Genomic DNA, 144,179 nt, shown 5'->3' with positions numbered 1-144,179 from the left:
TTGCATTGATCACTGAGGAAGGCTTTCTTATCTCTTCTTGCTATTCTTTGGAACTCTGCATTCAGATGCTTATATCTTTCCTTTTCTCCTTTGCTTTTCACTTCTCTTCTTTTCACAGCTATTTGTAAGCCCTCCCCAGACAGCCATTTTGCTTTTTGCTTTTCTTTTCCATGGGGATGATCTTGATTCCTGTCTCCTGTACAATGTCACGAACCTCAGTCCATAGTTCATCAGGCACTCTTATCTATCAGATCTAGGCCCTTAAATCTATTTCTCACTTCCACTGTATAATCATAAGGGATTTGATTTAGGTCATACCTGAATGGTCTAGTGGTTTTCCCTACTTTCTTCAATTTAAGTCTGAATTTGGCAATAAAGAGTTCATGATCTGAGCCACAGTCAGCTCCTGGTCTTGTTTCTGTTGACTGTATAGAGCTTCTCCATCTTTGGCTGCAAAGAATATAATCAGTCTGATTTTGGTGTTGATCATCTGGTGATATCCATGTATAGAGTCTTCTCTTGTGTTGTTGGAAGAGGGTGTTTGCTATGACCAGTGCATTTTCTTGGCAAAACTCTATTAGTCTTTGCCCTGCTTCATTCCGTATTCTGAGGCCAAATTTGCCTGTTATTTCAGGTGTTTCTTGACTTCCTACTTTTGCATTCCAGGGGCCTAAAGGAGCTATTCCACATTCAATGTTAGAAAGGGTGTGTGAGGAGATACCCCTCATCCAAGGTTAGGAGCAGCGGCTGTGCTTGCTGGAGCAGCCGTGAAGAGATACCCCATGTCCAAGGTAAGAGAAACCCAAGTAAGACAGTAGGTGTTGCAAGAGGGCATCAGAGGGCAGATACACTGAAACCATACTCACAGAAAACTAGTCAATCTAATCACACTAGGACCACAGCCTTGTCTGACTCAATGAAACTAAGCCATGCCCATGGGGCCACCCAAGATGGGCGGGTCATGGCGGAGAGATCTGACAGAATGTGGTCCACTGGAGAAGGGAATGGCAAACCACTTCAGTATTCTTGCCTTGAGAACCCCACGAACAGTATGAAAAGGCAAAATTATAGGATACTGAAAGAGGAACTCCCCAGGTCAGTAGGTGCCCAATATGCTACTGGAGATCAGTGGAGAAATAACTCCAGAAAGAATGAAGGGATGGAGCCAAAGCAAAAACAATACCCAGCTGTGGATGTGACTGGTGATAGAAGCAAGGTCCAATGCTGTAAAGAGCAATATTGCATGGGAACCTGGAATGTCAGGTCCATGAATCAAGGCAAATTGGAAGTGGTCAAAGAAGAGATGGCAAGAGTGAATGTCGACATTCTAGGAATCAGCGAACTCAAATGGACTGGAATGGGTGAACTTAACTCAGCTGACCATTATATCTACTACTGCGGGCGGGAATTCCTCACAAGAAATGGAGTAGCCATCATGGTCAACAGAAGAGTTCGAAATGCAGTACTTGGATGCAGTCTCAAAAACCACAGAATGATCTCTGGTCGTTTCCAAGGCAAACTATTCAATATCACAGTAATCCAAGTCTATGCCCCAACCAGTAACGCTGAAGAAGCTGAAGTTGAACGGTTCTATGAAGACCTACAAGACCTTTTAGAACTAACACCCAAAAAATGATGTCTGGGTTGTTACAGAGCCCCTATTTTACCTCCCTGAGCCATACAGCAAATTCCCATTGGCTATCTATTTTACATATGGTAATGTACATTTCCATGTTATTCTCTCCATACACCTCACCCTCCCCTTCCTCCCTTGCCAGTCACGTCCATAAATCTGTTCTCTACATCTGCATCTCCAGTGCTGCCCTGAAAATTTCATCAGTACCATCTGTATAGATTCCATATATATGTGTTAGCATACAATATTTTTCTTTCCCTTTCTGACTTACTTCACTCTGTATAATAGGCTCCAGGTTCAGCCACCTCATTAAAACTGACTCAGATGTGTTCCTTTCTATGGCTGAGTAATATCCCATTGTATATAGGTACCACCGCTTCTTTTTCCATTCATCTGTCGATGGACATCTAGTTTGCTTCCATGTTCTAGCTATTATAAATAGTGCTGCAATGAACACGGGTACATGTGTCTTTTTCAATTTTGGTTTCCTCAGGGTATATGCCTAGGAGTGGGGTTGTTAGGTCATATGGTGGTTTAATCCTAGTTTTTAAAGGAATCTCCATACTGTCTTCCATTGTAGCTGTATCAATTTACATTCCCACCAACAGTGCAAGAGGGTTTTCTTTTCTCCACACCCTCTTCAGCATTTACTGTTTGTAGACTTTCTGATGATAGCCATTCTGACTGGTATGGGATTATATCTCATTGTAGTTTCGATTTGCATTTCTCTAATAGTGAGCAATGTTGAGCATCTTTTCATATTTGTTAGCCATCTGTATAGTTTCTTTGGAGAAATGCCTGTTGAGGTCTTTTTCTCACTTTTGATTACACTGACTGTTTTTCTGGTATTGAGTCATATAAACAAACTGCTTGTATGTTTTTTTAAAATTAATCCTGTGTCAGTTGTTTCACTTGCTATTATTTTCTCCAATTTGGAGGGCTGTCTTTTCACCTTGTTTATAGTTTCCTTTGCTGTGCAAAAGCTTTTAAGTTTTATTAGGTCCCACTTGTTTATTTTTGTTTTTCCATTACTCTAGAAGGTGGGTCATAGAAGATCTTGTTTTGATTTATGTCATTGAGTGTTCTGCCTATGTTTTCCTCTAACAGTTTTATAGGTTTATGGTCTTACATGTAGGTGTTTAATCCATTTTGAGTTTATCTTTGTTTATGGTGTTAGCAAGTGTTCTAATCTCATTCTTTTACATATGGCTGTCCAGTTTTCCCAGCACCACTTATTGAAGAGGCTATCTTTGTCCTATTCTATCTTTGCCCTGTATATTCTTACCTCCTTTGTCAAAAATAAGGTACCCATAGATGAATGGGTTTATTTCTGGGCTTTCTATCTTGTTCCATTGGTCTATATTGCTGTTTTTGTGCCAGTATCATACTGTCTTGATGACTGTAGCTTTGTAGTATAGTCTGAAGTCAAGAAGGTTGATTCCTCCAGCTTCATTCTTCTTTCTCAAGATTGCTTTGGTTATTTGGGGTATTTTGTGTTTTAGCAAATACATTCTTATCAAAAGAACTTGTACTTGTGATTCTTATAGCCACAGCAGAGTCCAGACCCCTGGCCTGGCAGCAACTCAGCATCCACTAGTCATGGGTAAAAGCCCTGGATTCCGGGTCTGACAGACATTGGTTTAACACCTTTGCTGTTACCTCACAGTGGGTGGGGACTGTGGGCATGGCTTAACTTGAGCCGAATCTCCAGATCAGGGTCTCATAAGGCTGCAAGCCAGGGGCCAGCTGGGGCTGGGCTTTCATCTGTGGCTTGGGGTCCTCTCCAAGCTCTTGTGGTTGTTGGCTGACTTACTTCCTGGCAGCTGTAGACCTCATGACTGCTTGCTTCTTTAAGGCCAGCAGGTGAGCTGTCTGTTCTTGTGTATGCCTGCTTAGTCACTGAGTCATGTCCAACTTTTTGTGACCCCATGGACTGAAGCCTGCCAGGCTCCTCTGTCCATGAAATTACCCAGGCAAGAATACTGGAGTGGGTTGTCATGCCCTCCTCCAGGGAATCTTCCTGACCTAGGAATTGAACCAGGGTCTCCTGCATTGCAGGCGGATTCTTTACCAGCTGAGCTGCTGCTGCTGCTAAGTCGCTTCAGTCATGTCCGACTCTGTGCGACCCCAGAGATGGCAGCCCACCAGGCTCCTCCATCCCTGGGATTCTCCAGGCAAGAACACTGGAGTGGGTTGCCATTTCCTTCTCCAATGCATGAAAGTGAAAAGTGAAAGTGAAGTCGCTCAGTGGTGTCTGACCCTCAGCGACCCCATGGACTGCAGCCCACCAGGCTCCTCCATCCATGGGATTTTCCAGGCAAAAGTACTGGAGTGGGGTGCCATTGCCTTCTCCGTACCAGCTGAGCTACCTCAACCTAAATCTCTTTTAAAGGGCTCACCTGATTAGGTCAGAACCATCCCAAATAATCACCTTTTGGTGAACAGACTTTGATAAACTCTAAGTAATTCTGATTTTAGATCTTAATTATATCTTCTAAATCTCTTCATCTTGCTTATAGAATATAATCACAGGGGTGACCTTTATTCTATTCACAGGTGCTCCCACAGTCAAGGGAAGGAGATTCCACAGGGTGTGGATACCAGGGAGAGAGAATTTGGGGGCCAGTTTATAGACACTTGCATAAGTACTATTTTCTGGGATTGCAGATACTTGATGCAAATTTAGTATTGAATCAGTGCTTTCAAAATGGACAGAAGAGAGTACTGGATGGGTAAGACACCAGATGAAATTTTATTTTTGTATTGTTTTAAATTAGCATTTTGCCTTTCACAAATTATTTGCATTACCTTCTTATAAGTTAATCAGACACTAATGACATTTTTATAGTAAATGCAAAATGAGGATAAAAATGAATAGGCCTGATCCATTCATAGCTCCAAGATGCAGCCACTTGGAGCTTGCACATGGAGAAAATGGACCTAAGAGTTACCTACATATTCACACCTGTGTGAATCTGCTAGGGCTGCCATGACATAATGCCATTGACATTATGTGGCTTAAACAACAGAAGTTTATTTTTTTCAGAGTTGTAGTGGCTGGAAGTCTAAGATTAGGTTGCTGGCTGGGTTGGTTCCTGGTTAAACCACGCTTCCTGATGAGTAGATGGATGCCTCCTTGCCGTGTCCTCACATGACCTTTCTTCTGTATGTGCAGAGAGGAAAAGAGAGAGAGCGCTGGTGTTTCTTTCTTCTCTTCTAAGGATGCCAGTCCTAGCTGTTTAGGACCCACCCTTATGACCTCATGTAACTTTACCTCCTTCTAGGTCCTGTCTCCACACACAGTCATGCTGGGGGTGAGTGCTTCAGCACAGGCATCTGGGGGACACCGTTCAGGCCACAGCAATACTCAAAAGTATCCGTGGACCGTGAACAACCTGTGGAGCTTCCTGCTGCTGATTACCTGTGTTTTAGAGATTACTAATCACCATTCATAGATTCATGCATATATCCCAAGAAATCTCTCCATCTGTTTTCTACCTTTGCTGAAAATAACAGCGTCTTGGACTGATAGTCTGTTACCAAGGTAACAAGGACACACAGGCTGCCCTGAACAGTGCCCCAGAGCCATCTCAGTCCACGGTTCTGACAGAATTACTGCAAACTGTGCCCAACCCAATGAGTTGTATCATTTTTTTCTGGTAATGAGAGAAGACAGGTCCTCATAAAGGGGATACAACAGAATTATGGTTACATGCCAGAAGTATATCTCCTTCTAATGGATGACGCTTGTCTCTCTCTAAGGAAAGGTGTAAACCACAAGAATATAGACACCTCTCACACATGGTTTAGGTATGCCAGGCTCTGTGGTAGAGATTACTGCTTATAAACCTAAATTATGTTTTCTAAGCCTCTGTTTTAGAAAGGGGTGGGAATGTACCCTGTGAGGAAACTACATTTTCTGTGTCCCCCCACCTCCGCCTTCCTTCCCCCCTTCCTCCTGCTCCAGCTACCAGTGATCAGCGCATCCAGATTACTGCCTGGGATTCACGGAAAGGCTCTTACAGGAGGGGCACATGGCTAGCTTGTGCCCCTGTCTGTCCTTACCCGCCCCTGCCTTTCCTCTTGTTTTCTTCCTGGATTATTGATGTGATTCCTGGCAACAGAGTAGCCATTTGGATGATTAGAACTTCAGGCACTATCTGGAATAAGAGTTAAACTCCAGAAGAGAAGCTGCACCTTAAGCAAGATGGACCTAAATGTGGAACAAGCCTAGGTCCATAATGACACTATGAAAGTGCTGTTATCAACCACGGAACTCTTTCACATGAGGGAGAAATAATCTCTGCTACTAGCTGCATAAAGCCAATTCCTAACTGGTAGAAAGTATAGAAAGAAAATCTCAAAATGCAAAAATTACTTTGGAAAATCCTTTAAACCCCCCATAAATAATATGTAAATCCTGAATGGGTTATAGGTGCAGAGATGCTGAGCCTTTAATTCTTGGGGCCAGTCAGGAAAACAAGATTGTATTAAATTCTATCCTTGTATTGTTGTAAATTAAGTGTTTGCCCTTCAGGAATTAGCTACATTGCTTTCAGAGACAGTAATTCAGCTATCAAAAGTCATGTGTGGTCTGAAAAGAAAAATATTGGGAAGCACCAGTATATATAATCCTGACAGTTGACAGCAACATATATGTTTGTACACTTGTGTGTGTGCATAGTAATTTCATCTTTAATTTTCATAGAGAACTTTATGACTTTAATTGTATTACTTAATATATGTTAATGATTTTTAATTAACATTTCAATTCTTTTTCAAGGCTGTTGAACAGTCATCAGCATGGTCATCCTGATTATTCGAGCAGGATGACTGGGCTTCTTTAAAGTCATTCACACTTTCTCCCTACGTGGTTTTTGATGAGCTAAGTTTGATTACATCTGCATGGTATGTGTTCTTTAAGCAAAATTCTGCAGAGAATTATCGAAATTCTTCCCCCACTCTCTGTTGTTCTTTCTCTTGCATTTGATTCAGCTCTATTTTACATTCAGAGATGAGAAAAGTCATTGCTGCCAAATGGCTCTGTCAAGCTGTGGGTAGGTAGAACTCTAAGAAGAATGACAAGTGGAGAGGTTCTGGAACTCAGATTTCCCCAAGGAATGTTACCAGGTTGCTAAGCTATATAGAGTATCTTAACAACCAGGGAGCCACATAGGGCTCAGCCCTTGGAGCAAGAGTGGGAGAAACTGGAGGGAGACAGTTACATTCATTTGGAAGCCTTGGACATTAGTCTGTCTCTGCCAATTAAGGATTCCCAGCTCAAGTACAAAGATTTCAGGAAATCAATGACAACTGAAGATAGACCCATTACAAGGCTTGAAGGGTATCACAAGCCTTGAGTTCCTGTCAGCCAGACCACCTTCCTTTAAAATTGACCTCAGGTATAATTTTAAATTCATCATTAAAATAATTTTTTTAAGTTTAAGGTTTGATTTAGTTGATGGACCACAGTTGAGCTGACCTTTTCAAGACTACATAAAAGCCAATTAAATCTGTTTTGAGGAAATGGGGCATTGCCTTTTAAAGTAAACCACCTATTTTTGAGAGATCAACAAATAAAAAATGCTGAATTTGTGGGATAAGAACATTCATTCTTTGAAAAGCTTTACTTAATATTTATTGAGCATAAACAATGTGACAGGTGGAAAATTGGACTAGATCACTGCCTGCTTGATACATCCTACTGAGAGAAGCAAAAAATAAACACAGAAATGTAAAAAAAAAGTCAGAGTGACATACATTATGAGTTATGAAGACAATTTAAAGAGGGTTGAGGGAAAGAGAATGGGATAATGGTAGAAATGACTTTGGAGAGGGGTAGGAAGCCCTCGGAGAAGGAAATGGCAACCCACTCCAATATTCTTGCCTGGAAAATTCCATGGACAAAGGAGCCTGATGGGCTACAGTCCATGGGGTTGCAAAGAGTTGGACATGACTGAGCACACACACATACACAGGAAGCCTTTTGGAGAAAGTCTTACCAGACAAAGCCATGAACAAGGTGAGGGAGGAAGTGATGGGAAGATCTGGGTGGCTAGGGGCTCTGCAAATGTAAAATGGTTCTGCATTCATCACCTAAATAACAGTCTTCACATCTGAAGGAATTCAGAGTAACTTGGCTGCTCATTGATCAGCTATCGTTGTCTTCTTTTGTAAGCATACATTTTGCATATGTGCTATTTTGGACTAAATTAAATCTGTATTTAATACACATCTGCATGGTATTTTCCAAGTTAATGGCCAGGACTAGATTAATAATGTTTTTAAAACTACCTATTCTGAGGATTTTGTGTCATGTGGTCTAGATAAAATTTAATAATTTACTAATATATAGGTAGATTTTAGAGGCTTTAGAAGAGGAAATATTTTTCCCAGTCCTTACATGATTCCGAGTGGTGAATGGTAATTTTAATTAGATTTTCCCACAGAGTTACCTTTATACAGGTTTTTCTTCTGTTCTTCAGGATGAAAGCACAGTTTTAGACTCACAATTAAAATAGAATTATAAACAGAACTTGGCTACTTTGACTCAGCAAATCTTTTGGATGTATCCTCTTAAGATATTTCAGCCTAGGTTTTATAATAAGGCAGTCAGGCAAGTGGTGATGGAATTCCAGTTGAGGTTAAGGAAGTCCAGTGGAGCTGTTTCAAATTCTAAATGATGATGCTGTGAAAGTTCTGCACTCAATATGCCAGCAAATTTGGAAAACTCAGCAGTTGCCACAAGACTGGAAAAGGTCAGTTTTCATTCCAATCCCAAAGAAAGGCAATGCCAAAGAATGCTCAAACTACCGCACAATTGCACTAATCTCACACACTAGTAAGTTCAGTTCAGTCACTCAGTCGTGTCCGACTTACAACGACCCCGTGAACTACAGCATGCCAGGCCTCCCTGTCCAACACCAACTCCCGGAGTTCACCCAAACTCATATCCATCGAGTCGGTGATGCCAACCAGCCATCTCATCCTCTGTTGTCCCCTTCTCCTCCTGCCCCCTATCCTTCCCAGCATCAGGGTCTTTTCCAATGAGTCAACTCTTCACATGAAGTGGCCAAAGTATCAGAGTTTCAGCTTCAACATCAGTCCTTCCAATAAACACCCAGGACTGATCTCCTTTAGGATGGACTGGTTGGATCTCCTTGCAATCCAAGGGACTCTCAAGAGTCTTCTCCAACACCACAGTTCAAAAGCATCTATTCTTCGGCACTCAGCTTTCTTCACAGTCCAACTCTCACATCCATACATGACTACTGGAAAAACCGTAGCCTTGACTAGATGGACCTTTGTTGGCAAAGTTATGTCTCTGCTTTTAAATATGCTATCAAGGTTGGTCATAACTTTCCTTCCAAGGAGTAAGCGTCTTTTAATTTCATGGCTGCAATCACCATCTGCAGTGATTTTGGAGCCCCCAAAAATAAAGTCTGCCACTGTTTCCACTGTTTCCCCATCTATTTGCCATGAAGTGATGGGACCACATGCCATGATCTTCATTTTCTGAATGTTGAGCTTTAAGCCAACTTTTTCACTCTCCTCTTTCACTTTCATCAAGAGGCTTTTTAGTTCCTCGTCACTTTCTGCCATCAGAGTGGTGTCATCTGCATATCTGAGGTTATTGATATTTCTCCCAGCAATCTTGATTCCAGCTTGTGCTTCTTCCAGCCCAGCGTTTCTCATGATGTACTCTGCATATAAGTTAAATAAGCAGGGTGACAATATACAGCCTTGATGTATTCCTCTTCCTGTTTGGAACCAGTCTGTTGTTCCATGTCCAGTTCTAACTGTTGCTTCCTGACCAGCACACACTAATAAAGTAATGCTCAAAATTCTCCAAGCCAGACTTCAACAGTATGTTAACCGTGAACTTCCAGATGTTCAAGCTGGTTTTAGAAAAGGCAGAGGAATCAGAGATCAAATTGCCAACATCTGCTGGATCATCAAAAAAGCAAGAGTTTCAGAAAAACATCTACTTCTGCTTTATTGACTATGCCAAACCCTTTTACTGTGTGGACCACAACAAACTGTGGAAAATTCTTAAAGATATGGGGATACCATACCATCTTACCTGCATCTTGAGAAATCTGTATGCAGGTCAAGAAGCAACAGTTAGAACTGGACATGGAACAACAGACTGGTTCCAAGTCAGGAAAGGAGTATGTCAAGGCTATATATTGTCACCCTGCTTATTTAACTTACATGCAGAGTACATCATGAGAAATGCTAGGCTATATGAAACACAAGCTGGAATCAAGATTTCTGGGAGAAATACCAATAACCTCTGATATGCAGATGACACCACTCTGATGGCAGAAAGTGAAGAAGAACTAAAGAATCTCTTGATGAAAGTGAAAGAGAAGAGTGAAAAAGTTGGCCTAAAGCTCAGCATTCAGAAAACTAAGATCATGGCATCTGGTCCCGTCACTTTATGGCAAATAGATGGGGAAACTGTGGAAACTGTGACAGACTTTGTTTTTTTGGGCTCCAAAATCACTGCAGATGGTGACTGCAGCCATGAAATTAAAAGACGCTTGCTCCTTGGAAGGAAAGTTATGACCAACCTAGACAGCATATTAAAGCAGAGACATACTTTGACAACAAAGGTCTGTCTAGTCAAGGCTATGGCTTTTTCCGTAGTCATGTATGGATGTGAGAGTTGGACTGTGAAGAAAGCTGAGTGCCGAAGAATAGATGCTTTTGAACTGTGGTGTTGGAGAAGAGTCTTGAGAGTCCCTTGGACTGCAAGGAGATCCAATCAGCCCATCCTAAAGGAAATCAGTCCTGAATATTCATTGGAAGGAGTGATGTTGAAGCTGAAACTCCAGTACTTTGGCTACCTGATGCAAAGAACTGACCCATTTGAAAAGACTCTGCCTGATGCTGGGAAAGATTGAAGGTAGGAGGAGAAGGGGACGACAGAGGATGAGATGGTTGGATGGCATCACCTACTCAATGGACATGAGTTTGAGTAACTTCCAGGAGTTGGTGATGGACAGGGAGGCCTGGCATGCTGCAGTCCATGGGGTCACAAAGAGTCAGACATGACTGAGCGAAGCAACTGAACTGAACTGAGTCAGGCAAGACCCAAGATATTTAGTAAGAATTGTTTAAATGTTCACATTTGCAAATTGTTTAGTTTTAAAAAGGGATTAATATAAAGAAGGGTAAGTTTTCTAACACTATCACTGGCATTTAGTTGCAATGTCCTGTTCTTACCTGAGTGGAAAGCTTGGAGTTTGAGCCTATTTATATAGCTCTGCTGAGCAGCAGTTACTGACACCCACAGTTAGGTGACTAAAACATGTTTTTAGTACTCTGCTTCTCACCATTTGGGGATATGCTCTTTAAAATCTGAACATGTGATGGGAATGCGTCTTTCATGTGAACATTACCATCATGTGTAGCACAGTGGGGAAAGAGGTTGACAACTCCTACTGTCTATTATATAGTAAATACCTATGAAGCTAGACTACTAGAAGGTGTGTTTTTCCCCCCTTGTGTTGTTTTTTAAACTTTTTTGGCTTTTAAAATATGTCTACTATTTTATCATATGACTGTATTTCAAAGTGAAAGTCACTCAGTTGTGTCTGACTCTCTGTGACCCCATGGACTATACAGTCCATGGAATTCTCCAGGCCAGAATACTGGAGTGGGTAGCCTTTCCCTTCTCCATGGGATCTTCCCAACCCAGGGATCAAACCCAGGTTTCCTGCATTGCAGGCAGATTCTTTACCAGCTGAGCCACAAGGGAAGCCCAAGAATACTGGGGTGGGTAGCCTATCCCTTCTCCAGCAGATCTTCCCAACCTAGGAGTTTGGTCCCTAGTAAATAATCCATGGAAAATTTGTAGAAGTAACTAAAGTTGATTTAGTCTACTGAATCCATCCATCATATATATGTGTTTTCCATTGATGGATTTCTCTAATACTGGTTTAGGGAAACTTTTAGTTACTTCCTTACAAAATCAGTGAGATTTCTGTTTCTCTAATAAAGATAATACTTATGAGTAAGTTATATATTTCCTTGTCTCTACTTCTATTAATTCCTTACTTTAGTAATATGTTCTATTTTTTCTCTTGTTTTGAGAGGAAAAAAATCCACCCTTTATGAGAATGAATGATCGTTTCATTTCTTCTAGATTTGTGTCTGAAAAAGTTACAGTCCAAAATCAATTCTTGCTATAAAGAGAAATCTTTAATAGATAAATATTATTTCAAGCCAATTAATGGACTTGAAAGCTATCTGTTAAAATCACTGAGCAATGAATTATCAATTAAAAAGTGCTGAAATCAATATAGGCAATAGGAAGGAGAGTAAGATGTGGGCCATTATTAATAACAACAAAATGTTGCTAGTTTGAGGTGGTGGTGGTTTAGTCACTAAGTCGTGTCTGACTGTGAGCGACCCTATGGCCTGTAGCCTACCAGGCTCCTCTGTCCATGGGAATCTCCAGGCAAGCGTACTGGAGTGGGTTGCCTTTTCCTTCTTCAGGGAACCTTCCTGACTCAGGGATTAAACCTGCACCTCTTGGGTCTCCTGCACTGCAGGCACATTCTTTACTGACTGATCCACCAGGGAAGCTCTAGTGAGGTAGTTGTTTTTCAATTGCTAATATTTTTAGAGCGGTTTTTAAGCTTATGGAAAAACTGAGCAGAAAGTACAGGGAGTTCCATATCCCTCTGCCCAGCTTCTCCTATTATTAATCTTGCAGTAGTGTGGTACATTTGTTACAACTGATGAACCAATACTATACATTATTAACTAAAGTCTATAGTTTACATTACAGTTCACTCTCTGTTGTATAGTTCTGTGGGTTTTGACAAAATGCATAATGTCATGTATCCATTTTCATGGTATTGAACAGTATAGAGGTTTCACTGCCTCCCAGATCCCCTATGCTCTACCTATTCATTACTCCTCCACTTCCCTTCTGGAACCCTTGGGAACTGCTGATCTTTTTTATAATCTCTAGTTATCCTTTTTCTGGAATGTAACATATTTAAAATTACACAGTATGTAGCATTTTCAAATTGATCTCACTTAGTAATATGTGCTTGCTGTGCTGTGCTTAGTAGCTCAAATCAGATCAGTCGCTTAGTTGTCAGTCGTGCCCAACTCTCTGAGACTCCATGAACCATAGTCCACCAGGCTTCTCTGTCCATGGGGATTCTCCAGGAAAGAATACTGGAGTTGGTAGGTTATCTCTTCTCCTGGGGAACTTCCCAACCCAGAAATTGAACCAGGGTCTCCTGCATTATAGGTGGATTCTTTACCAACTGAGCTACCTGGGAAGCCTGTTTAAGTTTCCTTAAACATGTCTTTTCAGGGCTTGAAAACTCATTTCTTTTTAGCACTGAACAGTATTCCAATGTATGGAGGTACACATTTTGTTTACCCATTCCTACTGAAGGACACCTTGATTACTTCCAATTTTTGGCAATTATGAATAAACATTATTTGTAGGTTTCTGTGTGGATGTGTTTTCAACTTTCTTTGAGTAAACTTGGAATGCGATTGCTAGATCCTGTGATAAGACTATATTTAGCTTTGTAAGAAACTTCTAAACTGTTGTCTAAAGTGGCTGTATCATTTTGCATTCCCATCAATGGTGAATGGGCATTCCTGTTGCTCTACATCCTCATCAGCATTTGGTGTTGTCAATGTTTTGGATTCTAGCCATTTTTAACAGGTGTAGCAGTATCATATTGTTTTAATTTGCAATTCTCTAATGACAAATGATGTTGAGTATCTTTTCATATGAATGCTTATTTGCCATCTGATAATCTTCTTTGATGGGCTTTCCTGGTGGGTCAGATGGTAAAGAATCTGCATGCAATGAGGGAGACCTAGGTTTGATCCCCAGGTCCGGAAGACCCCTGAAGAAAGGAATGGCAACCCACTCCAGTATCCTTGCCTGGAGAATCCCATGGACAGAATCTTCTTTGATGAGGTGTTCAGATCTTTTGCCCAGTTTTTAAGTGGGCTATTTATCTTTTACATCTTAGGCCTATGACACTGGGTCTAATAAACAACTGTTGAGTGGTTGAAGAAAAATCATTAATTACCGAATACAGCAAATAACATGTCCAAAACTCTCCGGTTTATTATCTGTAGATGTAATATCATTCTTTTGCTATGGGATTTTTTTTCTCCTTCAAGTTTTACCATCCTCTCAGAAGATACAAATTTAAGATGCTGGTTTTCTTAAGAGTACAATATGAAAAGTCCTCATTTACAGTAAACAGAATGTAAAGCACATTTGTGGCTGTTTTATTTTAAAGTTAACATTACATCAAAATTGATTGATAATCATGTCATATATTTTATGTTGGTGATGTTTTATGTTTCTCACAAGTGCTTCAATTTTTGCAGGGAAAAATTTTTATCTGTTCCGCTTATGTCTATCTTGATTTTAATGTTTACAAAAATTTGGTCTTAAAGTAAAATTAGCCTCACATTAACAAGTAACATTCTTAATGTCTTTCTTCTGACATAAGAGACAACTCAGGGCAAACAAAGATGATGGAGAAACGTTTGATGTGCAAGAAAATGTCTAGAACCCCTTGTCTAAACAATTGTCATGCTGTGATTTCAGGGTCTGAGCACCTCTGGAAGTGAGGTTAACAAGGTACACTCCAAGACCTTTTGTGGCAAGAGTGGAGAGGAGGAAACCAACACTCTGTGAACATGAGCCTCAAATCCCCGATGTCTGCTCCTCAGTTTGAGAGCAAAGGCAGCCATATTTCAGCTAGAAATGGAAGCTGTTTTCTAGTCAGGCACACTCCTCATCCCAGAAGGGTCTGCCACATCAAAGGTGAGGTAATTCAGAGTCCTAGAATGTCTCTCTCTCCTCTATATTCGGACTACTTGATGATTCCAGTCGGTAAACACAGGGGTGTTATTCAAAACACCGAACCACTGGTGAGGCACAGGCACTGACTGTTGGGACCAGATGCCAGCACTGGAGCCAGGGCAGAAGAGGCCTGCAGACAACCCCTGTGCAGGCACTTACCCCTGGATTACTTGGTTGATAGGAAAGGGACCTGGAGAGGTGCCAAAGGGGCCACTCAGGAAGCTCAGGGCAGCAACTGACACAGTGGTATGAAAGTATCTCAATTTTTGACAACCTGTACAGTCGTGTTAACATCTACATGTTAAATACCAGCCTGGAGAACCATGCATGTCATTCACTCTTTCATTCTCTCTCAATCCTTTCTTTTTTCTCCTCTTTCTCCCTTTCCCCCTTTCCTCCCTCTCTCCACCTTTCCCTCTCTTTATCATTTTGAAATTTTAGTTTTGGTCATACTGTACACTCCTGAATTTTTTCCTCTATTCCTGTAGTTTCTGTTTTTTTTTTTTTTAATTCTGCAGTAAATGTTGGAATCCCTTCACAGGTAAGTCCTTGGCCATTTTCTCTTTTTAGTATATACCATAATCCTAGTCAAATTTACTAATTCTCACTGCAAAACATTATCCAGAAGCTTCTTGTGCAATTTCTTGGGAAACAAAGCAGCCACCTGTCTCTAATAATTCACTTATTAACAGAGCTGTGTCCTGCACACATATGCTTCCTAAGCTGCCCAGTTTTATATAACATGGCATTGATACTAAAAAGAGGGCCTGGATATAATTCAATATGAGCCAAAAGCAAATAGCTATTATGGGAGAATGAATGAACCCAGAAGGCTCTGAGGAAGGAGGTTCCTTTTTTTCTAGGTTTTCCTTCCTTCCTTCCCACACAACTTACCTTGTCCTGCCTCCTGTTCCTCACTCTAATGACTCTCTCTTTTGCCAGCACAGAAGAGCCAATGTGTCTTTTATGGGGCCTTGTTACGTTGAGACATTCTAGATGCTTTCAAAAATCTAAATCTGATATTCCTAAAGAGGGCTAACATAGTCCCTCTTAGTCATTATTAAGACATGGGAAATGAGAGGTCTGTCTGGGATAGCAGTAAATCTACTCCACTTAACTCCCAGACCAAAGATCAAAGATGTGGGCCTTGGTTCTCAAAGCTAACAAGATGGCAGGACATTTTAAGAAGGGATGTGTTGCGAACATAATTTGCTACACTGACTTTTAAAGATTGTCCACCCAGCACTGGTTCATAAAATCTGAAGTCTGACATCTTTACATACATTTTATAATATCTAGTTTGAAAATTGTTGGGAATTCAAAGAAAACCTGCCAAAAACCTAACCTGGTGGTTTTTCTTCTTATCTGTACTCACTTAGGTTTGAATAACATTCCAATCTGTAATGTGAATGATGATGAGAACTCATTTAGAACATTGTGGGGTGCTGGCCAGTCCCACCACTCACAGAAAGATGAGATACCATATGCCAGATGCAGCTACCCACCCAGTGCTGTGGCCACGGAGAGCCCTGTCTCGCCAGCCCTTAACGGGGTCAAAGTGCCCCCACGGCCTCATTCTGGTGAGTCCCTCCCAATTCATGAAATCTTTTCTGAGGCTTCCTGCCAACTCTCAGGAGGGAAAATATCTATATAATTGCTCACATACCTGCAGTCATTTTCAAATAGTCATGACATTTTCCCACTGTGAAATAGTTATTCATTATAAAAATTTCCACTCATCTAATCTCAATTCAGTTCAATACTGTTAATAAATATGATTTAAAAAGATCATTATTATTAATTGTGCCCAAGCCAAATTTGGCATGGTTCTAGTCTCTAAGCCCTACAAAAGTACCTGAGAGAGACCAAAAATGAATGTTAGCCAACATTGGTAGAGAAACTACTCCAGACCAAAACTGCATCAGGGAAATGCAGTGAGGATGGAATGTCATGTTTACCTTTTCCTCACTGGATGGTCAACTCCTTAAAGTCAGGGCCCAGTTTTACTATTCTCCCAGGTCCTGAAACAGAACCTGATCTTTAGCAAACATTTAATTCAATTAATTCATGCTTATTAAGTTAAATTTAAAGTGATTACTCAAAAGTACAGCATGATGACTGTAGTTAGTAATACTATATCATATATTTGAAAGTTAACACAGAAGATTTTTAAATTTCTCATTACAAGAAAAAATATGCAACTAATAATCATTTTACAATATACATATATCAAATCATTATGTCGTACAGGGAGTTCTAGATGGTAGAAATTATATCCAGTACTTTTCCCTCTGTCCTTTATAATTACAAACTATTACTAACACTTTCAGGGCACATGAAAATTATTTTGGCATAATGTGGTAAAACACATATATCTTCTAAAAGGTAACAGTAAGACGAATAGATTCCATTCTAGAGTCTTCACATGAGTTAATTCATTTCATCCTTTTCACCAGCAATGAAGAATTAAAACCCACTTATTCCACCATCTTTCTAGTGTCCCTTCTTGTATTGTAGAACCTAGAAACCTACAAATTACTTTTGCAAGAGTCCCTTGATGAGAATGAGGAGTTGCCATCTGGTAAGACTTATACTGCAGACGTAGGGCTAAAGTCATCTTTTTAGCTGCTGTCTGCTATCAAGTGTGGCTGGAGACATGGAGCTTTCCTAAGACAGCATCTCAGTGTTCAGATACTGGATTTATGAGTGTTAAAAGGCAAAGTCAGCCAATGTGGTGATCTTCTGATTGCAACAGTGATCCAGTGCCTAAGATTTAGCCTCATGGATATTGTGACAGCAGTTGACATGGCCATGGCCTCCCGAGTTTCCTTCCTCCAATTGTGATAAAGGCTGTGCCCGCCCTGGTGGGTCAGGCACATGGTATTGTTCTTGAAGTGATTTGTGAAGATCAAGACAGAGTTCACTCTCACCTTCTCCCACTGTGTCCATAAGTCTATTCTCTACTAGCACTGACATATATACACTATCATGTGTAAGATAGTGAGAAGTTGCTATATAACACAGGGAGCCCAGCCTGGTGCTTTGTGATGACCTAGAGGGGTGGGGAGAGTGGAGGGGAGGGAGGCTCAACAGGAAGGGGATATACATATATGATAATTTATATATTAATATATAATAATGTATATATATTAATGACAATTCATGCTGTTGTGACTATACAGGGGATATATATATTTATATAAAAGGGGATATATATAATTTTTATATATGTGATAATTTATGTATATATGTGACAATTCACATTGTTGTACAGCAGAAACCAACACAATGTTGTAAAGCAATTTTCCACCAATTAAGAAAAATCTATATAAAGAGTTCACTGCTCCAACTGTAATATTACAAACAGCTAAATTCTATGTATTATTTACATTTTTGCTTAAAATAGATGAGAGGTTTCTGTTTCTCACAAGTGGACACTAAGCAGAATCACTATCCATAACTTCCTTCTCACTACTTGGAGAGAGGTAACTTTATATTAAAAAAAAAAAAATCTTTCCTCAGCTAGAACTAATGAATTCAGTTACTACTGTGTATATGCACAAAATCTTTTCAGCTTTTAAAAAATTGTTTTGTTAACTATGGCTTCAGTGGGGGGGGAAAAAAAAACAGCATCACACAGAATGTATATTTAAATGAATGCAAAAGGAAAGTAAGCAAATATTTAAGTGTAATTAAGGGTAATTTAATTAGATGGCTATGTGAAATTGGCAGGGTTGCAAGACAGATGAAGTACATAGAATAAAGAATGTAATTATAACTCAACACACATCTCTTTTTGTCTACAGGGCAAAGAGTACACATGTAATCTCTTTAGTTAGAGAAAGTGACAGTCATATGGACAGAAAACAAAGAAAACATGTCTTATACTGAAATACATACTTTTTAAGAACCAGTTTACCCAGATCAAGAAAGTTCTTGTAGTATTTCTTTATCGCTTCTTCATGGGCATAGAATTCATTTTATAAATACATTTTTATTATGTTGTTAAAGTACAATTCTACCTGCAGGTTTTCTAGTATTTATAAACAGATACCTGGGTTGACTTTAATTGAAATTCAGATGTACTCTCATCCATTTCAGCAAGTGATGGATGTATCATGTGGTAGAAATTATTTTTCAGTTTGATCTAAATAAATATATTTTTCCTGTCATTTCAGAGCCCTGTCGAAAAGTCAAGGAGTGCTTCAAAACTTCCAGTGATAATCCCTTAGTAATTAAAAAGGTAAAGAATCAACTATTTATAGCTACCTATTTGGTTTTGACTTCTATCATTTCCTCTCCTTCTCTTCACATATATATCTTTCTGGAAAAGAGTTTTTCACAATATTTTTTTTTCCTACAGCTTTAAGTATAATTAACATGATATAAAATGTACATTTTTAAAGAGTTCAGATTGATGAATTTTGACATACTTATTTACAGACTGAAATCAAGAGAATAAAGACTTCCCGAAATTTTCTCATGACCCTAGCCCTCCCACAGGCAAACATTTATCTGCTGTCACTAAAGATTACCATGCATTTTTTAGGATTTTAGGTAAATGAAATTTACAGTGATCTCTTAAAAAATCTGGTTTCTTTAACTCAGCATGTTTAAGACTCATTCATCTTGTTATGCGTATCATTCCTTTTTTTATTGCTGAGTAGTATTCAATTATATTGGTATCTCACAATTTGTTTATATGTTCACCTGTTGATGGACTTACGTTGTTTCCAGTTTTTAACAAAGCTGATATGAACATTTGTGTACAAATCTTTGTATGGATATATATTTTCTTTTCTCTTGGGTACATAAGTAGGAGTGGAATGACTGGGTCTTACAGTAGTGTGTGTGTTAGCCATTCAGTCGTGTCTAACTCTTTGCAACCCCATGGACTGTAGCCTGCCAGGCTCCTCTGTCCACAGGATTCTCCAGGCAAGAATACTGGAGTGGACTGCCACTTCCTCCTCCAGGGGATCTTCCCAACCCAGGGATCAAACCTGGGTCTCCTGCATTGCAGGCAGATTCCTTACTGTCTGAACCACCAGGGAGGCCAGGTCTTACAGCACATGTATGTTTAAATTTTTAAGAAACCACCAAAGTTTCCAAAGTGATTATAGGATTTTACATTCTCACCAGTTATATATAATGGTTTTCTTTCCTGCATATCCTGTTAAAACTTAATATGACCAATATTTTATTTGGCCAATCTAGTGGGTGTGCAATGGTATCTCACTGTGGTCTTAATTTACATTTGTCCAATGACATGTTTTCATGTTTTTACTTGCCATCCATGTATTTTTTTTACATAAAGTATATGTTCAAATATTTTGTCAGTTTTTTCAATTGGGGTGTTGGTCTTTTTATCATGAAGTTTTAAACATTTGTTATATATTCTAGATACAATTCTTTTGTCACACATACATTTAGCAAATGTTTTCTTCCAATTGAGGCTTACTGTTTTTTTAGGTATTAGTGTCTTTTGAAGAATCAAAATGTACAATTTTTATAAATCCCAAATTAAAGATCTTTTTCCTATGGTTTCAAACTCACATGCTGTTTATTTGTTTCTTTTGCCTTACTGCAATGGCTAACCTCTAGTACAATGCTGAATTTAAGTGAGGACAGCAGACATTCTTGCCTTGTACCTAATCACAGGGGGAAAACATTCAGACTTTTGCCATTGTGGTATTGGTTTACTTTATCCAGAGGTGCCCTTTACATGGCTGAAGCAGTTTCTAGTGTTCTGAGAGTTTTTATCAGAAATGGGGGTAGGATTTTGCCAAATGCTTTTTCAGCATGTATTTGAAATGATCATGTGATTTTTATTTTTTAGTCTTAATAATGGTGAATTGCATTGGTTAACCAAATGTTAAACTAGACTGCACTGCTGAGGGAAAACTCCACTTGATTATGATGTATTATTCTTTTTATATATTTAATTTCATAAAACAGTGGTTAGCATTTTTGTGTCTATGTGCATAAGGGATATTTGTAGTTTATTGGTAATGAATGTCTTTCCCGGTTTTGGTAAATGGGTTTATAAAATCAGTTGGAAACTCCTTTTTAATAGTCTAGGAAATTTTACGTATAATTAGTATTATTTTTTGTTTAAAAGTTTAGTAGAATTCTGCAGTGAAACCATCTGAACCTGGAGTTTTCTTGAAATCAAGATTTTGGTTATGTTTTTCAAAAAATGTGTCCATTTCATCAAAGTTATTGAATTTACTGATAAGAAGTCATTCATAAAATATCCTTTAAAATATTATATAATCTGCAGATGTTCTGTCTCTCACTCTTGATATCGGTATGTAACTTGTCTTTTTTTTTTCCTGATGCTCCTAGAGGTTTATTAGTTTTATTATTAAAGAATCAGCATTTCATTTCATTGATGATCTCTATTTTTTGTTTCTATTTCACTGACTTTGGTTCATGTCTTTATATAAGATGAAAACTTATGTGTTGAATTGAGACATTTTCCCTTTCTAATATAGGCATCAGTTCAGTTCAGTCGCTCAGTCGTGTCCGACTCTTTGTGACCCCATGAATCGCAGCACGCCAGGCCCCCCTGTCCATCACCAACTCCCGGAGTTCACTGAGACACGTCCATCCAGTCAGCGATGCCATCCAGCCATGTCATCCTCTGTCGTCCCCTTCTCCTCCTGCCCCCAATCCCTCCCAGCATCAGTCTTTTCCAATGAGTCAACTCTTCACATGAAGTGGCCAAAGTACCGGAGTTTCAGCTTTAGCATCATTCCTTCCAAAGAAATCCCAGGGCTGATCTCCTTCAGAATGGACTGGTTGGATCTCCTTGCAGTCCAAGGGACTCTCAAGGATCTTCTCCAACACCACAGTTCAAAAAGCATCAATTCTTCGGCGCTCAGTTTTCTTCACAGTCCAACTCTCACATCCATACATGACCACTAGAAAAACCATAGCCTTGACTAGACAGACCTTTGTTGGCAAAGTAATGTCTCTGCTTTTGAATATGCTATCTAGGTTGGTCATAACTTTCCTTCCAAGGAGTAAGCGTCTTTTAATTTCATGGCTGCAGTCACCATCTGCAATGATTTTGGAGCCCCAAAAAATAAAGTCTGACACTGTTTCCCCATCTATTTCCCATGAAGTGATGGGACCAGATGCCATGATCTTAGTTTTCTGAATGTCGAGCTTTAAGCCAACTTTTTCCCTCTCCACTTTCACTTTCCTATATTACTATAATTTTTCTACAAACACTGCTTTGGCTGCATCCTCCAAATTTTACTTGTTGAGTTTTCCTTTTCATTCTGCTCAACATACTACCTACTTTCTTTTAAACCTCTTGTCTCATGAGTGAGTTAAAATTACATTAATTTCCAAATATTTGGGGATTTTAAAGTTATCTTTATATGATTGATTTCCAATTTAACTCCATTATGGTCAGAGAACACCCTTTACTTTGAAACTTTTTATTTATTGAGATGTTATATGGTCCAGAGTATGTCCAACCTTGATAAATTTTCCATATGTCTATAAAAAGAATGTTCACTCTTGAACATTGTCTATAAAAAGAATGTTGGTTCTTGGGAGAGTGCTATGTAAATATCAATTAGGTCAAGTTGGTTAATAATGTCACTCAAGTCTTTGATAACCTTACTGATTTTCTTTTTTCCATCACATTATGGTTTTTATTTTTTAAATTTACTGTTTAACTGGAGTATAACTCCTTTACAATGTTGTTATTTTCTGCTGTAAAACAACATGAATCAGCTATAAGTATAATGTCCTCACCCTCCTAACCCTTCCTCCCATCGAGCCCCTCTCCCCTCCACACACAATCCCACCCTTCTAAGTTGTCTCCTTTTTCTATCAGTTATTGCTTTTTTCCCTGGGTCCCGGCGCACACTAGACCTTGTATGTACCCTCCAAGAGTAGATTGTCTTTTTCCCCCAGTCCTGTGGAATTTTTGCAATCAAATACCACTGGCCTTCCAAGCCAGATTCTCTGGAGCCTTCTCATACTGTTGTCAGACCCCCAGGCTGGGAAGCGTGACGTGGGGCTCAGGACTTTCACTCCTGTGGAGAACTTCTGTGGTATAACTATTTTTCAGTTTGTGGATCATCCACCTCGTGCACATGAGATTTGATTTTACGCATGTGTCCCTCCTACAGTCTTGTTGTGGTTTCTTCTTTATCTTTGTGTATAGGGTGTTTTTTTTGGTACACCCTACATTTTTTTTTTCTTTTTTGATGGTTGTTTGGCAGTTAGTTGTGATTCTGGTGTTTTTGTAAGAAGGAGCCATTTTGATGACAAGTCCTTTTTCTAATTCACATTATAATTTCTTCTTTGACTCATGACTTAATTATTAGACATTATTTATGAAAAATCATTTATAGGAATCTGAAGATCATGATAAATGCATTTTCTTCCAGAGAATTGGTGTTTGCTTCTGTAGGAACCCTGAGGCCCTACCAGCCTCGACCAATTTACCCAAGTTCAAGCCTTGATCTAAGGCTATATTTCTTCAAGGACTTTGCATTTCTAGGTCACCTTGACCTTGAAGGTGTATATCTTTGTTGGCCTTTATTTGGGTCCCGTCTTTCAGGAACTTTAAGACTGTCAAAAGGAAAGTTTTCATTTTCTGGAATAAGACAATGATCTCAGCGAAAAAATGACTACTGTACACCCTACACCTCAAGTGTCTCATTTCTATTTTATTTTTTGACCCATTAATTCCTAAGTTATTCATGCAACAGTTTAAACTTAAAAAGTATTTTAATCTACCATTTTAGCTGTGTTCAGTGCAGGGTTGAACATAAATATATACATGCACATACACATATATATACATTATGTAAATGTGTGTGTATATATATACATACATACATATATAATATTGCTATTCCCCTAAACAATAAGTCTGTATAATAAACCTTAACAGAAGAGTGCATTTACAATATGTATATACAATACAGCTTTATTTTCTCTTGTGTTGTTGTTTACTTGCTCAATCATGTCCAACTCTTTTGTGACCCCTTGGACTGTAGCCCACCAGGTTCCTCTGTCCATGGGATTTCCCAGGCAAGAATACTGGAATGCATTGCCATTTCCTTCTCCAGGGGATCTTCCCAACTCAGGAATCAAATCCATGTCTCCTGCTTGGCAGACGGATTCTTTACCACTGAGCCACCTGGGAAGCCCTTATTTTCATTAAACATCAACTGAATACTGCTTTAGAGATTGTAATCACTGCAGTCCCTAGCTGACACATTCAGCTACCAGCTTCTGTGTACCTTTATGTATTACTTTCTTCTGAAGATGAAAAAGCCTCTCTTGGAATAGACAATACAGTTCTTTTAAAAAGACTGCAAACAGTATATTCACCTCCCAGAACAAAAAAATAGCCTTTCTATCTCCTTTTCCAACTAACCAAGGGAAGTACCTGAGTTTACTCCTCCAATTCTCCAGCTCTCAGCTGTCATTTAGCAGAGCCAGGAAGCAGTGGCTCATACCATGTAGTTTCTTCACAGAGAGCATAAAAACTCTTGGCTGACTTTCTCCAGTCATAAAAGTACAATCTCAATAGAAAATCTCATGTGTCGTGAGTTGGCTGTTACCAGAAGCAGCAGGATAAATGATGGTTACATATTAAACATTGTAGAATTATCTTTTAAACCAAGGGTTTAAAATGGTTTTATAAAAAGTAAATAACATATCATTAATTTGTTCCATCTTCAAATGTAAATATTTGATAATGAGCTTTTTAAGGGAGGATTAAAACTAACCTCTTCTTACTTTCATGTATGTGTCTCAGTTACATTTCTCATTCATTTTACATTCAATTTTCATAGAAAATATAAGTGGATGCATATGCATATTGATTATATTATACCTATGATTTAGGATGAAATGAAGGTAAAAAATCCACCACTGACTCCAAAGTCATGCTCTACTGCTAGTTCTTCTTCTTCAGAGGTGACGAGTACCAAGACTGCCATCAAAGAGAACACCATCTGCATACCAAACTATCTGGATCAGGAAATCAAAGTAAGAGGCAGGTTTATTCAATCCATAACTTGGGAACACCATGAATGTACAAAAAAATCACATCACTAGCATCCTTAAAACTCTTTAATGGTTCCCATTGACAACTGAATTGAGTTAAAACTACTCAGCCTGAAATCCAAGGCCTGCTCTTGTTTTTCACTTGCAGATTTCTTCCTGGGACACATTCCTAAATCACGGCACAGAGAAGTGGAGGCCAAAAAGGGAGTAAGAGCTTCATTAGTTAGAGAAAAAAGAGTTTAGAATTTGGAGATGCTGAAGTGGCTGGAATTTGCAAATTAAGATACTGAAGAAGTACCTGTGCAGAGAATGAGCTTCAGAAATCTGTACAAGATTGCCTGAGTCTTTAGCCCAATATAGACTGCACCTGCACAGGATGGGAGTCTGAGACTTGGCAGAAGACAGCTAATGGGAGGGAATGTGCTGCTTAAAGATACTGGAGTTGTGATCTGCTAGAGTGAAGAGACCTTGGTGAACACACCAAGGATACAGCTGAGACACCAGAAAGGTCACACCTTAGTAAAAGAATAGGGGGCTCTGACCCACATTTGTGGCTAATCTAGATCTACACTCTCAAATCCTAAAATCAAATTTCAGTAGACCAAAATCACCCACTTTATTTATCACCACTTATAACTGCTTTCCAGAATAAAAGTGAAGAGAAAGCAGAGTTCTGAGGAAGACATCTTCTATTTTCTTTCACTGAAATGATTAATTACATTCTTTGAGAGCTGATCAGTAAATGACCTATGAGTTAGAAGAAGCCAGGGGTGATGTGCAATCACTATATTGATGACAAAACCGTGAGAGGCAGAGTGGCCTGGAAAATACCACAGGGCTATTCTTCTACTTTTGCCATTTCCATTGATTTGCCATGAAATTAGAAACAAATTTAATTTGTTTTCTTCCAGGATAAGGCATCAAGGACAGGAATCTTAATAAATCAAAGCTGAATACAGGACAGCAGATTTTTCTGCCCTTTAAATTCTGTATTTCCAGCACCTAAATCAATGATAGACACAAATATTGATATCTGTTGAATTAATAGTATTTTAATAAAAGTTTTCAGGCAGAAAGTCTAGGAAAAAATATGTTTCAGTAGCTCAAGCAAGAATTGATGGTTTACACTGTGTCAAGCAAGGCTGTGGGGATAAAGAGAAATGGAGATTTGAGACATATTTACAAGAATTTACTGAACTTGTTTGGCAGTGTGACAGAAAAGGACAAGGGAGTCATCTAGGGTGAATCCCAGGGTCTTGCTTGGACATACATTAAACGTATGCAGGTGCCGTCCACTGAGATGGGGAACCAGAAGGGACAGCAAGTTTGGAGCAAGTTTTATAAATAAAAAAGATGGGTGGAGTTTTAGGTATTTGGGGTTCAAATTACCTATAGTATGTCTATGGCCACAGATGGACTGATGTTCAGGAGACAGGTTTAAATTTCAGGTATGTCTAAATTCCAAAAGCAGATACAATTTAGGGTAAATCTGGAAATATTACATGTGCTTAATATTTTGAACTTTTAATAAACTCCAGTACTTTGGCCACCTCATGCCAAGAGTTGACTCATTGGAAAAGACTCTGATGCTGGGAGGGATTGGGGGCAGGAGAAGGGGATGACAGAGGATGAGATGGCTGGATGGCATCACTGACTCAATGGACGTGAGTCTGGGTGAACTCTGGGAGTTGGTGATGGACAGGGAGGCCTGGCGTGCTGCGATTCATGGGGTTGCAAAGAGTCGGACACGACTGAGCGACTGATCTGATCTGATCTGGTAGTCCATTTTTATTATTTCCTCTATCACCAACACGGCAGTTAGCTGCCAAATGAAAAAGAAGTCAATGAAGGATTCTGATTGACTAAAGAGAATTATATTCCTATCTGATTGGGCCAATCACTGTGTTCTGGGGCCTGAGGAACAATGATGAATCCAGCTAGGTTCACTCACTACAGAGAGAAGCAAAACTGATGGGGCAGTTCTGTGACCAGAGAATCCCATGATGCAGTAGGAAAGGATCAGTTCCCAAAGAGAAGAAAAGTGAATCACTCCTCCATAAGATGTTGGTACTGAAGAGACAAAACAAGAGAAAACTGCATGGCTTAACCTCAACTATTGCAGTTGAGCCTTTGCAGTTTGAACTGCGTAGGTCCACTTATACGTGGATTTTTTTCAGTAGTAAATATGACAGTGCTACATGATCCATGGTTGGTTGCATCCAGGGATGTGGAATTTAGAATATGGGGGAGCCACCTATACAGAGGGCTGACTCTAAGTTATAGTTGGATTTTTGACTGCCTGGAGGGTTGGCAATAGACTAACCTTGCCTCACTCAAGAGTCAACTGTATTCGTACTGAAGATGTTTTTTTTCCTATTTGAAATCTGGCTTCCAAGTTAAAATCCCAGTTGACTTGAATACTGTGTACAGAGTTACATTTGGGATGACAAGATTGTGGAGACAGTAAAGGAAACCTTATAAACTGCTCACTATGTAACCCTAATATTCTCTGTCAGATTCTGGAAAAGCTGTGTAACATTTTACGCACTGATTCTCTGGCAGAAGTTCTACAGTGGCTGCTCCATGCAAGTTCAAAAGGTGAGATTATGTATTTGTGAATACTGAGCTCAATTTATGGCCAGAAACTAGGAAATGTGCCAATGTCTGAAGTTTTCTACCTTGGATTTGCAAAGATAATGCTGCAATTTTATTTCCCTAGTGTTCAGTATCAGAGTCCTGTATATGCAACTGCACACAAGCTGGTCATGCCCCAAACTGAACTTCTGTGGGTGATGTGAAACGCTTGTGTCCAGAGCTGGTTTGTGCTTCTCCTCGCGAGCCCATGCACCCATGCTCTCCCTGAGCATATCTCTGGCCTACTGGGAGCCCTCCACACAGCCTGTTTCCCCTCTTCAATGTGGATGGCAGGAGCACACCCTTCCAAGTTCCAGATTCTAACACCTCTGCCAGATCCTCACCAAAACAATCAAGTCAGTCATCTCCCAGCCTCCTTTAGGCTCTTTTTGTTTCGTTCCATGAAAAATATATGCCAGTCCCAAGTGGGAAAACCATAAATAACACAGAGCAGCTATCCTCAAACCTAGCTGGTTATTTGACTGATTGAGGCAAAACTTCTGAGGTGGGTGGGGCCTGAGAATACGCGTTTCTAACAAGTTCCCAAGTGATGCTGATAAGCCTGGTCCGGGGAGCACCCTTTGAAAATCACTGTAGTAATGAGAGTTGGGAGATACCCATGTGTTACGGACAGATTAATAATTTTAAATGGAATTAAAGGCATTTGGAATACCTTACCTCAGGAATTCAAGATTACTTGGCAGGCAACTGAGAAGTATTTGGGGGTAAGGAGTTTTTATTTTTTATTTTTCCTTTTTAAGAATATAACTTTAAAAAATTTATACAAATAATGAGTGCTTACTGTTGGGCAAAAAAAAAAAAAAAAGGTAATGTATAGAACAGTCCTTTGGACTCTGTGGGAGAGGGAGAGGGTGGGATGATTTGGGAGAATGGCATTGAAACATGTATAATATCATATATGAAACAAGTTGCCAGTCCAGATTCGATGCACAATACTGGATGCTTGGGGCTGGGGCACTGGGACGACCCAGAGGGACGGTACGGGGAGGGAGGAGGGTTCAGGATGGGGAACACGTGTATACCTGTGGCGGATTCATGTTGATATATGGCAAAACGAATAGAATATTGTAAAGTTAAAAAAAAAAAAAAAAAGGTGAGCCAGTCCAAAAAAAAAGAAGAAAAAATTATCACAGACACCATTTTAGTAATGCTTTGATATGTATCTTTTCAGAGATGCTTATAACTTATTTAAAATATTAGTTTTAATTTTCATGAGCTCCTCCTGTACTTAGTATTTTTTATAGGTATCTTTGTTTTTATCTGGCAGTGGCCTGTAAGGCTGGATTCTGTACTCAATATTTAAAATCTATTCTACTGCCACTCAGGGACAAGTACCCCCGTGAGTTAACTATTCTGAGTAGTCTGTCATATCACAGGTGGAGAGAAACTAGGTTGATGTGAACCACCTTTTCTACACAAACGTTAACTCACACAAAGGTGCTTACCCAGAAAACAGGCTACCTTTCAAACTGGAGTGCTGGGTGAAAGAACTAATCCTGTGTTTCTAGCCAACATGATAAGTGTAACCTTCATGACCCCTCTCTTTTTTAAATCAGAAAAGGAGTGGGTCTCAGCTTTGATTCATGCTGAACTGGCTGAGATAAACTTGTTAACTCGTCTCAGAAGAAACACCTCAGCTGAACCAGCAGCAGAGACTGGGAGGCCACCCAAAGTCAAGTCACCCTCAAATTCATCAGCAAAATCAAAGGTGCTAATCAGTTCTAAGGAAGGACATCAACAGAGGAGGTAATCAGGCTTGATGGCCAGTTATGGAGCATGTGGCTCATAAAGACTTTAAATTCCCTTTTGGTTATCTTTCAAAACACTAAAATTGCTGAAGTTTTAAGTAACCTCCTTATTCAGTAAATGACAACAATGTACTTGTTTTTTCATATTACATTTATGAAAATGAAAGAAATCATTCTAAATTCTACTATTTAGAGCATGTTGGCAGAGGCCATGTCTTCCTTACTCAACAACCTACCTTTTTGAGAAAAGTTCCCTTTCCACTCAGAGGAGCCACCCAGAAATCTAAGAAAATGTAGTGTGGTTCTCAGTTTACTGAAAAACAGAAGCAATAAAGAAAACCAAAACTTCATTGTTACTGTATACTTTTCAAGAATGCATATCATATAGGTATCACTTTTTCTTTCTGTCTAGAACAATGCAGGATTAAAATATATTGCTTAACCTAACTTCCCCTGACATATGCCTGGGGGCTACCAGAGGGAAAAATAACTATTAAGGGAATTAGGAATTATTTCAGCAGAAACTTTTCTCAAGCCTTGTAATTTTAATGACAGAAGAAAATACATATTTATGTGTAACACCATAGTGAAAGAATATGGTAAGATGTTGTTTAAGCTGGGAGAGAAAATCATTTTGCTTTAAAAGCAAAAGTTGGGTAAATCTTAAATTTGGAGAAAATAAATATTCAAAACAAGTAATATGTCACTTTAAAAAGCATTAAGATGGAGGAGAATTTTACATTGCAAACAGTTGCCACCTTGAAGTTTCCATACAACTGGAGACTGGGAGATAGGGTCAATTTCTCTACCCTAGTGAGAAATATCTGATGTACTGTTCATATGTTTACTCCAAGTCAGAAGAATTTTTCATCAGAAAGTACATTTAATGCTATCTGCATCAAAAAAGAGATGTTTATTTAAGAAACATACATTTCTTAGCGTGATGATGATGGTTCGGTCTATAGAAAATATTTGTATCTGTGAATTTCATTTTGTTTCTCCAATTGATTTAGAGTGTCAAGTCAAGGATCTGAAGAAAATAAGGAAGTACTGAAAGGTTAAGTACAGTTTGTGATAATTACTGAATTGATATAAGGAAACCAGTAAGTATCTAACTAGTTGGAGACACAGGTATTACGGATCTATGGTTTTAAAGGGAGTATAATGCAATAGTGATTTACAGCTACTCTTAAGGGACAGCATCTGCTGAATTTCTCGTAGAGGTAAATCTGACCTGTTTTTGACTTTGTTTTGAAAGGCAAAGTGCCTCCTCACACTATTTGAGAAGCAAGACAGCAGGAACTCTAGGTCTGGTCATTTCAATCCAGTAACCGGAAAAGACCTGCACTGACCTAACAAAAAAAACAGTGGTATCAGTTTGGGTTTTTCACAGCTTAACTGTCATTGAACTAAATGATTTTCACTTGAAACAAAGTCAGCCTGAGAAAACAGTAACATTTTGGCAATCAGCCACAACATATGCCTGAGACACAGCTTGAATACAGTAGCAGTAGAGCAGCAGCTTTGTGTCCCTGTCAGAAGTCCAGCCCCAGCCTGCAATTGGGAACAAGACTTATCAAGAATTGTGGAAAGCCCTGGTTTGGTCCAAAACAGCCCAACTGAAATATCCCTGTGGGTTCCGCCAACTCCTAGCTTTAAAACAAACAGCAACAGTGACTACAGAGCAGCCACTATGAAGCATGTTTACAAGCCTCAAATTGTCTTACAAGTCCTTCTTACATCAGGAATGATACAGCAATCGATTAAGAGATCCATGAGGTCACTCTAAACCCCAGCGGTTTCTGTTGGGGTTAATCAAACCCAAAAGAAGTGCTATTTGCTAATATGAGGCAACAATAAGAATAGTTTAGAAATTAGAAAACATTCCCTTACTCTGACACTCCAAGGATGGTCTATTGTATCTGACTCCTCCTAACAAATTCTTTACCCTAGGACCATAAAATCCTGACAGTGATGACATCTATTATTCATGTCTTATCTGTAGGTCACAAATATATTTTACCGTGTCTAGATACTTATATACAACCCCCCAAATCATACCCCTTAGCCTTTGGTATAGGTATTCAGTTCAGTCGCTCAGTCGTGTCCGACTCTTTGCGACCCCATGAACCGCAGCACGCCAGGCCTCCCTGTCCATCACCAAATCCTGGCATTTACCCAAACTCATGTCCATTGATGGTGATGCCATCCAACCATCTCATCCTATGTCGTCCCCTTCTCCTCTCACCTTCAATCTTTCCCAGCACCATGGTCTTTTCAAATGAGTCAGCTCTTCACATCAGGTGGCCAAAGTATTGGAGTTTCAGCTTCAGTACTTCCAATGAATATTCAGGAGTGATTTCCTCTAGGATGGACTAGTTGGATCTCCTTGCGGTCCAACGGACTCTCAAGAGTCTTCTCCAACACCACAGTTCAAAAGCATCAATTCTTCGGTCCTCAGCTTTCTTTATTCTCCAACTCTCACATCCATCCATACGTGACTACAGAAAAACCATAGCTTTGATGAGACGGACCTTTGTTGGCAAAATAATGTCTCTGCTTTTTAATAAGCTGTTTAGGCTGGTCCTAACTTTCCTTCCAAGGAATAAGTGTCTTTTAATTTCATGGCTGCAATCACCATCTGCAGTGATTTTGGAGCCTCCCAAAATAAAGTCAGACACTGTTTCCCCATCTATTTGCCATGAAGTGATGGGTCCAGATGCCATGATCTTAGTTTTCTGAATGTTGAGTTTTAAGCCAACGTTTTCACTCTCCTCTTTCACTTTCATCAAGAGGCTCTTTAATTCTTCTTCGCTGTCTGCCATAAGGGTGGTGTCATCTGCATATCTGAGGTTATTGATATTTCTCCCAGCAATCTTGATTCCAGCTTGTGCTTCATCCAGTCCAGCATTTCTCCTGATGTACTCTGCATATAAGTTAAATAAGCAAGGTGACCATATACAGCCTTGATGTACTCCTTTCCCGATCTGGTATTCATTGTCTCCCCAAATCCTTCTTTCTGCTTGGATGTAGCTAATGCAGGCCTTGGGAAGGTCTTATCAGTGCAGCTGTTTTAACCTGCTTGTCTGCTTTGCTTTTTTGTCTGTCAGGACTGTAGATACTTCACCTTTCTCTCACTGGCCCCATTCTTTGCCCATCACCAGCTCTAAATGGTTCCTACCAAAATGAAGTTTGATTCTAACTGAAAGAACATATCCTGCATGTTGTAGTACAAATAGCTCATTAAAGATGCTACTGCTGCTGCTGCTAAGTCGCTTCAGTCATGTCCGACTCTGTGCAACCCCAGAGACAGCAGCCCACCAGGCTCTCCCATCCCTGGGATTCTCCAGGCAAGAACACTGGAGTGGGTTGCCATTTCCTTCTCCAATGCATGAAAGGGAAAAGTGAAAGTGAAGTTGCTCAGTCGTCTGTGACTCCTAGCGACCCCATGGACTGCAGCCTACTAGGCTCCTTCGTCCATGGGGTTTTCCAGGCAAGAGTACTGGAGTGGGGTGCCATTGCCTTCTCCCATTAAAGATGAGCAGGTGGTAATAAAGATGAGAATAAATAATTTTTATGAAATTTGGGTATATCTGAACCACCTAAACTTCATACAGTTTTTTTTTTTTTTTGTATGTCATTTGCTACTAAGACATGACAGAAGTTACTATATTTGGATGTCCAATTATGGTCTTATTGAGACTTTTTCTATTTCAGAGGGCAAGCCTCCATTGTTTATAAGAAGAAATCAGACGAAAATACCTGTTGCAGAATATTTCAGCAAGCCAAAATCTCTTCCCAGGCCTAAAACTCAGGAGACCACATCAACAAAGCCAGTGTCAGCAAGGAGTATACAACAAGGATACAATCTCTCTGCCCAAAGAGCATTTTATCCTGTAACATACCGAAGGTAGAAATGGTAGACTGGGCTAAACCTTTCAGAAACACGAGTTTCACTTTGTTATGACATCAATTATGAAAAACACATTTTTGGTATGGAGGAATCAACAGCTCCTCTATATGGTGGTACATGTAAATCTCAAAGCAACTGTATATAAAGCTACTAAATAAATATTAATGGAAAAATTTCTATTTGTAGTTAATTAGTACCTTGTATAAAAGAAATGTTTATTTATATACTACATTTCTAGTCTTGGGCTACTATTAATATTAATACATAAGTACTGGACTCTGATACTAGAAAAATCATCCATAATCAGAATTCAGGCAATTTAAATTCAACACTACCCCAAACTCTGATAGAAAATCAACAATAATAAACAAACTGAATTTTAACATCTGAGCTACTTCTCGCAATGTACTGTGTTCAATAATATAGACTATTGAAAAAACCATTTGTTAAACATTTGTAACAAATGTCATAAGTTAGGAATAATTTTTCTTTTTGTGAGGAGGTGAGCCTTTTTCTAATAGTCTAACTTATGAGTCAGAAAGGAACTACCGCTGCTAGTTCCTTTCTATTCACTGCAAATTGTGAATGATATTAACAACGTTTCCTAATATTGAACTTTTGGTATTTCTAAAATAAACCACTCAAAAAAAATAAATAAAATAAAATAAGCCACTCTAGGGCCATGCTGACCTGCCTCTTGAGAAATCTGTATGCAGGTCAGGAAGCAATAGTCAGAACTGGACATGGAACAACTGACTTGTTCCAAATAGGAAAAGGAGTATGTCAAGGCTGTATATTGTCACCCTGCTTGTATATGCATGAGTACATATATATGCAGAGTACGTCATGAGAAACGCTGGGCTGGATGAAGCACAAGCTGGAATCAAGATTGCTGGGAGAAATATCAGTAACCTCAGATATGCAGATGACACCATCCTTATGGCAGAAAGAGAAGAACTAAAGAGCCTCTTGATGAAAGTGAAAGAGGAGAGTGAAAACATTGGCTTAAAACTCAACATTCAGAAAACTAAGATCATGGCATCTGGACCCATCACTTCATGGCAAATAGATGGGGAAACAGTGGTGGAAACAGTGCCAAAATCACTGCAGATGGTGATTGCAGCCATGAAATTAAAAGACGCTTACTCCTTGGAAGGAAAGTTATGACCAACCTAGACAGCATAATCGGAGAAGGCAATGGCACCCCACTCCAGTACTCTTGCCTGGAAAATCCCATGGACGGAGGGGCCTGGTAGGCTGCAGTCGGTGGGGTCGCTAAGAGTTGGACACGACTGAGCGACTTCACTTTCACTTTTCACTTTCACTTTTCACTTTCATGCATTGGAGAAGGAAATGGCAACCCACTCCGGTGTTCTTGCCTGGAGAATCCCAGGGATGGGGGAGCCTGGTGGGCTGCCGTCTATGGGGTTGCACAGAGTCGGCCATGACTGAAGCGACTTAGCAGCAGCAGTAGCAGACAGCATATTAAAAACCAGAGACATTACTTTGCCAACAAAGGTCCATCTAGTCAAGGCTATGGTTTTTTCAGTGTTCATGTATGGATGTGATAGTTGGACTATAAAGAAAGCTGAGCACTGAAGAATTGATGCTTTTGAACTGTGGTATTGGAGAAGACTCTTGAGAGTCCCTTGGACTGCAAGAAGATCCAACCAGTCCATCCTAAAGGAGATCAGTCCTGAGTGTTCACTGGAAGGAATGATGTTGAAGCTGAAACTCCAATACTTTGGCCACCTGATGCAAAGAGCTGACTCATTGGAAAAGACCCTGATGCTGGGAAAGACTGAGGGCAGGAGGAGAAGGGGATGAGAGAGGATGAGATGGTTGGATGGAATCACTGACTCAATGGACATGAGTTTGAGTAAATTCTGGGAGTTGGTGATGGACAGGGAGGCCTGGTGTGCTGCGGTTCATGGGGTCACAAAGAGTCAGACACGACTGAGCGACTGAACTGAACCGAGGGCCATGCTATGTTCTTCTTTCAGTGTATTGCTGAATTCTGTCTACCAATTAGCCAATCTTTTGTTTAGAATGTTGGCTGTGATATTGAAAACAAAAAATATTCTTATAAATTTCATGTGTGTATGCATGCTTGCACACAATGTTAATACTAACACATACCGCATTTACTGTGTGTCAGGAATCATTCTAAACACTTTAGTTATAGTAACTTATTTAATTTTCACAGTAACTATTTGAGATCACTATTATTGATATCCTCCCTTTTTTTTTTTTTAAATAAGAAAACTAAGGCTCTGAGAGTTGTACTCACTGGAATGAGACAGAACAGTTGTAACAAATGTCATCATTCAAATACAACAGAGGTTTTTTCTGCATGTGTCTGAAGTGTGTGTTTTCAACCAGCAGATGACTTCACTTCACTTGGTGATTCACAAGCCCTTTATCCTTCCACCTTGTGACTCTACCATCATCAAGGTTTCACTGTTAACTTCACCTTCCTGGAAAGAGAGGAAAAAGTAAAAGTGGAAGAAAGTATTAACTTCCAATAGCTGCTATAGTAAATTACCACAACTTAACTGGTAAGCCAACACATATTTAAATTCTTAAAATTCCAGGGCTGAGGTCCTAAATAGATCTCCTTGGGCTAAAACCAAGGTGTTGGGAGGGCTTCACTTCTTTTGGAGGCTTTAGGCGGGAATCTGTTTCCTTGCTTTTTCCAACCTCTAGCAGGTACCCACACTCCCTGGCTCATGACTCCCTCTGTCTTTAACGCCAGCAGGGGCTGGTTGAGTCTTTCTTGTAACACATCACTGATACTGACTCTTTAGCTTCCCCCTCTTCCACTGTTAAGGATCCTATGGTTACACAGAGCCTGTCTGCTATCCAGGTTATCCAAGATAATCTTAAAGTCAAATAATTAGCAATTTAATTCCCCTTTACCATGTAACACCATAGGTTCCAGGAATTAGGATCTCTGGGAGAACATTATTCTGCTACCAAGGGAGGGGACATCTGCTTCAAGTCTTGGTCTTGAAATGGGAATTGTTACTTCTGGTCACCTTCCATGGTTGAGAATTAGTCTAGCTGAAAGGAGGCTGAGAAAATTATTAAGCAGGAATCGTATTTCCAGCTACAACTATATTCTGTGGTGGACAGTTAACTCTGACACAAAAGTGACTGGTTTAAAGTGTAGCTGGAATCTATTTGCTTAACCAGTAGGCACCACTAATATGTATCAAGACTATGCTCCTTCATTAAATTCATTTCAAAGCTTGCTCTCTCTCTCTCTCTTTCCTGTCAGGGAGAGGTTGCAATAGCATTGTAGATTCCTTTTCCTTGCAAACTTAAGTAAAATTTGGGCTTCCCTGGTGGCTCAGAGGGTAAAGAATCTGCCTGCAGTGTAGGAGATGTGGGTTTGATCCCTCAGTCAGGAAGATCCTCTGGAGGAGGAAATGGCAACCCACTACAGTATTCTTGCCTGGAGAATTCCATGGACAGAAGAGCCTGGTGGGCTATAGCCCATGAGGTCACAAAGAGTCAGACACAACTTAGTGAGTAATACTTTCACACTTTAGTAAAATTCACCTATCAGACCATGTAGGTTTGGTGTCTTGGGAGTGGTAGTCCTTTGACAATTTTATTTCTTCTGTGATAACTGGTCAGTTTATATTTTCTGTATTTTGGAGAATCAATGTAATACAGCACATTAACAAAATCAAGGACAAAAATCACACCATTATTTCAATCAATGCAGAAAAAAATCTAACAAAATTCAACACCTTTTCATGATCAAAACGTTTCAACAAGCAAGGAATTCACGGAAAGCTACCTCAACATGCTGCTGCTGTTGCTAAGTCGCGTCAGTCGTGTCCGACTCTGTGCAAGGCCATAGACGGCAGCCCACCAGGCTTCCCCGTCCCTGGGATTCTCCCAGCAAGAACACTGGAGTGGGTTGCCATTTCCTTCTCCAATGCATGAAAGCAAAAAGTGAAAGTGAAGTCGCTCAGTCGTGTCCAACTCTGGCGACCCCATGGACTACAGCCTACCAGGCTCCTCCATCCATGGGATTTTCCAGGCAAAAGTACTGGAGTGGGGTGCCATTGCCTTCTCCGTACCTCAACATAACAGAAGCCATATGTGAAAAGCCCATAGCTAACATGGAATTCAACAAGGGAAAGTGTGACAACTTTTCCTTGAAGATCAGGACCAAGGCAAAGATGTCCATTCTAACTACTTCTATTCAACATAGTCCTGGAAATTCTAACCAGAGCAATCCAGACAAGATATAAAAGGTATACAAATTGGAAAAGAATAAGGGGAAGAATATAATTAAAATGATTTATTTGCAGATGATATGATCTTATATGTAAAAAACCTTAAAGATTCCACATACAAAAAAAATCCCCTTTAGAACTAACAAATTCAGCAAAGTTGAAGATGCAAAATCAACACTTAAAAATCAGTTGCATTCTGATACACTACAATGACCAAATCAAAAAGAAAATTAAGGGGAAAAAAATCCCACGTCCTATAGCATTAGCAAGGATAAAATACTTAGAAAAAAAATTAACCAAGGAGGTGAAAGACTTATACACTGAAAGATAAAAGACAATGCTAGGAGAGATTAAAGAAGAAAGGAAATAAATGGAAAGACACTCCACATGTATCGACTGAAAGACAATAATGCTAAACTGTCCGTACTACTCAAAAAGATCAACAGATTCAGTTCAATCTCTGTCAAACTCTCAATGACACTTCTTATAGAAATAGAAGAAAAACTGTAAAATTCATATGGAATTTTAAAGGACCCTGAATAACCAAAACAATCTTAAAAAAAAAAAAAAAAAAGGCAGCTAGCAAGCCTCAGACTCTTTGATTTCAAAACATATTACAAAGCAACAATAGTTAAGACAGGGTAATACTGGCATAAAGATAAGCATACAGACCAATAGAAAAGAATAGAGGGCCCAGAAATAAACTCTTGCATACATGGCCAGATGATTTTCAACAAAGGGCTGAGACTACAATGGGAGACAAATGATGTTGGGAAAACCGGATATCCATATGCAAAGGTATAAAGTTACCTTATACTTTATAAAAAATTAACTCATTTGATTAAAGACCTAAATGTATGAAGCTATGAGTCAAAAATAAATAAATAAATAAATAAATGTAAGACCTAAAACTATTAAGCTCCTAGAAGAAAACAGGGGAAAAACTTTAGGACATTCAATTCAGCAGTGATTTCTTGGATATGATACCTACAACACAGGCAATAAAATTAAAGATAAATGGGACTCCATCAAATTTTAGAACTCCATGGCACAAGAAACAACATAGTGAAAAGGCAACCTATGGGATGGGAGAAAATATTTCCAAATTATATATTTGATAAGGGATTAATATCTAGAAAATGTAAGGAAATTTTATAACTCAATGATAGAAAAGAAACCAATTTTAAAATAAGCAAAGGACTTGATTAGACATTTCTCCAAATAAAATTTTACAAATGGCCAATAAAAATGTGAAAAGATGTTCAACATCACTAATCATTAGAGATGATCACAAGGAGATATCCCTTCTTTTTTTTTTTTATACCCATCAGAATGGCCACTATCAGAAGAACAGAAAATAAGTTTTGGTGAGATACAGAGAAGTTGGAATGCTCACACATTGTTGATGGGAATGTAAAATGGTATACCTATCATGGAAAACAGTATAGATTCCTCAAAAAATGGAATTAACATACAATTCACTAATCCCATTTGTGGGCATATATGGAAAAGAAATGAAAGCAGGATTCAAAGAGACAGATGTACACTCATGTTCATCACAGCATTATTCAAAATAGCCAAGAGGTGGAAGCAATCCAAATATTCATGAACAGATGAATGATAAAGAAAATGTAGTACAATGGAATACTGTGCAGCCTAAGAAAGAAATCCTGTCACATACTATAACTTGCATGAACCTTGAGGACATTATGCTAAGTGAAGAACCAGTCATAAAAGGACAATATTGTATGACTCTACCATATGAAGTATCTAAAGTAGTCAAAATGATAGAAAGATAGTTACCAAGGACTGGTGGGAAGGAGGAAGGGAAATTAGTGAGTATAGAGTTTCAGTGTTGCATGATGAATATGTTCTAGAAAGCGATTCCCCAACAATGTGACTATACTGGGTTGGCCAAAAAGCTCACTAGGGTTTTTCTATATAATCTCACTAAACCATACACTTAAATTCGATGTTATATGTTTATCATAACAAAAACCTAAAGTGGAAAATATATGACTTGAACAGCATAGTTAACAAACTTCATAAAATGAGTGTTCCCTCATTTTTAGTTCTCTACAAAGAATCTGTGTAAAATAGGTATTTGCTTTTGGTATGTCTCACAGATATTCCCATAAAACATTTGGTCCTGGATTTTATGATACTAAATCAAATTACTTAGAATTATAAAATTATTTATGGTACTAAATTTTTTTGGTGATTTTAATTTTTATAAGTCATTTCACATAAACTTTCATGTGTATTGACACAAAGTAGTTTATAATTCCCATTTGTTTACAATTTAATATCTCCATCATTTCTATATTATCTTGTCTCCTTAAAGTTTTCTTCTTTAAAAGACTATTTTTTTAAAAAAATTGTTGCCTTCAGCCTCTTAACTGTATGTTTGTTTTACTTTTAATGCTGATTTTATCTTGTTTCCCTCTTTCAACTTTGAATTTTATTCTGTTCTTTTATAACTTGTTAAATTAAATGCATGGCTCAATAATGCTAGTCCTTCTTTTTCTAACTTAATGGGCTATAAATTTTCCTCTAAACTGTTTTACTACATTCCACAAGTTTTCATACAGATTGTTTCATTAAATTTACTTTTAAATATTTTCTAATTTTTTCTTTTGTAACCTATAAGCTGTTTTGATAAGCCTTTTCAAAAAAAATTTCTCAAACATATGCTTTTTAAACTTGTTGTATTTTTTTAATGATTTATAATTTAATTGCATTGTGATCAAATAATATGATAGGCAAAAATGATCCACAATAATTTTCTTGTGGGTAGCTTTGAGGGTTAGCATATGGTCAATGTTATAAATGTTCCATACAACTTGAAAATAATGTGAATTTTAAAGTCGTTAGATACACAGGTATATCCATTAAACCAAGCTTGTTAATTGTGTTGTTCAAATCTTACATATCCCATCTAATTTTTCTCTTCATGCTTATTTTCTAACTATTATGGTAGATGATGTAGTTCTGTGGTCTTTGTAATTTTGTTCACTTTGATTCATGCATTTTGAAATGACGTGTAAATGTAGTTTAGAATTTTATAATTAAGTTATAAGAAATTATCTGCAATATTGTTTTTTATGGTTCTAGGTTGCAAGCCTTTCCTCTTGTCCCACAAGTTTATTTTCTACTTTTACTGTTATTAGAGAAGTTGCCTATATTATTTTTACTTTTGAAATTACTTTCCTTTGTGATTTAACAGATACTTTTATGAATGTCCCTTATGCACTGGAAAACTTTTCACCTATAGAACTGGATATATATCAATTATATCTCTTATTAATTCTAGCATTTACATCTTCCATAAATTTATATTTTGTCCGCCTGAGCTATCATGTATTGAAAAGAATGAATTAAATTCTCCTTATACAACTGCATTTCTTATATATATTTCATATAATTCTCAGTTTTCTTTCAATGAATTTGAATATTATGCTACCTGGTGCACAGATATTCATAACTATGATATGTTCACTAAGGATTACTTTCTTGAACACTACAACATGCCTTTCTTTTGCTTGTTTCACTATAAAGTGTTGAACCTTCCACCCATGTTAAAACTGTGACTTCTGTCTTCCTTTTTATTATTACCCTGATACGCTTCTATTTTAACATTGCTGAGTAAACTTACTAATACAGCAAATACAGCATAAGTAATAAAGTAAATACAGTAAATACAGCATAAGTTTAGGTTTTGAGTTTTTAAAATCTCATCTGAGTGACTTTAGACCATATCTGGTGATGGGACAGACAGATACTGTCTTGTGTGGTCACTGTTTTATGTTAGTACTGTTTTTTCAATGTTTCCTAAAGCAACTCTGACTTCCATACTTTGATAAATGTTCGTTCTAATAATTTAGAAAGTTTGAATATTCAGAATCTTATCAATTCAAAATCCTTAAAGCAAAGCCTAAAACAAAGGGTTTTATTATTCCTTTTGGGGGGCAGGCAATGTCAAAAAGGAAGAGTGAGAAATGAAGAAAATGAGACAAGAAGTGAAGGGATGTCAATATGAGAAGGTATTATCAAGTTAGCTGCTGTTTGGTTTCAAACCAGTTGACTGCTTAACCCTAAGGGATAGGCTAAATGGGATAACATTCCCATTTTACAAATCAGGACTCTTGAGACCTAAAAAGGTTGAATAACTTGCCCAGAGTCACACAACTATCATGTTGCAGTGGGGAGATTTAAACCAACTCTTTCCACTAATTGTATTATCTCTTGATTCTGTCACTGGTTCTCCCCTTCCTATTTAAGTGCCTACTATATGTGTCTAGCAAGAAGCCAAGAAAACAGAGATAAAAATCTCTTGCTAACTGCAAGAAATTTCAGTGAGCGTTCTAGAACACTGCTGTCATTAATTCTAATCTCTGCCATTCTTTTTTCTTATTTATTCACTTTTTACAACAGTTGTCTGTACTATTCTTGGCGCTGTATGGACAATTCTTGCCTTCTATCTATATCATCTCAGTGACCATTCCCAGCTATAAGGTGAAATAATATATAATTTTACCTTCTAATTATAATTGGTGGGTTTCATAATTGTTCATTCACCTCTTAAAGCATTCCTAAAAGGAATCTTCAGAATGGCTTTCTTTTGGCTTTTCCAAAGCCAAATTAAAATTCTCCATAGTGCAAACACTCTGATCTCTGGAGAAACAGTCTCAACAATGTCCTTTCCCTTAAACAGGAGCTTGCTTTATAAAGACCATGCATTTTTAAAGAAATGAAATGAGAAAGCAGCCAAGATGGCGGAGTAGAAAGACCTTGAGTTCACCTCTTTTTAGGAGCACACCAAAATCACATCTGCATAACAATCACTGATGAAAAAGACTGGAAGCTACCAGAACTAAACACATCAAGAAGGAACCACAAGAGGGCCAGGAGGGGCAGATTCACAATATAATCAAATCCCATACCCTCCAGGTGAGTGACCCACAAACTGGGGAATAATTAGGCTGTAGAGGTTCTTGCACAGGAGAGTTCTGAGCCCCACATCAGACTCCTCAGCCTGGAGTCCGGCACTGGGAAGATGAGTTCCCTGAACGTCTGGCTTTGAAGAAGGAGCAGGGCATGCAGTCAAGAGCCCTATAGGACTGGAGGAAATAGAGACTTTACTCCTAAAAGGCACACACAAAGTCTTAAGCACACTGGGACCCAGAGCAAAAGCAGCAATTTGATAGGAGCCTGGGCCAGACCAACCTGCTGGTTTCGACCAGTCTCCTGGAGAGGCAGGGGTGGCTGTGGCTCACACTGGGGGCACAGACACTGGTGATGGACACACTGGGGAACATCCAGCCTGGTGAACACTGTTGCTGTTGACAGTTAACATCTTGGCTCATTAGCACCAAGACCATCAGATCCACTGAAGCCTGTGGACTTCAGTGCTAAGATGCTTCAGGTCAAACAACAAATTGGGCAGGGACATAGCACCACCCAACACAAATAGGCTTCCTAGAGAACACTCAGCCCAAGCCTCTGGACTCACCTCTAGACACTGCCCAGCCCACCAGAGGGCCAAGACAAATCAAAATCAAACAAACAAAAAAAACCCAATCAAAAACGTACAGATAATCTAAACAAACATGTCTCCAAAGAAGATATACAATAGCCAATAGGCATGTGAAGAGATGTTCACATTGCTAATTATTAGAGAAAAGCAAATCAAAACTACAATAAGTTATCACCTCACATCAGGCAAAATGGCCATCATCAAAAAGTCGACAAATAAACGCTGGAGAGCATGTGGAGAAAAGAGAACCCTCCTACACTGTAAGCTGGGCATGTAAATTGGCACAGCCCACTAAGGAGAACCGTATGGAGGTTTCTTAAAAAACTAAAAATAGTTACCTTAGAACTCACCAATCACACTCCTGGGCACATTTCCAGAAAAGACAAAAACTCTTAATTCAAAAGATACATGCACTCCAGTGTTTGCTGCAGTACTATTTACAATAGCCGAGACACACAAGCAACCTAAATGACCGCTGACAAATGAACAGATAAAGAAAATGTGGTGTGTGTGTGTGTATATATTTAACACAATGGAATGTTAAAACAGAATGAAATAATGCCATTTGTAACAACACTGATGGACCCAGAGATTACCATACTAAGTCAAGTAAATCAGATAAAGACAAATATCACATCACTTACATGTGAAATCTAAAAAGTTATACAAATGAATTTATTTACAAAACAGAAACAGACACAGAAAGCAAAATTAAGTTACCAAAGGGCAAAGTGGGGGATGAGATACGTTAGGAATTTGAGATTAACAGATACACACTACTCCATACAATATAGATAAACAAGGACTTACTATGTAGCATAGGGAACAATATTCAATATCTCCTAATCACCTATAGTGGAAAAGAACCTGAGAAGGAATAAAAAATATATTTTATAAAGTGTGTATGCATAACCGGATCACCTTGTGATACACCCAAAATCTTGTAAATCAACTAAACTTCAATAAAAATAAACTTTTAAAAATTAAAAAAAAAAATGAGAGAAAATCCAATTATTTCAGCAGACATATCTCATTTTGATGCATTTAAATACTAACTAAATTCCCCACCTTTACTATGTTCCAATACAAGTGACTTTAATATTACTTAAGTTTTTAAATAAAGTACCTCAGATAAACCAAAACAATTTTGAGAACATAGTAAAATAAGAAAAAATTACAATTATTTAAATAAAAACAAAAATTTAAATATCTCAGAAATTAGTCATTTCTAATTGTCATCTTCACCTTCTTGTCATCAGCAATCCAAATTAGATATGGACTTGGAGTGAACAGAATTGTATCCACCCAAAAGATATAGTTCAAATCCTAATATATGATACCTGTGGATGTGAACTTATTTGAAAACAGTTTTTGTAGATAAAATCAAGTTAAAATGAAGTCACAGTGGATAATGGTGAACCCTAATCCAATCACTGGTATCCTTAAAAGGACACAATACAAGCACAAAAGACAGAGGGCAGAAGTCCATGTGATGACAAAGATTTAGGTGATGCAGTTTCAAGCCAAGGAACGCCAAGGATTGCTGGCAACCACCGACAGCTAGAAGCAGCCAGGAAGGAATCTTCACTAGCCTTCTGAGGGAGTATGAGCCAACCAACACCCTGATTCTGGACTATCAGTCTCCAGAACTATAAGAGTACATGTCTTTTGTTTTGAGAATAAACTACTGTTGTTTTAAAATAAACTACTGTTGTTTTTAAATAAACTACTGTTGTTGGCAGTATTTTGTTACGGCAGCCCTGGAAACAAATGTAGGGCTTATATAATTAGTGAAAATTAAACTACATGGTGCTTGTAATGACCTTTCCCCACTTTTCAATATCAAACTGAGCCTTATTCCATATGGAATGATTTAAATTATAAGCCTAACATTTCATGCTACTAACTATACTTAGAAAAACCTGTAACTTTGAAAAACACAACTTAAGACACAAGCTCTATTCTTCTACAACTGTGGGGGCTTTTCTTTATTTACATACATTTCTCACAGACCTTTAAATGGGTTACTGTAATAGATTACTAAGAATAAAGCAACAAAAGAGACAGTGAATGTCAATATTAAATTCAGTGAATTTTCGATCAAATATGTATATAATCTGAGATGCCAATAAGTAAAAAAAAAACAGAAACTTAATTTATCCAAACCTAGTAACTAAGGCTTCTGAAGTGTTACTTTAGCTGTGACAAAGAATAATCACGTTAAATATAACTGCTCTACATTTACTGGCAGGAACTAAAACATCTACTAGCTCCACCATCTCTTGCCAATGCCCTCATATAAATGTTTGGTTATAGATATTTACATTTCATGAAATTTAAATTCCTTAGTGTTTTTCAGCACATTCACACAAATAATATAGATATGGCAACTCAATCCTATCATCAATAACAGAATTATACATGATGTGGACAGACACATGTATATACAATTATACGCATATTTTCATACATGCTTATAGTATTTACAGAAACATATTTACATTAGCTTAAATATTATTATACGATAGACAGATGCACATATAAAGTTAACTTTATTTGCTTAAGAACCAACATTATTTTAAAAAAGTACATATGGAAAGAAAAGGATAGCTGCCAAGGGCTACTTTTTTAAGAGCTGTTTCTTTTTAAATTTGGGTAATGACAAAAATGGATCACTACGCCTTTTTTAAAAATAAGTTTATGTATTTATATTTGATTGGGCTGGGTCTTCACTGCTACATGTGGGCTTTCTCTAGTTGCTGTGCATGGGTTTCTCATTGAAGTGGCTTCTCTTCTGGAGCACAGGCACTAGAGCACGTGGGCTTCAGCAGCTGCAGCTTGAGGGCTCTGGAGCGCAGGCACAGTAGAGTGCACGTGCTTAGTTACCCAAGGCATGTGGAATTTTCTCAGACCAGGGGTCGAACCCGTGTCCCCTGCATTGGAAGGTGGATTCTTAAGCACTGGACCACCAGGGAAATCCATCAACAGCTTTTTAAAATAATCTAGCCTGAAAAATGGGCTTCTCTGGTGGCTGAAAAATTAATTTTGTAATTGAAATCATTTACCTTGATTATTTAAATTAAGAAAATATATTAAAGTCTTAAGTCCTCAGTGCTTGCCTTAGAACCACAAAATGCATCACACACACACAAAAGGATAGAGATGGGTCCATATTCCAAAAGACATCAATGTTTGAATATAATTCAAACAAATTCAATCGAATCCAGGAATACTGGAATGGGTTACCTTTTCCTTCTCCAGGGGATCTTCCTGACCCAGGGATTAAACTCATGTCTTCTGCACTGGCAGGTGGATTCTTTACCACTGAGCCACCACAGAAGCCCCTTATCAATCCAATACTTCTTTCTTCCTAAAATCACTATATTCCTTTGAAATAATTAAAGTGAATATAAAAGCTGCAAATAGAAGGTAATTTCCCATTCAGAAAATTTTGTTAGACTTAAAGGAGATTTAGGATACTTGCCTCCACAAATAAGTAGGCAATAAATCAGAAAGACACTGATATAAACATATAGTAATAAAACTGAAAGGTCTGAAGGCACATTCTGAAGAACACAATCTTGTAAATAAAAGAACATAGATTTACTAATAGGGTAATATTCTCAAGTAATGCTTGTTTGAGGCTTAGAAAATTTTTTATTTTACATATTTAACTCTTATGCAAAAACAAAAAAATGCTTTCTTATGAGTACTTTTTATCACTTAATTCAAAAAGTTAAAAAAAAATTCACAACAGAAATAAAAGAAAATGAAATTTCTTTCCAATTCAAATATTCTGTGAAACACCTCACTTTCTCCTGATTATTCCTTAAACTTAAGGAAAAAAAAAAAAAGTGGTATTAGTGTGGTACAGAGTTCACTGTAGATTCAGTGCTATTTTCTTTATCCTGCTTTTCTTCCTCGTGCGTTGAATCTAGTTCATGCCTATTTTCCTCCTCACTGGAATCACTGTTTAATCCACCTTCAACTCTGGCGAATTTCTTGTCATGTGAACAACTTTCACAGGCTTGGTCTGTGGGAACAGCTCCTTTCCTTTGGGGTAAAATAGTGAAAAATGCTTCTTGCCAGTCTCTTGTCTCCAGGTATTCCAAAATAATCTCAAACACTGCAACGAAGACAAACTCCGTTTGTTTCTTAGCCTAGCTCATCACAATGCTGTATACTTTAAAATACATTGCTTTTGTGTTAAGAGTGCTAGCATGTCCTAATAACTACTTTGTTCTTATTACTTTCTTCTCCTGTATTAGCTGTCAGAGCTAATATGTCCCAAGGCTCTCAAGGCTGCTACTTTGTAGCTTTTCCTCATATCCTTTCTTAACCACTCAGAGGTTTATCATTATCCATTGTCAATTATAATTAATAGACAGAGGACCCCTCTTTGGTTTCCTTCTTATTCTTCATTCCTTCCATATCTCTATCCTTTATATGCAAACAAACAAACAAACAAAAAAGGTGGGGGAGAGCTACCATTAATCTAAATTTCTTCTAGCTTTCCACTCACTCTGGGGAGTGTCTTGTCTCCCTTTTTTTTTTTTTTAAATACTGTCCCGCCAAGTTCTTCTCACTTTTAACACATTGATGAAAGGGTAAATTTGGATTACTTTATGATAGAAAAGGAATCCATTATATATCAAAAGTCTTGGAAGAGGTTCATTCCTTGAATCAATAAATTCATTTCTGTAACTCCCTAGAGCCTGCTACAGAGAAATTTAAAAAACCCAATTAATAGTTGTGTACTAACAAAAATCTCTACTAAAAAACATTTCAAAAAGCAAAACTCCAGGCAAAGACTTAAGTCTGAGGATATCTATTATAATATTCACAGCATATTATAAATATTATAATATTTACTATAATGTAGTAAAAAGAAAAACATGTCAACAGAATGGCTGTATTATTGTATTGATATATTCAGATGAAGAAAAAGTTACACAGCCATTAACAATGATTCAATAAATATAAACGGAGGGAAAACACCCCACATTTGTAACATTTTATGTAATAGAGTAAGAATCCAATTATATAATAAAGGATATATATGCATAGGAACGGAGAAGGCAATGGCACCCCACTCCAGTACTTTTGCCTGGAAAATCCCATGGACGGAGGAGCCTGGAAGGCTGCAGTCCATGGGGTCGCTGAGAGTCGGACACAACTGAGAGACTTCACTTTCACTTTTCACTTTCATGCATTGGAGGAGGAAATGGCAACCCACTCCAGTGTTCTTGCCTAGAGAATCCCAGGGACGGGGAAGCCTGGTGGGCTGCCATCTATGGGGTCGCACAGAGTCGGACACGACTGAAGTGACTTAGCAGCATGCATAGGAAAAGAACTTGGAGAAACACCAAAAAGTTACTATGAAGTATTTCTGGGTAGTGAAATAACACCTACTTATTTTTCTTTACACTTTTTTATACCTTCAAAACTTTCTAAAATATGCATGTATCAGTCAAACAAATCATAAATGACATTTTAATTTTCCAAAGGTATATATTTTCTATTTTTACAAAATGTGAATAGAAGGTTATTTTTCAGTGTTCACTCAGGTAAATTTTTAGCTTATAAGCTTATGGCTTACCATGATTAACTGCCAAAACTTTTCTACTATTCATCTTCACAAAATTCCCAAGGGGAAGCTGTGCATGATCAATTCCATGATCTGATGCTTGTTTATACGTGAGTCCCTAAAACAAAGACATCATCACCTGGACTAGAACATTATATTATTTAAACTTAAGTCTATGATAGAATAAATAATTTTTAGGAAAGACTTTAGTTCAGAGAATGTAATCTGAATTTGTGTGTGTATATTTAACAGCTAATTTGAAAACATTCTCTTGATAATAAGTATAGTCAGAATGTTGCTGGTATTTATTTTAACCAAACGAGGAAACCAAAGACATTAAGCTGTCTATCCTGTCACAAAGTTCGTCAGTGGCAGAACCAAAGGAAAAACCTGGCTCATGCCTCCTGACTCAAGCAGCTTCTCATCACTCCACACTGCCTTATTCTCAGCTTATTCAAACTGAATTCTTATAGAAGCATCATCACTCTTCTCATGAATCTGAAAGATAGAACTGTTTCAATTATATAGCACTAAGAGGCACAAGTGGCAAAAACTGATGAGATAAAAACCTGAATGAAAAAAATTTCCTATTGTCCATAAATTTTATTTTTTCATTTCTGTCAATTAAAAGAATGCTGAATTATGGGGAAAAAAAAAAAAACCCAAAACCCAAAACCCAACCTTAGCATGGTAGCATGGTAGAATAAAAAGCTTTAGAAAGGAAATCAACTTAAATCCTGTCTTAGGACTTTGCTTTAATGAAATGTAAACATTTTAAAAATTCTATTAATGTTACACTTAATTTATGTGTGAGAAACAGAAAAGTAAACAAATAATACAACTTTCAGTGGAACAATACTTACTGGATGCATGAATTTCAACTTAAAAAAAAAACGCTGAGTATGAATTTTCTTCCCAAAATTAAAATCCTTAAAGCCTGGGTCTAATCAGGACTAAAAGAGCCCAAAGACATAACACAGGAGGAAAAAGAGCTAAATTTCTTAACTAATAATTTGCATTTTCAAAAAATAATCATTCATTTATTGGCCACTCCATGCTACACAGCTTGTGGGATCTTATAGTTCCCCAAACAGATTAAACCCAGGCCCTTGGCAGCAAGAGCACAGAGTCCTAACCACAGGACTGCCAGAGGAATTACCAATAGTCTGGATATTTTAAAGGCCAGTATTTGATAATAGATCAAGTCAGGTCTTTTTGAAAACAAAATCGTTTTACTTCAGAGAAACATACAACATCAAAGAAAAAAACTAGTTCTACAGAAATAAGAAAACAGAATTTTTCTAAGGAAAAAATAGGCTAAAGATCATTCTGATAAAATTCCCTACGATGCTATAGAGCTGTACTGCCCAACTATAGCCACATGTGACTATTTAAACTTATTATAATTTTTAAAAACTCAATTTCTCAATCATACTATGTACAACTCATGCTCAACAGCCAATGGGTTACCATACTGCAACACGATGATATAAATACTTCCAACAATGCATAAAATTTTCCTGCACAGTGGTGCTATATGAGAATAATGAATTACTGTGTATTATTCTGCTGACAACATTTCAGCAGATACTTAGCTAAATAAGTTGAGCTTAACTTAGCACAATGCAACATAACTGGAAAAATACAAAATAATGTTTTCTTTTAGAAAGTGTATTTCTATAATTTTTCTTTTTTTTATTATTATTTTTTTTACTTTACAATATTGTATTGGTTTTGCCATACATCAACATGCATCTGCCACAGTGTACACATGTTCCCCATCCTGAACCCCCTCCCACCTCCCTCCCCATACCATCCCTCTGGGTCATCCCAGTGCACTAGCCCCAAGCTTCCTGTATCCTGCATCGAACCTGGACTGGCGATTCATTTCTTATATGATATTATACATGTTTTAATGCCATTCTCCCAAATCATCACCCCTTTCCTCTCCGACAGAGTCCAAAAGACTGTTCTACACATCTGTGTCTCTTTTGTAACTTTTCATTTGAATGAGGGTAAGGAGGTGGGAAGAGACAAAGTACAAATTAAAGAGGACAGAAAACACATCCCATATAATTACATATTTGAAAATGGGTGTAAGTTTACCAATTTGGATATAAATTTTGGTATAAATTAATATAAATTTTACCAGCAGCCTAGAAACTGATTAGCAAAAGCAGCATTTATCAATACAGAAAATCATTTAAGCACGTGGGCTCCAGAGCAATCTGGAGTTTCAAGTGTCTACTACCTATTATTATTGATTTTAGATTTAATTTTAATATGCCTCTGGTTCCTCATCTGTAAACTGTGTGTACTAACAGCACTGACTTCACTGGGTTGCAGTAAGGATAAAGCAAGCTAACATATGTGAAATGCTTTGCTTAGCTAGAAAGGTGACCAAAATATCACTGTACTCAATAAACATAAGCACTCAGTACTTACTATCAAGAAAATTAACATTACTATCAAGAACACTGGTACAGCAATTTTTTCAAGTATGAGCAAAAGCAAAAATAAAAACTTAATAGTATGTACCTTGTGATGGTTGTGATCTACTAATCCTCCAATCACATAGGCCTTTGATTCATCTAATTCCTTTAATATATTAGGTGAATCTGATGTAAGATAAATCAGGTCTTCTTTCTGTATGAATTCACTATAGTGCTCTGGTTTGATATGGATATCCTTTAAAACACAAAGAGAAAGATGCTATTAATTAATAGGATTTTGTGAAAATTGGCTAAAAATGATTATTTTCTTTTCCCTAGACAAACCCACCCAAAAAACATATGACAGGAAGTCTGAAAGAATATTTTAACAATGTCTTATTTAGAACCTATCACTCGAACATCTTTTCACCTCACATCTCAATTATTTAAGTAGCCTCCTGATGCTATTTCCACCTCTAGCCTCAGATCCCTCCAATTTACTTCCTCACATGGCTGGGGGGCTCGTTTTCTGAAAACACTATTCTCAATGTTTCATATTTATCTGTAGGTTATAATTCAAGCTCCTTAACTTAGTAACTCTCACCTCAATACAGCACCAATCTATCTTGCTAACTTTCTGTTCCAACAAAACAAATGCATTTGTTATATATTTGCTCACATTGTTCTCCAGCCAAAGAATGCCTTCTCCAATTACTTCCTTCTCCATTTATATGAATCATCAAAAAGAAAGGGCTTACAGATTTAATAATTTTCATGTATCGACTTCCACAAAAATAGACATTTGAAATCTTCTTTACCAAAACTATCAGGTCAGAGGTACAGGCTGAACAACAGTAGGCAGAATTTTGCAAATTGCACCAAAAGAAAAAAGGAAGATACATCACAAGGTTTAGATGGCACGTCTCAATAATTTTTGTGGAAATAAAAAAATAAAGCAGGAGACCTCTCACATAAGTGTATATAGCCTATTGATTAATAAGCAGCCATTTTTCTGGAAAATGATATATGATAAATATGATGCCTATGCTTAATAAAGGCCCCAAGAGGAATGTGCATAATTAGAAACTTGTGAACTCATATGTCTCTGGAAAACTGGTGGTATAAAGTAATAAATTTTACAAGCTATAACTGAAATAACTGAAAGTACGCCTACTCTAACTCATTACAGTATTTCTTAGGAAAACAGGCATGAACATAAAACTTGGTAAATTTACTATACTTTAGAACTTAAAAAGACTTTTGAAAATGTTTTATACTACAGACTATTAATAAAATAAAAAATGCAGTCATTATAGGATTAATGAGTGAGACAGGGAAAGTCTGTCACAATGAAAACTGGCTTGGAGAAAGGGAAAAAGTATAAGAATAACCCACCACTTCTCTGAGTAGAATAGGATTAAGGTTCCTTAGGGATTGGTACTAAAGCCAATCTATACATCTGTGTCTCTTTTGCTGTCTCGCATACAGGGTTATCGTTACCATCTTTCTAAATTCCATATATATGCATTAGTATACTGTATTGGTGTTTTTCTTTCTGGCTTACTTCACTCTGTATAATAGGCTCCAGTTTCATCCACCTCATTAGAACTGATTCAAATGTATTCTTTTTAATGGCTGAGTAATACTCCATTGTGTATATGTACCACAGCTTTCTTTATCCATTCATCTGCTGATGGACATCTAGGTTGCTTCCATGTCCTGGCTATTATAAACAGTGCTGCGATGAACATTGGGGTACACGTGTCTCTTTCAATTCTGGTTTCCTCGGTATGTATGCCCAGAAGTGGGATTGCTGGGTCAAATGACAGAGTAGTTTAGTTCAATAGAAAAAAAAACATGTGAGCCACATACGTAATTTGAATCCTTCTAGTAGCCACATTAAAAAACAAATGACAAGGGGCTTCCCTAGTGGTCCCATGGTTAAGAATCCACCTTGCAATGCAGGGTACATAAGTTTGATCCCTGGTCTGGGAAGATCCCACATGCTGTGGAACAACTAAGCCCATGCACCATGACTACTGAGCCCCAAAGCTGCAACTACTGAAGCCCTAGTGCCTAGAGCCTGTGCCCTGCAACGAGAGACGCCACAGTGATGAGAAGCCTGCACACTGCAACTGGACAGTAGCCCCCGCTCACCACAACCAGAGAAAGCCTGGGCCCAGCAACGAAGGCCCAGCATGGCCAAAAATAAATAAATAAGAAAATTTAAAAAGTGACAAGAAATACTTGAAATTAATTTTAACAATACATTGTATTCAACACAATATACCTTAAATGTTATCATTTAACTTATAATAAATGTGTTTTTTTCATTTTAAGCAGATATCTTACATTCTTTCTCTGTTTTGTACTATCTTTGAAATCCAGTGTTTATTTGACATTTATAGCACATCTCAAATCACCAGTCACACTTCAAGAGTTCAATAGCCATGTGTGGATAGTGGACATCAGAGGGTATAGAACAGATTTAGGAGAAAACAAATACATTTCCAAATTTTAGAGTGACTTCACTCTTATAAATAATGTATAGCTAGTTTGCTGGGTTGAGATTGCATATAGACCTTTAATTCTTTCTTTTTTCAAAAAATATGTTTTAAAGTTGGCAGTAAAATAGCAAGTGAGATTTCATGAAAGAAGGTACAAACTATATCTCAAGTCTCTTAGCGTCTCTCCTTGGTAAACTTAGACTTAGGTACAGTGGTACACAGGGTTTGGAGCTGCTGACTCATATTTGTTAGCACTATGTAGAACTCAGGTAAAAAATGTAGACCTTTAAGCCTAAAAATACTTTGTATTATATGAGAGTTAATCGATTTTAGTTACCTTCCAGTTGACCCATCCTTTGTCATTTTCATCCATATTCTTTTTCAGCTGGCCTCCATGGCTTGTCAAATAAAACTGATAAAGAGATTGGCAGGCATAGAAAGAGAGACTGAAAGACTATTAAAGCCAATATTTTATTTCCTCTCTCACTAATTTGACTATCAATGAAACACAAAATATTTTCATTCTGGACAAAAATTAATTTATGACATTAATTTAAAAATTAATTTATGGCTTTAAACATGACAAGATTTATCTTTGATAGAAATGTGTATTTTTGTGCATCTCCTAACCCACTAACTTCTGTATTCCACTTACATTTTCATTCCATTTTCTAAGCAGTTATAATCTGCCTCTTGTTTAATGATCACTTTTCTATAAAATTCCTGCTTCCATGTCATTTCCCTTCCCCTTCTTTTGCCACTACTGTTATTTTTTACTAGTCCAAAGTCTTCATAATTTTGCTTTGACTTTAAACCCTGAAACCTATTTGAAATCTAATCAAGGGTGAAAATAATCTAAAATGTGAAAATATAATATTACTATCACTTGATAAAAAGAAAATATCTAACCACAATTTTAACAAGATTTTCTAGTTTTTAACATCAGTGAGTCAGAGTTAATTTTTAGCGCACTTAGAATTAAAACAATAAGAAAAATGACCCTACTCTTACGAGCAGTCAATTAGTCTCACAAATCACTCCCTCAATCCTTCAAAATTATCAGTGACTCAAAATCCTTTTAAGTAGAGAAAATCTGGCCAACAGGCACAATGGCACGTATCAGCCTGGGGCAGTTCCCCTACTCCCCAGAAAGGAAGGATTGAGAGCTGAGAAACTGGTATGAAAATATGCGTGTGTCCTTTAATGACGATGGTCAACTATACAACAATGAACAGGTCAAGATGTATAGGACTGATGACTGGGTACAGTGTGTTTGAAAATAATATATGAAAAACATTTAAAATATTCTCTTTTTGTAGAAAAATAGAACATTTTCCCAAAGAGACATTTAGCTTATTAAAAAATATTACCTGTAACACTCATTCTTGTAAAGGCAATCAGGATTATGTATGCATTTTCTGAAGGAAGATATAAAAGGAAACTGGAAGTTTGTTTTAAATTTCTCAAACATACCTGCACAGGGTGCAGTGCTCGTCGATTTTCTGCATAACATCGTTGAATCTGCTTATGAAGTTTCTTAATGTCCTATAAAAGAGTGCAATTTTTAAAGTAATATTTTCAAAATTACCTGTGGCCATTTCATAATCTGAGTGGAACAGAATAAGCAGGAAGGATAACTAGATAGGTACATTTCTTCTTTAGAAATACAAGTCCTTTCTGACTAATTTCCATTCAATTTCCTAACATATTATTTAAATAATTAATATAAGTCAATACTCTGTAAGTGACCCATAATTTCATATTTTGTATCCACTTAAAATATAAGTTCACGAAAACTTTCACTCTTCTTAGGAGACAACAAAAGAAAAAAATAAAACTCTTAGAGCCATAGTATTAAAATTTTCACAAGTTAAAAAAGTTTAGAAAGTAATTAAAACATAGTAGCATTGTTTAAACAACCAAGTTTCTCAGACTATTAAATAATCCTCTTAAGCCAATCATATTTTTCCCCTTTCTTTCAGTTAGGATTAATAACAAAACCCCCTACAGCTCTTTACAATTAGTATGCAGTTACTGAGTTTCATAATCTATTACAGTACCTGTCTTTCCCTCTGTCTATACATATACATATAAATAAAAGCAAGTTATTAGCTATTTAATACTTTAATTTAGGGCCACAGATTTTGAAAAGCTTAACTTAGGAAGCATTTTTTAAGGAAAAAATTTTAAAAACAATTTTTTTAAAATCTAAAAGTTGGTTTTTTTTCTGGCCACTCTGTGCAGCATGTGGGATCTTAGCTCCCTAAGCAGGGATCAAACCTGTGCCCCTCCACATTGGAAGTGAGGAGTTTTAACCACTGGACCACCAGGCAAGTCCCAACTTAGTATGTAAAGCTGGTTTGGTGGTGCTGACTTCTCTTAGCTTTTGCTTGTCTGTAAAGCTTTTGATTTCTCCGCTGAATCTGAATGAGAGCCCTACTGGGTAGAATATACATTCCTATACTCTAACAACAGAAGATGAGAAAGAGAAATCAAGGAAAGAGTCCCATTTACCATCTCATCAAAAAGAATAAAATACCAGGAATTAACCTACCCAAGGAGGGAAAAGACCTGGATGCAGAAAACGAGAAGATACTGATGACAGACATCAAAGATGTGTGACACAAACAGATGGAGAGATAGTATACCATGTTCTTTGATTGGAAGAATCCATACTGTGAAAATGACTACACTCCCCAAAGTAATCTACAAATTCAATGCAATCCCTATTGAATTACCAATGGCATTTGCCACAGAACTAGAACCAAAAAATTTTACCATTTGCATGGAAAAACAAAAGATCCTGGAGAGCCAAAACAATCTAGAGAAGGAAATATAGAGCTGGTGGAATCAGGCTCCCTGACTTCAGGTTATACTACAAAGAAAGCTACAGTCATCAAAACTGTATGGCACTGGCACAAAGACAGACATAGTGATTGATGGAACAGGACAGAAAGCCCAGAAATAAACCCATGCATCCATCATCAACTCATCTATGACAAAGGAAGCAAGAGTACATGATGGAGGGAAGACAGTCCCTTCCATATGTGGTGCTGGGAAAACTGAATAGCTACAAGAAAAAGAATAAAATAGAACACTTCCTAAAAACATACACAAAAATAAACTCAAAATGGATTAAAGAGCTAAATGTAAGGCCAGGTAGTATAAAACTCCTAGAGGAAAATATTGACAGAACACTCTTTGACATAAATCACAGCAAGATCTTTTCCAATCCACCTCCTAAAGTAATGAAAATAGAAACAAAAATAAACAAATAGGACCTAATTAAGCTTAAACACTTTTGCACAGCAAAGGAAACCATAAACAAAAAAGGTAACCCTCAGAATGGGAGAAAATATTTGCAAAAGAAGCAATTGACGAGGGATTAATCTCCAAAAAAAATAGAACGGCTCTTGCAGCTCAATATCAAAACAAACAACTCAAAAGATGGGCAGAAGATCTAAACTGACATTTCTCCAAAGAAGACATACAGATGGCTAAAAAGCACATGAAAAGATGCTCAACATCACTAATTATTAGAGAAATGCAAATCAAAACTACAATGAGGTATCATCTCACACCTGTCAGAATGGCCATCATCAAAAAATCTACAAACAATAAACGCTGAAGAGGATGTAGAGAAAAAGAAATCCTCCTACACTGTTGGTGGGAACATGAACTGGAATAGCTACTATGGAGAATAGAATGGAGGTTCCTTAAAAAACTAAAAATAGAATTACCATATGATCCAGCAATCCCATTCCTGAGCATACATTCAGAGAAAACCATAATTCAAAAATATACATATATCCCAATGTTCACTGCGGCACTATTTACAATTACAATAGGACATGCAAGCAACGTAAATATACTTCATCAGATGAATGAATAAAGACGATGTGGTACATACATACAATGGAATGTTACTCAGCCATAAAAGGAAAGAAATTGGGTCTTTTGTAGTGATGTGAATGAACCTAGAGTCTGTCATACAGAGTGAAGTAAGAAAAAGAGAAAAACAAATATATTAATGCATATATGTGGAATCTAGAAAAATGGCACTGACAAACCTATTTGCAGGGCAGGAATAGAAGACACAGATATAAAAAATGGACTTGTGGACACAGGGGGAAGGAGAGGGTGAAACTGAAAGAGTATGCACGACCACATGTAAAACGAGTACCTAGTGGGAAGCTGTCGTGTAAACACAAGGAGCTCAGCCCAGTGTTCTGTGATGACGTAGACAGGCGGGATGGACGGTTCAAGAGGGAGGGGATATACACATACATATAGCTGATTCACACTGTTGTACACTAGAAACCAATACAACATTTTACAGTGATTATACTCCAGTTAAGAAAAAAAAGAAGACATGGTACATTTATATAATGGAATACTACTCAGCCATAAGAAAAGAAATAATGCTATTTACAGCAGCACGGATGGACTTAAAGAGACTATCATACTAAGTGAAGTGAGTCAGGCAGAAAGACAAATGTGTGTCACTTCTATGTGAATCTAAAAATATGACATAAATGGACTTATCCACAAAACAGAAACAGACAGACAGAGAACAGACTTGTGCTTGCCAAGGGGTGAGAGAGAGATAACTGGGGATCTGGGATTTAGCAGATGCAAACTACTACACACAGAATGGATAACAACAAGGTACAACCGTATAGCACAGCAAACTATATTCAATATCTTGTAATCATAATGGAAAAGAATATGAGAAAGGATAAATGTGTGTATATATATACATATATATAAATGCATAACTGAGTCACTTTACAATAGAAACTAACACAACATTGTAAATCAACTATACTTCAATAAAATAGTTTAAAAAACACATACACACAGGAAACCAACAAAATAGCCTAGAGATGGAAGCAACATAAATGTCCACTGACAACAGATGAATGAATAAATAAAAAGTGGTTTATATATACACTAAAATAGTGTTCAAGCTTAAAACGTAAGGGAATCCTGACACACACTACAATGCAGGGGCTTCCTAAGGGGTGCGGTGGTAAAGAACCCGCCAGTCAATGTGGGAGACATGGGCTCCATCCTTGGGTCAGAAGATCCCCTGGAGTAAGAAATGGCCACCCACTCCGTTATTCTCGCCTGGGAAATCCCATGGACAGAGGAGCCTGGTGGGCTACAGTCCATGGGGTTACAGAGAGTTAGACATGACTGAACAACTGAGCACAGAACAGTGAAGACATAATGCTCAGTGAAAAAAATCTGTCACGAAAGTAGGATTCCACTTATATAAGATACACAGAGTAGACAAATTCATAGAGACAGAAAGTAGAATGGCGATGCCAAGGGCTCAGGGAAGGGGAATGGAAATGGTTGTTCAATGGGTATAGAGTTTTAGTTTTGTAAGATGAAAAAGAGTTCTGGAGATTGGCTGCACAACATAAGTGTACTTAGCGCTATTGAACTGTACACTTAAAAGTGGTTAAGATGGTAAACTTTGTTATGTACATTAAAAACCACAATTAAGAAAAAAAGATGCATTTTAGTACATAAATTATATCAAAGTAATATTACATATTAAAGCAAGAGTTATTAAACCTAGTTCAGCTACAGGATTTTTCTGACAATGATTCATGATACCTTTAATACCATCAAGCTGTCAAAACTGCAGTCAATGATAAGGCGGAGTGGGCTGTGAACAACATCTCTTCGAATACGTTTTCTGTCACTTCCATCTGAATTTGACTCAGGTTGACATTGTCGCTCTAATTGCTTTCTCTTGCGTTTTTCCTTCCGTTTTTGTCTAAAATTAGTAGAAAACAACTTTTTGTTATTTGGATATTTACAAAACTTTTCTAAACAAAAAAAAAATTATTTTAAAATCAGTAGGCTAAATCATAAAAAACTGCTACTTCTGTGGATCAAAAATTGTCAAATACCAGAAATTTTAGATAGTCTAAAAGTTTTACATAAAAAATGAGTCTGCAAAAGCAAAATATTTTTTACACAGATCTGAACTATAAGTTCATTTATTATTGGTAGCACGTTATACGGGGCTTCCCTGGTAACTCAGCTGGTAAAGAATCCACCTGCAATGCAGGAAACCTGGGTTCAAGGTTCGATCCCTGGGCTGGGAAGATCCCCTGAAGGAGGGCATGGCAACCCACTCTAGTATTCTTGTCTGGAAAATTCCAATTTCAGAGGAGCCTGGTGGGCTACAGTTCATGGGTTCACTAAGAGTCAGACACAACTGAGTGATTAAGTACAGCACAGCACACAGCCCATTATATGTACTTAGAAAACTTAAAATACTGAGTTTGAGAGTTATAAAACATTTTACTTTTATCATTTCCCTACATGATTTTCAAGCAACAATTATAACCATATGTAAAAAAAAGTAAAATTGTTATTCAACATAGATTCAGATATCCTAGCCACAGCAGGCAAAAGAAAAAGAAATAAAATGAATCCAAATTGGAAAAGTAAACTGTCATTGTTTCCAGATAACACAATGTTGTATACAAAAAATCCTAAGGATGCTAAAAGAAAATAACTGGAGCTCAACAATGAATTTGGTAAAGTTGTAGGATACAAAATTAATACACAGAAATCCATTGCATTTCTACACACAACAAACATCAAAAAGAGAAATTAAGGAAACAGTCCCATTTTACCATCTCATCAAAAAGAATAAAATGCCAGGAATAAACCAACCTAAGGAGACAAAAGACCTAAACTCTGAAAACTATAAAACACTGATGAAAGAAACTGAAGATTACACAGATACAAAGATATACCGTGTTCTTGGATTAGAAGAATTAATATTGGGAAAATGACCATATTATGCAAGCAATCTATAGATTCGGTGCAATTCATATCAAAATATCAATGGCATTTTTCACAGAACTAGAACAAAATTTTCTGAAGCTTGTATGGAAACACAGAAGACCCTGAATAGCCAAAATAATCCTGAGAAAAAAGGATGAAGCTGGAGGAATCATCTTCCCTGACTTCAGACTATACTACAAAGCTATAATCATCAAAACAGCATCACACTGGCACAAAAATAGAGGCACATACATCAATGAAACAGAAAGCCCAGAAACATGTCAATTAATTAATATCAATTAATCTATGATGAAGAAAAGAGTACAGGAAGGAGGAAAGACAGTCTCTTCAGTAAACGGTCTTGGGAAAACTGAATAGCTACAAGGAAAAGAATGAAACTAGAACACTCCCTAACACCATACACGAAAATAAACTCAAAATGGATTAAAGACCTAAATATAAGGCCAGATACTATAAAGCTCTTAAGAGAAAAATATAGGCAGAAAACTCTGACATACATCACAGCAAGATCTTTTCTGATCCGCCTCCTAGAGTAACAAAAATAAACTTAAAAGCTTTTGCACAGGAAAAGAAACCATCAACAAAATTAAAATACAACATATGGGCAGGGAGTAAATATTTTCAAATGATGTAACTAACAAGAATTTGCTTCCAAAATAAACAAAAAGCTCATACAGCTTAATATTAAAATAGAACAAAACAAAACTGAACAACCCAAACGAAAATTGAGCAGAAGATCTAAACAGACATTTCTCTAAAGAAAACATACAGATGGCCAATAGGCACATAAAAAGGAGCTCAATGTTGCTTTGGAGAAATGCAAATCAAACTACAATGAACTATCATATCACCTCACACCAGTCAGTATGGCCATCATCAAAATGTCTATGAATAACAACTGCTAGAGGATGAAGAGAAAAGGGAGCCCTCCTACATTGTTGTTGAGAATGTGAATTTGTGCAGCCACTACAGAAAACAGTATAAAGATTCCTTAAAAAACTGAAAATAGAGTTACCATATGGTCCAGCAATCCCACTCCTGGGCATATAGCCAAAGAAAACTCTAATTAAAAAAGATACATACACCCCCAACATTCATAGAAGCACTGTTTACAAAAACCAAGACACAGAAGCATCTAAATGTTCACTGACAAATGAATGGAGAAAGAAGATGTGGTATATATACACAATGCAATGTTACCCAGCTATAAGCAAGAATGAAATAATGCCATTTGCAGCAGCATGGATGGATCTAGAGATTATCATAAGTGAAGTAACTCAGACAAATATGTTAGCACTTACATGTGGAATCTAAAAAAAGTGATATAAATAAAGTTATTTACAAAACAGCAGTAGACACACAGACACAGAAAAGAAACTTATGGTTATAAGAGTGGATAGTAAGGGCGTAGGAAGAAGTTAGGAGTTTGGGATTAACATACACATTCTGTGCTCAGTCACTTCAGTTGTGTCCAACTCACTGCAACCCTAAGGACTGTAGTCTGCCAGGCTCCTCTGTCCATGGGATTCTCCAGGCAAGAATACTGGAGTGGGTTGCCATGCCCTTCTCCAGGGGATCTTCCCAACCCAGGGATCAAACCCATGTCTTACACATGTTCTGCATTGGCAGTCGGGTTCTTTACCATTAGCACCACCAACAAGGACCTACTGTATCACACAAGGAACTATATTCAATGTTTTGTAATTATCTATAATGGAAAAGAATCTGAAAAAGTATGTATGTATATGTATATATGGGGCTTCCCTGGTGGCTCAGATGGTAAAGAATCTGCACAGAATATGGTAGACCCAAGTTTGACCCCTGGGTCGGGAAGATCCCCTGGAGAAGGAAATGGCAACTCACTCCAGTACTCTTGCCTGGAGAATTCCATGGACAGAGGAGCATGGCGGACCACACTCCATGGGGTCGCACAGTTGGATACAACTGAGCAACTAACATATTCACTTTTTCATATATATATATTTCACATATATATATATATGTGAATTAACTATGAAAAATAAAGTGTTAGTTGCTCAGTCGTGTCTGACTTTTGTGACCCCATGGACTGCAGTGCGCCAGGCTCCTCTGTCTGTGGAATTCTTCCAGTCAAGAATACTAGAGTGGGTAGCCATTCCCTTCTCCAAGGGATCTTCCTAACCCAGGGATCAAACCCAGGTTTCCTGCATTGCAGGCGGATTCTTTACCCTCTGAGCTACCAGGGAAGCCCATAAAAATAAAATGAAGAAAAAAGTGTTAGTTACTCAGTAGTGCCTGACTCTTTGCAACCCCATGGACTGCAGCCCACCAGGCTCCTCTGTCCATGGAATTCTCCAGGCAAGAACACTGGAGTGGGTAGCCATTCCCTTCTCCAGGGAATCTTCCCAACCCAGGGATCAAACCCAGGTCTCTCACATTGCAGGCAGATTCTTTATCATCTGAGCCACCAGGGAAGCTCTTCAATAAAAATAAAAGTTCTTTTTTAAGAAAAAGCTGCTCCCATTTTTTTAAAAGTAAAATTATGAAAAAAAAAAAACCTCAGGTTTTTCTCTCATCTACATCAACAATTAATTTTCTAATAAATTTTATCTTTCTACAATAACAGCTTAAGCCTAACTGCTCTTACCAAAACCTGTAATAGTTCTAGCAAAATCAATGTTAGGCCCAAACTTGACCTTTCTGAGATGATTATTTTTGTTCCATATCTAGGACATGGATGCTAACTATATCCTTTTTATAAACTGGTTACTTTAGAAATTGGGGTGCTACTCACAATATGTGTGGGTGAGAAAAGTGTATTGTGTAAATTCAGCAACACTGCTAAAAAAAAGAAAACAATTTAAAACAGTTTTAGTAGCCAACTGACAAAGTGAGCTAACAATATGTACAGTCCCAATTTAATTAACATAATTACTATTGCATAATTATGTAACTGCATAATTACTATATTGAAGGTTCAACATTCCATATCTCTAAATAGGGGTAGAATATATGCATTTTTATACATACTTGCGGAGTTCTCGTTGTTCTTCCCATTGTTTCTGTTTCATTAGCTTCTTCATTTGCCGTTTAGATATTGGTTGAAACCTTTCACTTGATCCGGGCTTCTGATTTTGCTCTCCATCTTCACTTAAGTTTTTCTGTCTTTCAACATTACAAGTCTCACTAAATGCTGGCAACATTTCAGATGACATTATTTGATGCCTCTGAAAAATTGAAAAGCAACTCTGACATGAACAGATGATTTACAACCAAAAAAAAAAAGTAAAAAAAAAAGACCAAAGGATGCAATTAAAATGAAACCATATTAGTAATGAAAAAGGTGCAAATTTAGGCAATCAATCGTCATTTACTGGCAAAGATCATTTGATGAAATGGGCTATTTTCATACACTATTGGCAGCACAGAACAATTTTCCCAGAAGACTACTCAGACCTGTATGTTTGAAGAGATTTAAAATGTTGATACTCTTTCTTACAATAATTTATTTCCTTAGAATTCCTGTAAATTAATTAGAAATATAAACAAAATTAATAGAAAAGAATACATGTATTACTGCTATTTTTAACAATAAAAAATTAGAATATCACCAAATGGGGACTAAATATAAATTACAGTTCACCTATAACACTGGATTGGAATACTAAGCAGCCAAGAAAAATGTTTCTCAATATTATTTAGTGATAAAGGGAAATAATTATGTTAAATAAGAAAATCAAAACAAAAAATGTTCAATTTTCTTTATATATATATATGTGTATATATATATACACACACACACACACACACACATATACACACATGTTTTAATTCTGACCCACCCATGGCTTTCTGCATTTTCCAAATTTTATATAATGAAAATATAGTTTTATAAAAGAAAAACATATTATTTTTTTTAAAGATATGGAAGGCACATTTTTGTACTTGTTTTTAATACTGTCATACAGGAAAAGTGCTAATTTCACTATCTGGGTGGACACTCAACAATTGATTTTTGACACAAGGTGTGCTATACATTTCTAAATTTTGGACAGTACAGAAAACAAATTGAGTTGCCCCCCAACATATTTCATTATAAATATGTAATTATAAATTTTTCACTTAAGTCACAGCTGAAAAACAAAATATGTAAACTGACTCTGTAATCAGTTTACATAATATGTAAACTGACTCTGTAACTCAGGGCCATCTAAAACATCTTATTTAGATTTAACCACCCACTCTGGTAGCTCAGTTGGCAAAGAATCTACCTGCAGTGTAGGAGACCCAGGTTCGATCTGTGTGTCAGGAAGATCCCCTGGAGAAGGAAATGGCAACCCACTCCAGTATTCTTGCCTGGAAAGTAAAGTCCCACGGACAGAGGATTCTGGCGAGCCACACTCCATGGGGTCGCAAGAGTCAGACACGACTTAGCAACTAAACTACAACCCACATCTTTACATCCACTGTTTAGAGCTAAACTTGCCTTTAGAGCAGGGAAAATGATAGAAATACTGAAATATCTTTTCTCTTTAATTATTAACACCATAGCTTAAGAATATGTGTTCTTTATCCCTATCAAAGACTAAGCATGAAGTCTGCAATATTCTATCAGTCTTACACAAAAATGGGTAGTTCTTCCCTTTCACAGGGATAGCTAACAAGTCTGTGCAGAGAAGCCAACATCTAAAAGGAAAAAGAACAATCGCCACAATTCAGAGACTGGAAAGAAAAGAACTTCACAGAACATAATTTGAGCAGCAGTTTCATTACATGGTTCTTGCCTTCTTTAAACATGCAATGATGTAATAGGACATATGGGGTACCTAAGAAAAGTTAGAAAGTTTATCAAATTTTGACTGCAAGACAAGAAATTTTAAGATGTATGATTTAGGGGCTAGAGCAAAGCCCTGACATGTTACTTCACTGCCAAATTACTAAGAGGGGGAAGAATCATCTAGGAATACAAAAGTTCACAAGTTTTCTTTATGCCACCAACCACTTTTTTCCACTGGATCATAGAAAAAACAAGAGAGTTCCAGAAAAACATCTATTTCTGCTTTATTGACTATGCCAAAGCCTTTGACTGTGTGGATCACAGCAAACCATGAGAAATTCTGAAAGACATGGGAATACCAGGCCACCTGACCTTCCTCTTGAGAAACCTGTATGCAGGTCAGGAAGCAACAGGTACAACTGGACATAGAACAGACTGGTTCCAAATAGGAAAAGGAGTACATCAAGGCTGTATATTGTCACCCTGCTTATTTAACTTATATGCAGAGTACATCATGAGAAACGCTGGGCTGGAGGAAGCACAAGCTGGAATCAAGATTGCTGGGAGAAATATTAATAACCTCAGATATGCAGATGACACCACCCTTATGGCAGAGAGTGAAGAACTAAAGAGCCTCTTGATGAAAGTGAAAGAGAAGAGTGAAAAAGTTGGCTTAAAGCTCAACATCAGAAAACTAAGATCATGGCATCTGGTCCCATCACTTCATGGCAAATAGATGGGAAACAGTAGCTGACTTTATTTTTCTGGGCTCCAAAATCACTGCAGATGGTGACTGCAGCCATGAAATTAAAGGACGCTTACTCCTTGGAAGGAAAGTTATGACCAATCTAGATAGCATATTAAAAAGCAGAGACATTACTTTGCCAATAAAGGTCCATCTAGTCAAGGCTATGGTTTTTCCAGTGGTCATGTATGGATGTGAGAGTTGGACTGTGAAGAAAGCTGAGCGCCCAAGAATTGATGCTTTTGAACTGTGATGTTGGAGAAGACTCTTGAGGGTCCCTTGGACTGCAAGGAGATCCAACTGGTCCATCCTATAGGAGATCAGTCCTGGGTGTTCACTGGAAGGACTGATGTTGAAGCTGAAACTCCAATACTTTGGCCACCTCATGCAAAGAGCTGACTCATTGGAAAAGACCCTGATGCTGGGAAAGACTGAGGGCAGGAGGAGAGGGGGATGACAGAGGATGAGATGGTTGGATGGCATCACTGACTCAATGGACATGGGTTTGGGTGAACTCTGGGAGTTGGTGATGGACAGGGAGGCCTGGTGTGCTGCGATTCATGGGGTGGCAAGGACTCAGACACGACTGAGAGACTGAACTGAAACACTTCTTTTAAGGGAGATCATCTCCTAGAAATGACAACTCAACTTTGACTCTCCACTGGAAAGTTCACTCGGCAGGGCTAACATCTGCTTTTGCCCAACATTACACTGGCAACGCTAACACAGTGCCAAGCACTTCGTAGACGCTTATTACGTACAGGTAGAACGAATAAATGAGTGAGTGTGATATTATAAAGGGCTTCTAAAGGCAATGAAAATTGTAACATCAAACATTTATTAATTCTTACTATACTTAATAAAAAAGTTATTATCTAATTTACTCTCTTAAAAAACCCTACACACAGAAGTCGCTCAGTCGTGTCTGACTCTTTGCGACCCCATGGTTTGTAGCCCACCAGTCTCCTTGGTCCATGGGATTTTCCAGGCATGAATACTGGAGTGGGTTGCCGTTTCCTTCTCCATAAAAAAAAACCCTAAGGGGTAGTCATATATGCCTACTTTGCAAAGGAAGAGGTACAAAGATTACTTGCCCAAAGTTACAAAGCTCTTATATAATTCCTAAGAAACAAGGCACCTACAGCAAATGTTGCACAAAATAGGTCCGCAAATACTTGTTGAATGAAGTAATGGAGCGAAGATTCAAGCCCACATCCAACTCTACTGTATTCTAGAAATCCAAAGTCTTATTTAGAAAATGGGAATTTCCAAACAATGTTAAAGAGCTGTGTTGCTTTCACCCACCTGCTGTTGAAAGGCTCGGGGAAGACCTGTGTCACCAAAAGGTAATGGACAGGAAAAACCCTTTGGTTCTACTTGTATGCCAGTGCACCAAAAAAAAAAAAAAAAACAATCGGGAAACTTCCTAGAGATCACTGCCAAAAGTTTATGTCTGTGACATCCTGCCTTCCAAGCTTGCAACACATGACAATGGCAGATAAAATATTAAAAGGGGAAACAAAAAAAGTATAGCTTTTCTCAAAATTAAGAACAAGGTCTGCTGTGTTAAAACAGCTGAGAGTTTTCCTATCTTTAAAGAGAAAAATAATAACACAAGACAGAGGATGGGAGACAGATGGGAGGCAATTTAAGATGAACCCTTACACTGGTGTTAGGGGTGAGGCTCCTCTTTCCAAGAAAAAATGCCTAACAACAGGTAAAATTAAAGATAGCTTATACAAAGCTGACTACTTGGGGGAAACAGACACCAGCCTTTTGGCTACAACCTGGGCCCAGATATGAGGTGACATATGAACGTACAATATGACCGAAATTCTCAATCACAGATATAGGCTCTGCTATTGGTCTGAAGCACTGAAAAGGGTCATGGGGTGGAAGGAACCACAAAATCAGTAGCAGACAGAGGTAGTTTGGAAAGGAAAGCTATAATTCCATTCCAGATGAGTCTGCAAAGCAAAATTATAAAAGGACAGGAAATGAGGGAAAAAAAGAGTTAATGAAGAGTAATAACCATAAAAACAAAAATTGAGAAATTGATACACAAAAACGGGCATAAAAATAGCAAAACAAGAATTCATTAAAAAAAAAAAAAAAAGGACCAATTTGGAAACCAGGAAGTGAAGTCATAAAAATTTCAACATACGAGGCAAACTCCAGATTACTTGGAGTCCAAGAGGTAATTGATGAATTAGAAGACAACCTCACAATCTGATTCGGAGTTCAGACAGAAAAATAAAATGAAAAAAATCGTATGTCTGAGCATTTAAAAAATGTGAGTAACAGCTTGAGAGAAACATAGGCCAAAAAGGTAACTGGAGGTAAATGTAGAACCTTGAGCACATTCATTAACTTTTTTTAATCTAGAAAATAAGGTTACTACTCAAGAAACAGGAGACAGAGGGAACACAGTAAGCCTGAAAAGATAAGAAAAATTTTAAACATGAATTGTGATTCCGAGGATCACTTTTATTTCCTTTCCAAAAATAAACACATGAATAAAAATTAGCAATGAATATATCCAAAACAATATAGAAAACATAAGCTAAACCTGCCCCTTAAGCTAAATGTGCGGGTTTCCCAGGTGGCACTAGTGGTAAAAAAAAAAACTAAAAAAACCTGCCGGCCAACACACCATGGGTTCCATCCCTGGTCAGGAAGATTCCCTGGACGAGTGCATGGCAACCTACTTCAGTATCCTTGCCTGGAGAATCCTCGCACAGAGGAAACTGGGCTACAGTCCACAGGGTCGCAAACTGTCGGACACAACTGAAGCGACTTGGCATGGAGGAACACAAGCCAAACGTGCAGACTTTAAGGCACAATTAAAAATCAGAGGAAACAAATTGCTTTCTTCATGAAATTGATTAATATTGTAGGAGAGAATATTTCTATCATCAGTGGCATCGGTTTTCACTAGTTTCCTACTATGATCAAAAGAGCAAGTGTTGATTGGCTCTAGACTGTGAAAATTTTAATATAACAAAGTACAGTAAAATTTTACAACTCATGCACACCAGGGGGAGCTTTCGCCTTTCCCAAGAAGTCCAAGTTAAATTTAATTTGCTTATCATTGCATACTAATATTTTTAAAAAGCCTATCAAATACAAAGGTCATGAGCTTGTCAATATCATTATCACTGCTATTTTAAAAGTTATTTTCAATTAAGAAAAAGGAATGTAGTAAAAGAAAAGTTTTTAAAGCTTTGAATAAGCTAGATACATTGCAGGGAATGATGCAATGATCAAGCATCAAATGATGCTAGATTGAGATCCTTTCATTATTGCTTTCCACACACTTTACAAAGACATATACCAACTCCTACTGCCTGTAACATACGGTAAGCATTTAACTATGCACTAGTTTGTTCAGATTAACCTGTTAAGTAAAATATAAACACCATGGCAGAGTTTGCATTCGTCCCTCACATGCAGTGCTATTCACTGCACATTTTAATTCATTCACCAGGTTCAACCAACTTTGTAGCAATTACAGAAATAATTGTGCCAAATTTAGTTTACTTGAGCACTGAATTTTTTTAAATGGTTCGTTTAGTTAGATATAGATTATCTGGTGGTTTTATGAAACTATGGATAAAGATGACTAAGGCAATTTTGTGTGGGATAGATTAAAAAAATTGTATCTCTATTATCCTTGTATTTCCACTTCTCAGCACAACTCCTGGCAGGGAGATTACACATTATGAGTGTGACTGGCCGAAAGTTTAAAAAAAAAAAAAAAATCATGGCTTTATTGATTGGGCTAAAGTCTTAATAATTTATAACACAGCCTCCTTTCCAGAAACATCCAAAGGAATGTCGAAATAACCGCAGAACGGAATTAAATGACCTAACGGTGGTAAAGAAGGAATATCCTTTTTTAAAACGCGAGGGCCAGATTTGCAATAACGACTCGGTTCAGCTGTGAGGTCCCTTAGGCAGAGGCCTGGGCCATGATGGGGAAAGGCGGAGGATTTATAACAAACAAAAAAGCGAGAAATGTGCTGTTGCTATCCTCTGTGTACCTCTAGAAAAATTCCTGAATTTAAACACAAAATGTTTCAGGGAAATTCAGTAACACCTTGGACTTCTTAAAATAGTCCTCAGCTCACCACGGTGGGGCCTAACAGCACCTGCAGCAACTTTCCCCTGGCCTCTCGCCACATTTCACAGCGCTCAGAGACATCAGCCCTCGTAGGAAAAATGAGGAAAATGAGGAAAAACGAGGTTTACAGACGAAAAGCGACTTGCCCACGGTCACTTGCCAGTAAGTGGCACAACCACAACTCGTTTTCCGGCCTTTCAGAGTCCAGATTTCCCTCTCCCTTCATTCTTGGGAAGCGAACACACTTCACATACTAGGACCGTATCTTGACCCCAAACAGAAGTCGACAGCAAGAGGTCCTACACTAGTGACCAGAGCCGAGCCCGACTCTCGCCTCCATGTCTCAAATGCGTGGACGCATTCCAGAGGCGGGGTTAATTTGCAGCCGACGAATCAGAAAGCTGTTTGGCGAGCCGAAGGGGCGCGCTCTCTCTGACGTCACTTCCTTCCGGAGCTGGGTCTTTGCTACCATTTTCCATTATCCCACTTACCTCTTGCCCGGAAGCCCTATTGCTAGTGGAAGGCGGGATCGGCACGCGCTCCTTTTGCTCCCGGATTATATCAAAAGGTAGATGAGCGCAAGCCTCCGCGCCAAGACACTTACCGAACAGAGGAGTTGTCGGGAAATCTGATAACCTCTCAGAAAGCTTTTTGTAGTGGTCTTTACCACTCGAGAAGGTCCTCTTTCGGAAACTTCAACTCCCAGAGGCAGAGCCGGTAGCTACACGTAGAAGGCTACGGAGGTTACGTCTTACGTCAGCCCACTGCGCCAACTCCGGACCCGCAGTGGGAGAAAGGGGCGGGGTTTGTGTGGGGCGGGGTCTGGGGTTAGCGTTTCTGGAGTGGGAGGTGTTTGAGTAATAATACCTGTTTTTCCAATTCAAGGCAGGCATACACCTGCCGGCATTTATTCATTTATCTTCGTGGGCATGGCGAGGGATGTTAAGACATTCCTACTCTTAAAAATGACAAACACTAATAAAGGGCTTATAATTCTTCCACGTTTGAGATGAGAAGAAAGCATCTCTTGCCTAAATTATTTGTATTTATAATACAGGAGGTTTTCAGTATCACATAATTTTACACAACTCAAGTGGAAAATTAGATTTTAAAAGTGAATCAAGCTCCCAGTAAGAGGTAATTAAATCTAGAATGTTTACGCCTTTTCTACCTTACAACCATAAGTCTTACTCTCCATTCATTCTTTGAGCTGTTTTTCATATACTGTTTTGTAAGACATCGGGTGACGTTTCATTGTTTATAATGCCTGACTTTCCTATGTAATCTTTTTGATATATATATAGATCAAGTCACCTGAGGGAGAGCTGTAACCTAATCTGGTTGATGGTCATTTTCTATTTAGTTTTTAATTTGGTCCTACTTCTAATAAGTGATTATTGCAGAATTCGAAGATAAGAATGATGTTTGAATCAGTGAATAGAAGACTGCCCTCTCAGTATGGAAAGAACTCTGGAGTGATTTATACTTGATATTTGGAAACATTCTAACATGTTTAAAGGTTTCTGTGAATAGGAAATTAAATTCCAGATTTGACTTTTCTGAAAGAATTAAAATTTCTGTAAATTTAGTTACAAAACTGAAATCACTCTTGCTTTAAACCGTCGAATTTTACTTGAAAAACTGTAACTGCAACATGGTTGTAGGGCACTCTTTGTTTCCTCATTATGTCAAGTCGAAAAGATCTTTTAACTAAGAATTGGCAAGGAAGTCTGGATCCACTTCTGATCTGTTAGTAGGGCATCTTTTTTCAGCTACCTCCATATCAGGCCAAAGAGTAGCTGAGCGAGGATTAGTAATTGGATATTTAGCCCTTCACATGTAGGTCATTAAGCTCAGGCTGGCATAGTGATGTGCCAGAACTTTCAACAGCTGTTCAGTTGCCCCTCAGGGATCTGTTTTATGAATAATTATATATTTTTCAGGGCTAATACCTGATAGCCTTATTAAAACAAAAATTTTAAGTTACTTACATGTTTTCTTTTGACATAGCCCTTAACTTTATAGTCATAGGATGTGAATTTTAAAATGATTCTAGTATCATCCAAAGCAAGCACTAGCAAAAAATGGACAATTTAACCAAACATACAGAAAGCATATAGAAAATACAGGAAGGCAAAAACCATAATATGAAACAGTATTATTTTCATTAATTTGTAAAACTCATTTATTTATTTGACATACTTATTGAGTCCCATGTTTTTCTGTCTTAGTATTGTTGATACAAAGATAACTAAATCGTGATCTTTGTTCTTGAGGAATCCTTAGTCTAGTGGGAGAGCTGGTGTTAAATATCATACAGTATAATGTACTTGAGATGCCTGTACATGGAAAGGAGCAACTAAATGTTCCTGGAGGTGAGTGACATAGTTTCAGAAACTGAATAATTTGTTCTATCTTAGAAAGTAAATAGAAGTTCTCCAGTTATCAAGATGGAAAAGTATGTTAAATATTGGGAACGGTGAAAACAAAGGCATGTCATAGTTTGGTACATGACTGATAAGCAGTGGGTAGGATGAGAAAGGAGGAGGAAAGACTGACCCTAAGGGTTTTTCTAATTTAGACAACTGTGTTAGCCCCTCAGTCATGTCTGACTCTTTGTGACCCCAGGGACTGCAGCCTGCCAGGATCCTCTGCCCTTGGGATTTTCCAGGAAAGAATACTGGTGGGTTGCCATTTCCTTTTCCAGGGGATCTTCCCAATTCAGGGATTGAACCTGGGTCTCCTGCATTGCGGGCAGATTCTTTACCATCTGAGTTCTAATTTGGACAACTGTAGGAATGTAATTCTGTTAACTGGATCATTTGGCAAATAGTAGAAGAAAATTAGGTTTTTAAAAAATTAGTTTGGTTTTGAATATATGGGTTCTGGGGAGTCTGCAGAACATCTAAGTAGAAACAGATCTAGAAATTATCAGCACATATTTGGTATTTCAAGCCAACATCAGAGGTTGAAATCAGAGATGCTAGATCATAGGTTACAAACCTTTAATGTCTATTATGACTAGAAGGTAAATGGCACAAGCTGCCTAGAAGAAAAGTGCCACAAGCCTGAGAGCATAGTCTCTGTTTAATCAGGGAACAAGTTCCAAGTAGTGGGCCTAATGCCATCAGAGCTCAATTTTTTAAGAGCAGCCAGAGGTCTGGTCTTCTATATGAAATCTGATTTTTAAGTGTTGGTAACTTATTTTGTTTGTTTTTAAGTACTAAGCAAAGCATGTCTTGGACCACATTTAGACAGCAGCCAGTTTGTTAAATTGGACTGTAGATCACAGGTCCCCAACCCTCAGGGCCATGGACCAGTTAGGAACCAGGCTGCATGGCAGGAGGTGAAGGGTGGTAGCAAGCAAAGCTTCATGTACGGCGCCCAGTGGCTCACATTATCACCTGAACCAATTCCCCCTCGGTCCTCCTCCCACCACCACCATCCATGGAAAAATGGTCTTCCACAAAACTGGTCTTTGGTGCCAAAGAGGTTAGAGACTGCTGCTATAGATTGTAGAGAAGAGGGCTACAGATAAAATCAGAATGTTAGGACACAAATATGGTAATAAAGTGATGAGCTCCTCCAAGATGCTTGGCCTGAAAACATAGAGCAGTCATCACAAATTATTTTAAGCCTAGTTCTGATGTTTTATACGTATGATAGTACTCTTCAGCAGGTTGGGGTGGTATGGGAATAGAGTTATACTTGTAGGTATATTAATTTGAGGCTAAGCAAAAAAAAAAAAAGGCCTATTTTAAATGACATGAAAGGTATCTAAAAGGCAGAATCAACCTATCATCTGTAATCATTTCAACTTGCATTTGGATTGCCTTCAAAAATATAGAAAAAGCTTGTAAAAATGTTTTTAAAAATACCGTATCCCCCACCATCCTGAGTAATATGTGAATATTGAAGACTCTAGGAAGACGACTGGAGACAGTGTGGTCTGAATCTCCTCATAAAACAGATAGAGCATCTAGGATAGCAAAACGACAGTAATTACAAGAACAAATCATGGCTACAACAAGAAAGAATCCTTTTAAAGTTCAAAATGTGAACAGGTGGGAGCAAACCTCCAACTTAATATCAGAATCTGCGTAAGAGGAAATAGTGGGAAGACAACAGAGTAGCCAAAGGCCATGAGAACCTCTGACTGCCAGCAGGTATTCACTGACAAGCAAGGGAGATCAATATGAAATTAGCAGCAGAACTGACAGACTCTAATTTCAGAGTGAATACAGACGGATGAGCAGGAAGGTCTGAAGGTGCTCATGGGGTGTGGGGGGGTCTATGAATTCTCAAAACTTAATAAACCTGAGCTTCCTTCTTGGAAAAGAGCCCAACACTAAGGGGAAACTTCTGGGAGTAGAATTCCAAATTAGACAGATAAGAGACCATAGAAGCAGAGAGAAAAGGTCCAGATGACAGTGGGAGAAGAGAAGACAGAGCTAAGAAATGACCAGAATATAAAAGTGTCGTTTTATGAAAACATCAGAAAAGGAAGCTCTGGAAGCTAGAAAATCTATCCTACACACACCTGTCTCTTAAAAGTATAGAATAGCTTATTTAAAGTAAAAATGTGCCATGAAAAGAATTATAATTGAATTCTATGTAAAGCTGTTATAATAAAAATATGAAACAGCAAAAAAGATGAAAACTGTAACCCAATATTTCAAAACAAGGGAAATTTTTTTAAATGCTAGAAGATAGAACAACATAAACCAGAAAAACTCAGAAATAATGTGATTGGAGAAAAGATTTGAAGAGGAGTAACAAAACTCAGAAAATATGAAATATAAAAAGTACATAACATACTGAAAGTGTGAGCAAATATAAGAGGAAAAGGAAATAGAAGTAAAACTGTTCTCAAGTGACGTGATTGTCTATGAAAAACATCCCCAAAAAACAAAAACTACTCATGGAATTAATAATTGATTATAGCAAGGTCACAAATGACGAGGTTAATTTAGGAAAGTTCCTGTCTACCATCGATGAACAGTTGGAACTTAAAATTCAAGAAAACATTAACACCAAAAACAAAGGTATGCATCTAACAAAATATACAGGATCTATATGAGTGAAACTACAAAACTCTGATGAAAGAAAGATCTAAATAAATACAAGATTCTGAGTACATGGATTAAAAGACAATATTGTAGGGACAAGCTCAGGTCTTGCTTTCCCATACCATTTTCCAATAAAAGGGACCAGAGCTCCTTGGAGAAAGGGCTGACTCTAGGATTGGGGTAAAAACATACAAGATGAGCCTGGAGCATGTTGTAGGACCAGAAATGAAGGAAATGCTTGAACACACACACACATACAAAGATGGGATATGTCAAAGGAACATAGGAGCCAACTGAATGAGCTCCTGATGGCTAAAGCTGGAACAATTGTAGAAATAAATGTAAAAGTCATATTGGATTATAACCCCAAATATAAAATAAATAGTTGTTCTTATGATGTTATAAATCATAAATAAATATGGAGGAAGAGATCAATCCCTCATGCAAAGAAACTCCAAATAATTTATATAGATGCTCCATCCTCAAAGAGGAGGAATATAACTCCTTAATCTTTAGGTATGAGCTGCCCATAGCACTTCCTTCCAGAGAGTTCAGTATGGAAGAGAAGGTTTTAAAAAAGTAACTTTACAGTGGAGAAGTCTGACAACATTTGTCAGGTGATCAAGGTCAACATCAACAGTGATAAATCATACCTTTGATATAGTGTGATGAAATGGCACCTCTATGGTCTTCCTCCAAACCTACAAGCCGACTCGTCATAAGAAAAAATATTCCATAAAACTAATAAAGGAGCATTTTATAAAACACCTCTCTTGATCCTATAAAACATGTAAAAGCTGTCAATGCCATCAAAAATGGGGAAAATCATTATATGTGGAATCTAAAAAAGGAAGGGAGCAAAGGAACTTACCTATAAAATAGAAAGAAAGTTACAGATATAGAAACCAAACGTATGGTTACTGTGGCGGGGAGGAGGGGGACAGGGATAAACTGGAGGATTGGGATTTACATACACACTATTATATATAAAATAGGTAACTAACAAGGACCAGCTGTGTAGCACAGGGAACTCAACTCAGTACTCTGTAATGGTCTATTTGGGAAGAGAATCTGAAAAAGAGTGGGTATATGTGTAACAGACTCACTTTGCTATGCACTGGAAACTAAAACAACATTGTAAATAGTCCCAGAAATTTTTTTTTTTAACTGAAGAAAATTAGAAACTCATAGCTAAGAAACGCCTACAGGTACATGACAACTAATTTTAATGTAACCTGGATAGAATCTTGGAACAGAAAAAAGCGTTCAGATCAGATCAGATCAGTCGCTCAGTCGTGTCCGACTCTTTGCGACCCCATGAATCGCAGCACATCGGGCCTCCCTGTCCATCACCAACTCCCGGAGTTCACTGAGACTCACGTCCATTGAGTCAGTGATGCTATCCAGCCATCTCATCCTCTGTCGTCCCCTTCTCCTCCTGCCCCCAATCCCTCCCAGCATCAGGGTCTTTTCCAATGAGTCAACTCTTCTCGTGAGGTGGCCAAAGTACTGGAGTTTCAGCTTTAGCATCATTCCCTCCAAAGAAATCCCAGGGCTGATCTCCTTCAGAATGGACTGGTTGAATCTCCTTGCAGTCCAAGGGACTCTCAAGAGTCTTCTCCAACACCACACTTCAAAAGCATCAATTCTTTGGCGCTCAGCCTTCTTCACAGTCCAACTCTCACATCCATACATGACCACAGCAAAAACCATGGCCTTGACTAGACGAACCTTTAACATTAGATTAAAACTAAGGAAATCTGAATAGAGTATGGGTTTTAGTTACTATGTCAATTATTAATAAATATACCACATTAGTGTAAGATATTAATAATGACAACTGGGTACAGTGTATATGGGAAATCTCTGGAATGTCTTAGTAAAAAAAATGATTCTGATCAAAATTTAAGCTTTGTTTTCTTTACAATAGTTCATTGAAAGAAAGCCATCAGTTTTCTTCCTAAATGCTAGAAATTCAGTTTGTGACCAAAAATAAAGTTAGGCTCCTCTTAGGGTGAATATTATTGACCCACAAGGAGTTTTTGGTTGTTGTCAAATACATGTGTGTGGAGGTGTGGGAGGTAAAGGTAGAGTTTGTTTAATAACTCCATTATGCAAAAATGATTATCCTTTTTGCAAGTCTTGGATTCCATATATTTCAAAACTGTATCGTTTATTCTTTTTAAGGAAAAGCATTTTCCTCAGTGCATTTTTCTTTTATTAAAGAGAATTCTTAAACAATACCTTTAAAAATAGTTTATATGTATTCTCATATAATTTTTGCTTAGTATAAAAGAGAGCATCACTTTATGAGACTACAGTCCCTAAATTAGGACTGGAATTGACATATACATATTACTATATATAAAATAGTTAGCTAATAAGAACCTACTGTATAGAACAGAGAATTCTACTCAATAATCTGTAAAGGTCTATGGGAGAAAGATCTAAAAAAGGGTCAGTCAGTTCAGTTCAGTCACCCAGTCATGTCCGACTCTTTGCGACCCCGTGAATCGCAGCACGCCAGGCCTCCCTGTCCATCACCAACTCCCGGAGTTCACTCAGACTCACCTCCATCGAGTCAGCAATGCCATCCAGCCATCTCATCCTCTATCATCCCCTTCTCCTCCTGCCCCCAATCCCTCCCAGCATCAGAGTCGTTTCCAATGAGTCAACTCTTCGCATCAGGTGGCCAAAGTACTGGAGTTTCAGCTTTAGCATCATTCCTTCCAAAGAAATCCCAGGGCTGATCTCCTTTAGAATGGACTGTTTGGATCTCCTTGCAGTCCAAGGGACTCCCAAGAGCCTTCTCCAACACCACAGTTCAAAAGCATCAATTCTTTGGCACTCAGCTTTCTTCACAGTCCAACTCTCACATCCATACATGACCACTGGAAAAACCATAGCCTTGACTAGATGAACCTTTGTTGGCAAAATAATGTCTCTGCTTTTGAATATGCTATCTAGGTGGGTCATAACTTTCCTTCCAAGGAGTAAGCGTCTTTTAATTTCATGGCTGCAGTCACCATCTGCAGTGATTTTGGAGCCCAGAAAAATAAAGTCTGACACTGTTTCCACTGTTTTCCCATCTATTTGCCATGAAGTGATGGGACCAGATGCCATGATCTTCGTTTTCTGAATGTTGAGCTTTAAGCCAACTTTTTCACTCTCCACTTTCACTTTCATCAAGAGGCTTTTGAGTTCCTCTTCACTTTCTGCCATAGGGTGGTGTCATCTGCATATCTGAGGTTATTGATATTTCTCCCAGCAATGTGGATTCCAGCTTGTGCTTCTTCCAGCCCAGCGTTTCTCATGATGTACTCTGCATGTAAGTTAAATAAGCAGGGTGACAGTAGATATGTGTATATGTGTAACTGATTAACACAACATTGTAAATCAACTCTGCTCCAATAAAAATTAAAAAACAGACAAATTGAGAAAGTATTAACTGACAAAAGGCAAAGACAAAAACTACAGTCCTCTCAGTATCTGTGTGGGATTGGTTCCAGGATCCCCACAGTCAGCAAACTCTGTAGATGTTCAAGTCCCTTACAGTTGTCCTTCCTGGGTATCCCCTGGTTCCTCATCTGCTGATGCAAAGGGTGGACTGTATTTCTTACCTACCAAAAATATTTTTTGCAGGATTCCTTGAGAATGCTAATTCCCTAATTGAATTGAAAATACTAGTAGAATTTATTATGACCACTTAGGGAAAACTTGAAGAGTCCCTCTAAAAAGGTTTTTTCATTAGTGTTGCTTCTTTCTAGGACAGAGTAAAGTCTGTCTTTACTTCCCTCCATAGATAGCTATCATACATTTTGACTTCCATAGATAGCTATCATACATTTTGACTTAACTATATCTAGAAGGGTCGGAGAAGGCAATGGCACCCCACTCCAGTACTCTTGCCTGGAAAATCCCATGGACGGAGGAGCCTGGTGGGCTGCAGTCAATGGGATCACTAAGAGTCGGACACGACTGAGCGACTTCACTTTCACTTTTCACTTTCATGCATTAGAGAAGGAAATGGCAACCCACTCCAGTGTTCTTGCCTGGAGAATCCCAGGGACGGGGAAACCTGGTGGGCTGCCGTCTATGGGGTCGCACAGAGTCGGATGCGACTGAAGCGACTTAGCAGCAGCATATCTAGAAGGGTAATACATTTCCTTTCAGCCTTTAGTGGGGTAAAGTTCATTCATCTTCTAATCTAGGAAATGAGTTAACTCCTAGCAACCTCTGATACTTATTAGAAACACAACTGTACTTTGGAATTAGTTAGCCATTTTTATTTCATAGTCTCTTATTATCACTGCCAAATAGAATAGCAGATATTCCATACTGCCATGTACTTACCAGTGGATTTCATTGAAGAGCATTGTTTTAAAATCTATTACTTGATTGTGACCTGACTAGCACAGATCAGTTTTTTCCCGGAGACAATCTGTTCAGCCTGGAACGTCTAACCACAGCAATTTAGCTACCTGTTAGCCTCCACACAAAAGTGTGATGGACTTATTAAAAGACAGTCTGAATTGATAATTCTATGTCATACCTAATAAATCAATTTTCTACCTCCTATCTCTAATATTGTTTAAGTAAAGGAGAAATTGGATTTAGGTTTCAATGTTTGTTTTTCTATGATCCTTAAATCATTTTACTAAATTAATCTGAATGTCATTTTGCTAACATGTGAAATAATGGTTGTTCAGCTATACTACAAAACATTCAGTGCTTGGCATAGTGTATTAACCTAGTAATTGTACCATAGATGGCAAGCTCTTATTTTTGTATCTTGCTGTGCTTCTGCATTGCTTCACATGCTGTGTAAATAGCTGATTTGCACATGATAAGATTTGGAGGTATCTCCCACAATATTATAAAATGTCACTTTGCTTGGTCAACAGACTAACCAAGGAGAATGCCTCTCCTTTGGTATACAGAATTCACTGGATATGAAAAGGCTTTGGCAATCTTATTTCATCTCTGAAACTATCTTAAGAAGTCTTTCAAATATCTTTGTAAAAAGTTAAGGATGATGGTTTTTATTACCAATAGAAGTAGCCTTATTTGAACATCCTATATTTAAATGACTACTTAATACAGTGACTCATACGTGCTTTCTAGTGGAAAGCAAGTGCTCAAATGAAACAGATTTTGTTAGGCAATAGTGATATGCTTTTAACTGGTTAGACTCTGGTAAACACCTGACGACGAATAGTACTTTAACCGAACAGACACGTGTCGTGCACCACATAGTCGAACCACAAGCATGTAGCTGTAAACCTCAAATGAAAACAAAAGGCTGTTCTCATAAAATTTAAAATAGTCCTTAATCTAAACAAAAAAGTGTGTAACGTTTAAATGACTATAGTGGCTTCATATCACTATATATGCAATGCAGAAATTGTGGGACTACATTGAAATCTATTCAAATGTAAAGCAATAAAGCACTTTCACGTTATCTCGTATTTATAATACCTACCATTCATAAAAACTTATATTTCTTCAACAGTTATTTTTCTAAGAGGACAACTTATTATTTTCTATTTACCCCAGGACAACTTATTATTTATAACTTTAAAGTGAAAGTAATAACCAAATATTTTATTTTTGTATAGGTACTTTAGCCATGATTTATATGTAAAACATGATAGCAAATGAAGTTTTAATCTCAATAGAGGATAAAGACAAACAATTTTCACATTTCAGTTCTTTATAAAAAATATACATATTTCAAAAGGAAGTATGCTTAACTTTGAGATTTTATATTTTAGATTTCATCTTGTGGCCCTATCAAGTTGACTATCTTTACCTGTGTTGTCTAGAAGATTTAAGCTTAAGGTTAGGGTTCTAGAAAAGGGTTTGGAGAGAGATGAGGTTAGATTTAAGAACCCGTTATGCTTAAACCTGGCCATACTGCTGCTGTTTATGCTAGGTCATGTCTGATTCTGTGACCCCAGAGACTGTAGCCCATCAGGCTCCTCTGTCCATGAAATTTCCCAGGCAAGAATACTGGAATGGGTTGCCATTTCTTTCTCCAGGGGATCTTTCTGACCCAGGTCTCTGGCTTGGCCAAGAGGTGAATTCTTTACCATTGAGCCAGCAGGGAAGCCCCAAACATGGCCATAAGAATTTTCAATTTTATTTGAAAAATCCCTTTACCAACATATTATTCCTTCCTTTGCCAAAGCATCCCCACATGGTTTCCAAATCACCTCATCTTAGTAGGTTTTATTCATAGCAAGTTTCTCTTGCCGAAGTTTACAAGAGCAGAGCTGGTTTAGTTAGTGTGGTCTTAGCCATTCTAGGGTATTCACTTTAATTCTAGAGAAGTGTCCTAATTAATTTTCTGTTGCAGAAGTAGTAAGGACTGGAATCCCCTTTCTGAATTTCTGCCTAGAACTGGAATCCAGAAAGCACAGGGAACTCCAGCCAGCCAGTCTGAGGATCCAGACAATTGTTTATTGTCATAGCTATAGCTAGAGGTCTACTATCATAAACTCAGTTGCCCGCTAGTGTTAATGGTCGACAATGCTGATTCACACGTAAGAAGAATCATCTAGTTTTAAGAAATGAATGTTGAATCTATTCTAACATTATTTTGAAGTGATTGGTGGTGGTACAAGTTAAAATTTTAAAATTCAAATTCTAAAATTTAGAGTGATTTTTTAGTAATAGCATACCCATGGTATAAAAAATTTCAGATGACCATACAAGAGAATAAAATTCCATCAAGTTTTCCTGAGTTCGCAAATCCTCACCACCCTCCCACATCAAATGGTAAATGTGAAGACAGGCATTTAATGATATAGGCATGTTGATGATTATGTGCTGAGCAGAAAAGTATCATCCCCAGTTTTCCTAGATTGCCCCTCTGTGCTTCTGAATTTACAGGATGGCAACTGGTTTAGTTTAGCTCTCAAAAGTGAAAATTTTCTTGATTTTTCTTATTGAGTAAAAAAGTAAAAGAGGGAGAGACTGAAAACTATAGCCCACCTAAGTTTAATCATTAATAGTGAGCCCTTCTGTGAACTTAGGTCCTGATTTTGGAGTTTGGAATCTGACCTTTCTCCCAAAGATAAACATTGTTGCAGGTTCTGAGAAGGGTCACTCCCTTGCTGCCATTGAAAGAGTCCACTTCTCAGTGACTTCTAGCTGGAAACTGAATGCATTAAAGGGTAGCTGAATCAATATGATTCTTCTCGCTGTGCTTTTTCTCTGCTTCATTTCCTCATATTCAGCTTCTGTTAAAGGTAAGTTTGTGTTGCCTTCTGCTAAACTTTAATTTTAATCGTTCAGGGGGAAAAGTGTGTGTATGTGTAATGAAAGAATTCTTAACTAAGTGATCCTCAAACCCATGTAGCTTTAGAATGCTGGTGAAGGCATGACTGGGTTGGAATGAAAACTAAATTTGAATTCCTACATACATTAAGAAAACAGAGGTTCCTTTTAGTTTCAGTCCTTCAGACTAGCATGCTTCTTGCTTCATTCTCTCATTCATGGTTTATTTTTAAAGGGGAGAAAAAAGATGCCAACTATTGTTATCTGCTGCTGCTGGTCACTCAATGAATGCAGCTCCTTCATTTGAATTGTAAAAGTAGATTTAAAAAAACCAGTTCTTAAATTTCCTTCTAGTTGCCTAGCAATGTGACATCAAAAAGAATTAGACTCAATGAAAAAGGCATTTAACTTACCACAGGATTATGAATGAAATGGTAAAGCCTGTATTTTATTCTATAATCATTCAAAAAAGATAACATTATCATAGTTGGTGGATTATAGAAAATAAAACTCCATGACATAGATTTAAGAGATAATATTTATCTTTGGAAAAATAGTGTTGCTCATTATAGTTTCTATTTTAAGATAATATCTATTTAAAGACATACAAATTGCTAACTTTCAGAGCAAACAAACTTTTGAGTAACGATTTCAAAAAGCTGTATGAAATATATTAATATGTAATCTTGTTTTAAATCAGCTAATTTATGCATGCCTTGAATTTCTAAATATTGGGCCTGTAAAATGATCGCTTTTTAGAATCTCTTAAGAGGACTCTCCATCAAAGTCAGTTGCCCTATTATAAAACAGCATGGTAGTGTCCAATTTTAATAACTGTGTACGCTAAGCAACTGATATAAAGCAGTTCACTTGTAAGCTTCTAAAATCCTCTTGAGATAACTGTGGCTTTTTTTAATAAGGTAAAGTTTGTCTCAAAATTTTTTGCATGGAAAATTTCCACATGAGGAAAAGAGACAATTTTTGCTATTGGAACAATAAATTTGGGGGGGGGACTAAATTATTTCACCTAAGCAAATTACACTTCAGATTCTTTAAAGATTATACATATATTTATATGCATATATATATATGTGTATATATATTACTATTTTCTAAAATGTTTGGTAAAGATACGGCCCTTACTTGGATGAAAGAAAATTTTAATGAGAAAAAATAAAGGTTTGTAAATTATATCTGACAGAGAATTGTGAAACAGCTTGTATTTTATCTGTCAAATACTGCTAAATATTCATAATATGACCAATTTATGCACCATGAGATCAAACCTAATACCATGATTATTTTGAGAAACATGATTGAGCTATTGTGGGCTTCTCTCTTTTCCCTTACCTACATAGAATATTGGATAACTTGATGTTTTCAAATACATGCATTTGTAAAGATTTAAATACACACATATACACATACAGGAATGACATACAGGAAAATATGACTGAGAACATAATAGATAGCTACAGTTTGTTGTAAGTTCAGTGACAAATCCAGAATTTTAGAAACTGAAGCTTATACAATTTAGGCTCCATTTTTGAGAAAAAAGTAATCTACATTTTCACAAAAAATATTTTACTTTTGCAAATATTACTGAAAAAAAGATTGACATGTATGCATAACACTAGGGTCCCCTTCTAAGATCTTGGAAAAGGCCTGGGCAAGTGGGGGCTGCAAAGCTTAAGTGTTATTAGTGTTGTGATACAAGCTGCTTGTGACAAATATCGTGAATAAAAAATATAGGACTTGGCAACTTTCTCTTACCCAGATGGGTAACTTCTTATATTATGGTGCTTTCTTCACTCAGTTGGGTCCGATTCTTTGCAACCCCATAGACTGTAGCCCACCAAGCACCTCTGTCCATGGGATTTCCCAGGCAAGGATACTGGAGTGGGGTGCCATTACCTTTCCCAGGGGATCTTCCCAACCTAGGAATTGAACTCTAGTCTCTTGTGTCTCCTGCACTGGCAGGTGGATTTTTTACCACTAGTGCCACTTGGGAAGCCGTGTATTACAGTATCATGGTTTAATAATCATAGATTCATTGTCCTTTAAAATGATTGATATTTAATAAGTGAACTAGTTGTGAAGAGTTTACTTTAAAATCAGGCCATTATAAATTTGGGATGTTATGCATCACTTCAAAACTCATCTCAAAGTTAATTATCGATGCAATTATTTAGCAAATCTCCAGATCTGGGTGGATGTTGAGAGCAGATTGGACTGTAAAGAGAATGAAGAAGGAGTTAGTAGAGAGAAGAGATATGCTGACTCAATGTTTGGGAGACTCTTGTTTCCTCTTTTTCTAAATAATATTTTGTAATTGTGGGTCTATTCTCACTACCTTCTTTGGGTTTTCTTCATAATGCTTTTCCTTTCGATAATCCACCCATATGTACACTTTCTACTTAATCTTGTTACCTCTAAACCTGAACTGTTCCTTCACACGAGTCTTTATTTCCTGGCCTGACTATACTTTTCAGTCCATTCACAACAACCATCTTCCATTTTTTCCCTCCCTTATCCTTCATCCTACTCTTTTCTTTCCAGCCTTCTGGGTTTCTGTTGGATTCCTGCTGCTGCTGCTGCTAGGTCGCTTCAGTCATGTCCGACTCTGTGCGACCCCATAGATGGCAGCCCACCAGGCTCCCCGTCCCTGGGATTCTCCAGGCAAGAACACTGGAGTGGGTTGCCATTTCCTTCTCCAATGCATGAAAGTGAAGAGTGAAAGGGAAGTCGCTCAGTCGTGTCCGACTCTTAGTGACCCCATGGACTGCAGCCCACCATGCTCCTCTGTCCATGGGATTTTCCAGGCAAGAGTACTGGAGTGGGGTGCCATGGCCTTCTCCAAAGTCCCCTTATCTTTCATCCTTATCATCAATGCAGGTCTCTTCAAGCCTCACCTTTACTAGCTTATTTCTATTTTGTCTTTTTGCTTAAGTAAATTAGCTGTTATATTGATCTGAGTTTAATAAAAGAATACTTTAAGATATTTTTTAAAAAGTTTAAAATTAAAAGCTTTTTTCTTTTTGTGGTAGTAAAAATATATCTCTCAAAGGAACACATTGAAAAGGTACAGACTCCTTTGGGGGCTAAAAATTGATTTGCTCATTTAATCTACCATCAAGTCCTGTTGCCCTTCTGCATACTCTACAGAGCAACACCCGAAGACAGAAATTTAGTCAAGATATATAAATGGAACATGCCCCCACTTGCCAGTATTGCTGGATCTCTTAGTAACATAAACAGAGAAATACTTATCAAAGAGGAAAGGACAGCCGGGACAACACTTCAGCACCATCCACTTATTTAAAGGATGTATCTTTAAATCCTTTTTAGGATGTATCTCCTATTGAAAGAGGTAGGAAAAGTTGTAGAACAAAGCCATTCTTTCCTCTACTTTATCACTTCCAAGTCATCGTCAGGAACTGAAATATATTGTCCCTTTTCACATTCTTTGGACCAGTCAAGTAAAAACAAACAAACAAACAAAAAACTCAACATGATAGTTTGGAAGCCTTTGGCATTAAAGAGAAACTTTTCATAGTTATTTTAATCAGAAGCCACTTCAGGTTGTCCGCAAAACTTGAATTTTAGTATATTCCTACATCAAATTCCGCATTGTATCTGCTACATTGAGTTAAACGTGGAGTCAGCTTTTCTTAACTGCCCTATAGTGCTTACCTATCAGAATTGCTGTAAGGGTAGATAAGGCAACAAGTATTTCCTTTTTGCCCTTTGTGGAGTTTGATAGGTGTCATAAAAAAGAAGGCCTCTTTGACCAAAATATCTTCCTGGTCAGAAAGCCGGTGTTTGAATCTGCTGCAGTATCCCCAGTTTGGGGAGGCTGGAGAGACTCACAGACTTTGTTTCCTTCAAGGTTTTTCCTGCCTTTGTCTGCCTTCCTTATCTCATACCTGAGGTTCTGCCTGACTTGGTGTTTGGACACAGCCTGTTTTCATGTACGCATTTAGGTACCCACTCTGTTACTTCCTTCTGGCTTTTCTGTTAAAATCCTCATCCCCTTTCATTGAAGTTTTGTCAGATCATGTAACTTCACCACCCAAAACTTTGCAATAGTTTTTCATCCCAGTCGAATTCTAAGTCTATGCAAATACCTTCCCCCCTCACCCACCATCTCCCAGCCACTCATGGGTGCCTATTTGACCTCATCTTTTTCAGCTTTGTCTTTTACCCAATCCCAGAGTCTTTGGCCTCTCTGTTGTTCCTCCATTACTCCTCTGGGAACTCTCCTCAGGGTCTTTGAACTTGTTCTCCCTTCTGTGGGGGGATGGAGTGGAGTGTGGGAGTGAGACATGGGAGGAAGAAGGGGTGGGCAGTGCCCTCTCCACAGATATCCAAGTGACTAGCCTAATGTCCTCGCCCAGAATATTACCTTCTCAATAAAGATTTTCCCCTCAGCATCCCCATTTCCTTTCTTATTTCATTTTTCTTCATTAGCATTTCTAATATTCTTTATAATTTACTTATGTACTTTTCCAATGAGTCAACCCTTTGCATGAGGTGGCCAAAATACTGGAGTTTCAGCTTTAGCATCAGTCCTTCCAATGAATATTCAGGACTGATCTCCTTTAGAATGGACTGGTTGGATCTCCTTACAGTCCAAGGAACTCTCAAGAGTCTTCTCCAACACCACAGTTCAAAAGCATCAATTCTTCGGCACTCAGCTTTCTTCACAGTCCAACTCTCACATCCGCATGTGACCACTGGAAAACTATAGCCTTGACTAGACGGACCTTTGTTGGCAAAGTAATGTCTCTGCTTTTTAATATGCTATCTAGGTTGGTGGGGGTTTGGGGGCAGGAGGAAAAGGGGACGACAGAGGATGAGATGGCTGGATGGCATCATCAACTCGATGGACATGGGTTTGGGTGAACTCCGGGAATTGGTGATGGACAGGGAGGCCTGGCGTGCTGCAATTCATGGGATCGCAAAGAGTCGGACACGACTGAGCAACTGAACTGAACTGAACTATGTACTTGCTTTTTTATTGCCCTTCCCCCCTCATTTAAATGTAAATGCCGCAAAGATAGACCTGTTGTCTGCTTGTTAACTGGTATAGCCCCAGAACCTAGAAAAGTGCTGACTACCCAGTAGGTGCTCAGTACATCCTTGTTGAATGAATGAATGAATTCCTAGCTCACTCCCCAGGAATGGAATAGGTCAACCTAAAGGTTTATATGTATAGTGTAGGTAAGAACATGGTCTCTGGATCCAGACAGGGTGTTAGAGGCTTCACCACTAATTTCCTGAGTGATCTTGGGTAAATTGTATAATCTCTGTATCTCTTGATTTCCTCATCTATAAAATCAGGCTAATAACAGTACCTACCCCATTAGATTTTTATGAGGATTAAATAAGTTAATATGTAGGAAAGACTTAGAACAGATAGTAAGGAGATTTTCTTAGTTTTTGACTTTTCAAGTAATTTTACCTCCTTTCTCAGCTGCCTCACTTCTCTCCTACTCATCTCAGCCTCGTTTTCTGTCCCTCTCCCATATACATATTTTCTGTGGGGGAAAAAGAGACATGGTTGCTTGTTACAGTTAACTAGTCAATTCTGCCTGGTTAGCCCTGACGAAAAATGCCTACTGAAATCTTTTTTTACTCTTTCCTGAGAGCTATGAATAGAAGATTTATCAAAAGACTTTGTATGACCTCAGTTCATCTTTGGGAAAGACTGGATGCTACTCTTTTATGTTTTCTTTGGGTTAAGATATACTGTTTGGAAAGTGTATGGACTCCTCCATATATCTTTTTTTTTTTTTTTTTGGTTATGATGCTGACTTGTATTCTATTTGACATTAAACGTTAAGTTGTCCCTTCCAAATTAAAGCCTGTGCTGGATTTTATGTAGGAAAACATCATTTTATTCAGCAACAACTAATTTAAATTTACATATGTGTTGCCTTGAAATGTACTTTAATACTGAAAGTTTGCTAATTTAATTAATAGGATAAATTACCTTGAAGGGATATTTTTTAAATGTTCAAAATATCCAATGTAAGGGACTACCATCTAACTGCTAAAATTTCTTTGGCTTTGACCTGTTGTATTTTAAATATGTTAATTGCAAATTATCAAGCAATCTCTGGCTGAACTTCTACTTGAAATCAAATTTTATTATTTGATTTAAAGAAAGCTGGGCAGGGAGAGGGGAAGAAATAATATACATATAAGTTAAAGCAATACGATGATATTTATTTTAAAATATTCTATAGTTCAACCAAGGCAATATTTAGATAATCAGATTATTATTTAAAGATACAAACTAAGTTTTCTGAAATGGAAGCTTATTTCTTTGTTAGTTGTTGTTTTTGTTGTTGTTCAACCAATAATTTCAGCAGATGAAGAAGTAGAACCATGTTTCACTTAGCAAAGATTTACTCCCCTTAACAAATATAAGCTCCCACTGGGTACCACTGTGCTGGAGAAGGAATGTGTTGATGATAAGATAGCGTAGTCCCTGGCCTGCTGGGTGCCTTACAACTAAGACTTGACTTGTATCACTGTCTTTTTTACAGGTCACACAACTGGTCTCTCATTAAATAATGACCGACTATACAAACTCACATACTCCACTGAAGTTTTTCTCGATCGGGGCAAAGGAAACCTCCAAGACAGTGTGGGCTACCGAATTTCATCCAATGTGGATGTCGCTTTACTGTGGAGGAGTCCTGATGGTGATGATAACCAACTGATCCAAATTACGGTGGGTATTTTCTACCAGAGAGATGCAAAGATTAGATGTTAGCAAAGTTTTTGAGACGTGTACCATTCAGTAGCACTTGTTTGTGCTGTTGGTCATATGTTCATTGAATATTATCCATCACTAAAATAAGTAGATATACAGTTTTGAAGTTTTGCTAATCAAAAATTATCTGATCTTTCCAAATTATTGAAGCAGGCAAATGAAGGTGTCTACTGGTAACTGAAGTATTATGTTCAGTTCTATATGTCATATTTTGTTGTTGTCCAGTAGCTCAGTTGTGTCTGACTGTGATCCCATGGACTGCAGCATGCCAGGCTGTTAATATGTCATGTTAATAGGTACAATAAACTAGAATCCATTTGAAATGTTCTGCATGTAAGGAGTGTAGAATCAATGTCATATGAAAAGCAATTGAGACCACTCTAAGTGAAGGAGGAGACAAATTGTGACCTTCTAGCTTTCCTGTGTTCCTTGATCTGACAGGTGGAATCACCAATGAGGGAGTAACTTATTCTGCTTTCTTCCTGATGACAGAACCAGGTGCTTCCCTGAATGGCAGTGTTTAGTCAGTTATGATGCTTTAGATTTATGTGTTGACAAAGAAGGTCAAATTAGATGGCCTTTGGGGCCTCTTCCAAATTTAATATATGATTCCACATTTGCTTTTCAAGGACCTAAAAGCAATAGATTTCTTTAGTAAAGTCAGTTCTCCTTCTACATGTCAGTGTGAAACAGGTACCAGGACCAAGATTTTCCTCATTGTAACTGGTAAGTAGTTGGTAATATACTTTATAATGAGGTATCATTGCAATACATTTATCAAGTGATCTTTGTTTCTTTGGTTGTCTCTAATAGCTGTGTGTGTTTTCCAAGTTGGATCAAAACTTTATCATCCACCTCCCCATTTCTCAGTAGAACAGTATTCTGCAGAAAACATTCTGTAGCTCTGTGTTCAGTAATCAGATTGTTAATGCTTAATTTTGTATGTATAGATGAGGTACAATGGGGCAGGATACCTTTCAAACAAAAGTTACAGAAAGTGAAGAGAGTAGGCAGATAGCAACAGTTCAAAACAAATGAAGAGAGTGAAAACAACATTAAAGAGCCATATTCCAGCCACAGTTACTATAAACCTGAAGTCACAGGTTCCTTTAATGTCAGTATTTTTACCTAATTCAAAAATCTAAGTTTTGAATACCTTCTCCTTTCTTTTAAAGATGATGGCTAGGTACTGTGAATCATGTGTTGAATAACAGAAGAAATTATGGCCAACCCTGTTTATTGCTTTACCATTTTATTTTCTAGGAAACTCTGATGGAAACAGGTATAGGAAGTTTTTCTAATAGGTTTCTTTCCGTGATTCCAGATGAAAGATGTAAACCTTGAAAATGTGAATCAACAGAGAGGAGAGAAGAGCATTTTCAAAGGAAAAAAGTCATCTCAAATCATAAGAAAGGAAAACTTGGAAGCAATGCAAAGACCTGTGCTCCTTCATCTAATTCATGGAAAGGTAAACGAGATTTTTGGAGTTCCACATGTTTTTTTCCCCCCAACTTCATATTTTTCTTCCTTAGGTAGATATTAATATTATTTTAGGTGATCATGGTGTCACTACTTTTGTGAAAATGGAGTTTTTTAAAAATAACTAATAAATGGAAGTCACAAATTAAATGTTTCAGAAGTAAGTCAAGGCATTGGATTCACTTATATTACCTAGCCATTTATATTCCCTATTTTTATGAGAAATCTTTATAGTAGAATCAAGTATTTGTTTATTGATGAGAGACAGTATTAAAAGGTACATTCCTTATTAAATTAGAAAGGATTAAAAAGCTACTGTAACACAATAGGTCATCATAGATGAATGGATAAATTCAGGAAAGTAGGCAAATTATAAGAATGAAATGATCTAAATTAGATAAGTGATATGCATTTGTCATAAGAGTATCAATAACTGGCTCAAGTACAAAATTGAAGCTTTTGAAGGGACATGGCATTTCTAAGATAGAGTTGATTAAAAAAACACATTTAGAGATTATTTTAAAGTTATGACTTTGAAGAGCATTTTATATACTAAAGTAATGAATGAGCACTATATGTTGGAAATTTGCTCTGAAAATTCTGTAAATGTGATTACTTACAATTTGAGTCTCATCTCTTAAAATTATCTTAGTATGTTTGGAATTGAAACACAATTGTGATCTGTGAATTTTCAGGCATTAAATATGGGTTTATGAAGAGTATAGATATTATATTGACATGTTAAAACATACTATATTAGTAAAGATGAAAGCTTACTTTCAGGAATTAATGTAGAAAAACAGAAAGGGACCATTAAAACTTAAAATCTCTAAAATTTCTCTAGATCAAAAATTTCCAGATTCAAACTAAAAATGAAAACAAGTACTTTAAAATACAAATTTAAGACATGTAATATGTTGCTATTCCTGATGCTCATTTTTAGTAAAGTACTAAAAAGGGATTCTCAAGAAGGATTATTGTATCATCACTCTCTTACAACCAAATATGAATCACCATTTCAGGAATGCTTCTCTCCCTTCTCTACTTGTGAAATATTAATACTTATTATGCTTCAAGCTTTGCTTACAGGCCTTTTCTTTTGTAACATTCACACCCTTTTAACCAGCTGGAAATAACTATCCCTCTTTAGAAACTTCTTAGCACATTATAGCTCACTCATAGCCCTTATCACTTTCCTTTTGACCATTTGTGTTCATTGCTAGATGATAGGTTTTGGTGAAGAAACTTGTTTTTCCTCTTTATATTCCAGCCCTTCTACTCTCTTCCTGCGCAAAGCAGTCAGAACCAAGTCTTACACTGACTGATTCGGTGTTCTGGAAGCCTTTCCCAACCCCTATGCTCCCCTGAGCCTACCCAGGTATTGCTAGTGGTAAAGAACCTGCCTGTCAATGCAGGAGACATAAGAGATGTGGGTTCGATCCCTGTCGGGAAGATCCCCTGGAGGAGGGCATGGCAACCCACTCCAGTATTCTTGCCTGGGTAATTTCATGGACAGAGGAGCCTGACAGGCTACAGTCCATGGGGTCACAAAAGAGTTAGATACAATTTAGCTAAAACATACTTAACCCTTAATACCTGTACTGACCGAAGGTATTACATGAATTTTCTCTTTTATCTCCATAACAGCCCTGGGAAGCAGGTGCTGCTTTTTCATCCTCTTGTAATAGATGAGGAAATCAAAGTTAAGAGAAGGAAAGAAACTTGCCTGCTGCTGCTGCTGCTAAGTCGCTTCAGTCGTATCCGACTCTGTGTGACCCCATAAGACGGCAGCCCACCAGGCTCCCCGTCCCCGGGATTCTCCAGACAAGAATACTGGAGTGGGTTGCCATTTCCTTCTCCAATGCATGAAAGTGAAAAGTGGAAGTGAAGTCGCTCAGTCATATCCAACTCTTAGAGACCCCATGGACTGCAGCCTATCAGGCTCCTCCATCCATGGGATTTTCCAAGCAAGAGTATTGGAGTGGGGTGCCATTGCCTAGGGTCAAACAATTAGCAAGTGGTGGAGCTGGGATTTAAAAGAGAGGGTCTGTGTGGAAACGTCTGTGTTTTTACTGTCTTTTCTAGCTGGAAAGTATTTGGGGGAAAAAACCACGTCTCTGGTTGCTTTGTAGTCTTCTTGTCACTCTTCACTGTATGTATTAACTCAGTTGATTTTCATATGGCCCAACTTTGTAAACAACAGGAAATACTGGTATTTTTTTCTTTGGCATTCCATTGTGGCAACATGCTTGAGCCATAACTTATTAATTGCATTTATAATCTAAGTGTGAAATGTTAGTCACTCAGTTGTGTCCAATTCTTTGTGACCCCATGGATTGTAGCCCACCGGGCTCCTCTGTCAATGGAATTCTCCAGGCAAGAATCCTGGAGTTGGTAGCCATTCCCTTCTCAAGGGGTTCTTCTCAATCCTGGGATCAAACCCAAGTCTCCCAGTTTGCAGGTGATTCTTTACCATCTGAGCCACCAGGGACGCCCAAACCAGTCAGGGCTAAAGGAAATCAGCCTTTCCTTTCGTTGAAAGGAAATCCTTCTTTGATTGAAAGGATGCTGAAGCTGAAGCTCCAACACTTTGGCTAAACCACAACCGATCATTTTATAGCCCTGCGGGTGGCCGTTGAGTACAAAGTCTTTGGTTGGACTCAGTGCCTCCCTGTACAAAGGCTGGGATGGAGCTGCCACATCATTATTTCAGTGACCCCAACGTGTCATTTCTGCAGGAGCTGTTTCCTGTGATACAAGTTAAAGTACATTGTGGTATCTTTCATTTCTATGATAAAGTACTTGTTGGAAAAACCATGACCCTGGAGATAAAGAAGCCACGTGGAATTTTTAGCCACTTCACTGTCAGAAATATCATTATTTTAACTATCACATCATCTTACTATGGGAGAAATTATGAAAGGAAAGTCTCTACTGCTGATTGGCAGTTTTCTCAGAGAGTATTGTCTATCCCAGACTCAATTTAAGTTTTACTCCCTGAAATTTCTTTGATCTCAAGGTTTCTCACCAGCATGTATTTTTGTCTTCTCAGAGTCCAAATTCACATTATAAAAGATATCCCATGAAAACACACAGATGCATGTTTATTGCACATATGTTTTTTTCCATCTTCCCTTACTTAAATGTTTGGGTATGACTCTAATTTATTTACAAATTAAGTTGGAAACATGACAGTTTTCTACTTAAGACTGACGTGCAAAAGATGGCTCGTTACCACATGGATTCTTTTTTGGCCTGAAATGCTAATCCAATTAACTGGAATATTACCAGATTTCTATTTCTGGTTTTTTTTTTACTATATTTACTATATTTACTCAGTATTGATTGAATTATGTGGCTGCTGAGTCTGCCCTTCATTTTTGTTGTCCTTAGGCATTGATTTGCTCTCTGAATCTGGCAGCGTGGCTCCTGTATCCACACCCAACCTCCAAAAGAAAAGTGACACCTTGAAAGCCTCCTAATTCTTTGTGTACTTCTTCACTTGTCTGTTTTACAAGGTACCATTTCCTAGCTATGCTCTTTCTTAGGTACATATGAAAGAGACATACATGGCTTCAGCTAAGAAAGTAGACCAAAGAAAGTGACTAATCTCTGTTTGCTGTGATCCTTTTTGTTCAGTTTTGCTCTTTGGCCGGTTAATTAAGTTTTGCTTTCTCTTTTTCGTAATGAATGTGTAAATTGAAGGAATGTATAGAAGCATTTTTTTCTTTAAAAAATATGAATAATCCCTACTGATTTCTAGGGGAAATTGGCCCTCAAAGTTTGGCCAAAAGAAGCACTGCATCTCCTTCGTCACAACCCACCCTTATCCCTCTATGTTTAGTTTCCTTGGGTTGACGGCTTACTTTGTGATGACTATGCTGCTCTTTGGAAGCTTCAGGGACTGTGAATTTAGATAAGAGTCCTGTGCTCTTGGATATTCAGAGCTCATTTCAGAACTGAATGAAGTAATCAGATTTATGGCCTGAATATAGTAAAACTTACTCAGTTCCTGTTGTGAAATAATGAATTTAAGATTGTGTCAGCCACATGGATTAAACTTCAAAGTTCTGACTTTATTATTTTCTTAATTACCAAAAGTCCACTTTATTCTAACAGTTTTGACATTTATGGACACAAGTGCTCTCTTCCCTCTGGGTCTCAGTGGTCTGCAACTAAAGGGAGGGAATGTAGGCCCCAAAGGTTAGCAGGCACATGAAAGGAAAAAGAGACTTGTTGTCTTTTCTAGTGCTATGGAGACAATAAAAACTAATAGGAGGAATGAAAAAGAATTTTCTGTCTCACACTTTGTGTTGTTCAGCCTGCCAGGAAAAAAAGTCTGTCACACCATTTTCTTAGGGATATAGCAGTCAAGATCAGAAGAAGGAGTAGGAGGGGAGCATTTAATCTTATATGTGAAGATTAAATCTGTCAACTGGGTTCCTGAAATTTTAGGGAAAACTTTATAAGCAATTCAGGCATATTTTATAGCTTGGAAGCAAACTGAGGGTACCGATCAAGTACAAGTATGGTAGTACTTTTCCTACTTAACGGATCCTCTCACTTTCTGAGGTATTTAAGGCTCAGGCCTAAAATGTCCCAGACCGTAGGCATGTGCATATTGCTACCGAGCCCTTCTGACTGTGTATGGGCTCAAGAAATCCAGTTAGGATCCTTTAATAGTCCTGATATTTGGAGATTAAGTACTCCCAAATATTTGCAAGGAAAGTTACACTCTAATTCCTCAAAGGTAAGAAGACCTAGTTTACAAAATAGAGCATCAGAAACTCAACCTTGGTTCTGAGAAATTGTCAGTGATTTGTTTGAGAATATGATACCGTGGATTTCCAGACGTTGAGGTCACTATTCCAGTTCCCTTTTAACCTGGACAAACACAATCCCAACATTTATAGGTTCATCCAGTGTAATGACTAAAATTGATTGCCGGATAAAGTACCCAGTAAATCTGTCCCTAGGCAAAATATATGTAGAAAATAAAAATAGAAAATTTGAGTTTGAATTATTAGGCAAAATATTTTCATCTAAGGTATGAGGGAGTTTTCATGTACACTAAATTGTTCAGATTGGTATTAATTAAATTTATTGCATAATGACTGAGCTTTCAGTTTTACTTGAGAAGTCATGGTTGGTTTTTTTTTTTTTTTTTCATGGTTGGTTTTAAAGAGAGATAGGAAGGCATTCAGGATATTTCTGGTAGACATGCATCTATAATTACCATAAACTTTGGGAATTTTTATAGGGAAGCTATATCCATCCTCTCCATTTCTAAATCATGTGATGTGTTTGAAGTCAATACAGGGTAAAAAATGACAGCCTGCTTTCCAGAAAATTCTTTGTATTTTTATCCTTGTTTCTTAAACATGAGCTAAATGGTCAAAATGGTATGAGACATAGTTATCGTCTCTGTGCCTGTAAATGTCAAGGATGAAACAAAGCTAAGATAAGCCGTTTATTATTGTAGCCAAATCACAGTCCCCTTCCTCATTCTAGCCTTTTTTCTGCTTTCTGAAGAGAAACTCAAAGCAGTACCTGTGGCAGGCTATGCAGTGTTAGCACCCTAAACCTCAAATCTTCCAACCTTCTATGTCTCCTCATAGCCAAGGCCAACAGGAATGCTCTGCAGGGCCAATGAACATCAGTCTTGTGGAATTTTGTCCATGGGCATTTTGGCCACGTGTGGGCCCTTATCATAGCCCTTAGAGGCCATGCTGTCTCAGGATTCTCAAGCATGGTGATTGCCATTCTCTACAAGAATCTATTTTTGTGCTGCTGCTGCTGCTAAGTCGCTTCAGTCGTGTCCGACTCTGTGCGACCCCATAGACGTCAGCCCACCAGGCTCTCCCATCCCTGGGATTCTCCAGGCAAGAACACTGGAGTGGGTTGCCATTTCCCTCTCCAATGCATGAAAGCGAAAATTGAAAGGGAAGTCTCTCAGTCATGTCCGACTCTTAGCGACCCTATGGACTGCAGCCTACCAGGCTCCTCCGTCCATGGGATTTTCCAGGCAAGAGTACTGGAGTGGGGTGCCATTGCCTTCTCCCCTATTTCTGAGATGTTACTTTGAAACTTGATTAGTTTTTTTAATTCTGTTTATATATTTTTGACTGTGATGAAGACTTGATTTTTGTCTTCGCTGCTCTAAGCGGGAATTCTCTAGTTGCAGGGGCTGCTGTTCTGTGAGGTGCAGGTTCCTCATTGTGGTGGCTTCTCTTGTTGTGGAGCATGGGCTTTAAGAGCATGGGTTTCAATAGTTGTCGCATGTGAGCTCAGCAGTTGTGGCACTCCAGCTTAGTTATTCTGAGGTATGTGGGATCTTCTTGGACCAGGAATCAAACCCATGTCCCCTGCGTTGGCAGGCAGGTTCTTAACCACTGGACCACCAGGGAAGTCCAAACATTGGTTAATTTTTGTTCCAAGCAGAATTATAGCTAGGGAATATGTTGACATGCTTGAAGAGAATGTTCCTGATTTCTCTTTCTTGGGCAATCCTTGTTTTCACAGAAACCCCATCCTGTATCAGTGCTTTTTTTCCTTTTCTATGTTATTCCCATCATAGCCAAAGCCTTCATTATCAACCTCCTGAAATGTCATATTTTGGTGGTCTAGCCTTTTGAAATGTAAATGGCTTCTTTTCACCAAAAAAGAAGTCCCAGCTTTGAACTAACAGATCTCTTTCTCCCAGAATTGATAGGAGTGAGAATCTAACCTTTCCTGCTATTTATTTAACCAAGTCTCGTAAATGATCCATTTCTGCTCTATTTATGTTTGTTCTTTTTTCACCTAGATCAAAGAGTTCTACTCATATCAAAATGAACCAGCAGCCATAGAAAATCTCAAGAGAGGCCTGGCTAGCCTATTTCAGATGCAGTTAAGCTCTGGAACTACCAATGAGGTACTTAATAATATTATTAAGCATCTAGAATCTTATTTGTTAATATAGTTACTAAAATTGTTTATATGGCTTTCTATTTGGAGAAATTTAGTAAAAACAAAAAAAATTACTCCTATGGTAATGATTAGAAAAGGTGAGTTGGGTAGTTGTCTCATTTACATATGAAACAAATCGTCCTTTACCCCAATTTGTATTTGAAGACAGGGGAAAGGAAGTTAGAAACAGTTATACTAAGGAGACCAATAGAGTGACTGAATGATCAGTTCAGTTCAGTTCAGTTGCTCAGTCATTTCTGACTCTTTCTGACCCCATGGACTGCAGCACACCAGGCTTCCCTGTCCAAACCAACTCCTGGAGCTTACTCAAACTCATGTCCATTAAGTTGGTGATGCCATCCAACCATCTCATCCTCTGCCATCCCCTTCTCCCCCTGCCTTCAATCTTTCCCAGCATCAGGGTCTTTTCAGATGGTCAGTTCTTCGCATCAGGTGGCCAAAGTATTGCAGTTTCAGCATCAGCATCAGTCCTTCCAATGAATATTCAGGACTGATTTCCTTTAGGATTGACTGGTTGGATCTCCTTGCTGTCCAAGGGACTCTCAAGAGTCTTCTCCAACACCACAGTTCAAAAGCATCAATTCTTCGACACTCAGCTTTCTTTATAGTCCAACTCTCGCTTCCATACATGACTACTGGAAAAGCCTTAGCTTTGAGTAGACAGACCTTTGTTGGCAAAGTAATGTCTCTGCTTTTTAATATGCTGTCTAGATTGGTCATAACTTTTCTTCCAAGGAGCAAGCGTCTTTTAATTTCATGGCTGAATGATAGAGACCCAAAAAACTTTGGAGAACATTCCAGTGACCTCACTGTGCATCCCTATGCCATAGGGAAGTTATAATACCTGGATAATAACTTCCTGGATTCACTGCAGAGATTCTGGTTCAGTAGATTAGCATCTGTATTTTAATAGTTTTCTCAGCTAATGTAGGTGCAGTCAGTTTGAGAAACTACTAGTCTGTATGAACCCTTCCATTTAATAGATGAAAACAAAGGTGAAACGACAGAAGTTTAGTGGCTCCCCAAGTATTATATCTAAAGCAGAGCTGAGTCCAAGTTTTCTTGTCTGAATTCAGCCAGTTCATGAGCTGGTAAGAAAATCTGATGGCAAGTCTGGGCCAAGAGAATGCTGGTTAGCTTGCTGAAAAGACTGAGGGTAGAAAGACTGGCTTGTAAAGGCCAAAGGGACGCCTCAGAGAAGCTATACAGAGTCAGTATTGAGATGTATTTGCCTACATTCAAATTATTGATGTGCCTTATGGTGAGCTGAATTAATGCCACAGGTTTTAAAGGACTTAGCTCATCAAAGCATGGGTGTGTTTGCATGTATACACACACACACACACACAGCCTACACATAGTATTAAAAGTCAACTCCCCTCACCCCATAATTACCCATTTGAGTGATTTTGACTATGACTAGGTCATTTTTGGGGGTTCCAAAATCCCTGCAGATGGTTACTGCAGCCATGAAATTAAAAGATGTTTGCTCCTTAGAAGAAAAGTTATGACCAATCTAGACAGCATATTAAAAAGCAGAAACATCACTTTTCCCACAAGGTCTGTCTAGTCAAAGCTATGATTTTTCCAGTAGTCACGTATGGATGTGAGAGTTGGGCTACAAAAAAAGCTGAGCGTCGAAGAATTGATGCTTTTGAAGTGTGGTGTTGGAGAAGACTGTTGAGAGTCCCTTAGACAGCAAGGAGATCCAACAAGTCCATCCTAGAGGAAATCAGTCCTGAATATTCATTGGAAGGACTGATGCTGATGCTGACACTGCAATACTTTGGCCTGATGCAAAGAAATGACTCATTTGAAAAGACCCTGATACTGGGAAAGATTGAAGGCGGGAGGAGAAGGGGATGACAGAGGATGAAATGGTTGGATGGCATCACCGACTCAATGGACATAGTTTAAGTAAGCTCCAGGAATTGGTGATGGACAGGGAAGCCTGGTGTGCTGCAGTCCATGGGGTTGCAAAGAGTCGAACGTGACTGAGCAACTGAACTGAACTGAACTGAGGCCATCTGTCCAATTCCTATTAGACATTAGAGAGAAGTAGGAAATCATTTATTATTCCTGGGGCAATAAGAATGTGCTCATAAGACTCAAAGAGGATGGAAAGGAATCCACATGCTGCAGGAAACACTGAATTCTTCTGTCTTCCTATCTTGTCAGAGAAAGGAATCCTGCATGATGTATTAGAACCCCAATTTTTAAGCTACTTCCCACTGGAATTCAAATGGTTCATATGAGAATCCCATCTGAAACATTGTATTTTGGCTTTTCTTTTTAGGTAGACATCTCTGGAGATTGTAAAGTGACCTACCAGGCTCATCAAGACAAAGTGACCAAAATTAAGGCTTTGGATTCATGCAAAATAGAGAGGGCTGGATTTACGACCCCACATCAGGTATGCTGCCTATCACTTTCTTTAAGGCAACCAAGTTCTTTTTGTAGAGACGATTCAGAAATAATAGGTGAATAAAGCAGCAATATAATTTGGGAACACTTGTAATTTTTAGTTTAGGGTATAGTATTATATAATATCAAATGAATGGATTTATTTTAATATATTGTAGGTTTGTGTGTTGAAGGAATATGAAGGGGGCGTTCTTGTGAAAATGAAAAGATAATTTGCTATTTGGCTTGATTCAAAGATAAAAAGCTGATTGCTTGTTACAACCACATTTATTTATTTAGGTCTTGGGTGTCACTTCGAAAGCCACATCTGTCACTACCTATAAGATAGAAGACAGCTTTGTTGTAGCTGTGCTCTCAGAAGAGATACGTGCTTTGAGGCTCAATTTTCTACAATCAATAGCAGGCAAAATAGTATCGAGGTAAGATAATGCTTAAATTTTCTTTACTGTTATTTAATGTATTATTAAAATTTAAAAATATATATGCATATATATACATGCACATGAATTAATATATTTATTGCTTCCTCATTTTGACTGTGAGCTCCTTTAGAACAATTATTATGTCTTGTTCATCTTTATTTTTCATATTATCTATAATAATATGTGGCATGAAGTAAATACTTAATGTTTTAAAATAGGACTTCATTAAAAATAAATTGTTTACTGAATAAAATTTAAATTTTTAAAAGGCAAACACTTTGATTCATTCTTATTTATTTTCTGATTTCTCTAGCAAATGCTTTTAATATTTAGATTAAAAAAGTGGCATTTGTGTATTCTCTCCTCAAGATTATTTTTTTGTCATTGTTGTTAATAAACACAAAAATGTTCTATCGTAAAGTGATATGACAGAATTTTTGCTGTGATTTATAGTACTTACATATTCAAGACTGTTATTTCAATTTGAGAAAATTTCTCTGGTCAGCATAGTTCCCACAGGCTAAAGGACTAAAATTTCAAATCTAAGAATATGTCTTATTTTCAGATTTTAATTTAGAATAACACATCCTAGCATTAAATGTAAGTTATATCTTCTGCTGTTATTTCTCAAATATTTCTTCTGAAGTAACCCTAATGTCAGAGGTAAATGGTTAAAATCTTGGTAGAAATGCCTCAAACCACAAATGCTTGAAATTTTATTGAAGTCTCCTCTGGATTAGAACCTTGCGTTCTACTTTGTACCACATCCATCTTGTTTTCATATAAAATTAATATTTTAAATTTAGGTTTATCAGGATTCCATTGTTCTATAACACACCACTCCAAACTTAGTAGTATAAAAAGCAGCAATCACTTTATTATTTTCTCTCATACTCGTGACGCTTGCCTTGATCCTGCCTTGCTTGGTGTGTGCTGTGCAGTTGCAGAGCTGGTTCACAGGCTGCTCCCTCACCTATCTAGTGTCTGGGCTGGAGAGTCACACTCCTTAGGCTCCTAATGCATCTCTCTTGATCTCCATGGGGCCTCTCAACATGGTAGCTTCAGTAGCCAGACTTCTTACATGGTAAGAAGGTATGTGCTGCTAGCATGCCAGATGAAAGCTGAATTCCCTTTTGTGATTTATTGTTGTTCAGCCACCCAGTCGTGTCTGACTCTTTGCAACCCCATGGATTGCAGTACGCCAAGCCTCTCTGTCCCTCACCATCTCCTGAAGTTTGCCCAAGTTCATGTCCATTGCATCAGTGATACCATCCAGCCATCTCATCTTCTGATGCCCTCTTCTGATGCCCTCAATCTTTTGCAGCATCAGGGACTTTAGCGATGAGTCAGCTGTTGACATCAGATGACCAAAATACTGGAGTTTCAGCTTCAGCATCTATCTTTCCAATGAGTATTCTGGGTTGATTTCTCTTAAGATTGACTGGTTTGATCTTGCAATCCAAGGGTCTCTGAAGAGTCTTCTCCAACATAAAAGGACTTAGCCTTACAAGCCATATATTGAAACTTCTAGTGTTCTCTACAAGTCCTGGCAGTCACAGAGTCCTGCCCAGGTTTAAGGAGAGGGATGTAGACTCCACCTTTTGAAGGGAGAGAGGCAAGCTACTGAAAGAGCATATCAGATTATTGAGGCCATATTTACAAAACAAGATTTCCTAATTGTCTCAGTAAGTGACATGTGGTTGTCCTGAAGATATCATTTTTCAGAGAACTGGGCTAAAGCCCAAAGAAGTGACATCATATATCTTGCTCAGCATCCAGGCAAATTTTCTTTCGTGTAGTCTCTTGTCATAATATTTTGAAATCCCAGGCTTAAACTTTCAAACCTTTGAATAAAATTGTTGCTCCAGAAAAGTTTCATAATTATCTTGAGGTTTCTGTTACTGCTGGAGATCTCTCAGTTTGAAAGACATGGCCTTACAGAATTTGAATACATTAGTATCGTTTGCCAAAAGAATGACAATTAATAGCTTGTTCACTCAAAAGAAGGCCGTTGATGTGGTATTTCTCTTCCCTGGTTATGCAGGCAGAAACTGGAGCTGAAAACCACAGAAGCAAGCGTGAGACTGAAGCCGGGAAAGCAGGTTGCAGCCATCATTAAAGCAGTCGATTCAAAGTACACGGCCATTCCCATTGTGGGGCAGGTCTTCCAGAGCAAGTGCAAAGGATGCCCTTCTGTAAGTGTGAGCCACAGCGCTATGTGGCCAAATCATGGAATAATCACGGCCTACAATTCTGTTTTCCTTTTGTCTCCAATGGAAGCTTCAGTTAATTTATAAGGAAAGTTTACAAAGAACTTCCAGCCACCACTGAGTTATAATAGCAGTAGCCTAATAATATGCTATAATAATTAACAAATGACTACCACATCCACTTATTTCAAATAAAAAATGTTATGACTTGAAGGCAGCTTCCTCAAAGAAGACCTCAGAATGCAGTGGGGATAAGCCTGATGAAGTTAGGGGAAGCATACAGCATTGAGAGCATAGACAGTGGCCTGAATCCTGAAAGTTCTGCCTCTCGGGAGTAATATGTCCAGGCTTCTCAGGTGGATCAGTGGGTAAAGAATCCACCTGCAATACAGAAGATGCAAGAGATATGAGTTGGATCACTAGGTCGGGAAGATCCCCTGGAGGAAGACATGGCAACCTACTCCAGTATTCATGCCTGGGAAATCCCATGGACAGAGAAGCCTGGTGGACAAAAGTCCATGGGGTTGCAAAGAGTAGGACACAACTGAAACAGCTGAGCACACACACAGTAATATGTCCACAGGTGAAATGTTTTACTGAGCTCAGTGTTCTGAGAGCTGCTAGGAGGACTAGAAATGGATACCAAGCTCTTCACCTAAATCAGGAACACTTATTTACCACACCCCAACCTCTCCTACTGTTACAGCCAGAAATGAGCGCACCCCCAAGGCTGAGTGTGTGAGTGTGTGTGTCTGTGTGTGCAGGTATGAGTGTATCTGTATGTATTTGTGAGTGTGTGTGTAATATTTTTAATCTAATAAAGAATAATTTCTTTTGTTGCATAAATCAGTTGTGATGTATGGCCACAGATATGACTCTGGGTTCCAGCATGTCCTAATACTTAACCCTTGGCTTCAAGCTCTATTTGTAGCTACCAGAAGATGCTCTTCCCTTGGCCATTATTAGTGTTCAAAAAAGTGGAATCATCAAGAGCTAATACCAGAATTTGCTTAAAGTGCAAGGCACTAATTCCTTATTAGTTTCTCAAATATATCAAAATTGAGTGAAGGGGAAAACAAAATGAGACAAAAATAATTGTTCTCAAACCTTGTTTCTTCTTTTTCCCCCACAAATTATCTAATATTCCAGTGTCATTTTCTAATGTCATATGAGATGGAAATTATTTAGAAAGGTGACTAATGAAACCAATGATCTTTTCTTATTCTGTTAATTTCTCCCCCCATAGTTATCAAATATTATGAGCCATCTAAGATTTCTCAAAACTATTTCTTCATTATTATAGGAAAGATAGGAAAATAATTCTTCATTATTACAGGAAAGATAGGAAAATAATTCTTCATTATTATGTCAGTATAATGTCACCATTGCAACTCTTTAAAGAAAAAAATTCTGACTTAACACTGATGTGATCTCTGCCCTCAGAAACGACCCAGTAAATCTAGCTAAGTACAACTGGAATATTTTTTTGGACTATCCTCTTAAGATTAGATGACCAAAAGGGATTTGAAGAAGATCAAAATGTGTATCCGTTGTTATTGGAAGGAATGAATAATTTAAAAACTGGTAGCATGCAGATTATGCAGAGTTAAGACAGAGGTCACTAATGGGATTTAACACATTTTTTTACAACTAGGGGAGAAGTGGTAAACTATGAAAAATAAGGTTTTGAACTTTTTTCTAAGCCAAAAGATGTTATTGATTAGAACTATTTACTGTTTTTAAAATCACAGCAGCATAACAGTAGTGTATATGAGGATTCAGTCCAGTTCAGTCGCTCAGTCGTGTCTGACTCTTTGCGACCCCGTGAATCGCAGCCTGCCAGGCCTCCCTGTCCATCACCAACCCCCAGAGTTCACTCAGACTCACGTCCATCGAGTCGGTGATGCCATCCAGCCATCTCATCCTCTGTCGTCCCCTTCTCCTCCTGCCCCCAATCCCTCCCAGCATCAGGGTCTTTTCCAGTGAGTCAACTCTTTCACAGCAGGTGGCCAAAGTATTGGAGTTTCAGCTTTAGCATCAGTCCTTCCAATGAACACCCAGGACTGATCTCCTTTAGGATGGACTGGTTGGATCTCCTTGCAGTGCAAAGAACTAAGAGTCTTCTCCAACACCACAGTTCAAAAGCATCAATTCCTTTATCTAAATGCCACTCCACTTAACACGGATATATGAAATGAACAGTTCAGATCTCAGCAAGATGATGTTTTACTATTACTAGTATTTCATACAAACCATAAAATAAAGAGAATAAAGAGATCAAATTATTATAAAAACTGGTTTTCAATAAGGTTTCAGTTCATAAGAAACATGACACAATTCTTCAGCAGTTCTGATGATTTTTCCCAACAAAATATCCTGTTGTTAATGAAAATTCAACATAATTTCACTATGGTAGTCAAAGCCTGGCTTCAGATGTAACACCGTTTTGTAACCATGGAATGACCTATATGCCCGGAATCTTGAGGTCATTTGAGCTAAGTACTAATCGACAAGTCCTCTTGAGGAGGACTTGCGCACTGATTAACAGGCCTCTGTATTTGCCTCTGAGAGTCATAGGAACGTGATAGGGGCAGGGGCAATCAGATATATTGAGGTAAGATAAAAAGAGCTTCTTTTGCTTGTCAGATACAAGGAAACATTTATTTCTGGAGAGAACATTCTTTAGAAACACAGATGTTCAGAATTATGAGTGTGGTCTGGGCCTGTGGCCATGTTTTGCAGCTCTCAGAGCACTGGCAGTCCATCAGAAAACACCTGCAGCCTGACAACCTCTCCAAGGCTGAGGCTGTCAGAAGCTTCCTGGCCTTCATCAAGCACCTCAGGACGGCAAAGAAAGAAGAGATCCTCCAAATTCTAAAGGCAGAAAACAAGGAAGTACTGTAAGTTCCCTGAACATTTCCTGGGGTTGTCTGTAATAAAGTGTTTCTGGGTTGCTGTTTATTAAGCAGGTAAGATCCCTTTTTTGAATCAGCTGCCTCACCTTCAAACCAGTTGTTTTGCTATTTCACATTTGCATTGAACAGTTATACCTCAGTGCAGTAACTCAATGGTTAATTGGCCAGAAAAGCAAGTTTTCAGCAGTGACTCAGAGTGAATATTTTATTTTGAACATTTTGTTCTTCATGAGTGTAAATCAGGTCTAGATTGGTACACAGATAGGGGGATGGTAGGACTGTGATGTGATACCACAGTGCAGGCGCTGCCACACTCTGGTGAAATTGTGTTCCCAGAGCTATTAATTGACACTCAGAAAGAGTTCAGAATTGATTATAAAAACAAACAGACAAACAAAAACAGTTATGTTTTTTCTATTAAAAATGAGCTTTCATTAAAGATACAGTGATGATTGTCATAGAAGCCTTGTTTTGAAGAGAAAATTGAGAACTGAGATTAACAGCAAAAAGAATCCAGAGAAAAGAAATATGTACATCATTTGAGTATTCAGTGGAAGAGTGCCTTATTTTACATCCACAATAAAGAGAGTTGACAATTCTCAAACTTACTTTGTAAATACCAATACAAATACACTTTCTAAATAGAAGTGTTTTGGTCTGTAAAACAAAATTTATCTGCAACTACAAATTCAACTGTTTTACACTAATTATCCTAATTGATGATATAGAACATGGCTCAATTAGTTTGACAAACAGTGGAAACTAGCCATTAAAATAGTCAAAAGTATAAAATGGCCAAGTTACACCCCTTCCCCCACACATACAATACACACAGCAACAGTGGTCACTGAGTTCAAAGGACTTGATTACTCAAGAATAAGAGAATATAGCTTTTTTCTGGAGAAGATTGTTTATTCTTGATTGTACTGTTATTGACTTGACTTAGGTCATTAAAAAATTGATATGAATTCCATATGACTAACTACAAGTTAGTTGGATACTCTCTTCAAAAATAAACATTTAAACTGAGTTAAATATATGCAAAATTATAAATTCTCAGACTCTGTTTTAATCATAGAACTTAAAGATATATTTTAGAGTGACTTATCTTTTTGTCAAAAAAAAAATTACTGACAAAAACAGTGCAAAATTTGGCTGTTAACTTAGAACAGAGATTACACTAAACCTTAGACTTATTTGTATCCTAAAAATCTTATGGTGGCAATAATTTGTATGATTTCATGATACATTTTCTAAATCAGGTTATTTACCTGATAATATTTTCAATATTGTATAATATCATAGGAAATAAACATGTAACATTGTATAGTAGAAAAGATATTCAGTTCAGTTCAGTTCAGTTGCTCAGTTGTGTCCGACTCTTTGTGACCCCATGAATCGCAGCACGCCAGGCCTCCCTGTCCATCACCAGCTCCCGGAGTTCACTCAAACTCATGTCCATCGAGTCCGTGATCCATCCAGCCATGTCATCCTCTGTCATCCCCTTCTTCCCCTGCCCCCAATCCCTCCCAGCATCAGAGTCTTTTCCAATGAGTCAACTCTTTGCATGAGGTGGCCAAAGTACTGGAGTTTCAGCTTTAGCATCATTCCTTCTAAAGAAATCCCAGGGCTGATCTCCTTCAGAGTGGACTGGTTGGATCTCCTTGTAGTCCAAGTCACTCTCAAGAGTCTTCTCCAACACCACAGTTCAAAAGCATCAATTCTTTGGCCCTCAGCTTTCTTTACAGTCCAACTTTTACATCCATACATGACCACTGGAAAAACCATAGCCTTGACTAGATGGACCTTTATTGGCAAAGTAATGTCTCTGCTTTGAATGTGCTATCTAGGTTGGTCATAGCTTTCCTTCCAAGGAGTAAGCGTCTTTTAATTTCATGGCTGCAATCACCATATTAGGATGAACTAAAATCATAAGACCTAGTTTTAAATTCTGACTTCCAAAATCATATAACCTTTAAATAAGTCATATACATTCAGTCTCCCTTAGCCTCATTTTCAACATTCATAAAATATAGAGAATTCCTTCTGTTTATTGTAGTATAGTGAAAGTCAGGGTGGTGGAATATAACATTTCCCAGTTTCATTATGTGTATCCTATGGCTTTCAGGTTATTAACAAGTACACCAAGAGGAAAGGCTCCTGTGAGCAATTGAGTTTGAAAAACACTGGGAAAAAACACATCAAATAGTTCTCTTTATTGCAGCAATATCTGGCATCTTTAATCTGATAATATTACAAATAAGTTTCCTTAAATATGTTCCAAACTTACATGACCTTGAAAATCCCTCTTCTTAAAGCATTTTGTAGGATTAGTATTACATGAAAACACTTTAGAAAACACTGTAATTAAGACCCCAGTATTCCAGAGTCAGAAAAAACTGAGTTCCAATCCTAGCTCTATTTTTACCAGCTATGGGACCTTGAACAAATGATTTGATACCTCTGAGTCTGTTTCCTTATGTATAGGGAGAATATTAGTGTTAAACTGACAGAGATGTTCAGTGAGCTGATGGTATTAATAACAGCATGTATTTATTGAGCATATACAATGTGCCAAGCACTATTCTAAGTGTTTTACACAGATCATGTGATTTAATCCTCCTGACAACCCTAAAATAACTGCTCTTTATAGCCCCATGTTACAGATAAAGAAGTTAAAGCAAAAAGAGGTTCAGTTCAATTCAGTCAGTCAGTCATGTCCGACTCATGGACTGCTGCATGCCAGCCTTCCCTGTCCTTTGCCAACTACCAGAGCTTGCTCAAACTCATGTCCATTGAGTTGGTGATGCATCTGCCATCCAACCATCTCATTCTTTGTCATCCCCTTCTCTTCCTGCCTTCAATCTTTCCCAGGATCAGGGTCTTTTCCATTGAGTCAGTTCTTTGCATCAGGTGGCCAAAGTATTAGAGTTTCAGCTTCAGAATCAGTCCTTCCAATAAATATTCAGGAGTGATTTCTTTAGGATGGACTGGTTGGATCTCCTTGCAGTCCAAGGGACTCTCAAGAGTCTTCTCCAACACCACACTTCAAAAGCATCAATTCTTTGGTGCTCAGCTTTCCTTATGGTCCAACTCTCACATCCATACATGACTACTGGAAAAGCCATAGCTTTGACTAGATGAACCTTTGTTGGCAAAGTAATGTCTCTACTTTTTAATATGCTATCTAGGTTGATCATAGCTTTTCTTCCAAGGAGCAAGTGTCTTTTAATTTCATGACTGCAGTCACCATCTGCAATGATTTTGGAGCCCAAGAAAATAAAGTCTGTCACCGTTTCCACTGCTTCCCCATCTGTTTGCCATGAAGTGATGGAACCAGATGCCATGATCTCAGTTTTTTGAATGTTGAGTTTTAAGCCAACTTTTTCACTCTCCTCTTTCACTTTCATCAAGAGGCTTTTTAGTTCTTCTCTGTCTGCCATAAGGGTGGTGTCATCTGCATATCTGAGGTTATTGATATTTCTCCTGGCAATCTTGATTCCAGCTTGTGCTTCCTCCAGCCCAGCATTTCTCATGATGTACTCTGCATATAAGTTAAATAAGCAGGGTGACGATATACAGCCTTGACGTACTCCTTTCCCAATTTGGAAAAGAGGTTGCATACCTAAAACTGCTAGTCAGTGTTTGCAATAATAACACTTAATAAGTATTATCTCTCTCTCAGTCTGCTCCATTCCATGACATTTTGTTAGGGCCAAAATGGTATAGTACAAGAATATCTTTTTTAAAATATGTGTATATGTAATGCATTAGATACGTGTATGTATTTGTTATGCAGATGTGAAATGAAATATATACAGACATCTTATGTTCATTAGTATAGCAACTAGTTTCAGAAATATTACCATCCCAAGACTCAACCAATCAGAGATTCTTGATGAGTAGATGATGTAACTAGCACTTTCCTTCAGGAGTTTCACTCTCTAACAACTAATTGTTGTGATTGAACTTGAACCATGCTTGTGTGCATGCTAAATCGCTTGTTGTGTCTGACGCTTTGTGATTCTGTGGACTGTAGCCCACCAGGCTCCTCTGTCCATGGGATTCTCCAAGCAGGATTCCCCAGGAGGGTGGGTTGCCATGCCCTCCTCCAGGGGATCTTTCTGACCCCAGGGTCGAACCCGCCTCTCTTACCTCTCCTGCACTGGCAGGCAGCATCTCTACCACTAGCACCACCTGGGAAGTCCGAACTTGAACTGCACCATGGTGCTTTTTATTTTTTATTATTTTTTTATTTTGGCTTTTTTTTTTTTTTTGCTTTTTATTTTTTAAAAAAATGAGCAGAAATTTCTTTCTTGGATATAAATGAAAGTTAAAAGAATGTGCCATCTTTCCACTGAATGATACTACCTTAGTTATACATTTAAGAAATGTATATAGTTGCAAAGCTAATTAGAAAAAGAATTGATTTGGGAGACCATAGCTTTTACATATTACTTATGGAGAAAAGAATTTGAACCTAATTTGTAATATTATTTATATAATTTTATTTGCAAACCTCCAAATTATATTTGGCTTAGGGTAGAGTGGAAGTGAGAAATAGATTTAAGGGCCTATATCTGATATATAGAGTGCCTGATGAGCTATGGAATGAGGTTCGTGACATTGTACAGAAGACAGGGATCAAGACCATCCCCAAGGAAAAGAAATGCAAAAAGCAAAATGGCTGTCTGGGGAGGTCTTACAAATGGCTATGAAAAGAGGAGAAGCGAAAAGCAAAGGAGAAAAGGAAAGATATAAACATCTGAATGCAGAGTTCCAAAGAACAGCAAGAAGAGATAAGAAAGCCTTCTTCAGTGATCAGTGCAAAAAAATAGAGGAAAACAACAGAATGGGAAAGACTAGAGATCTCTTCAAGAAAATCAGAGATACCAAAGGAACATTTCATGCAAAGATGGGCTCGATAAAGGACAGAAATGGTATGGACCTAACAGAAGCAGAAGATATTAAGAAGAGGTGGCAAGAATACACAGAAGAACTGTACAAAAAAGATCTTCATGACCCAGATAATCACGATGGTGTGATCACTGACCTAGAGCCACACATCCTGGAATGTGAAGTTAAGTGGGCCTTAGAAAGCATCACTACGAACAAAACTAGTGGAGGTGATAGAATTCCAGTTGAGCTATTCCAAATCCTGAAAGATGATGCTGTGAAAGTGCTGCACTCAATATGCCAGCAAATTTGGAAAACTCAACAGTGGCCACAAGACTGGAAAAGGTCAGTTTTCATTCCAATCCCAAAGAAAGGCAATGCCAAAGAATGCTCAAACTACCGCACAATTGCACTCATCTCACACGCTAGTAAAGTAATGCTTAATTCTCCAAGCCAGGCTTCAGCAATATGTGAACCGTGATCTTCCAGATGTGCAAGCTGGTTTTAGAAAAGGCAGAGGAACCAGAGATCAAATTGCCAACATCCGCTGGATCGTGGAAAAAGCAAGAGAGTTCCAGAAAAACATCCATTTCTGCTTTATTGACTATGCCAAAACCTTTGACTGTGTGGATCACAATAAACTGTGGAAAATTCTTCAAGAGATGGGATACCAGACCACCTGACCTGCCTCTTGAGAAATCTGTATGCAGGTCAGGAAGCAACAGTTAGAACTGGACATGGAACAACAGACTGGTTCCAAATAGGAAAAGGAGTACTTAAAGGCTGTATATTGTCACCCTGCTTATTTAACTTCTATGCAGAGTACATCATGAGAAACGCTGGACTGGAAGAAACACAAGCTGGAATCAAGATTGCCGGGAGAAATATCAATAACCTCAGATATGCAGATGACACCACCACCCTTATGGCAGAAAGTGAAGAGGAACTAAAAAGCCTCTTGATGAAAGTGAAAGTGGAGAGTGAAAAAGTTGGCTTAAAGCTCAACATTCAGAAAATGAAGATCATGGCATCCGGTCCCATCACTTCATGGCAAATAGATGGGGAAACAGTGGAAACAGTGTCAGACTTTATTTTTCTGGGCTCCAAAATCACTACAGATGGTGACTGCAGCCATGAAATTAAAAGATGCTTACTCCTTGGAAGGAAAGTTATGACCAACCTAGATAGCATATTCAAAAGCAGAGACATTACTTTGCCAACAAAGGTTCATCTAGTCAAGGCTATGGTTTTTCCTGTGGTCATGTATGGATGTGAGAGTTGGACTGTGAAGAAGGCTGAGCGCCAAAGAATTGATGCTTTTGAAGTGTGGTGGTGGAGAAGACTCTTGATAGTCCCTTGGACTGCAAGGAGATCCAACCCGTCCATTCTGAAGGAGATCAGCCCTGGGATTTCTTTGGAAGGACTGATGCTAAAGCTGAAACTCCAGTACTTTGGCCACCTGATGCGAAGAGTTGACTCATTGGAAAAGACTCTGATGCTGGGAGGGACTGGGGGCAGGAGGAGAAGGGGACGACAGAGGATGAGATGGCTGGATGGCATCACTGACTCGATGGACATGAATCTGAGTGAACTCTGGGAGTTGGTGATGGACAGGGAGGCCTGGCGTGCTGCGATTCATGGGGTCGCAAAGAGTTGGACATGACTGAGCGACTGATCTGATCTGATCTGAATACAGTAAGATTAATCTGTATATTCTGAGGGTATATTAAGTGAGAAAGAAGGCAGTTAAGAGAGAGGCTTAAAATAAAATGGGGTAGTGTCTTTCAGAGAAATCCATCACTTTTCTTTTGTTTAAATAAAAAATTTTCACTTCTTTAGGAAACTCAAACCAATGGGGTCTATGGTGCTACTGCTAAGTTGCTTCAGTCGTGTCCAACTCTGTGCAACCCCATAGACGGCAGCCCACCAGGCTCCCCGTCCCTGGGATTCTCCAGGCAAGAACACTGGAGTGGGTTGCCATTTCCTTCTCCAATGGGTCTATGAATGGTAGCAATTCAAATAATTTATTAAGCACCCTAAAATTGATATCTATGACTGTTTTCTGTTTTAGACCCCAGCTAGTGGATGCTGTCACCTCTGCTCAGACACCAGACTCATTAGATGCCATTTTGGACTTTCTGGATTTCAAAAGCACCGAGAGCGTTATCCTCCAGGAAAGGTTTCTCTATGCCTGTGCATTTGCCTCACATCCTGATGAAGAACTCCTGAGAGCCCTCATTGTAAGTCAGATGGACACTGCCAAAATTAAAGCTCTCAGCTGATCTTCGGAATCTAAGCAGTAATTAAAAGTTGCCAGCATCAGAATAAAAGCTGAAACTAGAACCTTCTGATTATTCATATTTAAATTCTATTAGACTGTTTTCTTTCATTAATCACTAATTGTAGAGTAGATTATTTCACAAAGTAGAATATTTCACATAGTGTATCTTTGCAATTCCTCTAGATAACTTAAGCTATGTTTAATGGAAATTTAAAGATTATATTCACCTATTATGTAATGTGACATAGGACAAATTTCAATTTCAGTCTTGGTTATACTTCACAATTTGACTTTAAAAGATTTATTTTGACTTCAAAAATCTTGGTGCTATTTTATGTACAGTACATTGTATAACATATAATCATTATATGTTATGTATTGGGTTGGCCAAAAAGTTCCTTTGGGATTTTCAATACATTATTACTGAAAAACCCCAATGAACCGTTTCACCAACCCAATACATATTAATTCTTCTGTTACTGAAAAATTATATTGGAAGCAAAATCTAGAGTTCTCTTGGACCCAGGGTTTAAAAACAGAAAGTGCACTTATTCACTTATGATTTAGGGGAATAATTCATAATCTTTTTGGAAAATAGGCTTGTTTGAAAATCCGATAGCATTAGTGAAGTCCCTCGTTACCCACACGTACAATTTTACAGACCATTTTTTCGATTCACTGATGCAGTGAATATAATCCATAAACCTCTCAGGAATTCACAGATCTATGTTAAAAATACCTAGAAAGACTTTACCAACTCTTCAGTTCAAAGCTAGATAGTGAATTTATGTGTCCCCAAAGCAAAATTCAGAGTTTGAAATCTAGAAATATGGAAACAGTTTCTTTAGGCTTTGGCTACTTTGTTTCTTACTGAAAAATATTCCATGAAAATGTTTAAATGTTTTGGTTATCTGTTTTATCCCTGTTTGGCTAATAGAGTAAGTTCAAAGGTTCTTTTGGAAGCAATGACATCAGAGAATCTGTTATGATCATCATCGGGGCCCTTGTCAGGAAGTTGTGTCAGAACCAAGGCTGCAAACTGAAAGTAAGTGCAAATCCAGTCTAAGTCACTGTATATATAGCTCCAAACCATCCTATTTAACACTCACATGCTGTCCACAACTGGTGTTCCTATTTCCCCTCACCCTACTCTATTTTCACCACCTGCAACCCACTCCAGTTTTCTTGCCTGGAGAATCCCAGAGACAGGGGAGCCTGGTGGGCTGCCATCTCTGGGGTCGCACAGAGTTGGACACGACTGAAGCGACTTAGCAGCAGCAGCAGCATGGCAATTATTGCTGTTGAACATACTTTATAATTCAGTTAATTATTACATGGATTATTTATTCTGTCTCCCACTGAAATATAAGTTCACTGCAGAAATGGATCTATGTTCATTCCACACCAATTGCTTAAAATGGTGCCTGGTATATAGGTAATGTTCAGTAAGTGCTTGCTGAAAGTGAATAGTCCAAGAATCCCGCATCAAGAAATATTTATTGAGTACCCACTGTGTACTGTACTCAACTTTGAATGATGTATATATGTATATATGGTAAAGTTCTTATTCTTCAATATTAGATTCTAAGGCTACCTCCTAGGGCAGACTATTATCTATAGTAAGTATGGTTTGCAGTTTTTGAGTTTTTATGGGAGAAATTTAATTACTTCTAACTACTTTAGAACTTTATATTTTATTTTTAATTTCATTTCCTCAAAGCTTCTCCACTTGCCTGAGTGGACTATCAATTTTAACATCTTCCTCATTAAATTATGACAAAACACTCACTTTAAAGCACAACTAAATATGGAAAATCTAAATGAGTTAATATCCAACTCAACTCATCTTTCTGTAAGGCAAATAGGTTAAAGATGTTTAATACATACAAATATAATCTTTTTTCCATCCATGTTTATTATATAACCAGCTTTCAGTCAGCATTTTACTTCTATTTCTGTTTCCCATTAATATTTGTTTTTGCTTACATTTTGATCTCACTGCATCCTAATTTCTTTTCTCCCCCAAATTTATATTTGGAAAAAATTCAGACCTATGAAAAAGTTGTGAGGATAGCTCAATTCCATGAATATTTGTATACCTACAAATCTACCTACATTATAATTCATATAAATATATGAAATAGGAACATGATTTGAAAGTCAAATATTCATCTAAATTTGACAGTTGTTAATGTATTGTCCTATTTGAATTATCTTATTTCATTTTATATTATTTTGGTTGAACCCTTTGAGAGTAAGTTGCATGCATCTGACATTTTACCCCTGAAGACTTTTACTTCTCATTACTTGAAGGTCGTTGCATCTAGGCTCTTACAATGGACAGAATACATGTATTTATACTTATTAAATTGTGAGTTCATACTGCTACCTCTAATTCTAATCCAGTTCTACAGGGTTCTTTCTCTCCTTCCATCATTCCATAATTATATCTTCCTTCTCCCACAGTGAGAACCTTGGTTCTCAAGAACATTAATACTGTGATTCATTTGCTCAGTCCTAAAGCATGCACAAAATAGCTTTGAAATTGTTACACGAATATCACTACAAAAAACAAACTACCTTAAGTAAAGTTCAAGACTTCACAATCTTTTTGTCTTTAGAATATATTACACTAAAGGTGTATAATCAGAGTACTATGCTCAAACATTACTTGGGTTAATTCTTTTTTATTCTCTTTTGTTTAGTTATGTTATTAATCTGATATTTATTCATGTTCATTAGATTTTGTTTGAATTCAGTTTTAGCATCCTTTCATCTTTGTTAACTTCATTTCTTGAATATATGAAATAGGAACATGATTTGAAAGTCAAAACTTGATTTTAAAAATATCCTCAAAGAGGTCTCATTCCCTTTCCTACCCTTCCACCCATTCTTACCTACTTTTTCTACATAAGTGGTATCATTAGTTTTGGGTTCTCTTTCCTGTCTCTTTTTGCAACAGTAAGCAGGTGTACACACACATTCTTATTCCTTTTTTCTTACACAAACTATAAACTTCTGTATACATTCTCTTGTATCTTGTTTTTTCCACTTAACAACATATTCTGGACATCAGCCCATACTGGTTCACAGAGATCTTTCTCCTCCCTTTCACAGCTGCCTAGCACTCCATGTGTGTTAGCCTGAGACACTGCGGTTTATTCTCCCATGTATGGTCATTAGGTGATGTCCACTGCTTCTGCTCTTTACAAATAATGTTTAAATGGATAATCTTGGGCACATTTTCTCTTATTTTTGGAGCTGTAGCTTCAGGGCTAGGGTACTGGATCAAAATGCAGATCTGTTAGCTTTTGCCAAATTATCTTCCACGGGATTTGTAACATTTTAGGTTCCCACTAGGATGCCTATTTCCCAATAGGCTCAATAACAATGTATGTTATCAAACTTTTGGGTTTTTAGAGTTCAGTCTGATAGTTGAGAAATAGCACTTCTTTATTACATTTAAGCTTTAGCATCTTCATTCTATTTGAGAGTCTTTTATGTCTTCACTACCCCCCATCTCTCCCATTGTGTGTGTGTGTGTGTGTACCTGAAGCCTATAGATGACACTGAGCCCCTAAAACATACCTAGTAACAAAGGTAAAATAGAGCCTATTTCTAATTTACTTTTCCATTAAACTATTAACTAGTAAGTTAATAGTTTCTAGGCCAGAAAACATAAGGCCTTTCCTGATTAAAGAATATGTTTGCAAAGTACCTGCTACACAGAAGGCATTCAAGAAAGGTTTTTTGAACAGTGTGTCAGCGTTAATGAAATTTGGAATTGAGTGGAAATGAGCACTCTTTAAACAGTTAGAATAAGACCTTACAGTTGAGTCCTAAGTGCTATCACCATAGTTAATACAAAAGTAAAGGTGAGTGCCACCAGTTAGGCACCTCCTAACCATTATTTAGAATTTCAATGAATGGGTAATTCTAGGAATAATTGATCACAAGGGAATTTTTAAAATGACTTTATACATTCAGAATGTGTTTAAAAGTAAATATGCCCATTGTTAATTATACTCATTGTTTGTTGCAGATATGTTAATGTGTGTATTTAAAAAATAACAATACCTTTATCAAGCTTTACTTTTTCATTTTCATTGCGTGCCTCGGTCAAGCAACCAGTGCAAAATGTTGTAAAACTTTAGGCTGTTGTCTTGGACACAAGAGTGAAGCCAATCTTACCCAAGCTTTGTTTCATGTGTGGTTACACACATGTCTGATGTAGAATGTGTTCTTTTAGGGAGTGATAGAAGCCAAAAAGTTAATCTTGGGAGGACTTGAAAAAGCAGAGAAAAAAGAGGACATCGTGATGTACCTGCTGGCTCTGAAGAACGCCCGGCTTCCAGAAGGCATCCCGCTCCTTCTGAAGTACACAGAGACAGGAGAAGGGCCCATCAGCCACCTTGCCGCCACCACACTCCAGAGATATGATGTCCCTTTCATAACTGATGAGGTAAGTTCTCCAAGAATATTTTCAACCTTCACAAAAGGGAAAAAAAAAAGCATGCCTAATCATGAGTCAAATGCAAACTTCTCTGAAGTCACCCTATTCCCCCCCAAACTAAGAATTTCTTTTTCCTGTTTAGAAATAACTTCAATTGGATTTAAGTCGGTTCTGAAGTAGCCTCACATTTTGAGTAGATAATGCCCTATATCATGAAGCATAAATATTGAAGCACCTTCTCTTACTTTAAGAAACAAATTCTTCTCTGAAATATCTTTATTTCCCTGGTGGCTCAGACAGTAAAGAATCTGCCTGCAATGCAGGAGACCCAGGTTCGATCCCTGGGTAGGGAAGATCTCCCTGGAGAAGGAAATGGCTAACCACTCCAGTATTGTTGCCTGGGAAATCTCGCAGACAGAGGAACCTGATGGGTTACGGTCCATGGGGTCGCAGAATCAGACATGACTGAGTGATTAACACACACACACACACACACACCCCACAAGTTTTAAGATGCTCTTAAATTGTTTGACATGGGAATAACCTGGCTTAAGTCTGACCATTCAGGAAGCCATCCAAATTAAAAATTTTTTTAGGACAGAGAATGTTTACAAAGTGTAAGATAAACTGCCTGCTCAGAATGATGCTCTAAGTTTGCAGCTACATTTGTTGATAGGCTATGAAGTGTGATAATTAGGGTCATGAGTGTTTGAGACAGACAGATAGATTCTGGCTCAGTCTCTTCTTAGTTGTCTTTGTTTTGATGAGTTTCTTAATTCCTATGTACCCGAAAACAAGGTTAACATTTGAGAGAGAGAACAAGGCAGAGGGGAGTAGAATTGAAAGAAATACCTAGTGTAGAACCCCTATTGTTAGGTGATGCTAGTGACTAATGAAATTAGTTGTTGCCACAGGGTGTAATTATTTTGATGAATTTTCTTCAGTATTAACATTTTGTAAAAAAAAAAAAAAAGAAGAAGAAAATCCTCTATTATAACCTATGGCCTTTGGATGATAATGATTATCAGTATAGATTCATCAAATGTAATACACGTACCACTGAGATGCAGGATGTTGATAGAGGGGAGGTTGTGTGGAAGGGGGAGTGGGAAGGGATGGAGATCAGGAGGTATATAGGAATGCTATACCTGCAGCTCAGTGTTTCTGTGAACCTAAGATTTCTCTAAAAAATAGTCTATTAATTTTAAAAAGATGGAAAATTCTGAGGCATTTCATTGTAAGGAATATAGGTTCATATAGTCATCTCTCTCCAGAGGTCCCTTGCCGTGTAGCAGTAGTACCTTTGAAAAATCTATGTCTGTTAGGTAATACTATGATATGCTGCATAGCAATCAAGACTCAAAAATCTCAGTTTCTCACATCTCAGCTTCTCATCCATGCTATGGCTAATCCATGCTAAGGGAAAATGTGGCCATGAACTCACTATAGTAGTAGATGAAAGAGAGGGATAAGATATATCAGCACTTAACTGCCTCAGCCCAGAAGTCACCCACAGAAATTCTGCTTATGGTCTGTTAGCCAGAACTATGGCCCCACCCTAAGTCAAAGAAATGTGGGAAATATAGAGGCACATGTCTATTTTTATGAGCATGAACTCTTCCTGCCACGGTATAAATTCATGAGATGAGATGTGTGCTAACCAAGCTTGAACATCTTGTCTACAGGTAAAGAAGACTATGAACAGGATATACCACCAGAATCGTAAAATACATGAAAAAACTGTGCGTACTACTGCAGCTGCCATCATTTTAAAAAACAATCCATCCTACATGGAAGTAAAAAACATCCTGCTCTCTATTGGGGAACTTCCCAAAGAAATGAATAAGTACATGCTCTCCATTGTCCAAGACATCCTACGTTTTGAAACACCTGCAAGGTAGGGGACAGCGCCCCTCTCTCTGCTTATCCAAGCTTGTTTGTATAATGATGTGATACACATGTGGCTAATAATAACGGTGTGGTCTTTATGCTGGGTTATGTTGCATAAAACCAAAGAGTTTGCCAAATTTCCCGTAAGAGAAGTATTTAGCAGGCCAGATTAAACTTCGCCTTGGCACTATGATTTGGAACTCTGGATATGGTTTTTTTCACTCTAGGTCTCCTGTTCGGTCTGGTAATATCATATTGCCAAATGTTAGTAATGTTTTAAAATCCAACTACATTTTCAGTAGCACTGAAATCTTCTCTCGGCCTTACTTCATCCCTGGAGCAAAGCAGAAGAGAGCTAATCACTCACTCACATGCAGTCCCTGTGAATATTTGAGGACTGCTCTTTACATTTTCTTCTCCATGCTAAAATCATATCACCTAGTGATTCTGGGGTGAACCCTGTAAGGCAACATTCTTCTTCTTCCTCTCAATAATGTTCTACATCAGACCTAGGTACAGATTTCTTTGGTGGATTATTTTCTTTTTTTGCTGTGCTGTTTAAATTTTATTATTACTGATGCAATTAATGTTAAGTAGTCAGGAATGGCAATAAGAGTGAAAGTCTCTTGGTCGTGTCCAACTCTTTGGGACCCCATGTGCTATACAGTCCATGGAATTCTCCAGGCCAGAATACTAGAGTGGGTAGCCTTTCCCTTCTCCAGGGTATCTTCCCAACCCAGGGATCAAACTCAGGTATCCCAGGTCTCCCATATTGCGGGCAGATTCTTTACCAGCTGAGCTACAGGGAAGCCCAAGGATACTGAAGTCCATAGCCTATCCCTTAGAAGGTTAAGCCTTACTTAGAAAGAGATGCTCAGGCTTCCCAGGGGGCGCTAGTAGTAAAGAACCTGCCTGCCAATGCAGGAGATGAAAGAGACATGGTTTCAATCCCTGGATTGGGAAAATCCCCTGGAGAAGGGCATGGCAACCCACTCCAGTGTTCTTACCTGAAGAATTCCATGGACAGAGGAGCGTGGTGTGTTATAGTCCATAGGGTTGCAAAGAGTCAGACACGACTGAAGTAACTTAGCACACACATTGTGTTTTACTGGGATGTTTCTTTTTCTTTTCTTTTTTCTTTTTTATGGCCATGCTGAGTGGTTTGTGAGATCTCAGTTTCCTGACCAGGGATTGAACCCGTGTCCCTTATGGTGGAAGCTCATGAAGTCCTAACTGTTGCACCACCAGAGAAGTCCCTTGTGAAGTATCGCTTTAATTGAACATTAGACAACACTAGAGGGTATAGGAAAACATTTAAAGAAAGATTGGGCAGCCTCTCCAGTTTGGTACAATTTTCCTTAAAGGTATATACTATTTGACAATAGAACCACAATGATTCAAAGAACATGTTGTTTTCCACTTCTGAGTTGTGTCCATCACTCAGCTTCAACCATCTCATAGCTGGGTGTCCTCACCTTGCTGTCATTTTGATACCAAACTAAACTTCAGATATCTGAGGAATGAAGGGGAAAACCCTCATCCTGATGCTGACACTCCAGCTGGCACCTCCCTAGTCTTGGAGTGGCATGAGGAAAATTTGGCTCCTTCTTTTTTCCACTGAGGATTTGGGTTCCTTCCAAATCTGACTTGGGAAACAGCCATCACAATGCAGCTTTTTCCTTTTTTGTGTTATAGCAAAATGGTCCGTCAAGTTCTGAAGGAAATGGTCGCTCATAATTACGATCGTTTCTCCAAGAGTGGGTCCTCCTCTGCATATACTGGCTACGTAGAACGTACGTAACCCAGAAAGGGGTTCTCCCTCCCTGCCCCATGCCCTGCTCAGTGTTGCTGTGACTGTTGTTAAATTTGCGGATTTTTTTGTTGGTGTCATTAGGGACTTCCCATTCGGCATCTACTTACAGCCTTGACATTCTTTACTCTGGTTCTGGCATTCTAAGGAGAAGTAATCTGAACATCTTTCAGTATATTGAGAAAACTCCTCTTCATGGTATCCAGGTATCTCATTTTTTTCATTAATTTTGCTTATTTGACTATGTAAGCAGTTAGTGTGAAGTAGGATAAAATATATACTAATGATAACACTGTAGAATGTGTAAATTAATCATGGATCTATCATGTCATCCTGATTCCATCATCTGCAAGAGGCTGTGTGGTTTATGGTCCCAGAGAGTTTCAAATATGCAAACATCCATATTTTTTCAAAGGTACAAATGTTCACAAAATTGAAATCATGCCAGTATTTCTCACATATGTTTTGCAAAAATATTTTATTTTTACTCGTAGATATGTATACTCCTTGGAGCTCCAGATATTTAATTCTAGAATCTATTTCCTTCTCTTGGTGTTTCTATGGAGAGAGTGATTCTTCATAATGAAAGCTCTCATAATAGAATATGGTTCTCTGAAGAGTTGATCTAATTTTTCTAATACTTCTAAGACAGAAAAGAGTAAAGTGGAGACATTTGACAACTGGCTGACTTCCATCCCTTTAGTTTTACCCCAAATTTGGTGATAATCTTTAAAGGCTTCCTAATTTCAAAATATACTCTCTTTTTAGTTTTTATGCGTATCAAAACTATAATCTTCTAAATAAGCTCACTTTATCTTTAGAAATGATTTAGTGTTCTATAAACTTGAGTTCTTATCAATATTGCATTACTACACTGTTTAACAGGACTCTAGTCAGAAACCATGCCTCTGTCCTGAGGAATCACCATCTGTTTTCTGATATGCACTCTGAAATGCCAAACACCCATGGCTAGGGCCCTGGGTGTGGAGGACAGAGAATATGTAGGATTCCTATGTCTGGTAGATCTCAGGGTGTGAACCTGCTCTCGATGTTCAACGTCTCTTCTTTTACTGGAAAAGGTTTTATGTGGAAGGTTGTGAGTCATGGCTTAGAGAGTTGCACACCCTCTCATAGCACAGACTTGGGCCAACTGTGCCAACATCTCTCCACCTCGTTTTCAGGGGCTCCCTGAGACAGGCAATCCACTGTGTATGACAATTCTGCAGAAACTGTCTCTAGGATGACGCCATTAAATGGAAAGTTCCTGTTCTTTGCAGTCAGACAGAAGAGGTTTGAGACCTATCTCTACCATCTGAGTGTTTTTTCAGGCTTCATCTACAAAATGGATACAATCACATGTACCTCCAAATGTGGCTGTGAGAATTAAATGAAGAAAACAAAGAAGAAAGAAGAAAACAAACTCATATTCAGGCACAGAGCTGTTTTTGTTTTATTTTTTGCCTATTTTTTTGCAGCTGCAGGCAACTTTTGGAACCCCAGGAAAGTTGTAGGTGTAGCTCATCCTCTTGTACAGAACGGGTGGGGAACTAATGCCATGAATGCTATATCCGTTTTCCCTAGGTGGTCATTGAAGCCCAAGGACTGGAGGCATTAATTGCAGCCACTCCTGATGAGGGGGAAGAGAACCTTGACTCCTATGCTGGCTTGTCAGCTCTCCTCTTTGATGTTCAGCTCAGACCTGTCACTTTTTTCAACGGGTACAGTGATTTGATGTCCAAAATGCTGTCAGCATCTAGTGACCCTATGAGTGTGGTGAAAGGACTTCTTCTGCTAATAGATCATTCCCAGGTAATTCAGTCTGCACGTGAATATTGAATATACTAGTCACATTTTATATACATGGAGGATACAAGATAAAGTTCCACTCACCTTGGAGCTCACATTCTAAGCATTCGACCCTCTTGGCATTATTGTCCTTTCTCCTTACCTACAGGAAAATGGGTTTTCTTTTGCCTGTATTATCTGATTAAGACGTCGTCTCACTGTTGAGGCAAAAGAGGAACTACTCAACATGAATGTAATACAATGTCATTATATCTCAGTAAAACTAAAAGTGGGGGAAGGAAACTGATAGGAACAGAAAAAAGAAACTATGGAGAAAATAACTTAGGATTCAACAGAAGAGAGATGGCCTTATTTCTTTCACTTGGCTTTCTTGGGTACAAATATGATATTTTTTTCTGAACACAAGCACTGAACTACAAGGCTTCATAAGTTACTGATGACATTGGTAAAGATTCAAGTAGTGCATCATCCCTACCATATCAGCAGAGGCACAAGCAATCACTGACACCAACCACATGTTTAATGGACACTCTTTGCCCCACATTCTCATGTTCACAGAACCTTACAAAGGTCCATTCATTGTTAAAGAATAAGAGTACTTTCATTCACTTGACCTGCATTCTTCAGAATAGTTTTCAGTTTTCTTCACTCCTAAATCTTATATTACTGTACTAAGATATGACAATAGTATATTCTGTATGGTAAGATTTAGGTGACCAGGTTACTGTAGGGTGGGAATGGTCTGTTTCATGGAATTTTCTCAGAAACAGAAGAGGGTTAATCTGAATAACCTTTGAGTTTGAGTGTGTTTGATGCTTAATTTTTTTTTCTTTAATAACTTGACATTTCCGGTCTTACTAAGCATCAGTTCAGTTCAGTTCAGTCGCTCAGTCGTGTCCGACCCTTTGCAACCCCATGAATCACAGCACACCAGGCCTCCCTGTCTATCACCGTCTCCCGGAGTTCACTCAAACTCACTTCCATGGAGTCAGTGATGCCATCCAGCCATCTCATCCTCTGTCGTCCCCTTTTCCTCCTGCCCCCAATCCCTCCCAGTATCAGAGTCTTTTCCAATAAGTCAACTCTTCGCATGAGGTGGCCAAAGTACTGGAATTTCAGCTTTAGCATCATTCCTTCCAAAGAACAGCCAGGGCTGATCTCCTTTAGAATGGACTGGTTGGATCTCCTTGCAGTCCAAGGGACTCTCAAGAGTCTTCTCCAACACCACAGTTCAAAAGCATCAGTTCTTTGGTGCATAGCAATATAAAAATGGAATATTTGCTAAAAAGAGGATCTTATGAAAAATCGTTAAAGTGATCACTTGCACTCTAACTTGTATTTTTGAGTTGAAGAAGTATGTGGAAATTGGATTAAAATGTACAGACTATAGGACTTTCTGGGGAACTTTGCTTTTGTGGTTTATTCAGAAGTAATAGCCTAGGTTTGACTTTTGCCTCCACTAGTTACCTTATGGAATGGGCAAATTTAACTCAGATACCCATTATATCTACTACTGTGGGCAAGAATCCCTTAAATGGAGTAGCCATCATAGTCAACAAGAGTCCAAAATTCAGTACTTGGATGCAATCTCAAAAACAACAGAATTATCTCTGTTCATTTCTAAGGCAAACCATTCAATATCACAATACTCCAAGTCTATGCCCCAACCAGTAGCGCTGAAGAAGTTGAGGTTGAATGGTTCTATGAAGAACTACGAGAGCTTCTAGAACTAACACCCAAAAAAGATGTCCTTTTCATTACAGGGAACTGGAATGCAAAACTAGGAAGTCAATATGTACCTGGAGTAACAGGCAAATTTGGTCTTGGAATGCAGAATGAAGCAGGGCAAAGGCTAATAGAGTTTTGCCAAGAGAATGCACTGGTCATAGCAAACACCCTCTTCTAACAACACAAGAGAAAACTACACATGGACATCACCAGATGGTCAATACCAAAATCATATTGATTATATTCTTTGCAGCCAAAGATGGAGAAGCTCTATACAGTCAGCAAAAACAAGACTGGGAGCTGACTGTGGCTCAGATCATGAACTTCTTATTGCCAAATTCAGGCTTAAATTGAAAAAAGTAGGGAAAACCACTAGACCACTCAGGTATGACCTAAATCAAATCCATTACAATTATACAGTGGAAATGAGAAATAGATTTAAGGGAATAGATGTGATAGAGTGTCTGATGAACTATGGATGGAGGTTCATGACATTGTACAGGAGACAGGGATCAAGACCATCCATAAGAAAAAGATATCTAAAAAAGCAAAATGGCTGTCTGAGGAGGCCTTACAAATAGCTGTGAAAAGAAGAGAAGCAAAAAGCAAAGAGGAAAGGAAAAATATACCCATTTGAATGCAGAGTTCCAAAGAACAGCAAGGAGAGATAAGCAAGACTTCCTCAGTGATCAATGCAAAGAAATAGAGGAAAACAATAGAATGGGAAAGACTGGAGATCTCTTCAAGAAAATTAGAAATACCGAGGGAACATTTCATGCAAAGATGGGCACAATAAAGGACAAAAATGGTATGGACCTAACAGAAGCAAAAGATATTAAGAAGAGGTGGCAAGAACACACAGAAGAACTATACAAAAAGATCTTCATGACCCAGATAATCACGATGGTGTGATCACTCATCTACAACCAGACATCCTGGAATGTGAAGTCAAGTGGGCCTTAGGAAGCATCACTACAAACAAAGCTAGTGGAGGTGATGGAATTCCAGTTGAGCTATTTCAAATTATAAAAGATGATGCTGTGAAAGTGCTGCACTCAATATGCCAGCAAATTTGGAAAACTCAGCAGTGGCCACAGGACTGGAAAAGGTCCATTTTCATTCCAACCCCAAAGAAAGGCAATGCCAAAGAATGCTCAAACTACCACACAATTGCACTCAATTGCTAGCCAAGTAATGCTCAAAATTCTTCAAGCCAGGCTTCAACAGTATGTGAACCATGAATTTCCACATGTTCAAGCTGGTTTTAAAAAAGACAGAGGAATCAGAGATCAAATTGCCAGCATCCATTGGATTATTGAAAAATCTAGAGAGTTCCAGAAAAACATCTATTTCTGCTTTATTGACTATGCCAAAGCCTTTGACTGTGTGGATCACAATAAACTGTGGAAAATTCTTCAAGAGATGGGAATACCAGACCACCTGACCTGCCTCCTGAGAAATCCATATGCAGGTCAAGAAGCAAAAGTTAGAACTGGGCATGGAACAACAGACTGGTTCCAAATAGGAAAAGGAGTACATCAAGGCTGTATATTGTCACCCTGCTTATTTAACTTATATGCAGAGTACATCATGAGAAACACTGGGCTAGATGAAGCACAAACTGGAATCAAGATTGCTGGGTGAAATATCAATAATCTCAGATATGCAGATGACACCACCCTTATGGCAGACAGCAAAGAAGAACTAAAGAGCCTCTTGATGAAAGTGAAAGAGAAGAGTGAAAAAGTTGGCTTAAAACTCAACATTCAGAAAACTAAAATCATGACATCTGATCCCATCACTTCATGGGAAATAGTTGGGGAAAGAGTGGAAACAGTGACAGACTTTATTTTGGGGGGCAAAATAAAGTCAAAATCACTGCAGATGGTGACTACAGCTATGAAATTAAAAGACGCTTACTCCTTGGAAGGAAAGTTATGACCAACCTAGACAGCATATTAAAAAGCAGAGACATTACTTTGCCAACAAAGGTCCATGTAGTCAAAGCTGTGGTTTTTCCAGTAGACATGTATGGGTGTAAGAGTTGGACTTTAAAGAAAGCTGAGCACTGGAGAATTGATGCTTTTGAAGTGTGGTGTTGGAGAAGACTCTTGAGAGTCCCTTGGACTGCAAGGAGATCAAACCAGTCCATCCTAAAGGAAATCAGTCCTGAATATTCATTGGAAGGACTAATGCTAAAGCTGAAACTCCAATTCTTTGGCCACCTGATGTGAAGAACTGACTCATTTGAAAAGACCCTGATGCTCTGAAAGGTTGGAGGTGGGAGGAGAGGGGATGACAGAGGATGAGATGGTTGGATGGCATCACTGACTCGATGGACATGAGTTTGAGTAAACTCTGGGAGCTGGAGATGGAGAGGGAAGCCTGGCATGCTGCATTCCATGGGGTTGCAAAGAGTCGGACACAACTGAGCGACTGAACTTAACTGAATTGAACTGAGTTACCTCCTGTGTACTCTTGGGAAGTTATTTCATAGCTTTATACCAGGAATTCCTACACATAAAGTAAGGTTTTTGGAACAGATGGTTCAATTTTTTTATTAGCTTTGTTCTTTGCTGGATAACTCAAGGATTTTGATGTGTTGGGTTTTGTTTTTGAAATCAAAAATTTTAAGATCTGTAAGTGACCTGAAATATCAGATTTCCTAAAAATCCACCCAAACATCATTGGTTGCGACTAGAAATTAATTCCCTTTCTTTATTATTCTTCATAACAGTTCAGGATAGCTATAGATAACAACAACAACAACAAAAACTTAATTTAGGGTAGTTTGACCAAATAGTTTGATTTTTATCATGTAAAAAATATTTAGAAGTAGATAGTCCAGGGTTGATATGGCAACCTTAGGTATTATTAGGATGCAGGTTCTTTTTCCATCTTCACTTGTGGCTTTTAACCTCATCTTGCCACCTCAAGATTCTCAGATGGCTGTTGTACTTCCAGCACTAATTTCTCATTCCAGGAAGGAAGAGGGAAGGGTAAGGGGCAGCAGAATCTGACTCTTTTCAAGAACTATCCTACAAGCCCTATCTATTTCTAAAAAATAAAACCATATGCAAATAGAAGTCCTTTGTTGTGATCAAAACTGTGTCATATGGCTCTCTAGCTGCAAGAGAAGCTGGTAAATATAGTTTTTTTGGTGGTTGTACCAACACTCTGAACAAAACTGTGTTTCTGTTACTATGAATGAAAAGAAGAAAACAAGCAATGCCTCTAATACCCCTTAATTCTCAAAATCACACATGAAAAATTGTTCTCAAATTAATCAGAGAACTGCACATCATTACACTGCACATTTCCATTAAAGTATTACCTGTGGGAGATAATCTTTTTTTTTTAGTTGGGGGGCTGTGGTGGGGCTTTGTTGCTGCACATGGGCTTTCTCTAGGTATGCAGGCTTCTGACTATGGTGGCTTCTCTTGTTGCAGAGTGCAGCAAGACTAGGCACACAGACTTCAACAGTTGTAGCACGTGGGCTCAGTAGTTGTGGCTCATGGGCTTAGTTGGTCCACAGTGTGTGGGATTTTCCCAGACCAGAGATCAAACTGGTGTCCCCAGCATTGCAAGGTTGATTCTTAACCCCTGGACCACCAGGAAAGTGCTGGGGAAATCCATTCATAATGAAAGAATCTCTGAAGAAGTCCTAAGAGTGCTGAGAAAGTAGTTCACAATTTAAGATGCAGGAATAATCACAGTTCAATATCATCTATATGTACTCACCTTCCCATCAGCAATGCTTAATGTCTGAATCAGATATTAAAGTTGATGCAAACATAAATAGTAATCTAGACCAGGGTTGGGAAACAATTTATGTAAAGGGAAAAAAGTAAATAGTTCAGGCTCTGTGAGACATATGGTCTTAACCATTGTAGAGTGACAATAGCTATAAATGATATATTAACATATGAGTGCATCAGGGTTCCAATAAAGTTTTATTTACAAAAGTAGTCAGTGGGCCAGGTCTGCCTGCAGTCCATAGTTTGCCAACCCCTGATCTAGATTATCTTTATGGTTTTTCTTTTTAAAAAACAATATTTTACTGAAGTATAGTTGGTTTAAAATGTTGTGTAAGTTTCTACCATACAGCAAAGTGATTAAGTTATTGTATTTTTTTTATTAATTAAGCTAGGGCACCACAGGCATATTCTAAGAGAAAGATCTTCACTTAGCTATTAAACATAGCCCAGTGGCAGTGTATTTTAAATTGAAGTATTTTGCAGATCTCAATTTATTATAGAAATGAGCTGTTTGAGTCTCCCTGGCTCTGCAGAGTGCTCCAGTAATGCAATTCCAGCTTGAGAGGCACATACCACTCTAGGTCAAGTGCTGACATTGCAGGAAATTTTGGCAGTTGAGGGACTGTCACAGCCACCAGGGCAGATGGAATTACTCTGTACTCTCTCTCTCTCTTTTGGCTAATTGGATTACTGTTCAGAGAAGGATGTTTGATAAAGTCAGATTAATAGGGGGATCCTCTTTAGCCAGCAAGGAACATACTTTCCTGAATGGAAGCAATGGGATGAGTTATCAAAACATAGGTGTCTGAGCTATAAGAAACACCTTTAGGACCAAAAGTAAAAGATCAAAGGGGTCCTATTAGCTACAAATACAAAGCTCCAGTATCTTGTTCTTCTAGTTCATGGACAAGAATTAAATATGCACTCTGAGTCAAATAGGACATAAACCTATTGCTGTTTTAGTCACTAAATCGTGTCCGACTCTTTTGTGATGCCATGGTCTGTAGAACACCAGGCTCCTCAGTCCATGGGGTTTCCCAGGCAAGACTACTGGAGTGGTTTGTCATTGCCTACTCCAAGGGGTCTTCCTGACCCAAAGATTGAACCCAAGTCTCCTGCCTTGGAAGGCGGGTGCTTTACTGCTGAGCCACCAGGGAAGCCCATAAGCCTGTACTTTATCTTTTTTTGCCATATTTCTTAGAACAGGCCTCCTTGCACAGTAGGAGACAAGTGAGAGTTATGATTCTGTGATAGTCATGTATGGTAGTAGAAAAGTCTCCCCACTAGAGACCATCTGGATTATCAGTCTAGCTCCACAAGTAGCCTTCAAGCCTCATTTTTCTTTTCAATCTTCAGATATAATGCCAACCATGGAAGATTTGTATGGAAATGAAATGAGATACGAAATATAGAGCTTCAAGGGGCACAACAGATACTCAAAAACCATTAGTTCTACTTATTTACATCCCTCAAAAAGTAAAACCACTGGGCTGTGTGATTTAGTCCCTTTCATGAAGGAAAGCGTGGTTTGTCCTTCTACTGGGGTCAGTGGTCTATCCTGAACATATTCGTCTGTGATTATATGTAAGAACTCTTCTTTGATCCCTTTGCATGAGAGATGGAATCTTCCCAGAAAGCCAAGGCTCTCCTCAAAACCCACACTGCAGTGGAAATGCTCTCTCCCCACAAAAGGAACATTGTCTAATAGCCGTGAAATGTTCTTTCCCATGGTGCATGGTGTGTTTTGACATCCACGTAATGTATGGTCAGTGGGAAAACCAAAGTCTATGTCATAGACCTCTGCCGAGTTGGGTGGACTAACAAGATTATAGCTTTCAATTGGAAATATAGAATATGATCCAAAGAAAGAAATACTTCTGAGGCAGGGCACACCGTAGGGCCCATTTGAAAGCAATTACCATCATGGTATAAATGCAGAATTTGTATCTTGGTTCTGCAGTTCATAGGATGGGTTACAATTTGAACATGATTATTTGTTTTTTTTTCAGGATAATTTGTTTTCCTTCATACTAGTTATGATGCCTGAGACAACCCCTGCATCCTTCCACAACCACATTTTGTTCTAGACTTAATGTAGCAACAGGTATCCTTAGGGCTGTCTCCTAATGTGTGTGTCCTGAGCTCTGTGTCAAGAATCTCATGTTTTCATCTGAATATCTTTCAGACCAAAAGTAGTTTCATGCCACAATCAGACTTTTTTAGTAAACCTATTTCTATGACTGAGACTCTTGCCACTGTTTTTGAAAGTTGGAGAAAATCCAGGGAGATTAATGACCAACACAATCCTCTCTAGAAATTAACATTGCAGCATTAACAGTTGATGAAAGCATGGTTTGTTTGGTCTGAGTAGGGTAGTTACATAAAGAAGTTAGTCATGCTGCCAGTTGCCACACATCTAAGATCTTCGGAGGAATATAAAAATTAAGAGTATTGAGCCTTTTTTGAAGAACTGTTGTCATTTCCAACATTGTCCCCGGGCAATCTGATTCCAACCCAGCTGAAGAAGTTTTCAGCCAACATCACCCCATCTAGTGTACACAGAAATTGCAAGACTTAAAAGGTATATGCTGGCAATCAGTATAAAACAGTGGGCTTCAGACAACTACAAAGCTGCTGAGGATGGACTATGTTTCTACGTGATTGCTGTCACTCTGGAATATGCTGTGTGGTTCATGGTGATCTTTTATGTTATACTGATGTCATTCCAAACTTCAAATAGTAGGGTATTAAGTCTTAGTTAAGTTACCCTGCCTTTCTTTCCCTGCTTTCCTTTCCTAGGCAATTCATAGAATTTGTATACTGCACCAGCAGTTTTTATCTTTCCTTACATTTGCCAGCAAGATGCAGTTTACTTTGACACAGCACATAACTACAGACGTGCTAAAAGACTTCTGGAAATCATTTATCCCAGCCCTCATCCCCACCCTAAAGCCAATGCTGGATTTCCGAGGGAGATGGCTTCATTTTTCCTAGTCTGGTGGCTCTCAAATTTGGGTACATCAGAATCACATGAGGTCTTGTTAAAACACAGATCCCTGGGCACCACCCTCAGAGTTTCTAATTCAGTAGATAGGGAGCTTGCATTCCTAACACGTTCCACAGATGCTCCTGCTACTCATCAGAGAACCACTTTGAAAACCATATTCCTCCCAAAGTGAGGCAACGGTTGAGAGAAAGCACCTTTCTCAACTGACACTTTACTTGTTTATTATTTTAATTGATTCAATAATGTAGCATTATCAGTACTCTACTTCCAGTGATCAAGATTAGAATGTGTTTCCCAGCCTAGAGAAAGACTTCAACATTAACACAACTCCAGTGGTATTGCAGGAGGAATGTGCTATTAGGGGCTGGCTAAATAGTGCTGCTGCTTCTCCTCCCCTCTCCCTTCACCTTCCCCTTTCCCCTCTTCCTCCTTCCCTTTCTCCTTCTAACTATTATTACATATTTTTGTTTCTAGGAGCTTCAGCTGCAATCTGGACTTAAGGCCAATATGGATGTTCAAGGTGGTCTAGCTATTGATATTACAGGTGCCATGGAGTTTAGTCTATGGTATCGTGAATCTAAAACCCGAGTGAAAAATCGGTAAGCATTTGTATAGTACTCTATGAAAAGAACCACAGATATTTCTTTTTTAATTTTATTGAAGTATAGTTGATTTACAATGTTAATTTCTGCTGTATAGCAAAATGATTCAGTTTTATTGATACATATATATGTTGTTTTTCATATTCTTTTCCATTATGGTTTATCATAGAATATTGAATATAGTTCCCTGTGCTATATAGTAGGACCTTGTTATTTATCCATTCTATATATAATAATTTGCCACTTCTAATAGCAAACTCCCAGTCCTTCCCTTTGCCATCCCACTCCCCCTTGGCAACCACAAGTCTGTTCTCTATATGCAGAGATATGTTTTTGGAATCCTTTAACCTTCCAACCCCTCAAAATCTATGCTTTCTATTTGTAATCATTAAATCATAGAGTAGGGAGTAACCATGGGAAGTCATTCTTACCATAGATCCTCATGAGCAGGTAGGTATCTAATACAACTTAGAGAAGGATCTTTTTGCTTTTAAAGACATCCATGGACAGCTTGCCCAGTGGGTGAGACATCCATCTTCTCTTGGTATTCCACTTTCAGTTCAGTTCAGTCGCTCAGTCGTGTCCAGCTCTTTACGATCCTATGGACTTCAGCATGCCAGGCTTCCCTGTCCATCACCAACTCCTGGGGCTTGCTCAAACTCATGACCATCGAGTCGGTATTGCCATTCAACCATCTCATTCTCTGTCATCCCCTTCTCCTGCCTTCAGTCTTTCCCAGAATCAGGGTCTTTTCCAAGGAGTCAGTTCTTCGCATAAGGGGGACAAAGTATTGGAGCTTCAGCATCAGTCCTTCCAATGAATATTCAGGACTGATTTCCTTTAGGATTGACTGGTTTGATCTCTTTGAAGTCCAAGGGACTCTCAAGAGTCTTCTCCAACACCACAGTTCAAAAGCATCAATTCTTCAGTGCTCGGCTTTCTTTATGGTCCAACTCTCACATCCATACATGACTACTGGAAAAACCAAAGCTTTAACTAGACAGACCTTTGTTTTGCTTTTTAATACGCTGTCTAGGTTGGTCATAGCTTTTCTTCCAAGGAGCAAGTGTCTTTTAATTTCATGGCTGCAGTCATAAAATTAGCAGGGTAACAAAATATTCCACTTTAGTAGTTGACAATGCTGTCAGAAAACTTTACTTTTAAGCAAATTATTTTAGCTTATCCCTCTTGTTGAGATTTAAAATCTTTCTTCTTTTGCTGTCTTCAGTGGAGAAAAATAAAAAGATGATCACTTTTGTGCAGAATCTAAGTCTTAAATATTCTGAGTCCTTTAAGTGTATTTATCAGTGTTCATTTTTCTAAACGGAATTTCCTCAGGTCCTTTAGCTTTTTTAATTGACCCATCAGATCAAATGAAAGCATTTTATTTTGACCTTAAAGCATCTTTGAACTAGCATTATAATCAAAAGAATTTTTCTTCTGTTTGTTATAGTATTGAAGAAAAGAAAATGAAAAATGAAATTGATTTTTACATTTTTGGATATTTAAAAATACAGTGGGGCAGAAGTGAGATAGGAGTGCTAAAATTAGATTTTTAAAATTTATTTTGAACAATGGGTGAAAGAATTGAGAAAAATCAAAAGGTAGCACACTTAACATGAAAGATGACCTTCAGGGTTACTGAAAGGAACCAAAGAATGAGAAATGCGAGAAGCTTTCAGAGGGATAAGCAATATAATTTAGGGCTTCCCACCAAATCAGTCATCATTCTCCTCTTTTTCATGTATTTTCTGGATAGAAGTTTTCCCAAATTAAACTGAGTTGAAGTATTTGCGTAAGGAAGTCAACAACAGCAATGCCAAAAAAATAGCTGGCTTTTTAAAAGGGACACAATATCCCTAAGTGTCTGCCAGTGTCCACATTATAGCCAATTCATCTTTAGTTTTCCATTTGCTCATTTAAAGATGATCTAAGCCTTTGTTGCGGAGAAGGCAATGGCACCCCACTCCAGTACTCTTACCTGGAAAATCCCATGGACGGAGGGGCCTGGTGGGCTGCAGTCCATGGGGTCACTAGAAGTCAGACACGACTGAGCGACTTCACTTAATTTTTTCACTTTCATGCATTGGAGGAGGAAATGGCAACCCACTCCAGCATTCTTGCCTGGAGAATCCCAGGGACAGGGGAGCCTGGTGGCCTGCCGTCTCTGGGGTCGCACAGAGTCGGACACGACTGAAGCGACTTAGCAGCAGCAGCAGCCGCAAGCCTTTGTTGAGTGTAAGATGTGAGAAGGTATGGTAAAGGATTCAGGGATTTAAATGCTACCACCTCCGACCTACTTTCCACTGGCAACAACAGCAAGTGTGCTGTGAGTAGGACGGCAAACATTAGTAGGTCTATCAAAAGAGTGTAAAGTACAACTCATATTTCATCTGAAGTCTGCAATTAAATTAGAGTGGTCCCAGAGGTAAGCCTTATAGAATTGCGTATCCTCTTCATTTTCCCCCAAGACTTTATCCTACTCAGTCCAGTCTGTCTAGGTGATCATTGGAGAACCTATGATATCTGTCCTTTCTGAGCCATGCAATGTACATGCTGTAGGAATTGTTCTTCATGATACTATATATTTTTTAAAGAATATCTTGGCAACCATAGACTTCTATCACCAAAGACCTTTTAGAGAAAGTAATGAAATGAATGAAAATAACTACATAGAAGCCAAAAGAGAGATAAGTACCAAGAAAATCGTTGTAAACATCCGCTGTCCTCTGGGTGAGCTTAGATTTTAAGATAATCAGGTATTTCTGACTTTCTGAAAGGACCAGATCCCAGGCATCTTTTCCTCTTGGCTCTTGGTATGCCCTTATCAAACATTAATGCCAGATAGACATTTCATTCCCACATTTAGAACTGAAGGCTGGGAGAGGACTCAGAGGTAAGGCAAATTTTCACTGCCCAAGTCCTAGAACTATCCAGGCTCTGGTACCAACAGAATTCTAAGCAAATTTAGGTCACCTTTCCAGTTATCAATGTCAGAAATTCAGACCCCATGGTCTGTTAGTTCAGCTCACTTAAATGTGATTCATGGATTATTTTGCTCAATTTTTAGGGTAAGTGTGTTAATAACTGGTGACATCACGGTGGACTCCTCTTTTGTGAAAGCTGGCTTGGAAATTGGTGCAGAAACAGAAGCAGGCTTGGAGTTTATCTCCACGGTGCAGTTTTCTCAGTACCCGTTTTTAGTTTGTCTGCAGATGGACAAGGAAGATGTTCCATACAGGTAAGAAACAGGACTTACAGAATGTTCCAGGGACATCAAGAGTTCACCAGGAACTTGCACCCAATTTTGAGCATTCCACAGAAATTAAAGGAAAATGGTAAAACCCAGTGAGACATGAATTTTCTTTAAATGAGTAAAGAATAATTGATGACTAAAAAAAAGTCAGTTTCTAGCATGCCAAGAAACTATAATGACAAGTTCATTTGATTCTGGAGATAATATCATATTCTAGCCCAGAAATAATTTATCAAGACAACAAAGAGATTTGATTTAGTGTAAGTTTCCACATAGTTTCAGCAAAAACACTAGATACGTGTTTACTATCAGCTGTTTTCACAGTTTTCTCTTGGATAGAAAGCTCAAAACAGAACATCTGACAATCATTTACCATGGCTTAAAAGCCCAAATGAATTCACAAGTTTTATGTAATCCATATAACAGCAACTTGACCTGGTTTAAGTTTTGGCTCAAGCTTAAGTGTTGGGGATTTTGAATTTTAAAAAACATGCTTTTATTAGAGTACTTGTGTGTGCATGCTCAGTCTCTCAGTTGTGTTCAACTCTTTGCGACCCCATGAACTATAGCTTGCCAGGCTCCTCTGTGGAATTCTCCAGGCAAGAACACTGGAATGGGTAGACATTGCCTTCTCCTGGCAATTTGATCTCCTGAGGATCAAACTCAGGTCTTTTACATTACAGGCAGATTCTTTACCATCTGAGCCACCAGGGAAGCTTCCCTGAGGCTATTAAGCCATTGTTAATTTATATTAACTTATGTCTAGAATGGACTTCCCTGGTGGCTCAGAAGATTAAGAATCTGCCTGCCAATGCAGTAGACCTGGGTTCAATCCTTGGGTCAGGAAGATCCCCTGGAGAAGGGAAAGGCTACCCTCTCTAGTATTCTTGCCTAGAAAATCCAATGGTCAGAGGAGCCTGGCGGACTACAGTCCATGGGATCACGAAGAGTTGGACATGAATGAGTGACTAACACACACACACACACACACGCGCGCACGTGTCTAGAATAAACCTCCACTAACACATTAAAAAGAAAATCAACCTTCCAGTGGTCAAAATGCAGTGACCAGCAGCCCAGGCACAAGGCTAACTGATCTGGTTCCACATTTCACTTGGCCCAGAGCTCTGGGGGTGTTTCCCTGTCAGCATTGTTGGCTTAAACCCAGATGGATTTGCTCCTTACTAAAAGGGGTGTACCCCAAAGGCAGGGCCCCTGGAATGAGGGATGGGAGACATAGCAAGGCCTACAAAGCTTAGCAGCATCTCCAAAAATCTGAGAGGCATTTGGTCCTTCATGCCAGAAAAATGAGTGGCAGGACTCTCATATCCCAGGCCTGTGAAGTGTATCTGTTAGTGGGAAAAGAAATGGGAAGAAAAAAAATCACCCCATTAGTGGGAACGAAAGCTTTGGTACTGATGTCCTTTCTCAATTGGCTTTGACTCAGAAGCTTGAAGTATTCATTCAATAGCTGGGCTCTGATGGGTGTGGTGTGACTTTAATATGTGTGTGATTTTGTTATTGTTGCTGTTATGCAGGCAGTTTGAGACAAAATATGAAAGGCTGTCCACAGGCAGAGGTTACGTTTCTCGGAAGAGAAAAGAAAGCCTAATAGGAGGATGTGAATTCCCGCTGCACCAAGAGAACTCTGACATGTGCAAGGTGGTGTTTGCTCCTCAACCAGAGAGCAGTTCCAGTGGTTGGTTTTGAAACTGATGGGGGCTGTTTCATTAGACTTCATCTCGCCAGAAGGGATAAGACGTGACATGCCTAAGTATTGCTCTCTGAGAGCACAGTGTTTACATATTTACCTGTATTTAAGAGTTTTGTAGAACGTGATGAAAAACCTCACATAATTAAGTTTGGGCCTGAATCATTTGATACCACCTACAGGGTCATTATGAGCCACTCTATGTGATACTTTAGTAGCGTTCTGTTTTCCTGCATCTCTCTCAAATCACATTTACTACTGTGAAACTAATTCTGCCCTAAGAAGAAACCATTGTTTTAAAAAAAAAAAAAGACCTACACACACTAAGGGGGAGCACAGTTTTGTTTCAAAAATGTTCAATCTCTGTATGAAGTCCTTGGTAAAATCTTGCATGGCTTGTCTCTACCAAACATGCCCAATCAGGAAAGTGGACCTTTTTGTTGCTGTTTTTAGGGGGCATGAGGGAAAAGGGACACGACTTTTAAAGGCTTCTGTCAACTATGTTCAAGAATTAATATTTATCTCTTCTACTGTTAGTTTTATTGAGCCTTGAGGTAGGAGGCACACAGAATTGACACGTACCATCTCATCTCTGTGCTGGCCACATTGATGGCTAGAAGAAAGCCTGTCAGGCCTCTGCCTCCTGCCTTACAAAAACGTCAGACTGAGCTTATCAGAATTAGAAATACTAACTTCAGGAACTCCATTTGACTTTTGTTGTGCTGTGTCTCTTTGAGACTTCAGTATGGTCCACTGTCCTTTATAAGGAAGATCGTCAAATAGTCATCATTTTTTATCTTTCGATCAATTGTTTTGTGGTGGAAGTTCCAGTCTGTTGGACTATAATCTACAAAAGCTAGGAGAACTTAATAATACTTTAAGAAACTGATGGATTTGGATTCTAAAATATGAAATCAAGAAAAGAATGTCTCTATCTGTACAAATTAAAAGAAACATTAAAAGAGACATCTCTTACATCTCCTGTATTGGCAGGTGAGTTCTTTACTACTAGCGATCAGTACTTTACTCTTTTTACTGTTGAATAATATCCCGTTATATAAATATGCCATTTATCAGTTGATAGACATTTGGATAGTTTTCACCTTTTCATATGTTAACCATTTTCAAGTATTTACTAATAAAAAGACACATGTGTTAGTGACAGGATCCAAACAGATAACAGGTGCTCACTTGTCCATAAAACACACACACACACACACACACTATGGGATTTATGGAAGTTTAAGTAGCCCACCATTAGTTGTAAATTTAAGATGATATGTGATGAAATAAATATGTGGAATTCCTACTGAATTGCTTTTGTCTTCTGTTACTTAGTTGTTGTCGTTCAGTTGCTAAATCATGTCCAACTCTTTGCAACCCCAAGCAGCACGCCAGGCTTCCCTGTCTTTACTATCTCCAGGAGTTTGTTCAGACTAGTGTCCATTGAGTCAATGATGCCATCCAGCCATCCATTAATTTGAGCACCATATTTATCTGTTACCGTCACTTTCTGAGCACAGACACACCTACAACAGAGCCTCTACAGCTCTACAGAATAGGCCAGGTGCTCTAATGAGTGGTCAGAACCCTTTGGAAAATACACTGCTGGAAACAGCAGCAGTCAGAAGCTCTTAAAAACAAGCTCTAAGCCCAGTTTTTTAAAACTTTGGACCAGCACACTTATTGTGTTATTGAGAAAAGAAAAAAGACTAAAAAGCAAGAGGGTTTTGGGGGGTACTGGTAGTGGTGGTGGCATTGGCCTTGGAGGAAACATTCTATAGAGATTCTGTTGTTGCAGCAAAAGCAAGTTGATGCAGAGCACTGAGCTCAAGATGTTGGGAGCTAAGAAACCTCGGCTATGTGATGCTTGGCAAATCCCAGCTACTTCTGTGATAACAGCCTGTGTGGTGTGTGTGTGTGTGTGTGTGTGTGTGCAGGCTCAGTCGTGTCCAGCTCTTTGTGATCCCATGTATGGTAGCCTGCCAGTTTCCTCTGTCCATTGGATTTTTCAAGCAAAAATACTGGAGTGGGTTGCCATGCCCTCCTCCAGGGGATCTTCCCGATCCTGGGATTGAACCCATGACTCTTACATCTCCTACATTGGCAGGTGGGTTCTTTACCACTAGTGAGCAATATTTGACTCTTTTTATGGTTGAATAATATTCCATTACATAAATATACCATTTAACAGTTGATGTTCATTTGGGTAGTTTTCACCTTTAGTTATCATGAGTAATTCTGTCATGAACTTTTGTCTACAAATTTTTGTGTGAGCATATGCTTTTATTTCTCTTGGGTATATGCCTCATAGTAGAATTGCTGGGTCAAACAGCAATTGTATGTTTAGACTTTTAATAATTGCCAAATGCTTTTCATGTGACTACACCATTTTACATTTCCACCAGCAGTGTATAAGGTTTCTGATATCTCCTTATCTTCAACAACAATCTTACTGCCCTTTTTAAATTATAGCCATCCTAGTGGATGTGAAGTGGTACCTCACCATTGTTTCGATTTGTGTTTCCCTAATGACTAATGATGTTGAGCATTCTTCAGTGCACTTACTAGCCACTGCATATTATTACATCTTCTTTGGAGATATGTTTATTCAGATCCTTTGCCTTTTAAAAAATTGGATTATTTGTCTTTATTATTGAGTGGTAAGAATTCCTTATATATTTGGGGTGTAAGTCCCTTGTCAGATAAATAACTTCTGAAAATTTTTTCCATTCTGTGTGATGTCTTTTCACTCTCTTGATAATGTTCTTTGAAACACAAGAGTTTTTAATTGGTAGTGAAACCCAAGTAATCTATTTTTCCTTTTGTTGCTTGTACTTTTGGTCACATCCAAGAGGCCACTGGAAGTCCAAGGTCACAAAGATTTACCCCTATGTTTTCTTCTAAGAGTTTCATGCTGCTGCTGCTGCTGCTGCTGCTAAGTCGCTTCAGTCGTGTCCGACTCTGTGTGACCCCAGAGACGACAGCCCACCAGGCTCCCCCATCCCTGGGATTCTCCAGGCAAGAACACTGGAGTGGGTTGCCATTTCCTTCTCTGAGAGTTTCATAGTTAGCTCTAAATTAAATATTTGATCTAGTTTGAATTAATCTTTATATATGATGTGCAGTAGGGAGTCCAAATTCATTCTTTTGTATGTGGACACCTGGTTGTCCCAACAGCATTTGTTGAAAGTATTTTTTTCCCCCACTAAATTGTCTTGACATCTTTGTTGAAAAGCAATTGACTGTAAGTGTAAAGGCTCACTTCTGGATTGTTTGTTTTATTCCATTAATCTGCATGTTATCTTTAGTCCAGTAGGATACTCTTTTGATTATTGTTGCTTTATAGTAAGTTTTGAACTTGCAACCTGTGAGTCCACCTACTTTTTTTTTTTATTTAACTTTACAATATTGTATTGGTTTTGCCATATATCAAAATGAATCTGCCACAGGTATACATGTGTTCCGCATCCTGAACCCTCCTCCCTCCTCCCTCCCCATACCATCCCTCTGGGTCGTCCCAGTGCACCAGCCCCAAGCATCCAGTATCGTGCATCGAACCTGGGCTGGCGACTCATTTCATATATGATATTATACATATTTCAATGCCATTCTCCCAAATCATCCCACCCTCTCCCTCTCCCACAGAGTCCAAAAGACTGTTCTATACATTAGTGTCTCTTTTGCTGTCTCGTATACAGGGTTATTGTTACCATCTTTCTAAATTCCATATATATGCATTAGTATACTGTATTGCTGTTTTTCTTTCTGGCTTACTTCACTCTGTATAATAGGCTCCAGTTTCATCCACCTTATTAGAACTGATTCAAATGTATTCTTTTTAACGGCTGAGTAATACTCCATTGTGTAGATGTACCACTGCTTTCTTATCCATTCATCTGCTGATGGACATCTAGGTTGATTCCATATCCTGGCTATTATAAACAGTGCTGCGATGAACATTGGGGTACACATGTCTCTTTCCCTTCTGGTTTCCTCGGTGTGTATGCCCAGCAGTGGGATTGCTGGATCATAAGGCAGTTCTATTTCCAGTTTTTTAAGGAATCTCCACACTGTTCTCCATAGTGGCTGTACTAGTTTGCATTCCCATCAACAGTGTAAGAGGGTTCCCTTTTCTCCACACCCACTCCAGCATTTATTGCTTGTAGACTTTTGGATCACAGCCATTCTGACTGGCGTGAAATGGTACCTCATAGTGGTTTTGATTTGCATTTCTCTGATAATGAGTGATGTTGAACATCTTTTCATGTGTTTGTTAGCCATCTGTATGTCTTCTTTGGAGAAATGTCTATTTAGTTCTTTGGCCCATTTTTTGATTGGGTCATTTATTTTTCTGGAATTGAGCTGTAGGAGTTGCTTGTATATTTTTGAGATTAGTTGTTTGTCAGTTGCTTCATTTGCTATTATTTTCTCTCATTCTGAAGGCTGTCTTTTCACCTTGATTATAGTTTCCTTTGTTGTGCAGAAGCTTTTAATTTTAATTAGGTCCCATTTGTTTATTTTTGCTTTTATTTCCAATATTCTGGGAGGTGGGTCATAGAGGATCCTGCTGTGATGTATGTCGGAGAGTGTTTTGCCTATGTTCTCCTCTAGGAGTTTTATAGTTTCTGGTCTTATGTTGAGATCTTTAATCCATTTTGAGTTTATTTTTGTGTATGGTGTTAGAAAGTGCTCTAGTTTCATTCTTTTACAAGTGGTTGACCAGTTTTCCCAGCACCACTTGTTAAAGAGATTGTCTTTAGTCCATTGTATATTCTTGCCTCCTTTGTCAAAGATAAGGTGTCCATATGTGCGTGGATTTATCTCTGGGCTTTCTATTTTGTTCCATTGATCTATATTTCTGTCTTTGTGCCAGTACCATACTGTCTTGATGACTGTGGCTTTGTAGTAGAGCCTGAAGTCAGGCAGGTTGATTCTTCTAGTTCCATTCTTCTTTCTCAAGATAGCTTTGGCTATTCAAGGTTTTTTGTATTTCCATACAAATTATGAAATTATTTGTTCTAGCTCTGTGAAGAATACCGTTGGTAGCTTGATAGGGATTGCATTGAATCTATAAATTGCTTTGGGTAGTATACTCATTTTCACTATATTGATTCTTCCAATCCATGAACATGGTATATTTCTCCATCTATTAGTGTCCTCTTTGATTTCTTTCACCAGTGTTTTATAGTTTTCTATATATAGGTCTTTAGTTTCTTTAGGTAGATATATTCCTAAGTATTTTATTCTTTTCATTGCAATGGTGAATGGAATTGTTTCCTTAATTTCTCTTTCTATTTTCTCATTATTAGTGTATAGGAAAGCAAGGGATTTCTGTATGTTGATTTTATATCCTGCAACTTTACTATATTCATTGATTAGTTCTAGTAATTTTCTGGTGGAGTCTTCAGGGTTTTCTATGTAGAGGATCATGTCATCTGCAAACAGTGAGTGTTTTACTTCTTCTTTTCCAATTTGGATTCCTTTTATTTCTTTTTCTGCTCTGATTGCTGTGGCCAAAACTTCCAAAACTATGTTGAATAGTAATGGTGAAAGTGGGCACCCTTGTCTTGTTCCTGACTTTAGAAATGCTTTCAATTTTTCACCATTGAGGATAATGTTTGCTGTGGGTTTGTCATATATAGCTTTTATTATGTTGAGGTATGTTCCTTCTATTCCTGCTTTCTGGAGAGTTTTTATCATAAAACGATGTTGAATTTTGTCAAAGGCTTTCTCTGCATCTATTGAGATAATCATATGGCTTTTATTTTTCAATTTGTTAATGTGGTGTATTACATTGATTGATTTGCAGATATTGAAGAATCCTTGCATCCCTGGGATAAAGCCCACTTGGTCATGGTATATGATCTTTTTAATGTGTTTTTGGATTCTGATTGCTAGAATTTTGTTAAGGATTTTTGCATCTATGTTCATCAGTGATATTGGCCTGTAGTTTTCTTTTTTGGTGGCATTTTTGTCAGGTTTTGGGATTAGGGTGATGGTGGCCTCATAGAATGAGTTTGGAAGTTTACCTTCCTCTGCACTTTTCTGGAAGAGTTTGAGTAGGATAGGTGTTAGCTCTTCTCTAAATTTTTGGTAGAATTCAGCTGTGAAGCCGTCTGGACCTGGGCTTTTGTTTGTTGGAAGATTTCTGATTACGGTTTCAATTTCCGTGCTTGTGATGAGTCTGTTAAGATTTTCTATTTCTTCCTGGTCCATTTTTGGAAAGTTGTACTTTTCTAAGAATTTGTCCATTTCTTCCACGTTGTCCATTTTATTGCCATATAATTGCTGATAGTAGTCTCTTATGATCCTTTGTATTTCTGTGTTGTCTGTTGTGATCTCTCCATTTTCATTTCTAATTTTATTGATTTGATTTTTCTCCCTTTGTTTCTTTTATGAAAGGAGAAATTAACAATAACACAATAATAGTGGGAGACTTTAATACCCCACTCACACCTATGGATAGATCACCTAAACAGAAAATTAACAAAGAAACACAAACTTTAAATGATACAATAGACCAGTTAGACCTAATTGATATCTATAGGACATTTCATCCCAAAACAATGAATTTCACCTTTTTCTCAAGCACACACGGAACCTTCTCCAGGATAGATCATATCCTGGGCCATAAATCTAGCCTTGGTAAATTCAGAAAAATTGAAATCATTCCAAGCATCTTTTCTGACCACAATGCAGTAAGATTAGATCTCAATTACAGGAGAAAAACTATTAAAAATAGCAACATATGGAGGCTGAACAACACGCTGCTGAATAACCAACAAATCACAGAAGAAATCAAAAAAGAAATCAAAATTTATATAGAAATGAATGCAAATGAAAACACAACAACCCAAAACCTGTGGGACACTGTAAAAGCAGTCCTAAGGGGAAAGTTCATAGCAATACAGGCATACCTCAAGAAACAAGAAAAAAGTCAAATAAATAATCTAACTCTACACCTAAAGAAACTAGAAAAGGAAGAAATGAAGAACCCCAGGGTTAGTAGAAGGAAAGAAATCTTAAAAATTAGGGCAGAAATAAATGCAAAAGAAACAAAAGAGACCATAGTAAAAATCAACAAAGCCAAAAGCTGGTTCTTTGAAAGGATAAATAAAATTGACACACCTACTTTGTTCTTTCTCAAGATTGTTGTGGCTATCCTGAGTCCCTTGAGTTTCCATATGAATTTTAGGATTTAGCTTGTCAATTTCCACAAACACAGCTGGGATTCTGATAAGGATTATATTGAATCTGTGCATCAGTTCGAGAAGTATTACCATCTTAACAATATTAGATCTCCTGATCCATGAATCTGAGACACCTTTCCACTTACTGAAATCTTTTAAAATTTCTTTCAACAATGTTTTATAATTTTCATAATATAAGTTTTGTACTTCTTTTGTCAAATTTATTCCAAGTGTTCTATTATTTTTGATGCTATTGTGAATGGAATTGTTTTCTTACTTTCATTTTTGAATTTTTCATTGCAAGTGTATAGAAATGCAGTTTTTTGTATTTGATCATGTATCCTGCAACCCTGCTGAACTCACTTATTAGTTCTAATATCTTATGATAGATTCCTAAAGATTTTCTATATACAAGATCATATCATCTGTAAATAAAAACTGTTTTACTTCTTCCTTTCCAATGTAAATTGCTTTAATTTTCTTATTGCTTAAATGCCCTGGCTAGAACTTGGAGGCTGAACAGTGAATGGAAGTAGTGAGTGTGGACATAGCGAAGATGGTGGTGCTAGTGACGATGGTGGTGGGGGTGAGAGCA

General features: G+C 38.1%; 3 protein-coding genes across 7 annotated transcripts; 2 read left to right on the top strand and 1 right to left on the bottom strand.

Moving 5' to 3' along the window:
• Window positions 1–6,769: 6,769 nt before the first annotated feature.
• C6H4orf17 (chromosome 6 C4orf17 homolog) lies at window positions 6,770–33,039 on the top strand. Of its 2 annotated transcripts, XM_061419582.1 has the most exons (9): window positions 6,770–7,038; window positions 14,247–14,465; window positions 15,884–16,084; window positions 18,683–18,747; window positions 24,387–24,530; window positions 27,065–27,146; window positions 28,760–28,949; window positions 29,965–30,008; window positions 32,669–33,039. In XM_061419582.1, exons 2-9 carry the CDS (start codon window positions 14,339–14,341, stop codon window positions 32,863–32,865), a joined length of 1,050 nt encoding a protein of 349 aa, XP_061275566.1. In that variant the 5' UTR covers window positions 6,770–7,038; window positions 14,247–14,338; the 3' UTR covers window positions 32,866–33,039. The 2 variants fall into 2 exon arrangements, with proteins under 2 accessions (XP_061275566.1, XP_061275567.1); XM_061419583.1 differs by lacking the exon at window positions 15,884–16,084 and having other exon boundaries at window positions 6,771–7,038.
• Window positions 33,040–43,300: 10,261 nt separating this feature from the next.
• Window positions 43,301–71,226, bottom strand: TRMT10A (tRNA methyltransferase 10A). 4 transcript variants are annotated; one of them, XM_061419579.1, is made up of 8 exons: window positions 66,823–71,226; window positions 63,026–63,222; window positions 58,808–58,970; window positions 54,653–54,724; window positions 53,517–53,591; window positions 50,779–50,928; window positions 48,253–48,358; window positions 43,301–46,779 (listed from the first exon to the last, which is right to left on the bottom strand). In XM_061419579.1, the coding sequence occupies exons 2-8, from the start codon at window positions 63,208–63,210 to the stop codon at window positions 46,514–46,516; spliced, it is 1,017 nt and encodes a 338-aa protein (XP_061275563.1). In that variant the 5' UTR covers window positions 63,211–63,222; window positions 66,823–71,226; the 3' UTR covers window positions 43,301–46,513. The 4 variants fall into 4 exon arrangements, with proteins under 4 accessions (XP_061275563.1, XP_061275562.1, XP_061275565.1 ...); XM_061419578.1 differs by having other exon boundaries at window positions 69,648–71,226; XM_061419581.1 differs by having other exon boundaries at window positions 69,787–71,226.
• A 10,582-nt stretch (window positions 71,227–81,808) lies between these two features.
• Window positions 81,809–137,705, top strand: MTTP (microsomal triglyceride transfer protein). The gene is made up of 18 exons (XM_061419577.1): window positions 81,809–81,962; window positions 88,545–88,732; window positions 90,099–90,242; window positions 97,059–97,166; window positions 99,519–99,635; window positions 99,926–100,065; window positions 102,113–102,263; window positions 105,021–105,178; window positions 112,161–112,329; window positions 113,308–113,415; window positions 116,620–116,832; window positions 118,509–118,720; window positions 120,409–120,506; window positions 120,608–120,729; window positions 122,105–122,332; window positions 131,297–131,421; window positions 134,495–134,665; window positions 136,219–137,705. Exons 1-18 carry the CDS (start codon window positions 81,902–81,904, stop codon window positions 136,388–136,390), a joined length of 2,685 nt encoding a protein of 894 aa, XP_061275561.1. The 5' UTR covers window positions 81,809–81,901; the 3' UTR covers window positions 136,391–137,705.
• Window positions 137,706–144,179: the final 6,474 nt, after the last annotated feature.

The sequence above is a fragment of the Bos javanicus genome, chromosome 6, assembly GCF_032452875.1.
Source record: "Bos javanicus breed banteng chromosome 6, ARS-OSU_banteng_1.0, whole genome shotgun sequence".
Lineage (NCBI taxonomy): Eukaryota > Metazoa > Chordata > Mammalia > Artiodactyla > Bovidae > Bos > Bos javanicus.
This window is presented reverse-complemented; position numbering and strand designations above follow the sequence as displayed.

Excerpts from the sequence above, each read along its gene's own strand:
- C6H4orf17 (XM_061419582.1), top strand. The coding sequence starts at position 14,339 with ATGAGCCTCAAATCCCCGATGTCTGCTCCTCAGTTTGAGAGCAAAGGC. Across the intron at positions 27,147-28,759 it reads GCTCCATGCAAGTTCAAAAG|AAAAGGAGTGGGTCTCAGCT; the intron begins GTGAGATTATGT and ends TTTTTAAATCAG. Across the intron at positions 28,950-29,964 it reads GAAGGACATCAACAGAGGAG|AGTGTCAAGTCAAGGATCTG; the intron begins GTAATCAGGCTT and ends CAATTGATTTAG.
- TRMT10A (XM_061419578.1), bottom strand. The coding sequence starts at position 69,701 with ATGTGGCGAGAGGCCAGGGGAAAGTTGCTGCAGGTGCTGTTAGGCCCC. Across the intron at positions 53,592-54,652 it reads GAGCACTGCACCCTGTGCAG|TTTTATTTGACAAGCCATGG; the intron begins GTATGTTTGAGA and ends TCTCTTTATCAG. Across the intron at positions 50,929-53,516 it reads AAGGATGGGTCAACTGGAAG|GATATCCATATCAAACCAGA; the intron begins GTAACTAAAATC and ends TGTGTTTTAAAG.
- MTTP (XM_061419577.1), top strand. The coding sequence starts at position 81,902 with ATGATTCTTCTCGCTGTGCTTTTTCTCTGCTTCATTTCCTCATATTCA. Across the intron at positions 105,179-112,160 it reads GCAGAAAACAAGGAAGTACT|ACCCCAGCTAGTGGATGCTG; the intron begins GTAAGTTCCCTG and ends TTTCTGTTTTAG. Across the intron at positions 120,730-122,104 it reads CTCCTCTTCATGGTATCCAG|GTGGTCATTGAAGCCCAAGG; the intron begins GTATCTCATTTT and ends CGTTTTCCCTAG.